At 37.9% G+C, this 144,179-nt stretch overlaps 3 protein-coding genes and 2 pseudogenes across 4 annotated transcripts; all 5 read left to right on the top strand.

Moving 5' to 3' along the window:
- The first annotated feature begins 14,288 nt into the window (after positions 1-14,288).
- On the top strand, positions 14,289-23,908 carry LOC118714542 (hyaluronidase PH-20). The gene is made up of 3 exons (XM_036429926.1): positions 14,289-15,242; positions 15,858-15,947; positions 23,540-23,908. The coding sequence occupies exons 1-3, from the start codon at positions 14,289-14,291 to the stop codon at positions 23,906-23,908; spliced, it is 1,413 nt and encodes a 470-aa protein (XP_036285819.1).
- Positions 23,909-44,366: 20,458 nt separating this feature from the next.
- Positions 44,367-44,655, top strand: LOC118712252 (40S ribosomal protein S29-like). Its single transcript, XM_036425817.2, has one exon. The coding sequence runs from the start codon at positions 44,415-44,417 to the stop codon at positions 44,583-44,585; it is 171 nt and encodes a 56-aa protein (XP_036281710.1). The 5' UTR covers positions 44,367-44,414; the 3' UTR covers positions 44,586-44,655.
- Positions 44,656-68,305: 23,650 nt separating this feature from the next.
- Positions 68,306-68,974, top strand: LOC118712220 (annotated as a pseudogene).
- Positions 68,975-75,246: 6,272 nt separating this feature from the next.
- WASL (WASP like actin nucleation promoting factor) lies at positions 75,247-141,866 on the top strand. Of its 2 annotated transcripts, none has more exons than XM_036425689.2 (11): positions 75,247-75,663; positions 101,648-101,782; positions 104,579-104,665; positions 107,411-107,507; positions 111,643-111,666; positions 119,632-119,800; positions 121,260-121,302; positions 122,481-122,634; positions 126,885-127,405; positions 135,812-135,920; positions 139,320-141,866. In XM_036425689.2, the coding sequence occupies exons 1-11, from the start codon at positions 75,544-75,546 to the stop codon at positions 139,373-139,375; spliced, it is 1,515 nt and encodes a 504-aa protein (XP_036281582.1). In that variant the 5' UTR covers positions 75,247-75,543; the 3' UTR covers positions 139,376-141,866. The 2 variants fall into 2 exon arrangements, with proteins under 2 accessions (XP_036281582.1, XP_036281573.1); XM_036425680.2 differs by having other exon boundaries at positions 139,314-141,866.
- Positions 132,670-134,803, top strand: LOC118714506 (annotated as a pseudogene).
- Positions 141,867-144,179: the final 2,313 nt, after the last annotated feature.

Genomic DNA, 144,179 nt, shown 5'->3' with positions numbered 1-144,179 from the left:
CCTCTATGACAGTGTTTTTCAACCTTTTTTGGGCAAAGGCACACTTGTTTCATGAAAAAAATCACGAGGCACACCACCATTAGAAAATGTTAAAAAATTTAACTCTGTGCCTATATTGACTATATATAAAGTAATTCTCTTGAATAGGAATCAAATAAACACAAAGAAAGTATTTTATAATTACTTTATTATGAAATATTAAGTAAACAAAATAGTGAAAAATTATAAAATTCTTGTCTTGTCTGCACCTACGGCACACCAGGCAACATCTCGCGGCACACTAGTGTGCCACAGAACAGCAGTTGAAAAACGCTGCTCTATGACATGACATGGCGAAGGGACCCCCTCACTGAGCCTTTAGATCCCAAGGCCAATATTCTCACCCCTTTAAGGCTCTGAAAACTTCTTTGACCTCAGCACCTTCTCACCCCCCTACCCTCCACTCCACCTTTCCCAAAGAACAACTTTCTTTACTGCACAGGCTTACTTAGCAGTCTGGCTGTTATCAGAAGCTGAGCTCATTATCTCCCAAACCTTAGCATGTCATCTGTAAGGAAAAATCCTGCAGTTTTGAATCCTAGTGGCTAGAGGCCTGAGAACAGGCTGTGGGGCCTGCTCCCTCCTCCCCCTGTCTTTTTTCTAGCCTCATATGCCTACACATAATTTCCCAAAATCTTTATTAACTTAAAGACTTTGGAGCATTGCTGGGTTAAATGATAAACATCTAAATATTTTAAAATAGCATACACTACTGAAACATTGATTGCTAGACATGTTTTAATTCTCCAGTTCTTAGTTTTTATTACAGAAGGTCTCATGTTCTTTGTTGAATGTGTATTTCTCTTGAAAGTACAATCTAAGATATGTTGGCTATTTACTTTGCGGTTATCATTAAAAAATTAAGGTTTCTAAGAGTGAAGAATTCTAATACATTAAAAAAATTTTAAAAAGGTCTATACAAGTTTTTGAAGGTATGACAGATAGGAAGAATATTAGAGTAGAAATACTTAATGGAAGGTTTTAAGCATTTTTGAAGGGCATGGAAAGAAGGTTTGAAGGCTAATTTGAAAGTGAGAAATTTTTGAAGGTTGGGTATGTAGTGAGGAGGAAAAGGGAAATGTTGAAATAAAGAAATAAGACTATAATAATAAAAGTGTAATATGATAATTAGACTGGATGTCCTTTTGAATGAAAGTCAGGGCTGCCTGGGTCTCAGATGACTGCTGGCTGCTGGAGGGAAACAGGTGCCGGCAGCTGGGGGAAGGAAGGACTACTCTTGCATGAATTCCATGCATTTGGCCTCTAGTTTATAAGAATTGTAAAAGGGCCATTTTACTCTGAGCAAGAAAGTTTGACGTTTCAGTCTCCAAGCCTGGCAGGACAAGGTTGCTGGATACTTCTTAAGCTAAACCAGAATATTCAGCAGTGTAATTTTAAAATAGGAGTGTACATAATGCCTCAGACCCCCACCCAGCCTGCTCTTCAGATTGGTTGGGGAGGGGAGTGGCATCTGTACTTCATGGGTCAAATGTATAGGTTTGTGTATTACTTGATAAGTTAAGCTTTTCACAATATAATCAAGGTAACATGCAAACACATTCATATGAGAAACTAATATTTTATGAGCAAGTCATTTCTAGTAAAGTCCAAAGTAAAATTTGCATATATATGCAAATGAGCACTAGCAGAAAGGAATGCTGTTTATAAGTAAATTAATAACCCTCGCACAAATCCCGAGCCAGTAGCTCCCCAGTAGCTCGCTGCCACAATCCAGTAGTTCTCTGCCCGTTGCCCCACTCTCCTGTAGCTCCCCCCACCTCCCTTCCCCAACCCCCCTCAGAGTTTGCTTCCCTGTCACTCCAGTAGCTCTCCACCACCTGCTTGTAGCTTGCTGACCCACACTCCTATTGATCCGTGATCTGGTCTTTATGCTGTCCATTGTTACTCTTCAGGGCTTAACAACCATTTGCATATTACATCTTTATTATATAGTATTTAAGCTTAAAAAGAAGAAAGTTAAAAATCGTTTTCACTACTATTTATAGAATAAACTAAAAGTTATTATTCAAGCATTAAATCCCACCATTAATGAGACACCATAAATAAAAAGAACGTTACTTTTACTTGAGATATATGCATTGAAGTATTGCAGTATGTTTTTCTGGAAGGCAACCAAAAAAGTAAGTCTTTAACATTGGAGTTTAAGGTTTAAAAGTAAAAAGAGCAAGAGTTAAGGTTCAGTAAAATTAAGAAGTTAAGCTAGTGAGTGGGAGATTATAACCTCAGGAAATTTAAAGTACTAATTGTGGCTGGGGGTCTGAGTGCAGTGGTGTCTTACAACCAATTGATCACAGCCAGTTTATCTTCTTATCCAACCATCCAGGTCCCTGGCTTCCACTACTCCTTTCCTTCCCTTTCTCCTTCCCCACTCTAGCTTTCCTGCCCACGTTCAATGCAGTGAAAGCTCAGACCACTCATCTGTCACCCCTTATTGGCTGTGCCATGGTGACTACCCTCTCAGCTTGGAGTGTGGAACTGGGAAAGGGAATCTCACACCCCCTTAGTCCACCTCTTCTTCCACCATTCAGCTTGTCTCCATGATCAGGGATTTTTCTTCCTCTGTGGGGAAAACACATACATCTGTCTCCCCATCAGCTGGATAGGAACCTGTACTCTCATTTCTCACCCAATATAAATGTAGTCCCCAATAATCAGTCTTTACTGTCTCCATAACCCATCATATCTGACACAAAAGAGGATTTCAGATCATCCCTCTCCTCCTAACCCTGGGCATCACAGCAGGGTTTGGAACTGCCATGGGGAGCTTAACCACTGCTCTCCCTATTCTGGAACCCTGTCTCAGGCCCTACAAGAAACATGTAGATGCCCAGCAAGGGGCAAAACTGGGGAAGCAAGAAACTCACCCCCAGGGTAACCTTTCTCCCCTTTCATAGCACTAGTGAGGCAACTGAGACCCCCTACACTTCTTCTCCCTAAAGATAACATCTAGGTCTCAGTTGTATTTCAGTTCCAGGCCCAGAAAAGTGGCAAAACTAGACAATTGACTCCTTGGCAGCCTCAGGATCAGCTTTCACATCCTAATCACTCAACAGGACCACTTTTGAGACTTACCACCCAGCCTCTTGCGGAAATCATGCTGCTGGACCCCTCGTCCAGCCCATTACTATCTAAGTCCATTCCCCTGTGATCTCAATATTCCACCTCAGTCCCTATTCCATAAAGCAAAAAGGGTGGAATGTTAGGTTTCATCAAACAATTGAGTTAATACTCCTCCCCTGAGAACTGGCTTTTCAGGTCATTTCACTATGGACATTCTCTTTGCTGAGACCACATTTCACTTGCAGAGACTACATTCCATTATCTCCCCTCCAGATATGCATAAAGAAGTCTCTGCCCAGAAAAAAGCCTGCCAAAGGTCCTTTAAAAGCTGCTGACTCCCTTCACTAGGGGCTGGAGCCATCCAGGCTCAGCCACCTGGTGTGAGAATGGTCAAATAAGTTCATAATCCCTCACCACTCTGGCCTCCTGCGTTCCTCCTTTGGTGACCTAACAGGCTGGACTCAAGCTAGTACCCTTTGTCCACCGTTTCCTCAGTGCATCTTATATCACCAAATATGTGGGTTCAGTAATGTGAATCCAGACTTTATCCATCATCCCCACTGTACTTCCTAAGAAAGTTATTAACCAGTCTGTTCTTTCATTAGTCAGTTGGCAAAGTTAGAAGGTGTCCGGAAGGCAGACGAGGTCAGGCACATACAAGGTGGTAGGGTGAGGAGTGGGCTAGAAGAGGTCAATTGGAGAAAAAGGGGGACATGTGTAATACTTTCAACAATAAAGATTTTTAAAAAAGGCGTCAGGGAGAAAGAAGTTTTACACGACCTTTTTAAGTTCTTCTGGATGGTCTAAGAATTAAATTGACATGAGACAGGTTAACAGGAGAAAATAACCAAATCTAACTACACAGGTACATATAGAGGCTCCATAAGAACAGGCTTCAGAAAAAGGGCAGCTTTAGTTCTCAGGGATTCCAAGTCAAAAGTAGGAGAGAAGTTGGAAACATCGGTTGGATAGTTGTACCAGGTATTTGAGGACTATAGAAGAATTCAAGGTCCAGTCCAGTTTACAGGTAGGAAAACAAAACCTCAAAGATGATGAACAGAGTTTGAACTTAATCCACAAGGAAGTATTATATTTTCTTTAGAAATATAATTTTCTTTCTAATATTACCCTAATTTTATAATCAAATATAGCCACCTTAAGACTAATTTATTTGTAAAAAAAATTTTAATTTAAAAAACCTTGCCCTGATTATATCACTGCAGCAAGCATAGCAATTGGTCAGATAGGCTCTTATTTATTTATCCTGTATAATAAAAGCTTAATATGCAAATCAACTGAATGGTTGCTATGATGTGCACTGACCGCCAGGGGTCAGACTCTCTATGCAGGAGCTGTCCCCAGCCTGCAGGCCCCAGGCCAGCCAAGGCAGGTACCAGTGCTGATTGCCCTGTTGGTCGCCCCACAGAGGGAGGTGACCAGTGGCAGTGGTGGTGGGATCAAGGGGCAGGGCTGGCTGGTGAGTGGGCAGCACTGCTCCCCCCAATTGTCCTGCCAGTTGCCTCAAGGTGGGTGCCAGTAGGGTCCCCTGATCATCCTGTGAGTCACCCCACAGTTTGACCCTAATCACCATCCAGGCCTAGGGATCCATCCCATGCACAATTCCATGCACAAGGCCTCTAGTTTTTAAATATATTTAATTGATTTCAGAGCAGAAGGGAGAGGGAGAGAGATAGAAACATTAATAATGAGAATCATTGATCAGCTGCCACCTGCACACCGCCACTGGGCTGGAGCCTGCACCTGGGGCATATGCGCTGACTGGGAATTGAACCATGACCTCCTGGTTCATGGGTTGAAGATCAACCACTGAGACACACCAGCTGGGCCAGATAGGCACTTTTAAATCATCTCTGTAAAAACTTTTCATAAGGAATCTTCAGGTTGGACTTGTAACAGCCTCTATATTAAGAAGCCAAGCCAAATATTTGCCATCAGACTTCACCTGTAAGACTTTTATATTTTGGTTAATTCCTCTCTCCTCCAGGTCTCCAAAGTATTCTGAGGTTCTTGTGCCTACCAGGGAGTGCCCTTCCTTACTGACCTGGTAACGCTGCTGGAAACTCTGTAAGCCATGTACCAGGCTGATTTAAATATGTGTGTGTGTGTGTGTGTGTGTTGATTTCAGAGAGGAAAGGAGAGGGAGAGATAAACATCAATGATGAGAGAGAATCAATGATCAGCTGCCTCCTGCACACACCTTTCTAGGGATGGAACTCCAAAACTGGGCATGTGCCCTTGACTGGAATCAAACCCAGAACCCTTCAGTCTGCAGGTCAATGCTCTATCCACTGAGCCAAATCAGCTAGGGCCAGGCTGGTTTTTTCCGAGGTCCCGTTTTTAGCATCCATAAAGTCAGTCAATTTTGTTCCTTAAAATTATCTGGTCATATCTGAATCTATGCATGTGTCTCTCAAACATTATATTCCAATCAAAGGCTAATAATATAGACACTGTTTCTAATTCTATTAAAAGTAGAACATATTCTTAGTAAACTTATATGAATAACTATATTGATATGAAAATAGGAATCCTCACTAAAAGTTTTAAAATTCTGTATAGATTAGGTAGGGAGACAAAGATAAATGTTTTAAATGTGCTTACAAAGTTATATAACCAAATTGCTCTAGGTATAGCAAGTTTAGGAAAAATAAAATATCCTTATAACTGGACCAAATAAATAAATAAATAAATAAATAAATAAATAAATGAAAGAACCACTAATATTTCAAATAAAAACTAAAACTAAAAATAAAAAAAAGATGTAACCATCTTCATTAGTTCATTTAGTCCCATATAATTAATTATTTAATTTAGAATTTGATTTTGGGAAAGTTTGTCAGAAATATCAGAGAGGTTCTAAAACACTTGGTCAAATAGGATCATAAGTTATTATAAAACAATAGTTATCCATTTAACCATGGTGACAGTTAAAAACTTCACAAACAAATACAGAACGTTAAATAGTTGTAAACTAAACTTAGCTTTTAAAATATTAAAACCTGGTGAAGACACAGTAAGACACAAAATTTTGCTTTCTAGGAAAACAACTTTAAAATATAAAGAAAAACCTGTCACAAACTATTATCAAAAGTGGATAGAAGTCCGAAAATTTGCCATTTTAGCAAATAAAAGAAAATTAAGCTTTACTTTTTTTGTAAGTACACGATTGGTATTAACACTCATTTAAAAAAAACCAAAAACCTTGTAATGATAAATTCAATGTTCACAACTTGATTACACAAGGCAAAGTTCTCATTTCTCCCTTCCCATTCTGAGACAATCAAGAAAACATTACCTTCATTCCCCCTTTGAAAATGCACTTCCATTCCTCACCCATCCCTCCTTTCCCCTCCCTCAAACATATCCTACTTTCCTTGTATACAGAGTTGTTTCTTATTCATTTTTAGCAACTTTAATCACATATATTAATTACAATTTTTAACCCTTAGGAAACTTAATTAAGAAATAAATAATTATGAGCTGAGAAGTAAAACATTATATTTTGTGGCTTGGCAATCTTGTATATTTTCACAATATCCAAAATGATATGCCCTTTTTGATCTTTTAATGTAATATAGGTGTTTATTAACCGATTCAAAATTATACTTAGTTCCTCTGTAATAGAAAGCATAAAAGTAAATAGACCTACTTTCAGTAATTAAGGTTTCACTATTTTATTAGAAAATGATATAGATATTCAATAAATTTCCATCATTTAACTCAACTTAGCAAAAGACTAGCTTCATGTTACCAAAAGACTTTGGAAGCTACTTTTAAGTAGATATACCATAAAACTTTATTATACCTTAACATTATCTTATTTACATTTATTTGTTTTCTTATCATATATGTTATTTATGAAAATTTTATCACACAAAGGTATTTTTTTAATAAATATTATAAACAGAGATAACATGAACTTATTTGACTTATAGTAAACCTAGGTAGTATAAAATAGTGTATTAAATGTGAATAACTCTAAGGATATTCCTGCTTTAATTAAACCAATAAACCTAAACTAGCTTTAGTGCCAAATATTTTCCAGATCAGCATAGAAACCTGAAAATTATTTGTGCTAGTTTTTATTGTATTTCTTAATTAACGTAAGTGATTAATTTTAAGCCAGTTAAGTAGCACTCGTCATAAATTAATTTTGGCAATACCACTCAGAAGTAGAAGATATTATGCATTTATAATATGCATATGTATACATATACATGTATACAGAGTTTTTAACATTTGTTTAAAATTTTTAGTCATGAGATAGGTACAATAATGCAAAACTCTTTTGTTTATAAGTAACTGTTTGAATATGTTAAGTTTCTCAACTGAGATGGCTACAGTTCTCTTACTATTTGTGGAGAAGAAATTTAATATTTCTAAAGAAATTTAATATTTGTCCTTGACAAACAATTTTAAGGGAGCTGTGTGGTAAATTTAGGCTAGGGAGCCTTTCAGCTGTACTATTATTTTTATTTATTTTTTTGTCAATAATTGCCTCAGTATATTTTTTTGATTGATTTTTTTAGAGAGAGTGGAAGAAAGGGAGGGAAGGGGAGAGAGAGGGAGAGAGAGAAACATTGACGTGAGAGACACATTGGTTGCCTCCCACATGCCCCCTGACTGGGGCTGGGATTGAACCTACAACCCAGGTCCCTACCCTTGACAGGAAATTTAACCCGCTACCCTTGGTGCCACGGCTGATACTCTAACCATTGAGAAACATGAGCCAGGGCTGCAGTTTGTACTTTTAAAGAAAGCCCTTTTTCCCTCCTCACCCTCCCCCCTTCCCCTCTACTTAGATTTCAAGTTCTAGTAATTGAATTAGCTGGGCTCAGTCTCAGACAATTGTAGGCTGTGTTTATATAACCTGATTTTGTACAGATTTACAAGACAAAAACAGTGGCTTCTGTTAACCCTTGAACATTGGCTTCCAGATGATTTATTTCCCCATTCCTTGGAAATTGATGAAGAAATGGGGCAGTTTTTAAAAGGGGTACTTTATGTTAGATTTTTGCTGTAAGTCTTATTCCTCTTCTTTCATTTTAGGCTTGCTGCTATACTTCTTTATCTGAGAGCCCTATAATTTCCCCCCCCCTTTCAAGTATAGTCATTTCAAGAAAGATCCACTATCTGGTCACTGATAAGCAGGATCTATTAACCAATAATCCTCTTTAAGGCTTAACAAAGGGCACAAGAAGCATCCAACATGAGATTGCAAAATAAATAAAGGCAGCCTTCACAAGATCCAGAAAGTTCACTCCCGGAGCTAGCCTAAGAAAACACAGACCTTTGTGGTCCTAGGCAGAGACAATGGAAGTTACCTCTATAAGGTTGGCCTTTTAAGCTGAGACACCTTATAATAAATTATCCTATTAGCTGGCATGACTGGACAAAGACACAGAATGATGCCAGTCACAGGCCCAGCTTCTTACCTGTGCTTCTGGTCACCTGGCTACAGGTGCTCAGAACCTCAGTCTGTTTGATTGGCTGCAAAACGCTCACCGATATGTGGACCTTCACGGTGGCACTGTATTCCTCCTGACCAAAAAGTCAAGCTCTCAAGACAGAGAACAATGCAAACGAAATGAAAGAGAGACAAAGAACAGTGACCACCTGTGGGAGAAAATGGATCCATAAAGCCAAGAGTCCCCCTGCCAAATGTACCCGTCACTAATCCCCAGAGATATGGTGTCATAGGTATGCTATCAGACTAATTAAAATTTAGAAAAAGGGAAAAATAATTCTCACCAGGTTAGCTTCCAATGGACATGCAGGCCAAGATCTGGGAGGCTGACATGATAAGAACCCTTACTTCCTATCAGCTTTCTTGGTCAGACACACCAGGGCCTCTCAGCTGCAGCAACCCTTAAATGCAGCATCCAACCAGGTAAGTGGCCATATGTTGGGCACCACGTGACGGAAAGAAATGTCCCTCTATCTTTTTAGGTTCTTCTGGATCAGTGGTTCTCAACCTTTCTAATGCTGTGTCCCTTTAATGCAGTTCCTCATGTTGTGGTGATCCCCAACCATAAAATTATTTTCGCTACTATTTCAAACTGTAATTTTACTACTGTTATGAATTGTAATATAAATATCTGTGTTTTCCGATGGTCTTAGGTAACCCTGCTAGCGGTTCTCAACCGGTGGGATGCAATCCAAAGGTTGAGAACCACTCTGTAGAACGTAAGGCCATCAGAAAACACGGATATTTACATTACGATTCATTTACAGTAGCAAAATTACAGTTATGAAATAGCAACAAAAACAATTTTATGGTTGGGGGTCACCACAACATGAGAAACTGTATTAAAGGGTAGAGGCATTAGAAAGGTTGAGAACCACTGCTGAATGGTCTAAGAAATTGATATGGGACAGGTTAACATGAGAAAATAACCAAATCTAACTACACAGGTACATACAGAGGCTCCATAAGAGCAGGGGCCCATTGGCTAATCAGGCAGATGAGGCTTATAGCTATCTTGCGCTAAGGAGAAGGGATAGTGGTTTAGGACTTCAAAGTGGAGGAAGGCACTTGACATGGACATAGAGAAGCAAATGTTTGGGAACACAGGTCACCTGGGCCACACAGAGACAATGGCCCCCAGAGGACACTCAGATCTCTAGACCCTGCAGAGTGTCCCTCGCCACAGCTGGCCCAGATTCCTTGTAGATCCTCCATGTTAGTTCTGTTCTAGAACACGCCCTTTATCTAAGTTCTTTTAGGCAATTAAAGGGAAAGTAACAAAAAATATTTTCCAAGTTTTCTGTTTCATAAAAACACTCAACCTAAATTAATTCTCATGTCAAAGAGACACATTTTGGGGTGCCACATCTTGCTCCCCTACAGTTCCATCATTTCAGTTAGTCCTGACAATTGGTCAGTGCAGTTCATTTCTTCTCAGGAGGTGGTGATGTAAGTGGGGTTCCAAAGCCTTTATTATGTAAGCAAGCAACCAGGTATTCAATAAAAGGCATTTCTATGGAAACAAAAGATAGACAAAAGTCAGTGGCTGGAGCAAGGTATAAGCCAGTTTCTGGGTCTTGGTGGTAGCCAATCAGGCAATTTCCTTGATATTAGAGTTGAAGCAACCTTTGCAGTTGGGAATGTCTCCTGTGATGACATTGGGTGTTCAGGTAAACTCTCTGAATGGCTTACACAGCAACAGGCATGAAGGTAGTCAAAGCATGAGCTACTGTGGTGATTGATCTCTCTTAAGGTTATATCAGGTTGTTCAGCTTCAGTGTGTTAAGGCTTCAGAGAAAAGGCAGCTTTAGTTCTCAGGGATTCCAAGTCAAAAGTAGGAGAGAGTTGGAAATATCAGTTGAATAGTTGTAGCCAGATATTTGAGGACTATAGAAGAAGTCAAGGTCCAGTCCAGTTTACAGGTAGGAAAACAAAACCTCAAAGATGATGAACAGAACTTGAACTTAATCCACAAGAGAGTTTTATATTTTCTATAGAAACATAATTTTTTTTAATATCACCCTAATATTTTAAATCAAATATAGCCACATTAAGAGTAATTTAGCCCAGCGGATGTGGGTCAGTGGTTGAGCATCGACCTATGAACCAGGAGGTCACAGCTCGATTCTTGGTCAGGGCACAATCCCCAGTGTAGGCATGCAGGGGGCGACTGATTAATGATTCTCATCATTGGTGTTTCTGTCTCTTCTTCCTCAAAATCAATAAAAAATTATATATACTAATTTATTTGTAAAAAAAACGTCCAAATTAAAAACCTTGCCCTGTTTATATCACTGCAGGAATAAGAGCAATGGGTCATATAGGCTCTTTAAATCTTCTTTGTACAAACTTTTCATAAGGAATCTCCCAATTGGACTTTTAATAGCCTATAGATATTGAGAAGCCAAGCCAGATATTTGCCATCACACTTTGCCTGTAAGACCTCAGATTTGGGTTAACTCCTCTACCCTCAAGCTCCCCCAAACATCCCGAGGTGCTGGTAACCTTCCTTACGGATCTGATAATGCTGCTAGGAAGTGAGGGCCATGTACCAGGCTGATTTTTCCCAAGGGCCCTTTATTAGCATCCATAAAGTCAGTCTTTGTTCTTTAAGGTTGTCTGATCATATCTGAATCTATGCATGTGTCTCTCAAACATGATATTCCAATCAAAGGCTAATAGTATAGACACTGTTTCTAAACATTGGAAAGTTTGTAAGTGTGCATGTAGTATATTTATTTTCCTTGATCAAAATTTAGCAAACTATTGCCATGCTAACATATTAATCATTTGGAGTAAATACACACAAATGTTGAATGAAAAAGTTAATAAAAGATGTCACCATTCTTTAAAATTATCTAAGCCGAAACCAGGCAGGTGGTTTAGAGATACAAGCCCTGCAATGGGGTCTAGTTAAATGCATACATTTGAAGATAATTAGGGTAAGCTTTAATTCATTTTTTTTCAAGTGAGTTTGATTTTAGTAGCAAAATAGGATGGTTAGTTATAATAGCAAAAAGGTCCATCATCTTTATACTGTACTAGACAATACAATACCCAGTCCCCTGTCTCAGAAAATGTGCTGTGTTTGTTTCATACTTTTATCTCTGTATGAGAGTGACTTGTTCACTTCAAATGTAAGTATTTAACTAGGGGCCTTGTAATGAGCAAGAGCACCAGAATTTGATAGCTTAAAATTAAATAAAAAACTAGCCCTAGCTGATTTAGCACAGTGGATAGAGTATTGGACTTCAGACTGAAGGGTCATGGGTTCGATTCTGGTTAAGGGCACGAAGCTCGGTTGCAAGCTTGAACTCGGTCCTGGTCAGAAGGTGTGCGAGAGGCAATCAATTGATGTGTGTCTCTCACATAGATGTTTCTCTCTATGTCCCTTTATTCTCTAAAAATCAATGAAAAATATCCTCCGTGGGTGAGGATTGACAAAACAAAAAAGCAACAACTAAAATGCAGAGCAGTTAGTTTGGGCAAGGTCACAGCAAGGTCACATTGCTAGAAGGTAACAAGCCAGACTCCAGGCCTCTTGGGCTTCATCTAGAACACTAAACCGATTAGTCTAGTAGTTTAGTCACTTACAAACATTACTTCAACGAGTTCTCAGACAGATAAGAGTTCTATTCTGATTGCTGAAGAGATGAAAGAGATTTAATAACTTGCCCAAGACCACTTAATTAGAAAAGAGATGGTTTTAGTATTTAAAAAAAAAAATAAGCCAAACACATGTGTCAGAATCCAAAGATTTTGTATATCAAAGAGGTTTGATCCACAGTAAAAAATACATGTTGCATTATGAGTACATACATATATAACTGACAGAAAAGATTCATAAAATAATACTCTCCCTTACTACATGCCATGGCATTCTAGTGCTTCCTATCCAACCTATTTTATTTCACTTTATTACAGTCTATTTTACTTTTTTTTTTAAATACTACAATAAATCAATTTTATGACTACACCACTTGCTTGGATAATTGTGTTTACAATTACCCTCCATCTATGTCTAGGACTACTTTCGTGAAATTGTCCAAAATGCTCTTTGTAATTAGAGATGTAATTGGCCATAGAGGATGTCCCTGTGAAGGGCTGAGGTCTCCTGTGGGGGGGTAGACTTCGGGGTCCTGTTTCCCTTAAGGAGAAGCACCTGACCTCCCTCCATGCCCCCAATCTCTGGTAAAGGGGCTATTCAATTGCAAATGCAACTTTTACTGCATTACTACAATTTGAAGTTAATTTTTCTTCTTCCTCGCTTCCCTTCTTCACTGACCATGTTCTTTAAAGGAGACTTAGATTACTGCTATTACACCCAAACTTCTGTGTATTGTCTAAGGATATCATATCCATGGTAAATATTTCCTTGGTGTTCTTGGACATAGGCACATGCATATATTTATGCTGTATATGCTTTATCAGATATCCAAGTTCCATAAATATATAATAAACAACAGTTTTTATTGCTAAATTTGGGTAATTTAACACTTACTATTTGAGGATTTCCTCTTTAGTGGAATTTTGTTGAAGCCACATCATCAAAATGGTTTCTTGTTGAGACAAGAAAATGTCCTCACATTGAGTGGGAGGACATTAAAGACTAAATTGACCATGGAGAATTCTGTAGGGGAGGTGATTTTGTGACTGGACTTGAGAACTAAACTGACCAAAGAGAGATGAACAGGAGAAAAGTGTGGCATGGAAGACTTTTTAGAAAAGAAATGAAGTACCAAGGATAGGATAGGTCTGAGAGCTTAAAGGATGATAAATCGTGCAGGTGTGGTAAGACAAAGAGAAAAAGGGGTTTTAGCCAGGGGCTGTAGACTGTGAGAAAGTGATGAGGAATTATATGGGGAAAGACACAAAGTTCTAAAATGTTTTATTAACTTTAAACATGAGAGTAAATTACTTTGAGATACAATAAAGCTCTGTTCCAAATACCACTTCAGTAGGCGATTTTGACAGAGTCAGTAGTTTTAAGGAAACTTTAGATTTACTATTTCAGAAGTGAATTTTGCCTTTTCTTGTTCCTACCTCCCCCCCTAAAAAATAAAATCTCACAGTTCTACGAGAGGTTGTTTTCAATTTTTGGCAGGACACTATAAATTGGTCTTTAAAAATTACACAGGAATGAGAGGTTCAACTTGGAAATTATTTTTATTTAAGGGGCTTTGGAAAGGCATTAATCGGTGCAGCATTCTGCACAACAGGGAAGGCAAGAGGAAAAATAGCTGCGTACACCTGTCACAGCTGCACAGTAATGGTTAAGGAAAAGGAGACAGATGTTTGCTCTTATAGGGTTTGTATCATACATAAGAGGAGATGACTTGATTAATTCAAATACAGGAGTCTTCCATCTTCAAAGATTGAGTTAAACTCCCTATACTTAAAATTAAGAACTTGGTAAAGCTTGCAATCTCTGAAACAGAAATATAGTATAACAGATTCAATATTTCTTTCTTTTTCAGTTATAGATGAAGCAATTTGCAATATCTCCCTAAAATATGAAGCAGGAAGAATAATATTTAAAAGTAATATCGTTATACACCTTTACCCAGCAGAGAAGCATCATTCCATGAGTCTGTCTCCTGTGCTTAAATCTTGCATCAAACATTGGAGAAATCCAAGTGTGTAGGAAGAAATGTGACTTTTGTAGTCATTGCTCTTTGCCATGGGAGTGCTAAGGTTCAAGCATATCTCCTTCAGGAGCTTTGTTGGGTCCAATGGAGCATCCCAGGTTGTGTTCATCTTCTTTCTGATTCCATGTTGCTTCACTAAGGACTACAGAGCAACCCCCTTGCTCCCAAATGTTTCTTTCCTCTGGGCTTGGAATGCCCCAACTGACCCTTGTCCTAACAAGTTTAATGTGTCGATAGATTTGAGCCTCTTCTCTTTTATAGGAAACCCTAGAAAAGATGCCATTGGGCAACCTGTTACAATATTTTATGTTGATAGACTTGGCTTATATCCTCATATAGATAAACATGGCCACAAAGAGCATGGAGGAATCCCCCAGTTGGGTAACTTACAAGATCATCTGACTAAAGCTGCACAAGACATTGCGTATTACTTGCCGATAGACAAGCCGGGCTTGGCTGTCATTGATTGGGAAGAATGGAGGCCTATCTGGGCAAGAAACTGGAAACCTAAAGATATTTACAGGGATGAGTCTGTTCGGCTAATTCAGCAACAATTTCCAACCCTTACTCTCGCACAAGCCACCTATGTAGCCAAAAAAAATTATGAAAAAGCAGGAAGGGATTTCATGGTAGGCACTTTGATATTGGGAATAAACCTTCGACCAAAACACTTATGGGGTTATTATCTTTTTCCTGATTGTTACAACCATCATTATACTAAACCCAAATACAATGGGACTTGCTTTGATTTAGAAAAGAAAAGAAATAATGAGCTCAACTGGCTGTGGACTGAAAGCACTGCTCTTTACCCATCCGTTTATTTGAATACCATCCTATCATCTTCTCCACTAGCTGCACCTTTTGTCCGTAACCGTGTTAAGGAAGCCATTCGGGTTTCTGTAGTTCCCAATGATAAAAGTCCACTTCCGATTTATATATATACTCGCCCAGTTTTTACTGATGATTCTTCAAAATACCTTAAGCAGGTGAGCAAATCAAGGTATGAGGACTATGAAATAGAGCCCACAAATAGTGTGTGATAGAATTTAACATTATTAACATTTTTTAAATGAGAATTTGAGCTCAACTGACAACTATATGCCAGGAGCAAGATGTCAAATGCTCCGGAGAATAAAGGTTTTGCAGCTTAACATCATTTTTGAAAGGAATGAAACTTAGCTTTTAATATCCTTTAGGAATATGCACATATATAGTTCTGCATTATCACATGCATGTAAAATAAGAATATTATACATTTCATTTTAATGCAATCATTTTAGCAACCATGGAAGATTAGGTGGTAGAGGCCATATTTTAACTCAGTTTCTTTTTTTTTTTCTTTCATGGGCCTGCTCTACTCTCAATAGAAGTAACTAAAAATAATAAAATACCTGTATTTTTTTTTCATAGTAGGGTAGTGGTAGTGTGTAAGATGGAACTATCTAGTGGGGAAAACAAAAGAAAAATTGTATTTCATAATAGATGAAAAATATGTAAAATTTAAATTATTATTATTGGGTCATCATTCTTAGCTTTGGTGTTATTGTCCTATCTATAACTTTTTTATTTTATTCCTATCTGCTAACTTTTCTGTTTGCCAGGAGGACCTTGTACATACACTTGGTGAAACTATTTCTCTTGGTGCCTCTGGAATTATAATATGGGGGAGCTTCAATTTAAGCAAAAGTGTGGTAAGTTGAATTGATAAGACATAGATGAAAACATTTTTAATTATAATGTTTTTGAGGATTGTTGAGGTATTAAATAGTAAAACACTCTACTCAACACACAGCAGGAGGTGTGTGGTTATTTTTGGGGCAGAAGATACTGTACTTGTTTTTCAGTGACAAAACAGAAATTCAGTGAGACTAGTTGAAGTTGTCCAGGAATACCATCTCAGTTTTCAGACAGTGTTTGGTTGATTTTTCTTTTCTTTTCTATTATATCATGCTATATCTCTTTTCAAAAGAATGAATGCATTCATTCATTCGTTCACTCATTCAACTACTGTTCATTAAGCACTGCTTTATCCACTTAGTGATTTAGTGATTTAGTGATAGTTTTATTGCATGGTTCAGCAAGCAATGTCCATAGGCCAAATCTGGCTTACTGCTTGCTTCTTTCTGTACAGCTCATGAGCTAAGAGTGATTTTCACATTTTAATTTTTTTTATCATTTTTTTTATTGATTAAGGTATCACATATTTGTCCTCAACCCCTCATTTCAATTCCCCACCCCTCCCCACTCATGCCCCCACTCCCCTATTGTCCTTGATCACTGGTTAGGCTCATATGTATGCACTTAAGTCCTTTAGTTGATCTCTTCCTTTTATCCCCACCCTCCCTTTGAGGTCCAACAGTCTGACCCATGGCTCCTTATCTCTGGTTCTGTTCTTGTTCATCAGTCTATGTTGTTCACCATTTCCCCTAGATGAATGAGATCATGTCCTACTTGAAATATACTTATAAGAATCAAAAATGAGACAAGCAATAATCGTTACGCTGAAAGGCATATGAATCAGTCCGTAGTGAGTTTCTTTCTGGGCCACCAGTTCTTTGGAGACCCAATTTCAATGTCAAACAGTTCCTTAGTGTACATGTCAGCAATGATATTTCAGTTCTGGATGTTGGACAAATGGTGGTAATGCAGGTCCAACCCTCTCTGGTTTGGTCCTGGGCAACCTGCAGTGATACACAGCTGCTGACTGCTATTATGGCAAGACATCTTCAGCGTCTTCCATCTCTGGACTGCTTCTCTTCTGTCTTCATGGTTGGAGTAGTCCTGTCAATTCCTCTCTGTTGCCAGAATCTACCAGAAATTCATACATTGGGGGGAGGGAAGGGAATCTCTCATCCCAACCTTCCCCCTCTCACAGTGGAGTTGTTTTCTGAAAATATACAAACATATTCTCAACCAAAAGTTAATAAAGAAATATTTTCTATAAATTTGACTTGGGATCCTTTTTCATTTTTTCCCCAAATTATTTTCCTCTGGCTTGTTTTGACACCATGTGTGTATTTCATGGTGTCTTGCTATAAGCATTGCAATTCATTTTCTAAAGTACAAATTTTCTTACAGGACATTTTCCCTTACATGATATTCTTCTACTTGATTTTCACATTTTTTAAATGGATTAAAAAACAAAAAAATTGTTTTTCATAATACATGAAAATCATGTGCAGTTTAAATGTCATTGTCATTCAGTAAGATTTCATTGGAACATAGTCAAGCTCATTTGTTTAGGTGTCTGTGGCTGCTTTCATAGTACAAAGGAATAACTGAGGCTCTCATTTAAAACCTCAAAATATTCACTATCTGTCCTTTACAGAAAAAGTTCCAACCCTTGGCTTATTGATTAAATGCCAGGTTATTGTTTAGATGCTAGAACTATGGCAGTGAACAAAGTCCTTTCACCATGAACCTATATTCTCATAAGTGGAAATATAAACTTATATACATAACTAGAGGCCCAATGCATGAAATTTGTACATAGGTAGGGTCCTAGGCCTAGCTGGTAAACAGGGCTAATCTGTGGGGCAACAGGTGAGGCAATCAGGGGGCTTCTGCTGGCACCTATTTTGGCTGGCCTGGGGCCTGCAGGCTAAAGGCACCTCCTGCATTGAGCTTCTGCCCCTTCGTGGTCATTTCACATCATAGTGACTGGTCATTCTGCCATTCAGTCGATTTGCATACTAGGCTTTTATTATATAGGACTAGAGGCCCAGTGCACAAAAAGTCATGCCCTTGGGTCGAAGGGGATCCCTCATTCCAGCCTTCACCCTCTCACAGTCTGTGAGCCTTCAGGGGATATCCTACTGATGGTGGGGAGTGGACCTAAGCCTGCCTGGCCTCCCTCATCAGAGGCAACTGAATGATCAAAGGTAGGCAAAGTCCCCATCACACCTCTGCTGTTGCCACTGCCAGCAGCTGCAGCTGCCTGAGCCTTGGCCCTCGCAGCCACCATGGCTTGCCTGAGCCTTGGCAATAGCAGAGGTGTGATGGGGACTCATTGCCTGAGTTTTGGGCCCTTGCAGTGGCAGCCTGCATCGGTGGCTTGCCTGAGCCTGGGTCCAGCCCTAGGCAGTGGAAGCGCTATCCACCATCTGCCATTTGCGCCTTGCCTGAGCCTCAGGCAGCTGCTGTGGCTTTGTCTGGAAGGAAGTGCAGATGGTCATCTGGAAGACGTCCAGTCTAATTAGCATAATACCCTTTTATTAGTATAGATATGTCAGGTAACTGATGTATAACTGCAACAAAGAGCAATGAAGCAGTTAAGTTGTGGTAGTCATAGAACAGGCCTCTCTGAAGTCCTATTGGATTAGAGACCTGATAGAAATAAGGAACCAAGCCTATGGATTTCTGGGGATGGTAAGTGCAGGAGCTTTGAGGCCAGAATGTACTTTTCCAAAAAAAAAGGCAAGAAAGTCAATGTGACTGGAGTGCAGTGAGCAAGGAAGAGAGTGTTAAAGGGTGTGGTCAGTGAGATACAGAGGATCAGAGATGAGACTTCATAAGTTTTTACTCAGCGGTGGAAAGCCACGGAAGGCTGAGCAGAAGAGTTACAGCTTTTGATGGACATTTCAGAAGAATGACAGTGGAGTTGAGAGTAGGTTTCAGAGGGGCAATAGTGGGAGCAGGGAAAGAAGGCTACTGATCGCTTGGACCATAGCTGTTTGGGTTTGAATATAATTCAACAGTAGAACTGAGAGGACTGTCTGAGGGTTGGGTGAGTTGGATAGATGAGAATAGTGGTTAAATGACTCCAAGGTTTTTGGCTTGAAGGAATTGCCTCTGAGATGGGAAAGACTTAAGGAGTAGCATGGTGAGGGCTGGGCAAAGAGTAAATTGGGATGTGGGTTCTTGAAAATATTAATAAATTATTCAAAGCTTCCCTATCTGGAAGGAAAAGGAACCGTTCTTTATTTCCCTCAGGTTATATTTATTGGTGTCTATTTTAAGTAAAATTTTAAGTAAAACTTCTTTTTTGAGGAGAAAAAATGTCTGTTTTGGTCTGTAGAATATGGATTTTATTCATTTTTCTCCTAGTGCATTTTATTTAGTAAAAAAAGGCCTTTAACTATCATGGCCTCATTGTTTTTCTCTCTTCCTTTGATTTCATCCTTGTTTGAGTCTCCATCTCAGGGCTTTATCTTCTACTGCTTTGATCTTGTCTCAAAGCAAGAGGAAAGCTATCACATGGACACTGCTGAATTGGAGCTGAACTTTTTCTCTGATGGATATGGAAATACTAGTGATGTAGGTGCCATGAAGAATATCTAATCAAGTTCATGGCCCAGGGGCTGATTCTGTGACCCACAGAGAAGAGACTGTACCCTAAGACCAGAAGAGACCTTTTGATCTCTTGTCCTTAGAGAGACCAGTCATATTTTTACTTCATTTATAAAAGTACTTAATAGAATTCATCTCTGTGAAATAATTTCAAGATAATCTGAGCCCTTTTGCCTATTTGGTAGACTTCTATTGTCTCTAGTGTGATCCCCAATAAAAAGAAATAACATAAAATATAAATTCAGAGAAACGTACACGTTTCTTTTGCAAAATCTTTCATATGTCAGAGAATTATTTAAGTATTATAATTCACCTAAATATATTCCCAGCTTTCATTAGTAGTTTCTCTAGACATATAAACTTAATTTTCAAGGGTCCTTGATGGATTATGATGGACCATTTATAAATGTTCTATACTATGTGGGTTTTTTTGTTTTGTTTTTTATAACCTGAGAACTCCCTATTATTCTGATAAGGAGTGAATCAGGCATTCACTAATTAGTAGAATGATGTGACATTTTATTTGTCATGCTTTTCTTAACTTGCACTTTTATTTTAGATTCACAATATTTTATCAAGGAACTCAGACTGTCTTCAGTATTACTCATATGGGGACAGTCCTTCAACTTCAATGTCACTATTTTCTATTTAATGACATTGCCTTGTAATTGCCCCCTATGGACTCTATTCTACATATTTTTGCCAATTTTCCCAATTTATGATAATTCTGAATGCTAGTTCTAATATTACTCCCCCTCTTTTTCTATGTCATTTGGAATCAATAGCTATGGATTGTTTGTCACGTTGCCTGAGATTCACTGACAACTGGTAATTGTAAATTCAGTTTCAATTTACTTAAAACAATTGTTATCAAATGTCAGCGAACCATTGATGAGATAGAGCCAGCTTCTATTGGTCCCAGCTCATGAGACCTGAATTTTCAATATTTATAAATTTTGTGAACTGGTTGTTCAATAGAGCAATTATTAAAAAATTTGAATTATAAAAATGTAGAGTAAAATGAATTGTGTTAAAAATAAAGTAATCAATACCCACAATGTATCAATTACTTAGTTCATTTATTGGGGTTGTTCACATCTATTGTCTCTGTAAGTAGAAATATTATGCAATTTTGTGTTATTGCACACCACGCTGCCATACTGTGTAATGGCTTTGCCTTCAGTGATGTCATGTTGGTAGGTTAAAATTTGCAATGGTAGGAGTATTTACACCATAGGTAATAAAAAAAATGCTACAAACCAGGACTTACTAGTATTTTTCTTAAAGTCAGTTTTAGATATTTTCAAAGACCGCACCTTGTGTAGGCTAATGTTTCTAAAATCATTTCCATTCTTTCATCCACTTTTTGCCTAGTTCTTGTCTCTGTGGACAACTGCAATGTCACCTGAACTTGGCACACATTCTGTGTTCCTGGCACTGGGAACACAGTGTTGAAGAATGTTGACAAAGTCACTGCATTTACGGAACTTACGTTAAAGTTGGAGGGATAGAAACAATAGGCACAGAAGAAAAACATTTGGTGTGATATAAACTATGCAGAGAATTAAAGTAGATGTATGAAGGTAGAAAAGATGTCTGAGAAGGGCACTGTCTAATTAAAGCTGTGAGCTGAAGGACAAGATAGAGTGAGCCATGTTAGAAACTAGAAGAAAGAGTATTCCAAGCAGAGGGAACAGTAAGTGCAGTTTGAAATGAAACTGCCATGGTTGTGAAACAGCTAGGATGTCTAACGTAGAGTGGGTGAGGGAAGGTTGTAAAAGAAGGAAGGAAGGAATACAGTATGTGCATTTATATCTCAATAAAGATGTTATTTAAGTGCAAAAAAAGAGGATTATATGACACTAGTCTATAAACAAGTGGAGAGAAGTTAAATTTTAAACACCATGCAGAACTATTGGAGAATTAGGAAGAAGTGTTCTTGCTCTGGCCAGTGGGGTTGGTTGGAGCATGGTCCCATGCAGCAAAAGATGGCGGGTTCGATTCAGGTCAGGGCACATTCCCAGGCTGCAGGTTGTTTTAGGGGTGTCGAACTCAATCAGAGAAGGGGCCAAAATCTAAAATCCAGCCTAAATCACGGGCCGAATGGTTTACTGAACAGTCATAAACTGTCATTGTGATGGAAACGCAGCGGAGTGCAGTGATGACAGCGCGGTGCAGGCCACATTGCAAGGCCTGGTGGGACGGATTTGGCCCGCGGGCCTTGTGTTTGACACATGTGGGTTGTTTGATCCCCTGTTGGGGGGTTTGCAGGAGTAGCTGATCCATGTTTCTCACATCTACGTTTGTCTCTCTTCCTTTCTTTCTCTGAAAAATCAATTTACAAAAAGAGTAGGTTTTCTATTGCTGCCATACAATTACAACAAGCAGTGGTTTAAGCAATATCCTCTTGCTTGTAGTAATGAGATTTCTATTTTCTGGCTGGCTGTGTGGCTAAGGGTCATTTCTGGATCCTAGAGGTCACTATATTTCTCAGCTCTTGGCTCGCTCCTCTGTCTTCAAACCCAGCAATGCTGGGTTGATCCTTTGATTTTTCCTTATTCCATCTAATATTTTGTTGTTTTTTTTAATCCCAGCTGGAAAAGTTCCTACCTTTCGAAGGACTCCTGATAAAATTCAGGATAATCTCCCCATCTGAAGGTCTATACTCTCAATCATATGTGTAAAGTCTCTTTTGCGTTGTAAGTTAAATAGTCACAGGTTCCTGGGGGTTAGTGCAGTGGTAGGCAAACTGCGGCTCGGGAGCCACATGCAGCTCTTTGGCCCCCTGAGTGTGGCTCTTCCACAAAATACCATGGCCTGGGCAAGTCTATTTTGTAGAAGAAGTGGCATTAGAAGAAGTTTTAAGTTTAAAAAATTTGGCTCTCAAAAGAAATTTCAATCGTCATACTGTTGATATTTGGCTCTGTTGACTACTGAGTTTGCCGACCACTGGGTTAGGGCATGGACATCCTTGGAAGGCCTTTATTCTGCCTACCATCGGTGGTGTCACCCCAAGGAAGGTAACAAGAAACAGATTCAAGTGAAAGCTGCCAAGATTCCTTGACTTGCTTGCTGACCCCCCGCCACCAGTCCTTTTGGTCTGCTGAAGGACCAGCACAGCCAGCTCACTCGATACTGTTGTTCAAGAAAGAAAGTGACTATCTCCTATGTTTTTAAAAAGACAGTGTCCCCATTTTAGAATGCACTAATATCAAGAGGAATCATTTTAGTTCCTCATCATCAATACTCTGCCAACTAAGTTTATTTGGGAAAGAGGAGTTGTAATTCATCCATAAACTGAACGATGCATAACATTTAATGTAAAGTATACTCAGTTGCCATGTGTTTGTTTTGAGTTAGCAAATTAGAAATCACTCTTTCCAATGCTGTTTAAACTTAGCTGAGAAGTCTTAATAAGTGCTACTTCTTACATTGATTTATAATTTCTTGAAGGCTAACTAATACTATACTGGGCCCTGGGCTAAACACTTTCATATACCTCATATCTCTTTATCTTCAAGGGGTAGATGCTATAACTGTTCTTATCTTACAGATGATGAAGCTAAAGCACAGCCAGGTTAATTCATTTGCCCAAGGTCACCCGATAGGAAACTAAGATGTAGAAGGCTTGTGAGACTTACAAGTTCACTGGTAGTCCAATCTCATCAGGGAAGATGGGCCCCAGAGCACATTCTCTGTCTCCCTCCCACCCCCCCCCACCCTCACTAATTTATAAATTAAAAGGCTTAGGTATGTTAAGCCTCAATCAGTCATTTATTTCAGTGGCATGAAATAACATGTGGAACTTATAAATGTTACTAAAAACCAGAATAAGTTTGTTTGTTAAGGTAGAAAAAATAAAATATCTCTTAACGCTTGCTGGGTCTTCTTTTTTTTTTTTTCTTCATATTTCCTTATCAATTCCCTATTGCAGTGAATAAATTCACATATGAACTAAGTTGGATTTTGATATGCTGACCTTATAATTTTACAGGCCACCTGCACAAGACTACACAATTACATGAATACCGTTCTGAATCCGTACATAATCAATATCACCCTAGCTGCCAAAATGTGTAGCCAGGTGTTTTGCATGGAGCAAGGATTCTGTACAAGGAAAGATGCGGATTCCAGTGAGTATCTCCATTTGAACCCAATGCATCTCACTATTGAAACAGGGCCAAACGGAAAATTCAAAATCAAAGGGAACGCCTCGGTGGACGACCTGCAACAGTTTGCTGACAATTTTCAGTGCAGCTGCTATTCCAACATGGACTGTGAACAGGCAGTTGATTTAACACAGAAAATTATTATCGATGTATGTATGACGGGAGACATTTGTATACAAACCGCTCTAAACTAGAAAAATGAAATATTCCTTTCAAGTGCAAGTTGAAGATAATATTATGAAACTATATTTGCTACTTAATAAATATTCAAAATCGGCTGTTCAACATCACACAAAGACATGTATTGAACACATGGTGATGAGTTCTATGAAGGAAAAAGTATGAAATCCTTTCAGAGTACTTAGCGGGAGTGTCAAGAAAGGTTCCGGTAAAAAAAAAAAAAAGATCAATAGAAAATATGTTGAGAATAAATTATACTTCTACAGTTCTTCTGACTGTTTTCCATATTTTTCTTTGTCAAAGTAAGTTCTTCATGAAGGACAGCTGTTGCCTTAGGGTTTTCCAGGGAAATAGAACTGCTGGGAGGAGAGGGGGGCGGGGAGGAGAAAGACTGGGACTGAGGTGGGTCTGCCCCATCAGGAAAATAGGTTTTTGCTGTGTCACCGAAAGCAATTTCAGGGACACCCACATAGGAGGAGCTTGAGCCATAAAGGCAAGACTTGTTAGAGTGAAAACGAAGGGAAGGCTTAGGAGAGAAGAGGCCAGATCCCAGCCCAAGGAGTAAGCCTAGACGGGGCTGCCTAGACTCAGGAAAGGAGGTTACAGAAGTCAAAGGGCAGTTCTTAAAGCCCACTGCTCCCGTGGTTACAGGTCTTATGGGGACCCTTACAGTTTAGGGGAAAAGAAAGCAAATGCACAGCCTGAGAGAAGAGTGCAGGCGTGCTCCAAGGAGGGTAAGACAGAGGCCCTAGAAGAGGCTGCAGTACTCCACAAAGTGCTTTCCCAGCCCCCAGCTGGTAGAGCCTGGTCACCCCTTGCCCTGTGCCTGGTCCAGCTCCGTCTCCGTGGGAAAGAAGCCCACTTTCCTGGGCTGCAGGCCTGCATCTGTGCCCACCTGGCCTGCAGAGTCAGGTGCCAGAGCTGCAGTCCATCACCTGAGGCTCCAGGAATCCAGCCCAGTCTCTGCTCCCAGCTGGCCTCGAGATTCTTAGCTGCGTGACCTTGGGTAAGTTGCTTAACTTCTCTGTGCCTCATTTCCCCTTCTCCATGCTTGCTACCAACACTCCATGGCATCCCAGTGGGGATTGCGCTCTGGCCCACGTGGCTGCCACAGAGCAGGGCCTTTATTCAACTTCTATATATTTCCTTGAGTTTGGGGAAAGAGCAGGGTTTCTTTCAAACTACCCCAAACTCTTTTCTGCTTTCCCCCCATCACCACCACACTCCTCTCCGCCACCCCCAGCCCTCCACCCCCGCCCTCCCCGGCCTGAGATGGTGCCTACTTCCTATCCAACCTCTTGCTGGATTTTCTGGGTGCTATGGCCTTATGCTATCTGATCCTTTCCCCAGGCTAGTCTCCTCCTGCTTTAAGGTTGTCATGTTGGCTCCTACTGTGCATGCATTCAGAGAAAGGAATTCCTCTGTGCCATTCCTCCCTCCGCCTATAGGGGGTGGGATGAAGGGTGGACTCCTTATTCAGGCTTGAACAGATATCTGATTTCCTTTGCTCCCTCCTCTTTGGTTATTATCTAACTGCCTATTGCCACAGAACCAATAGGATATATACACACCACTGGTTGGAGAGAGAGATTTATTTTAAAGAATTGGCTCATGTGATTGTGGGAAATGTAAAATCTGCAATTTGAAGGGATGGTGGCTAACCTGGAAATTCTGGCAGAAATGAATGTTGTAGTCTTGACTCTGAAGTCAGTCTGGAGGCAGAATTCCTTTTATTTTATTTTGGTTCAGAGAACCTGTTTTTATTCTTAAGGCCTTCAACTGATTGGATGAAGCCCACCACATCCTGAAAGGTAATCTGCTTTACTCAAAGTCTGCCAATGTCAATGTTAATCACATTCAAAAAATGTCTCCACAGCAACATTTAGAGAGTGTTTGATGAAACAACTGGGCACTGGAGTCTAGCACTGAGGCACTGAGAAGGGAAGAATCTCGAAGGTTAAGGAGCTGGAGTGGCCACTTGGTGGCAGAATTGGAACTGTTGTCCTGTTATCTAAGGATCTTTTTTTTGGACAGTCTACTAGGGTTCCAATCCAAATTCCTATAGCATTTATTACCTATAAAACATTCTCTTGAAACTTAATTACATGTTCCTTTACTAATATATGTTCTATCTCTCCAACTAAATTTAAGATGCACCTGTTTACAGTCAACCCTGTTGTTCTATATACAATCAAATATCAATAAGTATCTTTTAAACTTTAAATGTGTCAAACACAAGGCCCGCGGGCCAAATCCATCCCGCCAGGCCTTGCAATGTGTCATCACTGCACTCCACTGCGTTTCCATCACAATGACAATTTATGACTGTTCAGTAAAACATTCGGCCCGCGATTTAGGCTGGATTTTAGATTTTGGCCCCTTCTCTGATTGAGTTCGACACCCCTATTTTAAAGGATGAGTTCTGCTGCATATTCTATTTATGCTAAATAACAATTTGTTTATATAGCTTCTGGTGACAGACTCCTTGAATTAATACTCAGGCACGTGGATGAAGCTGGATTGCAGGGCTTTTTGTAAGAGAGGTGAGTGCAAAAGGCCTAACTCTTCATATTAAGAAAGGCTTACTATGATAGTGTGAGCATGGACAAGTTGCTCAACTTCTTTAAGCATTAATTTATCTGTAAGAATAGAATGACACTGGGAGGGTGTCACATCCAGCATGGTTTAGGGTTCAAGATCTGAAGAAGGGACCATGCACAAATGAAAACACTATACAAGAAATATGAATTTGGAAGGCATGGAGGAGAGGGCAGGTGGAAACCTCCCTCTTGGAGAAGAACACTGACTTCTTGCTGGTCTGCTTTTTATGTACTTGAATACACATTTGCCCTTAGCAATGCATACAGGCATATCAAAGGTAAAGTTTGGTAAACAGTAAAAGGATTATCAGGTTAGGGCATTGCCTTCAGCCACTGAACCAACAGCAGGGCGATAATTATGCTGATTTTCAGCCCTGCTGAATATCAAAGTCCATTAGCTTCCAATGGGTCTCTTTGCGTTAATATGTTAGCTACTGTTGGTTTTAGCCTAGGCTGGAGGGGTTATTTGGGGAAAAGGAAACATATGTTAATACTTTAAACAATAAAAGAGTGAGGGAGAGAGAGAGAGAGAGAGATATACTAAGCCTAAGTACTATGTAGTGTGAATAGAAAGTGGCTTACTGTGTGTATAATAGATATGAATAGCTCCTTGACAAAGGTGCAGGAGATATTATGGATTTTTATTTTCTAAATAAAGTCACCTCCAAATCAAAACCCATCAAGGTCAATCAATGATAAGTCCCATACCAGATATTTATTGAAGCTATTCTCCTTGGAGCTTACAAAACCCCTGGTGCTTGCATATTCCTAGAAAAATGGGGAAAAGCTAGGTTCTTGGTCAATAGGGATGGCCCTTTCCCCCTTGGATGCATTTGGTTCCTACATGCAAAGAATCAGAATAAAAAATGACATATTGTATATTGAGCAATTCATATATCCTAAGTTATTTGACTGTGTAAAAGTGTGGTTTGCTGAGAAGTTTTCCAAGATTTTGATAGCTCTGATCTTGACTCTTGGCTCTGCGGTTTATGATCCTTGTACACTTAGATAAATTACCTCACCCACTCAGTGTTTGTTTGTTTGTTTTCCTGTCAAATTAATTGTAAAGGTTACTTGAACATAACCCACATAGCCTTAGGCTTCTCCTGCTAGGACATTAAATATTTCACATTTATAATAATATACTGAATCTCAAGGCTTTGGGTCCCGAGCTCTTCGGCTAATAGAAAGTTTGGTCTTTTTGTAGCAGCCTCTCCCATTACTCTGTTATATCTGGGAGGCCTCATGGGCGCAGTTGCCTGTAGTTCCTTTGTTCTTGTGTTCTCTTCTCTTACCCCTGCACTGCTGATTTCATGCTTCTCTCTCTCTGCCAGTAGGAGAACTCCCTTGGAATTTCATGATGAGAGATATTTTAACAGGCCCCATAGAAACTGATCTGTCACTTAGATCTCAGTGTTTTCTTTCTGTAGCGCGCTCAAGCCTAAGGGGCAGGGGACAATGTCAGGGAAGTTCAAGTGTAGCCTCCTGATGCCACTGCTCCTTCTGACATTCAGGCAATAATCAATAATCAAAACCATAAATAACCTGAAGGTAAAAAATGTGGTTAATGCTGGGTGCCTTTAATAGGGCTCCAACTTCCAAATAAATAAGACCTACCTTGAGAGAGTCTCACCTTTGCCTGGAATGCCCCACACATGTGGTAAGAAGCTGTTGTACAATGTCTCCCATCACATTTCCAGTTTTTGCTGGTTTAAAGTTATAAACTCCAATGTATGTGTGTATGTGGGGTTTTTGTTTGTTTATTTGTTTGTTTTACTGAATCTTCATCATCCTCTCTCTGGGAGACATCACAAGATTTGTGATCATTGACTAGAAAGAATGAAATTCCTAATTACACCTGGATTTGGACTCATCTAATACCCTCAGACAGACACCCCTAAATTTAGAACCTTCTTAACTGGTTCACAATTCAGTTGAGCAAATATATATATATATATATATATATATATATATATATATATATATATATATATATATATATATATATGTATATATATATATACATACATATATATATATATATATATATATATATATGTGTGTGTGTGTGTGTGTGTGTGTGTGTGTGTGTGTGTGTGTGTCCCTGTGGGAGTTCGGGAGTTCTACCGATCTCTATGATATACGCTGACCACCAGGGGGTGGTGTGGAATGAAGGAAGGCTCCAGCAGGCAACCAGAAGGCTCTGATCAGCCCTGATCACAGGCCAGGCCTAGGGACCCTACCCATGCACTAATTTTGTGCACCGGGCCTCTAGTGTAGAATGAAAAGCATGGTACAACCACATCTTTCTCACCTTTGATGTTGTTCTTGCAGAACTGAAAACAGTGCTCACAGATCTCTGAATGCTGTTGGCAAAATCATGTCCCCTCTCCCTCATACTTCTCATTACAAAATATCTAAGACACTAGTGACAAGGAGGAGGGTATATTTGGGACTGATTATTTACCTCCTTTAATATAGTCAATTATATTGTAATAACTAGGTATGGTGCCAGGTGGATGCTTAAGATATTGGGGGAACACTTTGTAAATTATATCATATTCTTACCTTTGTTTTGTGCACCTGAAACTAAAATGAAATAACATTGAATGGAAACTTTCATTGAAAAAGAAAAGAAAAAGAGTCCCGTCAGAACTGATACCAACATTATACCTTACTGTATAAAACCCAAACTCCCAGGTTATTTTTATCACATGTGATTTCCTCTCTACACCCTCTCATAAAGCCACATTCCCATCTCTCCCGGACCTGGCAAACCAGGCCATTATGTCCTCTCTAACTTAAAATCTGCAATCAAGAAAATCCCCTAGATCACACATCTCCTTTCTGAGTGGTCTCTTTAGAGTCCATCAGACTTCTGTGTGCACTGGTATCTCAGTGTTGTTTTCATTTGCATTTTCCTGGTGACATTTTTGTGATGTGGAGAGCCTTTTTATATGCTTACTTTCCATCTGTATGTCTTTTCCAGGGAGGTGTCTGTTCATATCTCTTGTCCATTTTTAATCAAGTTTTTAACTTTCTTATTATGAGTTTTAAGTGTTCTTTAAGGATTTTGAATAACAATCCTGTATCAGATGTGACTTCTGCAAATATTTTCTTCTAGTCTGTGGCTTGCCTTCTAATTTTTTTAAATTTATCTATATATATTTTATTGATTTTGTACAGAGAGGAAAGGAGAGAATAGAGAGTTAGAAACATCGATGAGAGAGAGTCATCGATCAGCTGCCTCTTGCACACCCCCTACCGAGGATATGCCCGCAACCAAGGTATTGTACATGCCCTTGACCGAAATTGAACCCGGGACCTTTCAGTCCCCAAGCCAACACTCTATCCACTGAGCCAAACCAGTTTCGGCCTTCTCATTTTCTTGACAATGTCTTTCACAGAGCAGAAGTTTTTAAAAATATATATTATTTTATTGATTTCAGAGAAGAAGAGAGATAGAAACATCAATGATGAGAGAGAATTATTGATGGGCAGCCTCCTGCATGCCCCTTGCTGAGGATTGAGCCCACAATCCAGGTATGTGCCCTGACTGGGAATTGAACCCTGACTTCCTGGTTCATAGGTTGATGCTCAACCACTGAGTCATGCTGGCCTGGTTAGAGCAGAAGTTTTTAATTTTAATGAAACTCAGCTTGTTAATTCTTTCTATTGTGAATCCTTTCTATTGTCTTTGATGTTGTATCTAAAAAGTCATTGCCATGTCCAAGATCATTTAAATTTTCTTTTTCATCTTACATTTAGGTATCTACAACTTTTACAATGTGTAGAATTATTTTGGTTTCATCACTCTAGACCTGGCTCACTGCCTTAAATATACCAGATACTCAATAGAGATTTGTTGAAGAAAAAAATATATATATATATATATATATATATATATATATATATATATATATGTAAGTCAGTGTTTCCCAAACTTCTCTCATGATGAGAATCACCTGGTGGAGTGGTTAAACTACAGATTCCTGAATCCCAACTGAGAAGTACTAAACTAGAATTTTGGGGAAATATTTTACCTATATGTTCCCAAAAATTCTAGTTTAGCACTTCTTAGTTGGGATTCAGGAATCTGTATTATATGTTCCCAAAAATTCTAGTTTAGCACTTCTTAGTTGGGATTCAGGAATCTATATTTTAACAACTCCACCAGGTGATTCTCATCATGAGAGAAGTCTGGGAAACACTGATGTAAGTGATATGTATGTACGTAAAAGTCATAAAATTTAGATCTAGTTTTATATTCTGAACTAGAGTGACTGCAATCTTTTATGTATGGTAGTGGTTCACTGATGAGTTTTTATTAGGTAGTAAAGAAATAAAAACTAGCAGCGTGGGGCTTTAGCTTTGAGCTTGAAAATTGGCTCAACGTGACTTTTAAAGGAGGGAAATTTATGGGCCGAGATAGTAAAATCACAGAAGTTTTGACACACACTCTGGTGACTGTACAGGAACCAAGGTACTTCCTTGTCCTCCCAGGAAATGTTCTGATATTTATTAGTGATGCAAACTTATTGCTAAATATGTAACAAAAGTGAAGCACAAGTATTTGCATGCCCGTCAAATATTTCACTTTCAAAGATATGTTTGTGCCCTCAATGAACAGTGTGTACTTTTCATCTAAATGCAGAACACTTTCCTGATGTGACATTCTGCCAACAGGCACAGTGACACGAGTCAGGATGGCTTTCCAGGGATAAAAAGCAGAGCTGGAACCTAAGTTAGACCCCAGAATTTAAAAATTCCAATTAAGCATGCTCGACAGTCAATATTCTTTGTGTCTCCTGGGGGGAAATTCATCAATATGATATGGTTGGAGAACAGAGGCTTGTTCTTGAGGTCTTTCAACTACTTTTTCATTTTAACGAATCTAAAAGTTCCCCAAACCAGAAGACAAATAATAATCTATAATACACTCAATCAATTCATTGATCCAATATTTTTATTGATAACATTTATGAAAAAAAACATAGTTTTTACTCTCAAGAAGAGGGCTGAAGTTTTGAAGAGAATGGACATACACACCAAACTGGTAAATCTCATTGTTTAATGTTAGTTTTCCCTGCTGTCAATTCACCTAGTAAAACAAATTATCCTCTTTTGCACGTGAAAAAGTGAGATTGATTCTTTCTTGCACGTGAAAAAGTGAGATTGATTCTTTCTTTAGATTGCATTTGTTCCTCCCCACTTACTAAGCACAAGCAGACCTCTTCAGAAAGGAAGGTGAGCTGTGTGGATTCAGACCCACCGAGGAAGTTTATGCTGCATTACCTCAAAAGGGGGGTGGGTAGAGGTTATTGTTTGCACTTGAAGAGGTGGTGACTGGGTCCTAGAGGTGATTTCCTAATGTGGATAAGGACTTGGTTCTTATTTCCACTCAGAATCCCAATGGGTAGCAGAACCCTATAGGTGGCTGGTGGCTCAATCTCTATTGCTGTAGCTTGGAAAGCCTGGCATCAGGCCCCTGGAGCTGAGCTGAGCATGGTGGAAGGGTGCTACATAAACAACCAAGCGTCCCAACTTTCAATAGGCCACATGAGTTTGAGCAACGGGCATGTGTCGGATAGGAGGTGAGAAAATTTCCTCTAGCCTTCTATGTTCTTTTAGCTGGTTTAATGTCAAACAAACATGAAACAGATTAACAAGAGAAAATGGCCAAATGTATTTGCATAGTATATACATGTATGAGAGGTTCAGAGACAGAAAGTATAAATGGCATTCAGCACTAAGTCAGATAAGGTGCCTTGGGACTTTAAGGGGAAGAAAGGTCATTCACAGAAGAACAGATGTTCAGTAGATGATGCCCTGTCCTATAGATGGGTCATACAATGTTATTTCTGGTGACAACTCTTATTACGGGCAAGACCCCAGCTCGTATTCTTTCAGGGAGAGAGAAAACTTTCTTGTGAAACTAGTATCTCAATTGCCTTCAGCTGAAAAATAATCCATGTGCCAAAGTGGCGTATCTCGGGAACACCTCTTCTGAACCCCTTTGGTGGCAACATATTTTCAATGAAACTTAGGGATGTGCAGCGCTTTCATAGGTTGGCACCCAGCTGGGCTGTTCATGTGGCCTAAGTCTTAATCTAGCTCTGAGTTCAAGGACCTTTGAGAAGCGAAGATGTGTCTGTGGGAGGGATGGGAAATGAGACAATAAAACAAATGACTGTCCTAATGAAACACGCGGACATGCCTGATCTCTCCTGATCCCCACATCATTGTGCCATGTGTCATCACCTCCATTTTAAAGTTGAAGAAGATGGTGCAGGCATTTCATGATCCAGGGATCTGAGGGTTCGGGACCCACTGTGGGTTCTTGGCTTCATGCAAATGAGAATTCAAATATAAACCAGCATAGAGTTTAAAGTGAAAGTGAGTTTATTAGTGAAGCAGTGAGACAGAATGGGCTACTCCACAGGCCGGCAAAGTGGGATTTACTTCTGTTACTGAGGTTCATTTAATCGAGGGGGAGGGCATTCGATCAGGGGGAGAAATACTGAGGAATTTTCAGGGTAAGGGGTAGAGGCTTCTCAGAAGGCTCCATCAGCCAGTTTGTGTCCTTAGATGGGCTTCCTCACCACAGCTGCATGGCGTCATTTAGTATGCTAATATATTACAACTAGTATGCTAATATATTACAACTAGAGGCTCGGTGCACAGGTCCCTCACCTTCTCCTGCACCTGCTCACAATCCAGGAGCCCTCAGGGGATGTCAGAGAGCCAGTTTCAGCCCGATCCCCACAGGCCCAATCCATACAGGAGGGATCATGATCCTATGTGTTGAGCGTCTGTCCCCTAGTGGTCAGTGAGCATCATAGTGACTGGTCGACCAATCAGTCACTCAGTCATTCTGTCGTTCAGTCACTTAGGCTTTTATATATATAGATGAGCTATAATGAGCCTAGGGGTTACTTTAGGTGAAATTAGTTACCATATTGGATTGAGCTGGTCTTTACCAGTTCTAAGCCATAAATCCCTTGAGGTTGATTTTACTATATCCCCTTTACAGTCCAGTAGCCCTTATTACTTAGAGCCATTTTGCCTCAGACTCTATCTCAAAACTGAGATAAGGAAATGAACCTATCTTAGACAAGGCTAATCAAATAGTGCATAAGTAGACAATCGAGCATAAGTTCTTTGTATCTCGACTACCTATTCCCCCACCCCACCTTAATGGCACTGTGACTTATTGCTCATTAAGAATGTTCTCATGTTCTGACCAGTTTGGCTCAGTGGCTAGAATAAGAGCCTACAGACTGAAGGGTCTCAGGTTCGATTCCGGTCAAGGGCATGTACCTTGGTTTCAGGCACATCCCCAGTAGGGAGTGTGCAGGAGGCTGCTGCTCGATATTTCTCTCTCATCGATGTTTCTAACTCTCTATCCCTCTCCCTTCCTCTCTGTAAAAAATCAATAAAATATATTAAAAAAGAATGTTCTCAGCCTGGACGGTATTGCTCAGTGGTTAGGTCATGAACCAGGAAGTCATGGTTGAGTTCCTGGTCAGGGAACATGCCTGGGTTGTGGGCTCCATTCCCACTACAGGAGGCAGACAATCAATGCTTCTCTCTCATTATTGATGTTTCTATCTCTCTCCCTCTCCCTTCCTCTCTCTGAAATCATTAAAAACATTTTTAAAATAAGTTAATATATTTAATTTTCACTAAGTGCTTATGCCACCAATATTAAAACACGTGAGAGAATGAAAGTAAATCATCCAACCGGTTTAGATTAGAAAAACATCACATCTCCTCTTTTTTTACACTCAGTATAAGGGCTCCTTCACAGTGAAGAGCCTCCTAGTTGCTCATGGTGGAGGCCACAGCTCACATCTGACCTCCTCTAAAATGTGAACCTCAACAAGAGAGGCAACCGCATAATTGGATCCTGTGACTGCCAGGGCCCCTCCCACATCCTGGAAGGCTTCTGGTTTTCAATAAAGTTGGTATCTGATGTGAACACTGGCAAATTCAAATCCAAGCAGCTGTGGTTTGTAAAGCTCTTTATAGAGTTAAGGTAAAAGCACATTTATTTGTAGCAAAACATAGGCAATGAAAGTCCTTTGGGATACACATTCCTAAATAAAGTTGCTGAAACACTGTGGATTTTTAGCCACAAAGTAATTCCCTGGTAATCAGTTTTGAATGCTGACAAGATTGTTTTCTTCCTGGTTTCTTATTTCTGCCCTCTTTAATTCCCTTCTTTAGCAACAGTAAGAATATTCCAAAGTGATTCTTTCCAAGGACTCTGTCAGCAGCTGTGAAAGCTCTCAACTTCTGTTTTTATTTGGCAAGTCATTAAGTGAGGTCAGTGTGGGGCTTGTGCCACGCTTTCTACTTGGATTAAACAGCTTCCCAGCTGGTGAAAACTGTAATGTTCTCAATTGCAAGCATTCTAAGAGTTTCTAAAACTACTATTTATGCAGTACTCAAAAATCCTGTGCTAAATTTCTGACTAATATGTAGGCTATAAATAGTTTGAACTCGTTCATTTGACAACTTATTTTTTATGTGTGTGTTTTTCTTTTAGTTTATCCTTGCTACCTTATTTTAATAACTAGACTGAAATCAAGTAATTTGATGGGGGGGGGGAGAATCTGCATCCAATTCTTTATTATACAGATGGGAAAGTAACTAATATTCAAACCACAGATGGGAAACTAATATTCAAACTACAAAATTAACTCTTTTACAAATATACCTTTGCTGTTACATGGCCCTGGACACACACACACACACACACACACACACACACACACCAGCAGCAGCAGCAGCAACAGCAGCAGCAGCAGCAGCAGCCAGGTACCTTTCAACAGAAGTTCTTTCTAAAATAATTAGATGAGCTCATATACTTAGTTATGACAGTTATTTAATTGAAAGGGAGTGACCAAAAGCTATGTGCACAGTGGTGATTCAGCATGTCTTATATCTTTAAGAGTAGTTTAACATGCCCATGAACGTTCTTTCTTAGGATCTTAAACACATGGCTGTCCAACAGTGGAGCGTATAAAGTCAGAGTTGTGAAAATCATAAGTAATTTTTTCAAGATCTTTAAATAGTATTTAAAGAGGCTTCACATTGGGTTCCCAATTATCTGTTTCACATTGTATTTGTCCCCCTTTACCCTTACCTAACCTCAGCAAAATAAAACATGAACCTTTCTGACAGTGCTTCTTTGTTCAAACAACTCTTTTTGCTTAGAAATACCTCTAACTCCTTTGTGTCTACCAGCATTTAAATTTTGTCACTCAGCCGAAACCGGTTTGGCTCAGTGGATAGAGCATCAGCCTGCGGACTGAACAGTCCCAGATTCGATTCCGGTCAAGGGCATGTACCTTGGTTGTGGGCACATCCCAGTAGGGGGTGTGCAAGAGGCAGCTGATTGATGATTCTCTCTCATCGATGTTTCTATCCCTCTCTCTTCCTCTCTGTAAAAAATCAATAAAATATATTTTTTTTAAAAATATTTTGTCACTCACATAGCACCTCCTCAGTAAAATCCTTTTAACTGACTTTGGGGACAATTGAGCAGTTATCCTCCCTGTTTTATATATATATATATATTATTGATTTTTCACAGAGAGGAAGAGAGAGGAATAGAGAGTTAAAAACATTGACAGAGAATCATCTATCAGCTGCCTCTTGCACACCCCCTACTGGGGATGTGCCCGCAACCAAGGTACATGCCCTTGTCCAGAATCGAACCCAGGACCTTTCAGTCCGCAGGCCGAGGCTCTGTCCACTGAGCCAAACCGGTCCCAGCTATCCTCCCTGTTTTAAAGCCACTATGTTTATTGCTTGATTACAGCATTTATCACAATCATGTGTGTGCTACCACCACTCGATTAACACCACCAACATTTATAGACTATTATTGTAGAAATCTGACAAGAGCTAGAAATACAATAATAAGAAAACAACCAATCAACCAAAAATGGGGAAAAGTTCCTGTATAGAAAAGGAATGTCAATCCATATATTTTATATACAACTTAAGGATAAGAGTCATGTCTGATTCATGTTTGAATTATCAGCATAGGCCAGGGTTTGATGTATAAGAGGCACACATGGATATTTATTGAAATTAGCTGAATTGAATCAGAATCTCTCAGAGCTGAAGATCAGGTTTCTTGATCAGGAATAAAGAAAAGCATATCCTTAAGCAGGTATCTGTTTATGTCACTGCTACACTTTAGAAAAAGACAAAGAGATTTATTATAGAAAGATTGTGTACTTATTTATATAATGATAAAAATATCGCAACCATTAGCCACAAATCTGGCCATGAAAAATTCTGAGTATGGTCAAACTTATTTTAAGTGTATTCTGAAGTATGGTAATATATTGCATATCCCACTTAGTCATGGATATTGATCTTTTTAATATATTGCTGGATCTAATATGCTAATACTTTGTTGAAGATTTTAGCATCTATGTTCAACAGAGATATTAGCCTGTAATTCTTTTTTTTTTATAGTGTCTTTATCTGGTTCTGGAATTTAAAAAGAGCTTGGAAGTTTACCTTCCTCTTGGATATTTTGGAATGCTTTGAGGAGGATAGGTGTTAGTCCTTTAAATGTATGGCAAAACTCCCCTGTGATGTTGTCTGGACCATAGCATTTGTTTGGTGGGAGTTTGTTTGTTTGCTTGTTTGTTTGTTTCATTACTGCTTCAATTTCATCAGTTGTTATTGGCCTGTTCAGGTTTTCTGATACTTCCTGACTCTGTCTTGGAAGATAGTATGTTTGTAGGAATTTGTCCATTTTATCTACATTGTCCAGCTTGTAGGCATTCAGTTGTTCATAGCATTTTCTTACAATCCTTTATATGTCTGTGGTGTCAGTTGTTACCTCACCTCTTTCATTCCTGATTTATTTATTCGGGTTCTCTCCTTTTGTTTCTTGATGGGTCGGCCAAAAGGTTTATCAATCTTTTCTATCCTTTCAGAGAACCAGCTCTTGGCTTCATTGATCTTTTGTATATTTTTTTAAATGTTCTATGTCATTTATTTCTGCTCTGACCTTGGCTTTTTTTGTTCTCTTTCTAATTAATTAAGGTCTAGGGTTATATAGTTATTAGAGATTTTTCTTGATTTTTGTTTTTGTGTGTGTGTGTGTGTGTGTGTGTGTGTGTGTATTTGTTTGTTTGTTTGTTTTTGAGGTATGCCTGTATTACTGTGAACTTCCCTCTCAAGATTGCTTTCACTCTGTCCCAGGGATTTTGAGTTGTTGTGTGTTCATTTTCATTTGTTTCCAAAAAATTTTTTTATTTCTTTCTTGATATCATTGGTATCCATCCATTATTTAATAAGGATGATATTTAGTCTTCATGTGTTTAAATGTTTTTCAGTGTTTTTACTGTAGCTGATTTCTAATATCATTCCATTATGATCCAAGAAGATGCTTGATATTATTTCAGTCTTCTTGAACTTGTAGAGGCTTGTTTTGTGTCCTAACATGTGATCTGTCTTTGAGAATGGCCCATGTGCACTTGAGAAGAATGTACTAATACCAGTATACTCTGTGACTTTTGAGTGAAATGTTCTATAAATGACAATTAAGCCTATCTGATCCAGTGTGTCCTTTAGAGTCACTGTTTCTTTGTTGATTTCTGTCTGGAAGGTCTATCCAATGACATCAGTGGGGTATAAAAGTCCCCTACTATGACTTTATTGCTATCAAGCTATCCCTTAAAGTCCTCCTGAAGTTCTTTTTTTTATACATTTCAGTGCTCTGATATTTGGTGCATATATCTTCACCAGGGTTATATACCTGGTCAGATCAATCCCTTTAATATTATGTAATGACCTTTATTGTCTCATGTGATGGCCTTCATTTTGAAATCTCTTTTGTCAGATATGAGTATTGCTACCCCAGTTTTTAGTTTAGTTTTGTTTTTTTGTTTCCATTTGCATGGAAATTTTTTCCATCCCTTCACTTTCATCCTGTGTGAGTCTTGTTCTAAAGTGGGTTTCTTGATGACAGCATATATTTGGGTCATGTTTCCATATCCATTCAGCTACCCTATGTCTTTTGATTTAATCCATTTATATTTAAGGTTACTATTGATACGTAGGTACTTATTTATCGCCATTTTCATTCTTTGTGTCTTTGTTTCTCTCTCTATTTCTTCTTTTCATTACAGTAGTTCCTTTAGCATTTCCTGGAGTGCTGGTTTGGTGGTGATAAACTCCTTTAGCCTTTTTTTTTTTTTTTTTTTGGGGGGGGGGTGTCTGGAAAGCTCTTTATTTCACCTTTATATCTACATATATGTAGATATAAAGGTGAAATAAAGCTCTTTAAATCTGTTTTGAATAATAGCATTGCTGAATATAGTAGTCTTGATTTCAGATCCTTGCTTTTCATTACCTTGAATATTTCATGCCATTCCCTTCTGTCTAGTAGAGTTTCTGATGAAAAATCAGTTTACAGCTATATAGGAGCTCTTTTGTATGTAACAAATTGTTTTTCTCTTTCTGCCTTTAAGATACTCTCTTTGTCTTTAATTTTTGGCATTTTAATTATGAAGTGCCTGTCAATGGGCCTATTTGGGTTCTTCCTGGGATTCTCTGTGCTTCCTAAATTTGTGTGACTTTTTCTTTTACCAGGTTAGGGAAGTTTTCTATCATTATTTCTTCAAATACACTCTATCCCTTGCTCACGTTTTTTACTTTCTGGTACTCCCACAACACAAATATCTTTAAGTTTCATGTTGTCCCACAGCTCCTTTAAGCTGTCCTCTTGTTTTTATAATTTTTTTTTTTCTTTTAGGTTCTCTGATTGAGTGATTTTTTTCCACCCTATCTTCTAATTCACTGATAAGATCTTTGGCTTTCCCTAATCTGCTGCGTATTCCTCCAACATGTTCTGTATTAATGTTATGTCATTCTTTATTTCTGACTTGGTTCCCCGCCCCCTCTCCAGTTACTATATCTTTTCTCATGCTATTGAGTATTTTTGTAATCATTATTCTGAACTCTATATCTGATAAATTCCTTAACTCCATTTCATTTAGCTCTTTTTCTGGAAAATTCTCTTGTTCTTTCATTTAGGGGTTGTTTCTTTGTCTCCCCATTTTTGCTGCCTGTTTGGGTTTGTGTCTATGTATTAAATAGATCTGCTATGACTTCCAGTCTCTGGTACAGAATAATGTCAGATGCTGCTTGTGACTGGTCCTGAGAACTGTTTGTGGCTATTGGCAATCCACAGCTTGTGGCTCACTCTGCTGGAGCTGGGTGCCTTTAGAAAGGACCAAGATATGCACCAAGATTTGGCTTTCCAAACCCCAGGTCCCGAAGGAGACAAGGCAAAGGCTCAAAGCCTCCAGAGATCTGCCTCTGCCTGCAGTCTATTATTCTCAGTCTTAATGAGCCGCAGGCTATAGACCACAGCAAGGAGTAGACTCCACAGGGTGGGGTGAGAGGTTTTCCAACGGGATGAGGCAATTGCTTCTGCCCTAGGCAAAAGCTGCCCGGATTGCAAAGGTCTACCTGACGCAGAGGTCCTCCGCAGCATGAGAGAATGACTCAGCACAGGAAACCAGGGCAGCTGCCTTCCCAGCTTTAATCCCAGAGCCCCCAACCCTAGATTCTCTTCACACAGCTCTAGTCCACTCTGCCCTCCCTCTGCTGGAGCCCAAGGTGAGTGGCTGCACACAAAATTTTGTGTGTTGGTCTTTTAAGAGGGTGCCTGCATTTGCAGTTCTCTCTCCTTTGCCTACAGCAAGCAACCTGGCTACTTTTTACAACCAGATGTTATGTGAGCACCTTTCTTAGTTATGCTCCTCTGTGCTGGAGCCCAGTTTGGGATTTACACACCAGAGTTCTCACTGTTCCCACTGCTGCCATATCCCTCCAGAATTTCAACTGCAGTCTGCGGGAGCCTGGCCATCCCTCTCACACCTCAGTACTTTTTACCAGTCTCTATGCAGTTTCCAGTTTCCATCCTTGGTTCTCTTCAGCTAGCCTTCAGTTGATTATTCAGGATGGTTTTTCTATATTTTAGTTGTAATTCCAGTTTGGTCCTGCGAGAGCGCCAGTGTAGTTTCCATGCCATTTGGGAACTTCTATTCTGCTATTTCTAATAGGTATCCTCGAAGACATAACCCCCTAAGAGAGCTTATCTGATACACAGTTTGGTGGACAGCCTTCCAGTGGTGATACCAGGATCGCATCTCCTTCCATCTGGTGGCAATCCCATCTTCTAGGGTTCCTTGGAGTCCCTTGCTGGGCCCTTTGCATTCAGCCAGTCATTTTGTGTCCTTTCCTCTTCCTAGCACCTGCTTCAGAGTCCAGTTCACATGCTCCTCTGGCCTTTCCTCTTATCAAAACAGACTGTTTTCAGGTCCTCCTGGATTCTTCACAGTTGATATGACTGCCCATGGAAAGCGGAAATTGACTTGGAGCTTGAAGGAAGGGAAGAGCGTGAACCTTTGAGTGGAGACTGTCTGTCCAGTAATGACTCCTCTGTTTTGCGTGCAGAGATAAGATATCCTTCCAGGGAGGATTTTCCCAGGCTTTTATGGTAATTGTAGATATTGGATTACAAATCAGGATGTTTGTTCTACCTGACAGAGGCCTGAGGGGTCAGTCAGTCAGCTTCTCAGAATAAGGGAAACCAGAAGCAGCATTATCTGTCCACCTTCATGAGTATCTCCAAAATCCCAGACAGCTGGGAAGTCACTCAACACAGCTACGAGGGTTTGCTCCAACAGTGGGTCCCATTTTCTTCTTCCCTTTTCTCTTCCCATAAATATTGCAGTTCCTCCAAGTTCCTCAGGGTTTCTTCTGTTCTTGCTCAGTCCCCATGGACTTATCCCTCTGAGCTCCAGCACTGGGACAGCAGCTTGAAAGGATCTTGGGACATACAGGGAGGAACTCTCTGATGTCTATTTTATACTGACAATCCATCTCAATTCTTATCCGCAACTTTTCAGTCCTCAGCAGCCACACTTGGCTGCTATATTGGAGAGTGATTTCTAGAATCTCTTAGATATTTTGTGTTTGGGTGTCCAGATTATTTCATATATTCTTAGATTATGATCCTGAGAAAGCTTTACTACTTGTTGAATAAGAATAGGTAATAAAATAACAGTAGCTGGCATTTCTTATTTTCCTTTGTGCTAAACACTATATCAAGTGTTTTATATGCATTATTCTGATGTCATTCTTGTGTCTGTGAGATAGTTACTATTTGTACCCCTATTTTATAAAAGAGGGAAACGAAGGCTGAGAGAGATTAATTAACTTGGCTAATGCAGTTTAGCTAGTAAAATAGAACAATGAAATGCAGTGCTTAAGAGCAAGGATCCTGTCTTCAAATTCCTATTTAACTCTTTACAAAATATGATATGCAGCAGATTATTTAGTAAGGAAAAATTACATGTAGTGATGTAGTAAGGATTCAATGAATAAACTAAAGTAAAGCTTTAGTCCCAAATCTGTCACAAATTAAGCTGAGTAGATGTTGGCTTTGTTGGTATGTATATTATTCTATTATTGCTACTATTATTACAAGAATTATAAAGTAGCAGAACCAAAAATTAAACTTACGTCTATCTAATTTTAGAGCCTTCTCCCTTCATGAGAATTATACAATTTGCTTTCAAGCACCACATCCTGCTAATTCCAAAAATAAACTACTTTGTATGAGTTTTTAATGCACATCTAATGTGCTTCTACTTTTTGAAAACTTAAGATATTTCAAAAGGTCAAGGAAATAATGAATATTATTCATGTTTCCAAACCCAGCCAAAGTACATCAGTTTGAACTGTTAGGAAAAAAAAGTTATACATAAATCCAAGAAATTATAATTATAATTATAATTAACATGTTCAAATAATTTTGACAATTTAGGCAATTGAGTCTTTTTTAAATCCATCCATTAAATGTTTACCTGGAGATAAAACCTTTAAAAAAATTTTTATTTTGAAAATTTTCAAATCAGGATTTTATAATAAACCAACGTATACCAATTATGCAGCTTCAACAATTAATAACATAATTTCATTTCACCACCATCTCCACCATTATCTCCATTGTATTATTTTATTCTTTTATTTTTTTTTCTTTAAGCAATAAATATTTATTATTTATTGTCAGAAATTCAGTACCAGCTAGCTAAGCTAGATTATTCTAGTTTGGGGTCTATCATGAGACTGCAGTAATAGGAAGGCTTGATGGGGAATGGAGGATTTGTATACGAAGTGATTGGGTCATGTGACTAGCAAGTTGGTCCTAGATAATAGTGGCAGGCCTTAGTTCTTTAGTCCATTGTATTATTTTAAAACAAATTTCAGACATCAAATTATTTTATTTCTAAATATTACATTGTATCCCTCTAAAAGATAATAATTTTCTGTGGAAAAATCTCATGCCTATACTGAAAATACTTTTGTCCAAAACTTCCCATTTCTCTCCATTATCCCTCTTCTAAGAAATATCCAGATTATACTGCTGATACCAGCATTTCATTTGGACATGAACAGTTGTTCTCAAGCTTTTTGTTCTCAAGACTCCTTTACACATTCAAACCTACAGAGGATCTCATAGAACTTTTATTCATGGGAGTTATATCTATTGATGTTTGTACTATGTTAGAAATAACTTCTGAGAATTTAAATAGTTGTTCAATTTTTTTTAAATATCGCAGTTTAGTTAAAATGTGGAAATGTAAACCTATAAGAAATTAACATAAATAATGTATTTGCAATGAATAGCTTTATTTTCTAAAACAAAAATACACTAGTGAGAAGAGTGGCAATGTTTCACAGTTTTCCGAATAGAATTCATCTGAATTTTCACAATTTTTTCTGCATTTAATCTTGTTGCAATATATTGTTTTGGTTGAAGAATATGAATTAATTCAGGAAAGAGTTATCAATATGGGCTAAAAATATAAGTGAAAGTTTGAAGAAAATAAGATATTTAAATAGTCAAAATAGCTCCCTTTTGATTATTTATGAATTATAAATTTATATAAAAATTTAATGTTTTACAATTGCAATTATAATTTTACATTGTAAAAACCCAGTAGTAGGAAAAAAACAAATTAATTAATTTAATAAAAACCCAGTAGACACTACCTTTGGCAAGTTGACATCACCAACATAGAAAACTGACATCATGTTCTCCTGACATGATGCCGGACACTAGATGAGAACATCATTTCTGTTGTACTTCTGTCAACACAATTACTGCATTATTCTGATGTCATTCTTGTGTCTCTGCATCTAATCACTAGAAAACTCACATCAAAGAACATGGTATAAAACAATTGGCACAGACTCTTAAAAATATCACTGTCATAAAACACAAAAGGAAAAAAAAATGTCTGTGGAACCAGATTCTGGATTAAAGGTAACTAAAAAAGATATGACAATTAAATGCAACTCATGCTCTTGAGGTGGACCCCAGATTTGGGAAGAAATAGCATAAAGACAAATAGCAAAATTTAAATATGTATTTTGTAATAGATAATTCTTGTTGAATTTCATGAATTGGATCATTGTACTATATATATATATGGCTAATATGCAAAGTATCCCCTTGGGAGTTAGACCAGGAGTTCGATTGCTTGCTGTGAAGTGTACTGATAATCGGGGAGGGGGGGGGGGAGGTACTGAACTAAGGAAGGCCTTAGCTGGCAGCCAGCAACCAGGAAAGTAAGGTCCCCACCAACAGCCAAAAGGCCTCCATCAGCCCTGATCACATGCACAAATTTCGTGCACCAAGCCTCTAGTGATTTCCTAAGAGACTGTCCTTGTTCTTAAGAATACTAACGGAAGTATTTCAACATAAAGAAGTATAATGTATGCAACTATTATATGGTTCATGAAAAAAATAATTATCTGGCTTTTTTTTTTTTTTTTTTTTTTGCCTCGTTGCTACAGAGTGAGCAAGATGGGTCACCAGCAACTCTACTGGAGCCATCCGAGGAAATTCGGCCAGGGCTCTCGCTCTTGCCGAGTCTGCTCCAACCTCCACGGCCTGATCCGGAAGTACGGCCTCAACATGTGCCGCCAGTGTTCCCGCCAGTACGCGAAGGACATCGGCTTCATTAAGTTGGACTAAGGGAACTTCCGTGAATGGGTCATTGAAGACATCTACCTACAACAATGCTATCTCTTTGTACATAAAATAATTTTAAACAAAAAACAAACAAAAAAACACTCTTCAAAAAAAAAATAATTATCTAGATAGATAGGTGATAGCTTCAGAATAATAAAGCAAATGTGGCCAAATGAAAACAATTGATAAATCTGATTGAAGAGTATACTGAAGTTTTTTTGACCTATCTTCTAAGTCTTCTGTAGAAAATTATTTCAAAATAAGTAGTTAAATAAAAATAATAATTTGGAATTTCAGAAATTCAGCTAATATTTCTCCCAACTATACTAAATTATTGGAGGCTTATAAAAATAAACACATTAGTACCTTTATCAGTTTTCTCATTTTAGAAATATAAAGCAAGGAAGTAGAAAACATAGCTCACAATGGATTAGAATAATTATGTTAGCACTGAATTATTTTTATAATGATACAAAGTTCTGTTTATAATCAAAATATACTTATCTAGGACACAATCTAAAAGTAACTCACAGGTTTATGAAAATAAAGTAATAAAGATTTTTTTAATTATCAATTTAAATCAATAAGCATGTAGTGAAATATATCACATGCTATTTGTGCTTTAAACCCTGGAAAAAAATCAAAAATAGAAACATAAAACCTATTCTCAAGAGTTTATATTTTATCCAGCTAAAAATTTTGTGTGCATAAATTAAAAACTAAAAAAAGTGGCATATGACTTAGTGCCCATATGTTAATTATCAGTTAGCCTTTTCCAATAGAAATCTGCAAGTTATACATGTAATTTTTAATTTTCTAGTAGCTGCATTTTAAAAAGAAGAAACATGTGAAGTTAATTTTAGTAATATATTTTATTTAATCCAATATGTACAAAACATTATCTCAACATATAATCAACATTAAAAATTATATTTTACATAATTTATACTATATTCTCCGATATTGATGTGTAGTTTACCTTTATGAAAAATTTCAACTCAGATCAGCTACATTTCAAGTGGGCAAGAAACACATAGAACCAGTGACTACCATTTTGCACAGAACAAAGTATAGCAAATAGATAATGATGGGAGAATTTTTTTCATAATAATAGCACAATAGCAGTGTATGGTTTAGAAACTGCAACATATGAACCTTTTGTAAATTTAATGCAAGTTTCCCTTGGTTTCACCATTCTGGGGATACCAAAAGTTTTTATCGATAGCAATTACTCAAATTTGGTGAGTTTGTTTTTCTCCTTTGCACTTCATGGGACAATTGCCAGCCACAAAATTCCCCTTCACCTCGGTATATTTTCAAAGTCTCCAGGGCTGTCTTGTCTGAGTTTACCACCAACCAATCCCCTTACCAACTTCAGTTGAGAAGCCATCTCAACTTTCCATCACTGTCCAAAGCTGTATCTCCCAGGTCATCCCAAACCTTCAGCATAAGGATCTTAAATGGCCCAACATTCCAGCAACAACTCATTGTGCCCACACAGCAATGTGTCCTGCTCCGATGTCTAGAAAATGCCCCTCTCTTAAACTTTGTCTTCTCTCACAAAACCAGCTCCTTCAGCTTCACCAAAAGCACCTCTCAGGTTTAATAGAGATAGGGAAGGAAAATGTTACCTCCACAGCAATTGTCTCCAGTTCCCAGGCTTCCATGCGCAAACTTTCTCAGGCTTGCTGTAGCCCAAAACAAAAGTCCTTATGACAACCCATAAAAATCAGGTTCTTCTTGGGCCCGTTCTACTAGTTTTCAAAAGATGCCTAAGTCCTGTATTGTGCTAAGTGAAATGAGCTAGATAGAAGAAGCCAAATACCAAGTGATCTTCCTTATATGTAGAATCTACAAGAACAAAAGAGACAAAATTGAAACAGACTTAGAGATACAGGGAACAAATTGACTGAGGCAAGAGGGGAGGGATGTTGGGGGGCTGGGAGAAATAAGGTGATAGGATTAAGGAAGTGCTAATTGGTACTTGACAAAATAGGCATGGGATGGAATTTGTGAAGCATAGGGAATGTAGTTAACAATCCTATCTAATAAAAGATTAATATGCAAATTAACCATCACTCCAAGACACAAGATGGCCTCCCTCATGTGGTCAAAGATGTTGCCACCATGTGGACACAAGATGGCCTGCAAGGGAGGGAAGTTGTGCGAAGTTAGGGATGACCAGGCCTGCAGAGGAGGACAGTTGGGGGGCCCAGGCCTGCAGGGGAGGGCAGTTGGGAGCCAGCAGTCCTGGATTATGAGAGGGATGTCCGACCACCCAGGTAGGCCCAATCCCAGTGGGTGGTCAGACATCTCTCAAGGGGTCCAATATTGGAGAGGGTGCAGGCTGAGTTGAGAGAGGACCCCTCCCCCATACACAAATTTCATGCACCAGGTCTCTAGTATTGTTATAACTATCTATGGTGCCAAGTGGGCACTTGGAGGAAACATTTTGTAACCTATATGAATGCCTGTCCACTGTGCTGTACACCTGAAACTAATACAAAATAGCATTGAATGCAAAAAGAAAGAAAAAAAGAAAAGTTTTAAGTCCCAGCATTAGCCCCAGTTCAGTAGAAAGCTAATATCCCTGCCATATAAGAATTTACATGCAAGTTAAGGCAATTCAAACACCAAGACACATAGAAATATAGAAATATACATCTATGAAGAAAATATTTTTCTGAAACTTTTATATAAATGGGAAATGTGCACAATAATTCATATATATTAAGTGGATTATAGGATAGTAAGTGTTGGTTGAGCCTCTTCTGATTCAACTTTTCTAATTTTCCAGATGAATAAAGTGGCTTTTAGAGTATGACCCAGCAAAATTGAGATAAATGTGATGTCTATTTTTTAATATTCTGAAGGTCTTCCTACTTCTGGTTAGTGGGCTTTGCATTATACCAGCTGCCTAGGAAAGTTTGCTATTTTAAAGATTTGTATGGAGAATTATGGAAAAAATTGTGTGTATGTGTGTTGGGGAGGTGCTCTTTCTGTGAGTTATTTGATAAAGAAATAAAGAAAAAGAAATCCAAAAATTTGAAATAAGAAGCCTAAATTGAAGTCCCTGTTCCAAATCAACTGCATTCAACATTTTATATGAGGAAAGAGTAAAGAAATAAAATGGAGTCACTATAGTCAAGCTGCCAGGTTATTAAAATAGGTACAATGAGACATAAGAAAAGAATTCTATTCTTGGTTTTACCAGCCTGGGAACTTAAACTTTTTAATTTTTTAGTTTTGTATCAATATATGCTATCTAATAAAGAGAGAATATGCTAATTGATTATCATGCTTTTACAAAGATGGTGACCTACAGCCAATAAGTAGGGAATATGCTAACTGACTGCCACACCCTCAAAGATGGCAGTACCCACAGCCATAAGATGTTGGTGCCCAGTCCTCTCAGCCCCACTGAGGTGCCTGCTTCCAGAGTCCCCCAATCCCCCCAGCCCCCAGGGCCAGCCCAAGGTGCAAGCAAACCTCCAATGGCAGCTGTCTACCTGCCCAAGGCCACCCAAGACTCAGGTAACCAGGACCAGCGGAGGCTTGTGCTGCTGGCAGTGTCAGCAGCAGAGGTGTGATGGGAGCATCACCTTCCCCTAATCGCCAGGTCACCTCCCACCCCTGAGGGGTCCCAGACTGTGAGAGGGGCCAGGCTGGGCTGAAGGGACCCCCCCCCACACACACACACACACCAGTGCATGAATTCATGCACCGGGCCACTAGTATTATATATATATAACCTGAAGAACTTATAGAAGAATAGTCACATGTTCAGACCACCTGACATCCATTATCCAGACCACTGGATACTTGGAAGAATACAACCTCAGACCAATTTAGAGCCTAAAAATGCAGGACTAATTTTTCTAAAAAAAAAAAAAAAAAAAAAAATGAACTTTTTACCACAAGGACTTTAAGTTTTTCTTTCGTCTTTGGAATATTCTGGGCATTGCCTAGTTGTGTTTTTTATCTGTAAATCCTAATACACTTGAATAAACCTTTGCCATTTATTTTTAACCAAAGCCCCCTGACTCTGTGTTTGGTGGACATAGACATGGCACAAAGCAAAGTGACTCCATTCTTGCTTGTATTTCTTTTGTCTTATTCCAGACATGGTTGAGGGCTAACAATAAAATTATTGGTTATTTTCTATTTACACTCCTACATGGAGTATAAAATATGGATTCTTGGGGCATTTTAAAAAGAATTTATAATTTCTTCCTTAAAATATTTGTTTTTTTGTTCAATCATTCAATCATTACAACAAATGCTTGTCTAGCATCTAAAATGTAATAAGCACTAATCTAGTTTCCAGGGATACAGAGTACAAAAGACATTTCCTTATCTCTTATAAAGACAAGAAGTGACATAAAAACCAAGAAGACAAAGACATAAGCCTGCCCAGTGTTGAGTACAGGAGGGTCAAGGTTGCATTCCCAGTCAAGGGCACACAGCTAGATTGCAGGTTCAATCCCACTAATGTTTCTCTCTCTCTTCTTCCACTCTCTCTAAAAGTAAATGGGGAAAAAAATATCCTCTGGTGAGGTTGAACAACAATAACAAAAAGGCAAGGCTATAAAGGACTAAAAGACAAAAAGAGAAACAATTTCAATATTGCCTACGGTAAAGGTGCACATAGAGGAGATTCCTAACCCAGAGAAAACTACCTAAAGCCAAGACATTAATTATGAGTTGGAATTAGGTAGAAAAAGGGTGGTGAAGGTAGTGGAGAGATGAAGAACATCAAGGTGAAGAGTCAGAATGGAAAGCTCATTAGAAGACTCAGAGGTAAAAGAGGACATGTTCGAGTTCAGAGTTTCAGGGAGAAGGTACCAGGAGTTGAGGCAGGGGAGATATACTGTACATGAGCCACATCAAGAAAGGCCTTAAAGAAAGTCAGCAACCTGGACTTCATTGTGCGGAGAATGGAAGATATTGAAGGAGTTTTGAGTAGCTTGTGAAAAGATCTGATTTGCATATCAGAAAGATCCTGACTGCAGAGATTAATATGAATTAGAGGAAGAAATAAAAGCATTTTTAGTTCTTTTTAATCCCCTTTTCCCAAGGGAGAATATTTAAATTCACGATGCCTGCAACTGGACTTTTTAATTTTTTTCCAAAATCTACCTATTCCTCACTCTCTCTTTTTATTGCCATTTATTTTTCTCTTCCACTATCTAACCACTATCTCTCTTCCCTTACCTTACATTCCTTTATCTCAGTGGTGGGCAAACTGTGGCTCTTTGGCCCCTTGAGTGTGACTCTCCCACAAAATACCACGTGCGGGCGCTCTCGTACAGTGTGATTGAAACCTCATGGCCCATGCGCAGAAGTCGGTTTTTGGCTCTCAAAAGAAATTTCAGTAGTTGTACTGTTGATATTTGGTTCTGTTGACTAATGAGTTTGCCAACCACTGCTTTACCTTAAGCCTTTACATTCAATATATCGCCAAATCCTGGTGATTCTCTTTCTACTCTATTTTCCACAGCCATCTCCTCCTTCAAATTCTCAATGCCACATTTCTAATCCCTTTCACACACTACAATAGTTTTATAACGAGGCACAGAATCTGCACTATATAATCCATTTAAGGATAATTTATAAATAAAACCTACTTACTAATAAATTTTCTTAAAGCACAAATTTGATCATGTAAATTCCTTGCTCAAACCATTAATGGTTCTCCATTGTCTGCTGAATAATCAGACCCCAATGTATTTCAGTGTCATTGCTCAACACTTCTCTACTGGTCCATGACTAACTTCCCTCCTAAGCAGGATTTCAACACGGTCATTATGTGTTTACCCTACTCTTTCCAACCTCCAAAGGTTTGTCCATATTGCTCACTCAACCCAAAACCTCCCTGACTCATTCTGCTACCTAGCTTTTCAGAACTGTCTGGTTTTAATATTACCTTTTCTACAAAGACTTCCCTAGTGTCCTACAGGGAACTTCCATGGTAGGTTGTGTGTGTGTGTGTGTGTGTGTGTTTAAAGATCTCACTTAGGGCATTGATTCCCAAAAGCCAATCCACAAACATACTATTGATAACAAACTTTTCTGCTGTCCTTGATTAAATGAGATAAATAAGAACCATGTGGCAACTTTTTGTAAAGATGAATTTATTTTGCCCCAATTGGTATAGCTCAGTGGTGGAGCATTGACCTATGAATCAGGAGGTCATGGTTTGATTCCTGGTCAGAGCACATGCCCAGGGTTGCAGACTGGATCCCCACTAGGGCCCTGAAGGAAGCAGCCAATCAATGATTCTCAGCATTGGTGTTTCTATCTCTCTCTCCCTCTCCCTTCCTCTCTGAAATCAATAAAAATATACTTTTTAAAAAAGACAAATTTATTTTGTTTAAACAGTTGACCATTATTCTGATATGTCCATCCTAACTTTTAATATTAAAATACTTTGTTTCTTCAATGACTTAGGTTTTTTAAAATTCTTTTTGATAAAAATAAAAGCTGGTAACCTTGTTTATCATCTATATTTTTAAAAATATATTTTCAATGATTTCAGAGAGGAAGAAGGAGGGAGAGAGGGAGAGAGCCGGGGGGAGAGAGAGAGAGAGAGAGAGAGAGAGAGAGAGAGAGAGAGAGAGAGAGAGAGAGAGAGAGAGAAACATCAATGATGATAGAGAATCATTGATTAGCTGCCTCCTGCATGCCTGGGGATCGAATCTGCAACCTGGGCATGTGTCCTTGACCGGAATCAAACTCATGACCCTTCATTACAGAGGCCCATGCTCTATCCACTGAGCCAAACTGGCTAGGGCTGTCATCTACATTTTTTAAGGAAAATTTCATTGACCTATGAAATCTAAAAGTCTTCATATCATATTTGACCTTATATGATCAAATGTTTTGTGGTGTTCTTTTCTTCTTCAAATCCCTTCCCCTAATGGACCTGGGCCAGTGATTATTACTCCATGAGATTCTTTGCAAAGGTACTATATAAAATACAAAGTAGAAAGATGTTTGTATCTCATAATCTCTTGAACTGGATGGTTAACCGCGGTGGACATGGCAATGAGTCACCCAGATCCTCCTCCCAGAACTGGTTCCCCTAGCTTAGGGGTGTCGAACTCAATCAGAGAAGGGGCCAAAATCTAAAACCCAGCCTAAATCGCGGGCCGAATGGTTTACTGAACAGTCATAAACTGTCATTGTGATGGAAACGCAGCGGAGTGCAGTGATGACAGCGCGGTGCGGGCCACATTGCAAGGCCTGGCGGGACGAATTTGGCCCGCAGGCCTTGTGTTTGACACATGTGCGCTTAGCTGCTGGGAAGGCTCTTAACAGATAGCTTTCAGCTGCCAGCCCTTCAAGGATTGCTCTAACTAGAGGAAGCCACCTCGTCTAAAGTAATGCCCCTTTATTGATTGTTCATATCCAATGATGCATTGATGCCTTCTTGGGAATCTCTGAAGGGCCATTTTGGCTCCAGAGGTTTTCCCGAAATGAGCCCAAACTGCTGTTGGTTCTATATCACAATTCATCCATTTTCTCCTTCTGCCTACTCCTGCTTCCTTCCCCCTCTTCAATGGGTGTAGGTCCCACGGACACTCCTATAACCTAAACACTAAAATTCTATCTCGGGGTTCTTTTCCTATAAAAACTAACCTGTTCCTTAATGCTTTGAAATCCCAAACTACGTTAGCAATCTTTGAATCCTCCCAAAAGCCTTACTGTGTATCTTCAAATATCAGATATTTAAAGCCATAAGGAAAGCTAATTAAGGTAAACACTTTAAAATAAACCCATAATTCTCCTTTGAAGGGGAAAAAAGGATAAAACAGACATAGGTAATAAACTAATCTTGTGTTTCTTTTACTGTTACTATATCACAGAAATTGTACTTCAGTATTGATAAATTCTTGTACTGAGTGTGTAAACTGACCTAAGAAACAGAATTTGAAAGGTTAAAATTATATAATATCCACCAAGAAAGTTTCATGGGTCTCTAAACAAGAATGCACTTTAGCACACAAAAAGGAAATCATTAAAAGAATGAGGAAGCTCATAAAGACTTCGCACAGGAGAGAAACAAGGGCAACAGGAACTAATGGACAATCTCAGCTATGAATCTCCTCAGAATGAATCAGTTCCTGTTTTGCTTCTAGAGTAACTCCTCTTGAAGCTCAGATTTCAGGGAGGAATTGTTTGATGGTCTGGCTTAGCTCACATGCCTACCTGTTCACTGATGGCAGGACACCTAGACTTACCATCCTACTAAGACTGCCTATGTAAGAAAAAATGTAGCTCCTCAACTGACAACTGCAGTGCTATTACTGAAATCAGGGTGGTAAACTCTGATTAATTCACCTCTCTTACATGAGTCTATCACATGACGTAAACAAAAGCCATCCTGAGAAACCAAGAGTCTCGGGATGAATCAAAGAACCATTGCTCAATAAATGCACTATAGTCTCATATATGCAAGTGTGTAAATAAGTGGAACTATATTAATAGATGAGTATTATCTTAAACAAACCAGAAAATGGGAAATGTTGATGCTTAAATTACAATTAAACCTACAAAAATAAAATGAGGGCCTATTTCTTGAATTATTGTTGGATCATTATTCAATTTTTTGTTGTTGTTAATGCTCAGTCAAGGATATTTTTTCCATTGATTTTTAAACAGAGTGAAAGGGAAGCAAGGAGAGGGAAACAGGGAGAGAGAGAGACACTTTGATTGGTAGCCTCCCACATTCTCCCTGACCTGGGGCCAGGGATCAAGCCTGCAACCCAGGTACAAGTCTTTTTGACAGGGAATCAAACCTGAGACCTTTCAGTTTGAGTGCCAACAAAACTCTCACCACTGAGCAACATCGGCCAGGGCAATATTTTTTTTTTTGTAATGAAAATTTGATTTAAATATATGCTATTTTTATTATAGTGATGTAATCTTTACAATACCTAATATTCTGGATGTATTAAGTGGCTAGTATAAAATTACTTATATCTTATTTCTTTAAAGTGAACCTTAATTGTACATGCTTTGTTCTTTTTCTATTGAATTTATTTACATACCTTTGTGGAAGAGTTGTCCAGTTAAATCTAAATTGCTTATAAATAACAAATAATTTTTTAGTATGAGCAGTTTCAAATATTGCATGTGATGCACTTATACTAAAAATGACTCATTGTTTTTCTGAAACTCATTATCACTTGTTGTCTTGCCTTCTCCTCTACACACACCTCCCCTCTGCCCCCCCGCATATCTGGCAATCCTACTTTATGGTATACACTTGATGTTTTTTCCTATTTAGCACTCATTTTCCCTACCACTGGCATGTTAGTCAGTTCAAGCTGCTATAACAAAATACCTTAGATGGGGTGGTTTATAAGCAACAAAAATTTATTTCTCATTCTTTGGAGACTAAAGTCAGAGATGGGTGCCAGCATGCTTGAGTTTGGGAAAGGCCCTCTTTTTGGTAGCAGAGTGTTGACTTCTCGTTTTATTCTCACCTGGCAGAAAGAGGGCTAGCGAGCTCCCTGGAGTCCCTTTCATAAGGGCACTAGGGCACTGATCTCATTCATGAGGGTCCCTTTCTCATGACATAACTACCTCCCAAGGACCCCACTTCCAAATACCGTCACATTGTGTGGGGATTAGGATTTCAACTTATGCGCCTGAGGCAGAGGACACAAACACTGAGTCGACTGCAGCTGGTAAGCACACCCCTTTTGCTTTAGAAACTGTCTGCCTCACCGGACCGGTTTGGCTCAGTGGATAGAGCGCTGGCCTGCGTGTTTGATTCCTGTCAAAGGCATGTACCTTGGTTGCGGGCACATCCCCAGTAGGGGGTGTGCAAGAGGCAGCTGATTGATGATTCTCTCTCATAGATGTTTCTAACTCTCTATCCTTCTCTCTTCCTCTTTGAAAAATCAATAAAATATATTTTTTTAAAAAAAGAAAAAGAAAAAAAGAAACTGTCTACCTGCAAGTATAGATTATGTGGGTGGAACTGGCCCATCTCTCCCAGATGCGTGATCCAAACGTTACCAATCAAAAGATTGCAAACTCCATGCCACAGTGACTGGTTAAGAAATGAGTACATGATGCCGGTCAGGGCAGTGAGAACCAGACATAAAACGTTTGCTCTAGTTGTAGAAGAGAGAAGCTTGTTTGCTTTTTGCTGAAATTATTGCTGGTAAGTGATAAGATCTGGGGCTACAGGGAGAAGGACATAGAGAAAGCCTACCCAAGAGTCATAGATACAGGATTCAAAAAAGCTAAAAAGTGAAGAATGAAAGGCTGCGACCTACTGATTATTGAGCCCTGGATCCTCTAAGAGGTCTATCTTGGACTTTCAGTTATGACAACCAATAGACCCAATTAATTACTGTTATTATTTACATAAGCTAATTTGCATTTGATTTCTGCCAGCTGCAGTTAAAAGTTCCTCTTAGCAAAGATATTTTGAGTCAACAAAAGGCATATATAATAAAGGTATTAAATAGAAAATTAACCAAATATAGGGGAGCAATATAAGCCAGTCTTAAAGGTTAATACAGTCCAACGTTTTTCAGTGTATGATATGTATACCACTGATAGTATGTGAGATTGTTTTGTATTTATTTTAATGTGAATTAAAAATATATCAAGCACATCAAACGCAACTCTTCTTTAAAAAAAACAATTGTTAAGTTAAAATGATTTTATTAAAATTAAAATATAAATTCTTCTAGAAGTATGAGGAAATGGCAGACATCATGAAGGTCTAAGGCAAATGTATGAAATTTTGACAGAGTTGACATAGTTGATATGATTGATCATCAGACGCTGCTCTAAGTTTACCAGCAGGCTGAGGTGGAGCAGGTGGGCCAGGTAGAGGTGTGGGAAGAGAAAGCATTTTGCAGCTATCATGAGAAAAGAGGCATTATGCCAATGCTCTGGAGAGCCTGTTCTCTGGAACTAGATTCCAACCAAAATTTCTCATTTAGCACTTTTTATAGAGAAACTGTTAACTTGTGTTACTTAAGAAATATATACTGAACAATAGTTTTACAATCAATATAAAAGTGAATTCGTAATATTTTTTTCTTGCTCTTTTATTAAACTCACAAGGTTGTTTTTTGTTTTGTTTTTTTTAAAAACAGTGCATTTGATTCTACAAGAATTCTTAAGTTAATAAGCACATCCATACAACTTTCCAGGGATATAAGTTAATGAAAAAATAAAAGTTAGGTTACCCAGGGTTTTCAATGGAGAACATTTCCATTGACAACTTTTCTTAAATCCCACGTCTCTTACTGGGTTTTTGAGAGTAGCTGAATAGCAAAAAATTATGGTTTATGCTGTCTGAGATGGTTTTGGAGTACTGGTGTTCTACATTTTTAATTGAGGGCAGACTCATGTGCTTTGAAAATCAAGGGGAAAAAAGGCAACAATTATTAAACAACAAAAAAGTATTTTTGTTATTCAAAGAGTTATATAGCAACTACAATTAGGAACCTTCTATTTGGGGAGAGTAGGTAAGATAGGAACATAATGTCCCTCAGAACATAATATAAGTTATTAAAAATCCAAATTGAGTAGGCCTTTTCAATTAGGAACTAAAGGAATAGAAATTGGAGAGTGGAAAATAAGAATCTATTTGTTGAAGAAAGAATAAGTATCATAATGAAATAACAGCAACAAGCAAATGAGAAAAACAGCAGGAATAGGGCTTGGAAAGCATATCTTTAGAAAGAATTCAAATAACTTCAGGAAGCATGAAATGATAAAAAATGAAAGCTGATGAACATGAGAAAGTAACAGAACATACTCAGAGAATCAACTGTCTTGAGACAATGTTTTGCTGTAGTAAGGAAATAGAAAGAGTATATTGTTTACTATTTTTAGGTATGAAATATTTTCAGTGCTAGCCTTCATTAAAATAAAAATGAAGACTAAGATAAAAACTTGCACTATTATGGGAGTGAATGATTTGAAAAGTTGTTTCCTTAAGCCATCGTTTCTGTTAATTTAAACATTTTAAAGTTATTTTTTCTTTTACTTAAATAAATATTTCCTACCAAATGGATTAATTTTGAAAAGACAAACTATTTCATTAGCATATATGAACTGGCTATATTACTTCTGGGGAAAAAAATTGTGAAAAGAAGGGGATGAAGGGTAAAATATGAGAGTCAGAGACCAGAAGTCCTTTTCTCACCACATTTCCCATAGAATGAACAGGTACCTAATACCCTCAGCATGCAAAATTCCCTAATATATTGTACCCCGAAAAAACTGTATATTGTCAATTTCTCACTTTACTTCTACTGACATGTCCCTCTACCCTAGCCCTGTCCCAGCTTGCTTAGACAACAAGACTGTTCTACATAGGCGATAGCTTCTCTTGGTTATCATCTTTCTTCACCTCAGGGACAATTTACTTCATCATTTGTAGCTTTGTTAATTCCAGAGAAATAAAATCCAAGAACTTCCAGAAAAATCTATATTAATTGTTTCCTTGACAAATTGACATTTTAAAATTCATATATAGTTTGAAGAGTGAATAATATGTAAAACGTTTTGCTTATAAGTCTTTAAAGTTGCATTTTGTAGTAGAATAACCTGGGCAAAGGGAGGTTTACAGTTTTTCCTGTGGCTTGATTTGGGGCACAGACAGAAGAGATGAGAAGATATGGATAAAGAGATAATAGGAGTAAAATTGACCGGATATGGTGACTGGAGGTTAGAGGGCAAAGCAGGGTGTGAGAGACAGAACAGGGTGGTTTTGTGGCTTCTGATTGGCAAAGAGTAAATGGCAGTGTTATTTGCTAAGATAGAGAACACCGGAAGAGGAAAGATTTGCAACAAAGATCATGAGTTCAGACACATGCACGATGACTTTGAGAAGCTTATCAGTTGGCGCTCTAGATCTAGAGATTTGTGATTCACAAAGGTGACAGTAAGAGCCATGGACATAGTGTCATTATGGGTATAAAGGCTCTCTGTCAAAAGACCTTGGTTGAATCTTGTTCTCTCACTCACCTTGTGCAAGTTGTCTACATCTGAAAAATGATGATAATAATACCTCCCATTAAGCAAGGAAGAATTAAATGAGAATGTATCTATAGCACACAACAAGGTAATAAGTGTTTAGCAAATGCTAGTTTATACACTGAGTGGTCAGATTATTATGATCTCTGAATGCATAATAATCTGGCCACTCAGTGTATATTCTATATAATAAAAGGCTAATATGCAAATTGTCCCGGCTAACCACTCATGTCCCCTCCTCCTGGCCAGGCTGGCCAGCCCCCACCCATGCATGAATTCATGCACCAGGCCTCTAATTTATATATATTCAGAGATCATAATAATCTGGCCTCTCAGTGTATATCCTTATGAGTAGGATTAACAAATTAGATTTAATCTATTCACCAAATCTTGTTAGGATTCCTAATATATTCAATGCCAAAGAAAAGAACAAAATGATAAAACTTTGAGTGGATCAATATTAAAGCTGCAGAGCCCACAGATAAAATGAGTGGGTGAGTGATCACATAAGTAGGTGAAACAGAGCATCCTAATTGATGGTAGAGGGCCTTCAAAGAAGAGAAAATGTCAAATTCCACCAATATGCCATAACTAATCAATGTTTTTGGGATTTAATAGTTACAGAGACATTAGGGAACTTATCATTGAAATGTTGCTTGATGAGTGAAAGAGAAAGAAACAATGAGTGTAGATTACTCTTTTTAAAGCTTGACTGCGAGGTGGAGAGATACATGTTGGCGGCTAAACAGTCAAGGTAGTTTTAATTTGAGAGATAATTGAGCAGATTTATACATTGATCAGAAGAAGACAATATAGAAAAAATATTTATAATATAGAAAAGGTAAATCATTAATGGAGCAAGTTTACAGAGACCTGCCGAGCACAGCAAAGCAAACTTTAGAAAAGACAAAGTTTGGTGCCTAAGTGAACAGAGATGCCAGAGCTAATGGGTGCTTGAGTAACATTCTAAATTCAATGATTCTTATAAGAAATTTACAATAAAATAACCAGTGATTTTCTTTTTATAAGTTATTTTAGTGGTCACCCCTATTTCATTATAAAGTATAATATTTAAGATACTGTAATCCATAAATCATTAATTCAGCAATTCTGAACACATAACTATCCAAGATAGTTTTTAAAATAAATTTTTTATTGATTTCAGAGATGAAGGGAGGGGGGAAAAGAGAAATATCAATGATGATGGAATCGTTGATCTGTTGCTTCCCCGCATGCCCCTACTGTGACTCGAGACTGCAACCAACCCAGGCATGTACCCTGACCGTGATGATAGAATCCTGACCTCCTGGTTCATACACAGATCAGTGCTCAACCACTGATCAACACTGGCCAGACCTTTTTTTTTTTTTTTTAATTATCACAGAATGCCCCTATCAGGCTATGCTCTGAGATAGGAATTCATAGATTAGACTTTGTCATTCTCCCTGGTTACTTTATCCATTGTTTTCTAAAAGTTCTTGAATTTCTCATACCTTTATTTGATGTCAAAAAAAATATGCAGTTACCTAGAGCAAGGGTCAACAAACTTCCTCTCAGGAGGGCCAGATAATAAATATTTGAGGCTTTGTGGGTCATACAGTTTCTGTTGCAAATTTCAGCTCTGTCATTGTAGCATGAAAGCAGGCAGGGACAATACTTAAAATAATGAACATGGCTTTGTTTCAATAAAATTTTATTTACCAAAGGGGGTAACAGACCAGATTGAGCCCCAGCCATAGTTTGCAGACCTCTGCCCTAAAGCATTTTCTAATCTCAATAGATGCTAGATTTTTATTTATTTTTATTTTCCAATTACAGTTAAAATATAATATCATATTGACATTTATATAAATTATGAATTAATGACCCTAATAAGCCTAGTACCCATCTAACACCATACATAATTACTACAATACTAGAGGCTCTGTGCATGAATTTGTGCATGGTAGGGTCCCTTGGCATGGCCAGTGATTGGGGCTGATTGGGGCCAATCAGGGCCAACTGGCCAGTGGGAGCCACCGAGGGAGGTTGGCCAGCCACAAGAGGTTGGCTATGGGAGTGCACTGACCATCAGGGGGCAGCTCCTGCATTGAGCATCTGCCCCCTGGTAGTCAGTGCACGTCATAGTGACCAGTTGATTGGTGGTTCGGTCAACCAATCATAACTGTCACTTAGACTTTAATCTATATATAATAATTCCTTATTCTCATCCCCATGACTATTTTATTGTTGTTGTTAATCCTCACTCAAGGATATTTTTTCCCATCCATTTTTAGAGAGAGCAGAAGGGAGGGAGAGAGACAGTCAGAGAAACATCGATGTGAGAGAGACACATTGATTGGTTGCCTCCCACACATGCCCCCATAGGGGCCAGGAATCGAACCTGTGACCCTTCAGTCTTTGGGCCAACATTCCAACCACTGAGAAAAACCAGCCAGGGCTTCCCATGACTATTTTTGTAAGTGAAAATTTGTTCTTCTTAATCCCTTCACCTTTTTCACCTTAGCCCTCCAGCTCTGCTCCCATCTGGCAACCATCAATTTGTTCTCTGAATCTATTGGTTTGTGTTTTATTTGTTTGTTTACTTTGATTTTTTTTATTCCACATGTAAGAAATCATATGGTTTTTGTCTTTCTCTATCTGAGTTATTTCACTTAGCATAATACTCACTCGGTCCATTCATGTTATCACAATGGCAATAATTCATTCTTTTTTTCACACCTTCTTTATCCATTCTTTTAAGTAGAATCTAAATGTTAATAACCAGGGACTGTAATATAATGCTGTTTCACTGCTATTGCCATCTTGAATATAAATGGCAGCTTCACTATATCTTATCTCATCCCAGCCAGATAACCAATTCCAAATAATTTAATCTCCCTGAAGATCTGTTGCTTGCAAGCATCTTCATGGTACAAAATTCAGACTCACCTAATTTTTCTGGTTCCAGAAACTGATCCTGGAAAACTAAAGCAAAAGGGAATTTATTGGGAGGATATTGTGGGGCTCATGGGTTGGCTCATTTCTCAAGCAAAGGTCAGCTCTCTTAGATCATCTTCCCATTCTATTTGATATTGTGCTAGTTCCCAGCATAAAATAACATCACGGTGAAATGGCCTGAGATTAGGAAGTTTCCAGCATTCTAAGTGCCTTGCTCAGATAAGTGAATGCTTGGGGAGATAGATACAACTACCAAATACAGGAGCCTGATACTTCAGAGATGCTTTCGGGGGACATGCACAAATACCTCCTTTAAAATGGACAGGTTGCTATTCCTTTTGTGTCTTGCTAATGAGGCTTGGTGGATCTCTTTGGATGCTAATGTCTATAGATATGAGTGCCTTGTTCCCATCTACTTATCCAATTATCTCAGAACTATGTTGGAGCAGAACCAAGAGTAAAAGAAGTTTTTCTAGTAAATATGGGCTGAGGTGAAGTTGTTTGTCAACTTCATGACGTAGCAAATCCCATGGTGCTTGGAAAGCCTGAGGAACACTGGGTTGTTGTCTGCATCTGCATTAAAACAGGAAATTGTGACAGGATGACACATTCGCCTTATGTGTCAGATGCTTAACATGTGTATACGTGTAGATACTATCATTACATAGGAACTGACTCAACATACCAAGTCAGTTTTAATGCTTATTGATGAGTTTTCCTCCTTCATAGATTCAAGTCCCAATCTAACTGAACATACTTTAAGCATGCAACAGCTTTAGTATGAAGAGTACCCAAGGGGGAAGAAAAGTACTGATATTCCACTGTTTAGATCTTCATGACTATCTGAAAGGAGAAGAAATGGAAATGCAAGAAAGAAAATATGTAACAATTTCATCAGATTAGTTTTACGTGTTAACTTAATCAAAGATCCTTCTGTTGCAGGCAAAAGAAAACCCTAGAATAAGCCAAAAATGGGAATTTACACAGGTAATGGAGTATTCTCAGAATCTAAGAACAGGAAGTGAAACTGGCACCTCAAAAGATGGAAACTAGTAAGGGGAAAGCTAGTAGGATGCAGGCTACTTTTCCTATGTCTCTCTCTGCAGAGGGGAGAGGGGAACAGGGCAAGGGGTCACATGTCTCCCATCTATGCCTCTTTCTGTAATCTGCTACATTCTGATTTCTTTCTGAGAATTATTTTATCTTTCGTGCACACAGTAGAAAATGCCCACTCCACATTGTTTGTGTTTATATGTCTTTAGTTCATGCAGTTAGCATATACAAACATTTAGAGCGTATGGTTCTCAGATCTCAGGAGACAAATTCAATTGGTCTAGCAGACAATAGGTATTCTCTCCCCGACCAATCGGCTATGGCCAGAAGGCAAGGACACAAAATATACCTGGTAAATGTGGCTGCCACTACTCAGGGGCATGAACATCAGATTTTGTGGAAGAGGAGGTATGTGTTACAGGAAAATATAGGAGAATAAAGATGACATGTGGAATCCAGTTATATGTCAGCCATTTGATGGCTAGTAATGAGCAGAAACTCTGAATGGGAGAAGTAGAGTCAAGAGAAAATGAATTTGAAAATATACGTATGTTGCTCCTTCAGAAGGAGATATATGCTGGGATTGGAAACTCAGAAGGCCAAATACAATCTCTTAAGGTTATAGTAGCAAATATTGCATCTGTCCTTGAGAATTTGTTCTCAAACCTATTTCTCACCCTTCCTCTGCTCTGTCCTACATTATAGAGATTGGGGAGTGACCCCTCCAATGTAAAACTGCCAGCTTTCCAATCAGCTGACTTCCAGCTGGGTCTGGCCAATGAGAGGCACTGGCAGGGCTGGAGGACTGGAGAGAGAAATCAGGAAATGCTCTCCTCTTCCCTGTGAGGGCCTGACAGCACAGAATAGGCCAGCTGTGGTTCCAGCTACTGCAAGGTGACTGTTCCACCTCCTCTCTATACGCCTCCAGCGTCATGTCTGTAGAGACTTCCTATGTTGATAATCTGTTTTTACAGCTTCCTAGTTTTTCAGCATTCCTATTACCTGTGGGAACAAGTTCCTGAATTAAATTCATTCTGACTTAAAAAATCTTAAAGTAACTTATGATTTCCTGGTTGGACCAGGGCCTTGAGATTTTTTTCTTTTTTTCTTTTTTGATTGCTGAAGTTTCTCTGAAGTCTCAGGGCACTACCGAGTCAGAGCTGACGCATGAATCTAAACCTAAACTAATACAAACCTCCATGTGCTTTTGGGACTAAGAAATGACAGGTTTTGTTCGTTTTTAATGTATCCCTAGTTATAAGTGAAATCAAGATTAAGTGATGGCCTGATCCAGACTTAGATGACAGAACAGTTTGTATCTGAATATTATTTTTCCTTAAACATTAGTATTGCCTTCCTTACCCTGCTGAACAGTATTGAGACCTTTCAATTGCAGCTTATACTTAGAATTGTCACTAGTCTATTCAGTGCTTTGTAGGAATTAGCCAAAGGTCTCTCCTCTGAGTGCTAGGGCCCACGCACAAGTTGGCCAACATAGTGTGAACTGGATTTCAGCTCATAGAAGCCTAGTTATTACCATTTGACATGCTGCAAGAGAAAAGGAAAAATCGTAGGTTTGGAAACCTTCCAGTAAAATGAGCTACAACCCCTGGACCAGTCCTTTCACCAATCTCCCCGTGCTGAGAGTGTTGCCTGCTAATAGCTCACATTTTCTCCCTTCTCCAGAGACCTGGCACTGCTCTGGATATTGGCAGCCACCACCCAAAACGTTCCCTCCTCCCAAAGCCAATGGCTGTGTGATAAATGGCATACAGAAAGTTAATCCTCTTGCCTCAAGGTGACCTTTCTGTGGAATGACTTATGATCCAAAGCCTCATTTTCAATGATCAAGCTAAGGGTAGTCTTCACCTGAGATACTGCAGATGTCAATCGCATGACTATTTCCTCTTCGCTATGAGTCGCCTTCATTCCCTTACAAGTGTTTCCTGAAGAACATGCCCTCAATGAATCACTTGGGCCTGAATCCCTGTCTCAGGTTCTGCTTCTAGGAAAACTGATTTAATACAAACACTAATTATGATTTTTTTTTTTTAATCTCTAGAGAAGGACAAATAAATAGACTCTGGAGATATATAGTCACAATTAAACAAGAAGTTATATTCAGTAAACTAAATAGTATTAAGATTTAGAGCTCCCATCTTAAAATAATAGGCAGATTTGTAATTACTAATGAGATGGCAAAATATTTTTTTAGTATTGGAAACTCAAAATGAGAGAACAGAGCAAGGAAATAAGCTTGAAACTTCTGTATGTTTTCAGAATAGACATATTTTTGTGCTTAAAGTATATAAATATGGCTGAATAGTTGGATCTAATATTCTTGAAAATCATTTTTGTGGAAAATCCTTGGACTTTAGTTCTATTTAATAGGGACAGCTACCATTTAGTAGTAATAGCACCTTTAAGTGTCAGGCTTTGCAGTAGGTACTATTACATACATTATTTAATGGTAATCCCCTACAACAATCTCCTGAGATGGGTATTATCTCCATTTTACAGAGGAAAAACTGAAGTACAGTGAACTTGACCACTGTAGAGCTGGTCTTCAACGTAGGTCTGACTAGAATGTCTGCGTTATTTTCATTACATTATCCTGCCTCTCAATGAAATTTTATTCAATGCCTGTTGCAATGTAACAAACCAATATATCCATATACTATATTCTGCTTTACATTTTTGCCTTTTCCATTTTTAGACATAGGTGAATGAGGAATTTGAACTGTATAATTGCTCTCCACCTCTGACACACTGACTCAAAGCAAAGCTATCGAGCTGAATGACTTTCAAACAAGGAATAAAGAATGTATCCTAATACTAGAGACCCGATGCATGAAATTCACGCACTTTGGGGGTCCCTCAGCCTGGTGTGTGCCTTCTGGCAGTCCAGGACCCCTGGGGGCATGTTCACCTGCCAGGAGGATTGGGTCTGATCTAGTAGTCAGACATCTCTCTCACAGTCCAGGGCTCTCCCAGTCTGGGACCCCTCGCTCCTTACCGCCCGCCTGCAGCAGAGGCAGGAGAGGCTCCCACACCACCGCTGTGCTCACCAGTTGTGAGCCCGGCTTCTGGGCTTCTGGCGGAGAGCTCTTCCCCTGTGGGGGAACACTGAATACCAGGGGACAGCTCCTACATTGAGCGTCTGCCCCCTGATGGTCAGTGTGCGTCATAGCGACTGGTCATTCCGTCTTTCGTCAATTTGCATATTAGGGTTTTATTATATAGGATCACCACTGACCCTGGCTGAGTTACTTGAGTGTTCATTGTTTTTCCTTATCTAGTAAAAAAAAACTAATAATATTAACTACTAGCCATGGAGAATTGAGAGGCATAACAAATATCAACTTTTATACAATTCAGTTTTGAATATAAATGATACATATTAGACCAATAATTCCATAAAACACATAATCACCAATTATGCATTCCTGTATGCTGAGGTAATTCACAGGATTTTTATGCTCAGGGGCTTATAATTTTTACTGCCCCCTATTCCAATAGAAGTGGGTTTATATTAAGGTTTATGCACTCACTTTTATATTCCAAAATGGTATTTGTCATAATGAAAAAAAATAACAATGTTTACATTCTCTTATGCACTGCCACTTTACCCATTACTTTAAAAAATAATTTTATTTATGGATTTTTTTAGAGAGAGAGAGAAAGAGGAAAGGAGTTGGAGAGAGACAGAGAGAAATTTTGTTGTTTCACCTTTTCTTGCATTCATTGGTTGGTTCTTGTATGTGCCCTGACTGGGGATAAACCCAAAACCTTGGCACATCGACAGCACTCTAACTGAGCTACCTAGCCAGGGATACCCACAGTTTTTAAAATGCTGAAAGTCTTTTAAATCCAAAAAGGAATGAAATTATACCATTTGAGCTGAAAAGAACCGTAGCAATCCTTCATTCATTCCTTTCATTTCACAAATCAGTAAATTGAAGTATTTAGAAGTTGAGTGACTCTACTAAGATGGAATGGCTAGTTAACATAAACTCAGAACAGCTAATCTGCTTGCTCTAGAACACATGTGTCAAACACAAGGCCCGCGGGCCAAATCCGTCCCGCCAGGCCTTGCAATGTGGCCTGCACCGCGCTGTCATCACTGCACTCCGCTGCGTTTCCATCACAATGACAGTTTATGATTGTTCAGTAAACCATTCGGCCCATGATTTAGGCTGGATTTTAGATTTTGGCCCCTTCTCTGATTGAGTTCGACACCCCTACTCTAGAAGCTATTTTACCAGGTGTGAACAATGAGCCTACTGTGTGTACAGATTCTACCTTACCCAGTGGTTTTTATGAGTTCCCGCCCCCAAAAGGAAGAGAGGAATGGGATTCACATACAATCTGTATAATGCTGTGTCTTGCATAGGGAGGGGAGGAAGGTGTTTGTTGCTGCAGGTGAACTTAAACACGTGGATGTCCTCTTGAAGGTCAGTCAGTCCATCATACTCACCTAGTGGGCTTTTTATTTTTATTTTTTAAAATACATTTTATTGATTTTTTACAGAGAGGAAGGGAGAGGGATAGAGAGTTAGAAACATTGATGGGAGAGAAACATCGATCAGCTGCCTCCTGCACACCCCCTACTGGGAATGTGCCTGCAACCAAGGTACATGCCCTTGACTTGAATCGAACCCAAGACCATTCAGACTGTAGACCGATGCTTTATCCACTGAGCCAAACTGGTTTCGGCCCTAGTGGACTTTTAAGACAAAGATTGCTGAATCCCACCACCAGCATTCCTGATCACTTTCTGACTCGAGTGGGGCTTGCGCATTTGTAGTTCCAACAAGTTCCCAGGTGATGCTACAGCTAACCAGTTGAAGGAACCACATTTTCAGAAATACTGGTCTATCTTCCCCAATTCCTAGGGATGGCCAGTCTGCTTTTTATCCTGGTTCTTCTTTTCACTCCAGTTGTCCAATACTCCCGGGTACTGGACTTGCTTCCAGAGTAGCTCTCCCAAACAAGCCTTGATTTACTGTTCTGGCAATTGTATCAGACTGAAAACTATTATTTGTGGAAGTCCCTGACAATATACCCCACACTTCTCCTCTCAAACTGGGTCCCTGGATACCTAAGACTGTTCAAGAAAAATAAATTAGAGGTTCTGGAGTTGAATTAATTTGCTGGGCCATCTAAAGTGGAGGCCATCCCTGCCTATTGCTATTAGCTACAGCCCCCTTTTTTGCTCCCAGTAGGTTGTGTGCAGGTTTCTGCATACTGTATTTTCTATCCAGATGCTGTCAGAATTATTACATGCTTAGCACTATGTGGAAGAGTTTGGACGTGGCTATACGTTTTCTTGACTTCAGAGCATATATAACTATATTTGTAACTTATAAAATATATATTTTGTTCCTTAAATCAGAAATGATCACCTGACATACAAATATACTACACTCAATATTGAATAGGTTCAATATTAAGAATAAGAAGTTATAAAAATGAATAAGACCTGATTCCAGCTGTCCAAGAACCTTCAGGTTAATGGGGGAAAGAAACATTTAAAGAGTAATTTTAAGTTCCAGCTGGTAAATCTGTATATCACTGGCTTTGACAACATGTTAAAACGACATACTACAATTTTAATAGGTCAGCTAAACAGCTACTGACATATATCTTAGATAAATGACATGACGGTGTATGAAGTTAGTGTTATCAGTGGGGTGCCCTCCATGTCCCCTCCTGTTGCTGGTGGGAGTGGGCTTCTTGCAATGTTGGGAAAAGGAATTTCTGAGACTCACCTGGGAGAATGAGTGGCACTAATTTGCATGGAACTAACCCTCTGAGTTCCCAAGGCCGCACCCCCCTCCATCGCACCATGGAAGAAGTGCAGTGCGCTGTGTCTGCAGCAGAGCCACAGCCCCTTTTCCTGACTAAGGCCATTACTCAGAGTTTCTGTTCTATATTTGCCCAGTCCAGTGCAGAATCAGACTCGCTTAGCTTGTTTCTAGCTGCAATCCATTGTGTGTGGGGTCTGCATTGTCATGGATCATGTGACCTCTAGAGCCACATGGTTATGGAGGAAATACAGGCAAGTGCAAGGAAGCAGGAGCAAAGCCAGAGGAACACAGAGAGAATTCTTTGTCTGGGGATTTTAACCTAAGATTTCTTCCTGTACTTGCAGTGGCTCCATCCCCTTTAGCCAATACATGGTTTCCCAGGCTAGACTGATGGGCAAGTATTTTTCCTCAACTTGACTGTGCATGTGCCCACCCTCCCCTTTGTCCAGTCCCTTCCCACAGTGATTTGCAGGAAATGGACTGGCAGTTCCCTGGGGAAGGTAAAGTTGCAGCTTCCCAATGAAGCTGCCCAAATGGCCACCCTTATAATGCCTGGCCTTCCTTTGCTCCTTCCCAATTAATATTAATAACTAGCTAACTACAGTAGTAACAATAGCCCCAACCCATTTAACCATTACTAACTTTCCAAAGACAAATAACCTAGTTGATGTACAGGACACAAAACACTGCTAGCTCTTCTTAAATTAAAAAAATTGAATAAAAAGACTGCTTACTTCCTAAAGACAAACTTTTACAATTCTTTCATTTTTGTAATATGCATGTAATGCAGTACACAAAACACTATCACCTTGATAAAACTAAAAAGAAAATTTATTTATGTTTAATATATTACTGCTTTGCTTTTAAGAAAGACATCCCAGTCATTTGACAGGTAGCAAAGTTTGCCACCCCCAAATTTTGAGGTATTATTTTAAGCTGGTTATTTTTAAGAAATAAATACTCAGAAGACTCTGGTGCAACTTTCTTCTGCCACCCTGAATCCGGATTCATCTGACATCAGCTGCCTCCACCATGCCGTTGAAGTTCAACCCCAATGAAATCAAAGTCGTATACCTGAGGAGCATCGGTGGCGAAGTGGGTGCCATGTCTGCCTTGGCCCCCAAGATCGGCCCCCTGGACCTGTCTCCAAAAGAGGTTGGTGATGACATCGTCAAAGCAACCGGTGATTGGAAGGGTCTGAGGATTACAGTGAGACTGACCATTCAGAACAGACAGGCCCAGATCGAGGTAGTGTCTTCTGCCTCAGCCTGCTCATCAAAGCCCTCAAAGAACTGCCAAAAGACAGAAAAAAGCAAAAGATCATTAAGCACAGTGGAAATATCACTTTTGATGCGATTGTCAGCACTTCCCGACAGATGTGGCACCGATCTTTAGCTAGAGAACTCTCTGGAACCATTAAAGAGATCCTGGGAACTGCCCAATCTATGGGCTGCAATGTTGATGGCTGCCTCCCTCATGACATACATCACAAATATCAACAGTGGTGCAGTGGAATGTCTGGCTAGTTAAGAACTACAAAGGAAAATGTTTTAATTAAAGATTATTTGATAATAATAATAATAAATAAATAAATAACTCAGAAGAAACATTTACCCCACTTAAAAGAATTCATATAGAAAGACCTGATTAAAGGAAAGGAGTTAGAACCTTATCATCGTAATAGAAACTAAATGTTAGAGACAGGAAGAAACCAAATAAAACCTGCTAGACTTCCATGTCCCAGTGTTTTCGGGTGGCCAAGCAAGAATTTGTTTACCAAATATTTGTTCCTTCTTCTATTCGTTAATTGGCTGCTTTTCCTCTGCAGTCTCAGACCCTGCCTCCCTCTCCGAAGTTCAGAATTGGCACATAAGCCTTAATTACCAAATGCATCCTAAGGTCTCATATTCTTATTTGAGAACCTCTGTAATGTACAAGCAAAGTAAATTTGGTCATTTTCTTCTATAAATCTGTCTCATGTTAATTTGATTATTATTCCAATCAGAAGAACTTAGAAGGGTAGAAGGAAAATTAATTTTCTGCCCACACATTTAATTCCTTGAGGTCCTTAGTATTTGTTGCCATCCTTTTCCCAGACTTAACGAGTGCCAATGAATAGCTTTCCTATATTCAGAGAATTTCTGATCTTGTGAATCTGTAGATCCTAAAGTTGCACTTGAAATCTCAGGCTATCTTGCAGCTCGGATACAAGTATTTGACTTTTCTCTAAACAGTCAACCCCATGGGCAGGTGGCACAGGAATCCTTTCTGGCAAAGACACACACAGCTTTTAGAAGCCCAGGAGAAATTCTAGTTTCTAGTTCCCAACTTTAACAGTGAATTTATGGTGTCTGTGTCTAGAAATGAGAGTTGACTAGTGTAATTCTAGAGTGAAACTCAGGGGTACTTTCCAGTTGCGTAGAGAATGAATCAAGAGGTTTAACATTAAACAGGCATTTCAGATAGAGAAATAACACAAGGGAACTTTCCAATACTAAAATGCATGAGTTTTAGATAGAAAGGGCCTTTGGAATATCCAGTACAATGAACATAAAAAGATCTCAATATGGAACACCATCAAATTTCATAACTCCATGAGCAAGCAAAATATTCTTAAAGCTTCTAGAGATAAGAAGTCATACACAGAGGATCAAAATCAAAATAACATCATTATATGTCAACAGCAATGTTCAAAATTAGAAATCAATAGATAAAATAACACCTCCAAATTCTGACATAAACTGATTTTCAATATGAAATTATATATTTTGTTAAACTATTAATCAAGGATGAGAATTAGAATAAGACATGATCTGATATACAAGATTTCAAAATGTTACTTTGTATATATTTTTTCCTAGGGAAAAAAATGTATATACTACCAAAACAAGGGAATAAAGCAACATATATAACATAGATCCAAGACATAAAGATACAATACAGAATAGAGGTTACACAAAACCCCAGACAATGGTCATGTAGCCAAGATAGCATATCTAGATTAATATAGCAGCACGGAGGGCCTTGGGAAGTCTCTGATTAAAAAAACAAAAAACATGAGCGGATCTAACATATTTCTGATACATTTGATTATGTGGAAAATATATGATATGAGAGTTTATAGTTGTTGAAAATATAGAAAAAAAGAAAAAATTAAATAAAAAAGATAATATCAAGGAGGAAAAAGAACAAAATACTAAAGTGGTACAAGAATGTAACTACAGTCATAGTGCAATACTTGAATCACTAGAGAATACATTGTTCTACATAATAATAATTAAAACACAAATTGTACTATAATTTATACCAGGGGAGGAGAAAAATGGAAATGGTAATTTATGGAGAGAATTCTCACCACTTATAATAGGAAGTTAATAGGTGATGCTTTAAATTAATTTATCAATACATACGTAACAGCTTACCATGTTATTTAGAAGTACCTAGGTAAATTCTAGACAAAAGTACAATATAAAGAAGAAGTGTCTGTGAAACTTCTGGTTGTTGTTTTTGTTGTTGTTTTGTCTGTGTGTGTTTGTTTGTTTAAGTTTTGTAGTACTATTTTAAAGTTATGTGCATATATCACTTTTATAAATAATCATGAGTATTCACACTGCCAACTCCTCCATAATGCAAATTGTCCTTGAGCACATTATAATAAAGAAGCCAATGTTTTTCCCTCTTATTGGGATAATTAAACTGAGAGCCATTTAATATTCATTAAAGTTAAGGAGCAGCGATGAGAAAACCAGTAAGTAGCATTCTGGGAACTGTAACATACTTAATAACATACTTAGTTCTTCAAATCATTTCTTAAAGATACGTACTAGGTATCTGGAGACTAGGCCATATACTAGTAGTAATTGGTGGTAACTATCACTGGTAATGAACTAGCATGAGTAAGAATTCAATTTTTCACTAACATCAATAACACATCAAAGTGGGCTGTAAATAAGCTATGTATTCCTAAAAAGAGAGAAAGCCCTAAATAGGCTTTGTGAAATGAATTACAAAGGGAGAAGGAGAGAAAAAGTTGGTAGCTTACCTTTCAAGATTTTAATTAATGAAAAAGAAAACATTGAACATTTAACTTGGGAAAACAAGTACTAGGACAAATTCTCTAAAAAACTGCCATATGCAACATTTAAATAAAAATGTACACAGATATTTTACAATGTGTACATTTTAAACCCGTGGCACTTGGAGGTTACATGGGAGAAGTGACATCTCCTGCTGTCTCCAGGATTGTTGGCGCTATAGCTCAGTTTGCCATAAGCAAGCCAGTACCAGTAACTATGGCTACAATGGCTGCTGAATGGCATAGATCCCTGGGTGTAGCTGCCTCTGCATTGCCCTACAATGAAGGGTGTCACTGCCTTTTAATTAACATTAGCAAGGGGAACAGGGTGTTTCTGAGGGCTTGTAACAGTACATAAACAATAATATTTGTAAAGAAGAAAAGTGTGCTGTATTAGCAAAGAATCAGGACAGAAGAAACGTGCAAGGTATAATGATAACAGTAGGAATGCATCTGAAAATTGGCCCTCATGTCTATAAATAAACTACCCTGCTGTTTTCTGTTAAAATGAGGACTTCACCTTTAAAGATTACAGAAAAGAAAGAAGACAATAATAGATCCTAATTGAGTTAAGGAAAGTCAAATGGAAGAAATATTCATAATACTGTATATTCATTTTATCCTATATAACAAACAGGTAATATGCAAATTAACCCTCATGACCTCACAAGATGGCTGCCTATGACCAGGCTGACAGGGGGATTAGTGAGGGACAACCAAACGACTGAACAAGCAGGTTGCGTAGGGCAACCAGGCCAGTGGGGAGGGGCAGTTAGGGGCGACCAGGCCAGCAGGGGGTTGCAGTTGGGGGCGATTAGGCTGGCAGGAGGGGCAGTGAGGGGTAACTAAGCTGGCGGGGGTGGGGGGAGAGTTAGGGGCAACCAGGCTGGCAGGGGGGCAGTTAGGGACGACCAGGCCAGCAGAGGGGGGCAGTTGGGGAAGACCAGGTAGGCAGGGAGGAGGCAGTTGGGGGCAGCCTGGCTAGCAGGGGGGGCAGTTAGGGGCGACCAGACAGGCAGACAGGTGAGTGATTAGGAGCCAGCAGTCCAGGATTGTGAGAAGGATGCCCTTAATTGTTGAGGGTGCAGGCTGGGCTGAGGGGGACCCCCCACCATGCACAAATTTTGTGCACCAGGCCTCTAGTATGTATATAAAAATAAAAATTCCTACAGTCTTAACCTAGCATACAAACTTAGTTGAAGGGAAATAGAAACCTTATTTCCTGGATCAAATGCAATCTCTAAAAAAAATTTGAGATAAGAAAATAACTTGCCAGCGGAAACAGAGAGAAAGATGTCTTCTATTCTGACAAAGGGAAGATATGCTATCAAAAATGAAAGAAAGGACTTGCTAAAATAAACAAATACTGACAGTACTGCTTGGTCTCAGGATGGACATGGAAAAATAGATGCTTGTATGCATTGTTCAAATGCTCCAAAGAGGAAGGAAGTCTTAGTTCCAATATAGGGTTCACGCTTACATTTTCCACACTTTAAGAACAAGGAGCTGGAACAAAACCCATACGAGTGCAAAAATAATGACCGAGCAGGAAATAACTGAAATTGCAATTTTTTGGACAAAATACCATCTTTAAAATGTTGAGGAAAAGTTAAATAGTTTGGGCTTGAGGAAAAGAAAAAAGTCTCTGGTGGTTATAATTTTCTATCTTCATTTTTAAAGAAAAAACAAAACAAACAGCAAATAGTCAGAAAACTCACTTAGAAATAGATAAGACATTTAAAATTTCCGGGGGGTGGTGGCGGGAGTAATGAAAGCAAATAGTGTCAGCTAACAAGAGATTATGAAATGATTGGAACCCAATAGTTCTCTGTGTGGGAGTCTTCAACTCAGCTACTGTCATTTACCCAAGCTCCACGGCTTTTTTCCCCTTAACCCTCTTCCACATCTTTCAGTGAACAAGTTTTAAAGCTGGCATTCCGGCAGAAAAATTGCTATCTTTCAGTCTTTATTAGAAACTAATATGATTCTGTCTTTAGCCTTCTAGTTTTAAAAGGCTTTACTTTTGGAACGCTGGGACATATAGCCTACTGGCATAATATATAGCCTAATCAGAAATTCTGCTGGCAAAGGAATTATAGCCCAAAGTAATCACTATGTATTTGGAGAAGTACATAGAATTCTAAATATGAAGGACAGTTTCCAAAGTATCAGGTTTAGATAGAACAAAGGTTAGAAAAACAAAACCCCATTTCAACACTTTGATCCTTTAGCCTATAGGGGAGGCAGAGACTATAGACAATAATGGTCAATGATAGATGTGTAATATTTGAGAATCATTACATATCAGGTATTTTACATGTTGCCTTGGTAAATCTTACAACTTTGAAGTAGAGTTAATTATCTCTTTATTAAATAAAAATTATTCTCTATTGTATGGATGAGGAAATGAGACTCAAAGAAGCACTTATCCAAAGTCCATAAGGTTAAGTGGTAGAACAGGAACTCAAATTTAGGCCTAATCTGAAGCCTGTATTTTTGTTACTCTCCTGGCTCACAGGTTTGAAAATATTAGGGATCTAATTTCTATCATCCCAAGAATTTATTTTTGTTTTTTAAATATATTTTATTGATTTTCTACAGAGAGGAAGGGTGATAGAGTTAGAAACATCGATGCGAGTCATCGATCAGCTGCCTCTTGGCATAGGGTGGATGTCTTAAGTTTAACACACGGTAACTTTTTTATTGAAATTGAATAATTAGCAAACACAAATGGTTAATGTTTATGCAATAAATACTGATTTGTTTAAAGCGGGTAAGTCAGAGGCTCAGTCTAAAATTTACTGCAGTGGGTAGTATTTATATACCCGTATTCCAAAACTTCGTTTTACAACAGTTGTGTAGTATTTAATTTACTGAACAAAAGGGTTCCTCTTAGGTAACCTTTAATATTCTGAGACATACAATCTTTTTTTAATTGAAATTTACTTCTAAGTATTAAACCAGATGTTATTTTCCTGTGTGACATTCCAAAACGGGCACAATCACTTTGGATAAAAAAAAGAAAACAAGGTCTTCGGGGTTTAAGAAAAAAATAAAATAAAATAAAAAGATGAAAAGAAAAAAAAGGAATATTTTCCAGTACACCAGACAGGGAGGGAAAAAAAAAACTCGTGTTCAGGATCCTCAAAAGAAGAGCCCGAGTTTAAACGTTACAAATACTTTTCCCTACAAAGAGACGCGGGAGGCCTCCCTGCGGCCCGCGTTTGTTGGGGTAACAACAGCTGCAGGACCGTTGTCCTGGGCGAGGCCGGGCGTCCCGCCGCGCCCCGCACCGAGGGCCGGACCGGCGCCCACCGAACCCCGCGAGGAGCGCAGGGCCGCGCGCTTCACCCCGGCGCTCCGCCCGCCTCCGGGTTCCACTGCGCAGTGACGTCCCGCGGCCGCGCCCCAGAAGCCGGGGCCGGGGCCAGGGCCGGAGCCGGGGCCGGGGCCGGGGGCCGCGCGGGCGCTTCGCCAAGGTGTCCGTGCGCCCAGGAGGGGCCCGCAGCCCCGAGGCGGAGACCACCTTCCCTGCCGGGAGCAGCCGCTGGCCCGAGGCCGAGGGCCCGCTCACGGGCCGTAGCCCCGCCCACCGTGCGGCGCATGCCTCCGCCGGAAGTGGGCGGGGCCCAGGCGGCGCGGCGAGCCCCGCGGCGCACGGGGTGGTTCCTCCCGGCCGGCCCGCGGCCGCGCGTTTCCGGCGCGCTCCCCCGCGCCCTGTGTCCTTGGTCTCGCCCGCCCCGCAGCCATGTTGGATCGTGCGGCCGCCGCCGCCGGAGGAGGGTCGGCGGAGCTGGGAGTGTAGGGCGGGCGCCGGAGCGCGGGGACTGCGGCCAGCCGGCCAGAGCCTCGCCGGGCGGCAGCCGGGGGCTCCCTTTCTCCGCGCGGCCCGCCGTCGGCTCCTCCTTCCCGTGGCCGCCGCAGCCGCCTCCTCCTCCTCCTCCTCCCGGCGCCGGAGGAGTTGCGAGATGCTGAGCCTGTGACTCCCCTCCTCCCGCCCCTGTCACCGAGGGGAACGCGCGCTCGCCCACTCGCCGGAGCAGGAGACGGCCCCGGACTCGGAACCATGAGCTCCGGCCAGCAGCAGCAGCAGCCGCCGCCGCGGAGGGTGGCCAACGTGGGGTCCCTGCTGCTCACCCCGCAGGAGAACGAGTCCCTTTTCGCCTTCCTCGGCAAGAAATGTGTGGTCAGTGGCCGGGACCCGCGGCGCCGGGAGTGGGTGGGAGTGGGCAGGGGGCGAGGGCGGCGCGGAGGGTCGGGCTGCCGGCCAGGCCTCCGCCCGCCCCGGCCTCTGGCCGCCCGGACCCCGCTGCCCGGGTCCGCTGCCCCGGTGCGGGCGGTGCGGGCCGCGGCCCCGGGCGCCGCCTCCGGAGCTGCCCGGGGAGGGGGGAGTGTCTGTCCCGGAGCCCCCGGGTCCGCACCCCTGGTGGCTGGTTTATATAAAACTTTATATCGCGGGGAGGTCCCGATGCGGGTTTCCTTGCTCGAGCGGCTGGATCTCTCTCCCCGGGGCCCTGTCCTGGCCCTCGTTCATCTCTGACCGCTCGGTCTTCACAACACCAGAGCTTTCAGTAGAGGGCCGATCGGAAAAAAAAAAAAAAAAAAAAAAAAAAAGGAAGCCCAAAATATGAATGAAACGGACCATGAAGTTGCTCTTCGTCCCACTTTAGGATTTCAGGAGGCAATGAAGTCGAGTTTGCATCGGTTCAGGGCGAGGGCAGGAAATGCTGCTGTTCCCAGATGGGAAGCAAAGGGGTTTATTTCTTTAGGAATCGCGCCGAGGCTTGGTTATTACTCTCCTCCCTCTGCTTGCTTGTTTTCTTTTTCTTTCTTTCTTTCTATCTTTCTTTCTTTCTTTCTTTCTTTCTTTCTTTCTTTCTTTCTTTCTTTCTTTCTTTCCTCCTCCCTCTGCTTGCTTGTTTTCTTCCTTCCTTCCTTCCTTCCTTCCTTCCTTCCTTCCTTCCTTCCTTCCTTCCTTCCTTCCTTCTTCCTTTCTTCCTTTTCTTTTCTTTTCTGTTCTGTTCTGTTCTGTTCTGTTCTTTTTCTTCTTTCTTTTTTTACCTTGGTGGGAGGAGGGGCTGCTCTCCCCACAACCATGCGCTGGGGGAGCCGACATCTGGGGTAGTTCTTGACCTTTGGGGGCCTGCGAATGGTGCTTAGGTTGGTTGCTGTGCGGCCTGTTCAGACCCCAGACGGCTGGTTGGGAGCAGGCAGTTCCGCTGTGGGAAGGGGAATGTGTGTTGTTGACGGAAGCATTCATTACATTGGCTGCTGGCACGTCGGGGGGTGGGGAGGCTCCGCTCCGCGGTGCCGGGGGAGCCGGGGCTGGGTTTGCTGACACGCTCGCTGTGGGGGTCCCTTGGCTCCCCTCGTGGCCTGTGAGCACCTGCAGGGTGTGTGCCGCTGGAACCCCAAAAACACCTACAGAAATGTCAATGGAACAGGTCCGCAACTTTGCACGGTCGTGTTCAATGTGTCCAAGCAGGCCACACCTGCTTAGCAGTTAGGCTTTGACAGTTTCCGGGAAATTGCCGCATTCATGGTTAACTTCCCAGGAGTCTTACCTACCCTTTGTATCCCGTCCTATCCCATTGGACGTTGAATCAGTACATTCAACTCAGATGTGTTTCATATTTGAGAAGTTAGATCTTAAAGAACATACGTTAAGTTTACTTATGAAAAGAATGCAATAAAGAGAGGTGGCTTAAAAATCGGAATTTTGGGAGACTCATTTAAAGACGATCAAGTTTCCCCCATCCCCCAGCTTTAAAAAAAAAAAAAAAAATGAGAAAACCGTGCCGGTGAACCCTAAGTCACTCAGCTATTTAGTAATGTGACCAGAACTAGGAAACCAGGGCTCCCGATGCCTAGGCTGTCGAACTTTCCACTACATCATGTTGTTTTAGAAGTGGTTTTTCTTTCTTGTTACTGGTTTATTTCTAGAAGTGGTATTAAAAAATTAGTAACTTTTGTTTAACTCAAAATTGATGTAATTAAAATTTAGGATTCTTATTTAAGCCCAAATTTATTGCATATTTTCAACTTAGGTAAATATCTAGCACTTTAAGTGTTAAATTATCTGCAAATGAAAAATACAAACCTTGTTGGTTTATTACATTTGCTGTCAGAAAGTAGTTGGATGTACTTTGTTTTACATACCAAACACATTAGCTTTAGGCAGGAAGGACATTGCAAGCATCCTAATTGCTCTGTGCTTACCTATAAGGAGCTGGTTATAGGTTTCAACAAATGACAGATGTGTAAGGTGATAAAGATAATATTGTTTACTAGTTAGTGTAAATGGATTGCCAAATAAACTGTGTATTCAGTGTTTAATTTCTTTATGTCATCTATTAATAAACTTGACCCTTTGAATTTCTGTCATTTAAAACCACACTGCTATAGTTACCTGCTCTCCTGGTATGAAATTATTGCGAAGATTACTTTAATATTTGACACTTCCAGCTATTAGAGAATAAAGTAAAAATGATATTTTAATTTTTGGAACAATCTTTTTTTCCCCCTTTGCTGACTATGCAGGGGTTTTGTTTTTTGTTTGTTTTGTTTTGGTAGTTTAAGATAATACTGAAATACGTTGTTTCATTTTTTAAAAAAGTTCAGCAATAAGATTTACAGGTCAGACCAAATTTATTAAGCAACTGTATTCAGAGGAGTAGTTATAGCGCCAGCTCTCAGGCATTTCAGCCTTTCATTCACTCAACAAATATGTATCGAGTAACTAAATGTTGAGGTCAAACCAGGATTGATGCCTACCCTCAAGAAGCTTTGTGTTTAAAAAAGGGAAGCAAATGTGTAAAGTGATGTGTAAGTCAATACTTCAGAGTGATATGTAAGAAGCTGCAAGTTACAATGGAAAATGTGTTGCTTTGTAGTCAGCAGACAGGGGTTCAAACTCATGTGGTCACTTTGGACAAGTTAAGCTCCCTGTCCTCAAATTAGTTTTCTCATCTCCGAAATAGGGGTACCATCTTATGGTGGCAGTGGGGTTGTGGATTAGAAGGACTGTATGTAAATATGTGGGTTATTATTTTTATAAAGATTTAGAGGACCAAAAGAGAGGATGAGTAAAAGCTTTTTTTAGAATGGTGTATACTTAAATATTTAAGATTAGTGGGTACTCCCCCAGGTTAATGAGAGGTATGAAACAGCTTGGAAAGTCAGGAGACTTAATAATAATAGTATGTTTTGGAGCAAGGAGGGTTTCTGCTTGGGTTCTCAAATTTAGTTTGCATTGGAATTATGTGGAGATGATATTACAAATGCATAGAAATAGGCTAAATTCCTAGATAATATTCAAACCCAGTGGGTCTGATGTGGAACTTGGGCATTCGATTTTGAGCATGCTTAACAGAAGACTGGCATCTATCACAGTTTGAGAACCACTGCTGATGTCCACAGTTTTCTGATAGGGTAATCTGAAGCACATTGGAAATGTTAATAGGTTTCCCCTCAATCTTTGGTCTATATTTTGTGAATTAAGGTTAAGTTAAAACAAGTTATTTAGTATGGCATTTCTTCATCCCTTCAAGACATCAATGTGTATTCATAAAAGTGAGAGAGATACAGTTCAAGTATTACACTACAAGGTCATGTATTTGGCTTTTAGAAAGTTTAGGGAGGAAGGGGAAGGCACCATAGGCAGTGGATTGAGGATTGTGACAGTGAAGACAAAGGAGGTCACATAGGTTTTTATAGAGTCAATGTAAAATATTTTGAGGCAGTGCTGGTAGTAATTCAAGGATAATTAAAAAGACCCCAATAGGATTTCTTCCTCTTCAAATAAAAGGAGTTGGGGAAGGGAATTGGTATAAAAATAAATATAACCTCCAGCAGGAGTATGCAGAACTTTCTCACTAGATGAAAATATACTCAGATGTCAGTTGAGACTGTATTGTTGATTGGTTTAAATAAATCTTTGTTTTTCTGAGTTTTTAAAAATAGATTTTGTGAAAGTTGAGGTTTCATTTAAAGTTATCCTTTATAATAAGGATGTAATATGCAAATGGTCATTACGCCCTGAAGCATAACTACTGACAGCATAATGACCTAATGACCCATCATGGATCAGCAGGGGGGTGGGGCAGTTAGCTACAAGCAGTGGGTGGCAGAGAGCTTCAGGAGGGGACAGGCCAGCAAGCTATGAGGGCGGGGGGAGCTACAGGAGGGCGGGCCAGCAGGCGGAGAGCTACTGGAGAGTGGCTGCAGCTACTGGTGCATGGATTTGTGCACAGGCCTACTTATGTAATATCTGTGTTATGTACTTACACGTAAAGTAAATAGTTCATTAGCTGGTAGTATTTTCTAGAATAATTAAAAAAGGTTAAAACAAGATTATCAGGTTTTGTTTAATAGTTTTGTTGTCTTTCATGTAGTGTGGTTTTACTTATTTTCTATAAAGAGATGTGCTCTCTTGACAAGTGGAGTTTCATAAATAGTCCTGAGTAAGAAATTAGGTAAGGCTTGGAAAAAATAAAACCTTATACTAGCCCTCTGCAACCAACTATCTCTGGCTAAAAGGATTGGGGTTTAGTAATGTTGGCAGTTACCTTTCCCTGTCATACTCACCTGGTTTGTTTGTTTTAAGATTTAATGATACCATTTTTATTAACCAACTTTAATCTTCATTTCACTTAATTCCTAGCACTTGCTTATATTCTTTAGGTGTTTGTTTTCTCGTCCTGTATATAACTCTGAGAGATTGAACTTCATGCCTGTGTAGCTTTCTATATAATTTTTATAACATCTAGCATACAGGTCACTGAATACTCATTGAATTGTTCTAATTGCTAACTTGTTTTTACTTAGGAGCTCATTCAGCATTTCTTATTGCTTCACCAGGTTGTTAAGATCTTTCATTTCTAATGTTTTACTAATAAAGTCTTTGTTAGGAAAACAAAGTGGTTTCATGTTGCTACTAATAGAGGTAGTATCAGTAACTGCTCAACAGTTACTTGTTTCTGTCCTAAATCCTTAAATAGGTCTAGACTGAGGGAAGGGTGCTTAGAGGGGTCATTGTGTTGATGAAGGCCTGAAATAAGGAGTTAGGGGTGGAAATGTATTTCACCTTGAGAAATGTGGAAAGAAAAAGGTTAATTCATGGGATTTGGAATATACAAAGCTGAGAAAGCAGTCTTGCCTACTAGAGAGGAAAAAGGTGACTACAAAGTGCCAGACAGAGTGGACATTTAGAAGAATCCAGATCTGGGTTATACATCCTGTTTCTTGTTATTCTTAGCTGTATAACATTGGTTTTCAACTGTTTTTCATCTCATGGACATAAAAGCTACTAAAATTCTGCAGCACACCAAAAATAGATTTTTTGCAGATCTGACAAAAAATATAGGCATAATTTTTATTTCCTTTATACTGGATTGCTATTGTTGTGTTGGCTGTTGTCACTTTTTTATTTGACAGTGTAATTGAAAAGAGGTCATAGCCCTTGACTAGACAGGTATTGCATGTTTTAAAAATTCTTGTGGAGCACTCATTGAAAATCACTGCTCTATAATACACAGAAATTTCTTAATCAGTATGAGCCTATGAGATTTGTAAAATGGGCTTAGTCAAGGATTTAGAAAATAATGCAGTACTGTATGTAAAGCACTTTATGTGCCTGACATGAAGTGTTCTGGGAGTTTGGAAAAGCATATGAAAGAATGTCATCATTAATATTAAAGTAAAACATTTGAACTCTTTGTTGTATTTGTTTTGATTTAAGCAAATTCTAACAATTGTATTTAAATGTCAGTTAATTACAGAGTTCATAAATTAGAGTTAAACAGTAGCTGGAACTAAACTCTGGGGAATTCTAGGCAGGCAGCCTCAGCACCCCTGGCTGCTGACCAAAGAGGAAAAAAGGGATTCTGCTATCAGAGTTAAAGAGTACCTGGGTTTTAGTCTGTGCTCCACCACCTGTTAATTGTGAACTTGAACAAGAATCTCTGCCTTCCTGAACCTCATTTTCCTAATCTGAAAATGAGAGCTTGGACAAGATAACATCAGTCTTTCCAGCTTTAATATTCTGTCATAACTATTCTAGATGCCAGGGACTCTGTAGCAGGAAAAGAATAGCCTTCTGTTACTTTTGGCATACATGTGTTTTGCACACTAGAGACAAAGATAGTATATATCTGAGCAAAAGGTAGATAATCAGAAATTTCATTGCAAATTCCCATTTCTAACTAACCTTATTCTCAGCACAATTTTATAAATGTTTTACTTTGAAAAGTCGGGTGAATATCATTAAAAGGCATTTTAATCCTATCATTAAAAGTAATAGGATTGTCGGTCTTAACTAAGAATTACTTCGAATTATTTCTTGTGATTGCAAGGAATATTTGGCTTACTAGAAGTATGGTGCCTTTTAATTAAGATGGAGTTGTTTCTAAGAGTTTCTCTTGACAAATTAATTCCAACTAGAACCTTATTTCTTAGATGAAATTTTATTAGTGATATGATATTTAGCTAGTTACATTTTATTGCTTATTTAAGGTAAAAGTTTTTAAAATTTTTAGTTTATGCTAGATTCAATAGTTACAGTGAACAGACTGTATTTTAGAGACTGATTCACAGTTGAAGTTTGAAAGAGCAGATAAAATTGAGCTTCAGATAAATTACTCTAGATGAGAACCTAGCATTATTAACAGTTCACTTTTACTATAAAGCTTCTGGAAGCAAAACAAGTTCATACATTCTTTTTTACAGTAACATTACTAACTGTACATTTGCTTTTTATTGGTGTATCTGAACAGTCTAGTATTTTCAGTATTAAGTATTTTTAAGTGTTTAGTTATTAGAAGATTTTGGCATATTTAACTTTATTCATAAATACAGTGTAACAAAAGTATATTCTGCTTTTATCCATATCAGTTTTCTTAGAAGTAGTAGAAGATTATAGCACTATAATATCAGTATAAGAAAATGAAATTGCCGGAACCAGTTTGGCTCAGTGGATAGAGTGTCGGCCTTCAGACTGAAAAGTCCCAGGTTCGATTCCGGTCAAGGGCATGTACCTTGGTTGCAGGCACATCCCCAGTAGGGGTGTGGAGGAGGCGGCTGATCAGATGTTTCTCATTGATACTTCTAACTCTCTATCCCTCTCCCTTCCTCTTTGTAAAAAATCAATAAAATATATATATATTTTAAAATGAAATTAATAAGGAAACATCAGTTTCATTTTGGAATCAGTGTTATAGAGGCATTGTGATCCCCCCCCCCCTTTTTTTTTAAGAGAACAAATGTGTGTAAATAGGTGTGAAGAATGTTGAAAAGGCAAATCTTGAAAAGCCCCTTTAGAAAATAGAATCAAATGAAAGGTTTAATAGTAACTTCATATTTCAATTACTATGATTATTTGTTACTTTAATTGTTCCTAAATATTCTTGGCCACTTGCTTCCTCTGCCATAGTGATTTTCTAAAACACTTTTACAGAAATCTGTCCCTGTAAAAGGAGTATTCATTAAATATCAGATAAAGTGAAACAACTAAGAAATAAAGACATTTAGTAATATAATGTGCTATTAAAAATAATATGAGGAGATAGAAAGTATTATGAGAGCCAAATATATAATAACTTTAGGGCAATGAAATGATTTTCAAGGTTCATTGTAAACTTAAGCTTTTATATTAGGTTTGGAGAAGTTGAAATTACCTAGTATTTTTAAGAATTAAAATAGAGGCAAAATTGTTTATTCTACCTCTGGTTCCAAAATTGAAAATTTTAAGTGAAATGCTTCTTTTAGTATGGTGAATACTTTTATTGCCATAAAAATATCAGAGGATACCTAAATATCTTAAGAAATTTCCATAATGGAGCTGATCGATTTATAAGCAATGCATAAAGCTAGTTAGAAACTCAAATTATTTTCTTTACTTTTTATTAATGAAATATCATCATAATCAAGTATTGAGGACTTACTGAGTACATACTAATAACCTCCCAATACCTTAAATACATAGAAGGGATAAGTAAGGTTCAGTTATTACCTCTTTGTTGCTTACTACATAGTTGGGGAACACAAAAATCATGCACAAAAAAAAATATATGTTTTACAAGGTAGTCTATAATAAAAATTTGGATAGGAAAGAGGGGTCACTGGGGTACATCATTGTGGGGCTTGAACATACAAGGACCTTTTGAATTTATGTCATAAGCAAGGAAACAGCTCAGTTGAAGTATGGGGAAATGTGGGAGCAAGTTTGGAGTAGAAAGTTTGCATTGGAGTATTTGGAAGTATTGAATAGATTGGCTTGGCTAAAACTGAGAGTTGCATTTGTTTGAGATATGAATGATGAGGAAGGGTAAAATGAGTCCAGGTTTTGGAAGATCAGATTTAGAGGCTGAACTTTAGGCCCTGAGTAGTAAGGGATCTAAAGTTTTTTTATTCAAAAAGTCAAGATAGGAAGGATCTAGAGATGGGAAAAACTGGAAATTATTATTTATAATAGAAATGCTTTAAAGTTTAGTGCACACTTTTAAAAGTATTTTTATTGATTTCAGAGAGAGTGGGAGAGAGAGAAACACCAATGATGAGAGAGAGAATCATTGATTGGCTGCCTCCTGGGGATTGAGCCCACGACCAGGGCATGTGCCCTGACCAAGTGACCTCCTGGTTCATAGGTTGATGCTCAGTCACTGAGCCATACTGGCCAGGTATCTACTAAACACTTTTGTAGTTATCTCAGCAGGCCTGACCTGGCTAAGGAACTTGAATTATAGCAGCATCTGCAACATTCAAATGATTATAAGAGAGAAAAGGCCTTGGTCTTGGTGCTCAAAGCACATACCATCTAGCTCTCAAAATCTAACTTTTTCCTTATTGCTTCCAGGAGTGATCTTTGAATACTCTGTATATGCCTAAAGGCAGCCACTACTAATCAGTCCAGGTTCGAAGTAGATGAAATCTAGTTGCCATTTCAAAGTTATATTCTAGAAAACACTGTGAAGAAAAAAATTAGCTGTGTGAGTTCTAGATGACAATAGAACCTCCTAGTGGAAATGGTTAGATAGTAAGAATTGCAGGACTAGAAATTTGGAATCCTTGCAGAGTGTTGTTATTGAGGTCTTGGGAGTGGAATTAGATCTGTGATGGTGTCAGTGCAGGCCAAGATTACAAAGGGAGGCAGTCTGGCTCACTTTTGACTTGGCCAGCATTTGAGAAGGATAGATTTCAATGAGGAGTTGAAAGGGAAGAAAGATGTTCTCTTTAATTTATCAGAAAATGGTATTATATATATTCTGTAATTTAAACTTATTCACATATTAATTTAACTTGCCTATATTTTCATTCCCATTTATATCTGTCAAATATTTTTTATTACTTCATCCTGTATTTTATGCATTTCTTGTAACTTCTTAACCTCTACTGATGGGGTGTATTAGTTTCCTAGGGCTGCCATAGCAAAGTACCATAAATTGGGTGACTTAAAACACACATTTATTTTCATACCTCTGGAGACTAGAACTTCATAATTAAGAACTTCATGATACCTTTTAAGGACACTGAGAATCTGTCCCATGCCTCTCTCTTAGCTTCTAGCATTTGCTGACAGTCCTTAATGTTCTTGGCTTATCGTTTCATGACTCTGATCTCTACCTATGGTGATCTCTACCCATGGTGTTCTCTACTTGTTTTCTGTCTTCTCTTCTTATAGGACACCAGTCATTGGGTTAGTGTCATTCCTAATGACCTCATCTTGAACACTGCGGAGGGATTACAAGAATTCTCATGTTTTCATATTTCACAGTGTTTTACAAAGTATCATAGTTTAAAAAGATATTATTTTATAAGAACATGTAATAACTTCAAAATGCAATGAATATTTAATTTGAAGGCATGCCTTTAACATTTTTATAAAATGTTTTTTTGTACTCATTCAGTAGAAACGTATCTGGCCACTGGCTGAAGCTAGCAATAAAACTACTGGTCTGCAATGTCAACTTGGTTGCATCTATAAAGACCCTCTTTCCAAATAGTCACATTCACAGATACAGGGATTATGACTTCTAATATATCTTTTAGGGAGGCACAAGTTAGCTCAACAATGGGTACGTTTACTCTCCAAGTTTTTACCTTTAGAAACAATGCTATAATGAACATTCAAATACATATATTTAAGTATCCTTTCCAAGTATTTCTATAGAATAAATTCTAAGAAATGAAGTTAGAGGGCATTAGAAATACTAATAGATATGGTTGGATTGTCTTCCGAAATAGTTGTAACCAAACTATATATTCTCATCAACACTAGGATTTGATTTTTGTTTTTTACTTTTGACAGTTGCACTGACCAAAAAAGTCTCATTGTTCCATTTGTAGTTAATTATCTTTACACGTGTGTTGGTCATTTATATTTCTTATGTGAATTGCTTTTCTTGTCTTTAGACCATTTTCCTACCTGTTTTTGTTTTGTGTGTGTGTGTGTGTGTGTGTGTGTGTGTGTGTGTGTGTGGTTTTTTTTTTTTTTCATAGTAACCGGAAGAACTGGTTAGGGATAGTAATTAAGTTACAAATTAACAATATTTTTGGCAGTTGTTTTGTTTATCTTTGATAGAACTATTTTTGGTGTTTATGGTCACTGTATTGGTTTTCAATTTTTGTGTATCGGGTTTTTATTTTATTTAATATTGTCCCAGCTTAGAATTGCAAAAATATGAACTCACATTTTCCTAGTACTTTTATGGTTTTATTTTGAACATATTATCTTTGATATTTTTGGAAGTGACTTTGGAAAATGAGTATAGTAGAAATCCAGCTTTATATTTTTACAAATGGCTAGTTATTCCAGTACCACTTATTTTCTCCTGCCTACTTGAAATGCTACCTTTATAATTTACTTAACAAATTACCAGATTGTTTAGATCCACTTCCTCATTTTCTTCTATTTATTTTATTTTCCAGGATACAAAGTTTTTAATTAGTGTAGCTTTATAATGGCATTATTTGAGTAGCATTAAGTCCTTCATTGCTCTCCTTTTCAGTATTTTCTGGCTATTTTTATGTGCCTATGCATAATATTTTTTAATACAAAAGTAACACCCAATTATACTCTTTGTTTAAAGTGTGCACACACACACACAATGTATTGTACAGAGTTAAAATTAAAATCACCCTTTACCTCTCTCATTTCTCAATACAATTAGGCTCCATAGCAAACTCTTCTTAATTGTTTGATATGACTCTTCCCCCTTTTATACGCATAGGATATGTGTGTATTTTATATTTACATTACATCTGTTTGCATTTTACCTAAAAGGGGTCATATTCTGGGCAGTTTATATGAGGTACATTTAGATCTACCTCAAATTTTCAAAAAAACCACATTTTTATTATGGAAACTTAAACACATACAAAGTAAGATAGTATTATCTCCTCATAGCTAATCTTGTTTGCTTTATATTCCTACTCACCTTCCCCATTCTGACCCCCCCCCCCCCCCCACACACACACACACCTGAATTATTTTTAAGTAAATCCCAGGCGTGTGAGATTTTTTTTTCCCCCCTGATCAATCTGGCTAGATGTTTGTTTGTTTTTTGTGTTTTTTTTTTAAAATATATTTTATTGATTTTGTACAGAGAGGAAGGGAGAGAGATAGTTAGAAACATCGATGAGAGAGAGTCATCGATCAGCTGCCTCTTGCACACCCCCTAGTGGGGATGTGCCCGCAACCAAGGTACATGCCCTTGACCGGAATCGAACCCGGGACCCTTCAGTCCCCAAGCCGACGCTCTATCCATTGAGCCAAACCGGTTCTGGCTGGCTAGATGTTTATTAGTGTTTTTTTGTTTGTTTGTTTGTTTATGGTTTTAGAGTAGTCTTGGACAGGTGACTTAGTTGGTGGAAGGGTCATCTTTCACACCAAAAGGTTGCTGGTTTGATTCCCTGGCAAGATACATACTCTTTCCCCTACATATGGGAGGCAACCGATCAATGTTTTTCTATTTCTTCCCCCTTCCCTTCCTCTTCCTCTAAAATCAGTAAATAGCCCAGCTCAGTGGTTGACCATCTGGTAGTTGAGTGGTCAGGAAACATGCCTCATCCCTAGTAGGGGGCATGCAGGAGGCAGCAGGTCAGTGATTCTCAATAATGTTTCTGTCTCTCTTCCCTCTCCCTTCCTCTCTGAAATCAATGAAAATATATTTTAAAAAATAATAACAATACTATAAATATTTTTGTTTACTACTAGTATTTTATTGGCTTCTACTCTGATCTATATTATTTACTTCTGCTTAGTTTGGGATAATTTACTTTTTTTCTTGTTTTCCTTAAGGTGGTACCTACTAAGGTGATCCTGAGACCTTTTTTCATTTTCTAATACAGATATTTAGTGCTATTCATATCCTCCTATTGGATATGTTGTATTTTCATTTTTTATTTTTTAAGTTGCTTTCTGATTTTCCTTTTCATTTCTTTGACCCACTGGTTTTTTTTTAGATGTATGTATTTTAGTTTCCGGAGATTTATGGATTTTTTCCCAGATGTGTTTTTATTATCAATTTCTAACCAAATTGCATTTTTTGGAGAGTATATATAAATTCTTTCTATTAAGCAGTGTTTTATAGCCCAAAATATGATCTAAATTATTGTTCTTCATAAACTTAAAAATATGCATTCCAGTGTTGTTGGGTGGAGTGTTGAGCAAATGTTAATTATATCAAGTTACTGTAGTATATTTTCTATGGGCTCTATCAATTATTGAGAAAGGAGTACTGAATTCTCCCGCTATAATTATAAATTTGTTTCTCCTTGCAATTCTATAGTTTTGCTTCATATATTTTAGATGCATAAACATTCATAATTATGTCCTCTCAAAGAATTAACCATCATGAAATGACCCCTGTACTCCCTGATATACTTCGTTCTGAAATCAACTTTGATATTAATATAGCCACTGAAGTTTTCTTATAATTAGTGCTATAATAATTTTTGCCCAACTTTTATTTAGTTGGGTTGTTGGTTTCTTATTGTTGAGCTTTAAGAGTTCTTTGTCCAAACACATTCTTTATTAGATGTGTGTTTTTTCATATATTTTCTCCCTGTATGTGCCTTTTCATTCTTTTATCAATGTTTTTGGTAGAGCAAATATTTTTAATTTTAATGAAGTCCAAATTATCAATTTCTTTCATGTGTTGTGTGTTTTTTGTTTGTTTTTGGTTGGTATTTCTAAAAAGTGAATCCCAAAGTTATCTACATTTTCTATTATCTTTTGGAAATTTTGTAGCTTTGCTTTTGACATTTAGATCTGTGACCAATTTTGCATTAATTTTTATGAAAGGTGTTAAGATCAGTGTCTAGATTGGGGTTTGTTTGTTTGTTTGTTTGTTGCATACGGATATGTAGTTTTTTCACCATTTTTTCAAAAAGATATCCTTTCACCATTGGATTGTCATTGATCCTTTGTCAAAGATCTGTTGAATATGTTGGTTTACTTCTGGGCTCTATTCTCTTCCACTGATCTGTTTGTCTCTTCTCTTGCCAAAATTACACTGCCTTGATTACTATAACTTTATAGTAAGTCTTGAAGTCAGATAGTATAAATCTCTAACATTGTTCTTTTTCTTCAATGTTGTGTTGGCTAGTGTGGGCCTTTCCATATAAACATGTTTTTAAATTTTATTTTATATATTTTTCCCTTATAAACTTTAGAATCAGTTTGTTGATACCCACAAAATAATTTTGGTATTCCCTTGAATCTATAGATATAGTTGGGAAAAACTGACATCTTAACAATATTTTGTTTCCCGATCCATGAATATAAAATACCTCTTTTTATTTACATTTCCTTTTTCATCAGAATTTTGTAAATATAAAGCTCTCATATATATTTTGTTAGATTTATACTTATTTTTCTTTTTTGTGTGTGCTAATGTAATTGATATTTGTTTTTAAATTATAAATCTCACTGCTATATATAGGAAAGCAATTCACTTTTGCATATTAACCTTGTAGTCTACAACTTTGCTATACTTGGTTATTTGTCTCAGGAATTTTGTTGTTTTAATTCTGTGGGATTTTCTTTATAGATAATTATTCCATGTGTAAGCAAAGACAGTTTGGTTTCTTCCTTTCCAATGTGTATTTTTATTTCCTTTTCTCCTTGCATTAGCTAAGACTTTCAGTACAGAGTGGTAAAAAGGAACTTTGTTCCTTATTTTGTACTTGATGCTGAATCAGAAAGCATATAGTTTTGTTAGTGGTATGCATGATGTTAGTTTAGGTTTTGTAGATGTTCTTTAAAAGTTGAGAAAGTTAACCTCTATTCTTAGTTTGCTGAGAGTTTTTATCACGGTTGAGGGATTATATCAAATGCTTTTTGGCATCTATTCATGTGATCATTTGGTTTTTCTATAGCTTCTTAATGTGATGGGTTACTCTATAGTTGATTTTTAAATTTTTTGTAAGTTTTTTGTTGTCATTAATTTCAGAAAGGAAGAGAGATGGAGAGGGAGAAGGGGTTAGAAACATCAGTGATGAGAGAGAATCATTTATTGGCTGCCTTCTGCATGTCCCCTACTAGTGATCAGCCCACAACCAGAGCATGTGCCTTTGATTGGAATCAAACACGGGACCGTTCCACTGAGCTAAACCACCAGCTAGTGCCCTTTGCTTTTAATTTATATGTCTTTATAATAAATATAGGTTTCTTGTAGACAATATATATCAATAGTTGGTTGTTTCCTTTAATCCACTGTCTGTCTTTTATTTGGTGTTTTTAGACCATTTACATTTAAAGTTATTATTGATATAATTATATTAATATTGACTACATTTGTTAATCTTTTTTTTTTTTATTCATGGCCTTTGTTTTTTCCACTCTTATTCTGCTTTGTTTGGTTTTGAGCATTTTATATGATTTCATTTTCTCTCTTAAGAAGTAATTTATACTTTAAAAAAAAGATTTTGCCATTGTTTGTAGCGTACACTTTTTATTACTTTATGCTTTTAGACATTGTACTATTCTATTTTCAGTAAAAAATCTACTTAAAGTGAATTAGTTGGTACACAGTTACAATCAATCTACGTATGTCTAATTTTAAATGGGTAGTAGCAGTACCTTGTTTTTATTTTTAATTTTTATTTATTGATTTGAGAAAGAGAACATCAGTTTCTTTTTTCAGCGTAGTATATTTCCTGAAATGTTTAGTAAAATTTAGTTTTACTTTATACATTCACTGATTAAATCTTGTATGTGCTCTGACCGGGATTGAACCTTGGCATAGTGGGACAACTCTCTAGCCAGCTGAGCTACCCAGCCAGGGCAAGTAGCAGAACCTTCTAACAGAGAATGCACATTGCTACCCCTTATAACATTACTGTTATTCATTTCACTTTTTCATAAGCCATAATCACCAAATGCATCTACTTTTACGTATTGGCTACTGGAAATTTTGAAATTGCTTATATGATTCACATTGTATTTCTATTGTACAGTTCAAGTTTGGCAGTTTTCAAAATAATATGACAGAGTGCAAATCATCTTTAAATCCTAGGAATAACTAACATTTTGTCTATATCCTCCTGGTTTGTTTTGTGTGAATAAAAACATTGCATGAAATCTTGAGTAATGTATATATGTGTTTAATCTCAATAAACACACCTCACAAGCACAGACTTGAATTTTTTTATTGACAATGTTTCAAGTCAGTGAGTATATTATTTTCAATGGGTACCTGTGGATTTACCAATTTCCAGGGATGGACAGCATCACTACTCTTGAAGTTGGGGATATTACTAAGTAAAATAAGGGTTACTTGAATATAAGCACTGGAATACTGTGATAGTTAATCTGATAACCGAGATAGCCATTTAGTGATGAATGGGTGATTAGTGTATACAGCATGGATATACTGGACAATGGGATGATTCATATCCACGTGTGATGAAACTAAAATGAAAAGTATGGTATATTTTGGCATCTGCAGATTACCACAGATTAAGAGCTTGAATCCTTGCCAAAGAGTTTGGATCTTATCCTTAACATATAGGAACCTATTGTTGACCTATAAATCAAAAGGCCTTTATTTGAGATCAGTAAGAATAGTTATTCCGGAAAGCACTGATTCAGGCAGGACCCCCAATAGTGTTCTGATTACAAAACAAAGGTAATGGGTATTTATGAGAAAGGGAAGGATAACAATTATCAGTAGAAGGAAGGCATTTCTATTGGTGTAGATAACACAACATAGTGATGTTAATTCTAAGCAGTGTTTTTAACTTTCAATCCAGTAGTGTAACTGCTTTCTTGTTACCTTTCCAACTAGTTTGGTACACAGTGTTGCTGTAGGCAAATTCCAGATGTTATTTCACCCTGTTTTAACATTCCAAGATTTGGGGCATAGGACATGAAAGGCAGTTCTACTAGAATAGCAGCTCTAGCTCCATTTTAAAGTAGCCCTGTTTATTATTGTTTACACTAGCGACCCGATGCATAGAAAATTCGTGCAAGAGTAGGCCTTCCTTCCCCCGGCTGCCAGCACCAGCTTCCCTCTGGCACCGGGACCCAGGCTGCTTCCCTCCTCTGGCTGCCCAGCAAGTTCCTGGGACCTGGGCTGCCTCCTTCCGGCCGCCTGCAGGCCCCGATCCAGGATCCAGCGGCTGGCTTCCCTCTGGCGCTGGCTTCCTCAGGTCTAATTAGCATATTACTCTTTTCTTATAGATTATTATGCTTTTAAGCATGAATCTATTAAAAGATAATTGGCGAGAAGAATTTATGGAGAACAAAATAGATGTAAAAGACTACTTAAAGTGAATTAGTTGCCAGATAATTTACATATTAAAAATGTAGAACATCCAAATTATTAAATGTATACATAAGATCTAGGAGTCACCCTTCCCATTTAAAGACAACATCATTGGCTTGGTTTTGTCTTTATAGTACATAGTATAATTTTATGGAGTTACTGTTATTATATAAAATGCTCACTTTCCCTCTCCACTCCCAAGTTCATTGATGGTAAAGATCTTTTAAAAGAAAAAACAAAACAAAACCCATGATCTACCTTTCCTTCTCCTTTGTGGATATTGAAATCAAACATCTAGTTATGGGTATTCATTTCAATGATAAAAACCAGAGCTAGAAATGTCATGCATTTTGAATAAAAGTTGTATTTTGAAACAACATTGAGCTTTCTGAGGTAATACATAAAACCCAATGAATTGCATAATTTTTCAAATTACTGACTAGGTAATTATTAATGTTCTACACTACAATTTTAAGTCTGCAATTGTGAATAAAGTACAAAAACAACTTCAGAAAGGTTCTGCCTTCTCCCTTTTTTTTCCTTCCTTTTTTCTCTTTTCTCATCTCTTCTTTCCTTTTTTGTGTGTGTGTGTGTGTGTGTGTGTGTGTGTGTGTGTGTGTCTGTCTAATTCTTTTGCATAATGTATGGGAGAGTCTCAAATGTTGTACCTAATGTCCTTAGGTTGTAAACTGAATTTAAACTTATTTACTCTGAGATTAACCTTATCTTTGCATGTTCTTCCCCCCACCTTGATTGTACATATAAAAGTCAAACAGCCCTAACCAGTTTGGCTCAGTGGCTAGAGTGTCTGGCCTGCGAACTGAAAGGTCCCGGGTTCGATTCTGGTCAAGGGCATGTATCTTGGTTGCGGGCACATCCCCACTAGGGGGTGTGCAAGAGGCAGCTGATCGATGTTTCTCACTCTATCCCTCTCCCTTCCTCTGTGTAAAAAAAATCAATAAAATATGTTTAAAAATAATAATAAAAGTCAAACAACTTAAATGCGTTTGTTTATATATAAACACACATATCCCTGTGTCTTTAAAAACTTGGATAATATGAGTTGCTACATATAAAATAAAAGTATGGAAGACAGAGCCAATTGAATTTTAAACTTGCTTATCTTGATTAATCGTGTTTAAGTGTTCAGAAGACTTAAAAGGAAAGTTTGTGAAGGAAATAGTAGACTTTGACCTTCATTACAGACATGAGCTATCACTGCCAGAGTTTGCTTTTTTTTATTACTTTATGCTTTTAGATACTGTACTATTCTATTTTTAGCAATGTTCACTTTTAATTTTTAAAGGGAAACTTATAAGTTACTAGAAATTATTCCTGGGTTACAGTTTCTAGATAAGAAATATGTTTCATTTTGCTTTGTTTTATTTTTTTTTTCTTTCCAGACTTGTACGATAGTGTGACTTGAATTGATATTTTTCGTGTGTGTGTGTATTTCAAATCAACTTGAAAAGCTAAAATATTCACCTGGTTGAAAATCAGAAAGTATGTAAAGCAATTAAAAAGTTTCTCTTCCATCTTGTCCATACCTTTGCCTACTTCTTCCTTCCCAACAAAGCACATGCACACAGAATCCCTAACACCTAGCAACTGCTACTACAATAGTTTCCTATGTCCCTTTCTAAACAATTTTATTTATACTTGGGCAAATGCAAGTATTTTATTCTTGTTATTGCTTTTGTGCCCAAATGTAAGCATCTTATTCCTTTCATTTTACATCTTGCTAAACACATTATTGAACTTACTTCAATTCACTTATGATAAACTAGGTCATCTGTGTGAACAGTTTGGGTACCACGTATTTTATTATGCTATATTTCCTCCAAAGTCCATTGTCACTGTAGGATGCAAATTGCCTTGTCATCATTCTACATCTTTTGAAATTATTCATTTTGACCAAGGTGAGACTTAAGGCTATAATAGCTCTTTTCGCACTGTATATTATAGTTTTGATTATGTGACATTTCTCGTCCCTGATAATTTTCAGAAATTTATACCTCAGTATTTTATAGATTTATTACTATTCTGCATAGGCAAGATTGTTTGAGTAATGCTTGCCTGTATTTTCTGATTATGTGGGCTCACCTGCAGAGAACTTGTGGCAGTTGTGTTTTTGAGAAAGCCCTCAATTCTGTTTTATATCAGGGAGTTGTTATTGGTTATTATGAGTCCTAGTGGGGAAACCCATGTACGTACTAGCTGTATCAGAGATCATACATTTTCCTGTTCTAAGCTTTTTGTTTTTTTCTAAATGAATTTTAAATTTCTCAGCAGGTTTGCTTCTTGTTGACTTTGTGATTATGTATTTCATCTTATTCTTTAGCAATTCCTGTTCATTAAAAAAAAAAAAAAAGAAGTATAACTCAACCATTTGTGTAGTTTGAGAGGACCTGATTACCTGACTAGTCCACTGACTTTTGTGAAGGTAATTTTCTTAGTAAGGCAGGCTTATTGAAAAGAGGAACTGCTGCTTCTTTCTCTGATTTGGATGACTGAAGCTGATCAGAGTGTCTTGTTAGGCAAGCTCATGTTGCTTATCATCATAATTAGTAGTATATAACAGGTTAAGTGTTAACACTTTTTTTGGGGGGGGCGGGGTCAGTTAGGGATCCTATAGATGAAAACTGTGATTTGAAAGGAGAGCAGTGTTAGCCAAGTAAAAGGATGAGAAAGAGAAGATAGAACTGAAATGGAAGGTCAGGATCTTTTTAAAAAATGTTTTTTATTGATATCAGAGAGGAAGCGAGAGGGAGAGAGAGATAGAAACATCAATGATGAGAGACAATCATTGATCAGCTGCCTCCTGCACACCTCCTACTGGAGATCAAGCCCACAACCCTGGCATGTACCATTGACTGGAATCAAACCTGGGACCCTTCAGTCCACAGGCTGATGCTCTATCCACTGACTGAGCCAAACCAACTAGGGTGAATATCAGGATTTGAGAGGATAATGCGTTGGAGAAAGACTGTTGCATGTATCTTCAGAATTTAATGAGACAGAAGAGAGGTACATGATGGCGGGCAGGACCTAAGTTAGGGCGAGAGTGTGAGTAGATGAATGTGTGTGAGGGAGAGTACACATGGATGTAGTGTGGACAGGTATCTGTGTGGAGTGGGAGCTCCAGGGGGAATGGTTCAGGCACTTCTGTCAGAGGAGCTGCCAACTGCTATGCTGCAAAAAGAGGGGAAGATATAAACAAGTGAAAGAATATACTGTGTTTCTGGATTGGTAGAGTTAATATCATTAAAATGTCTGTACTACCCAAAGCAGTTCCTACTAAAACACTAATAGCATATCTCACAGATCTCGAAAACACTCTCCAAAAATTCTTATGGCACTAAACAAGACCCCAAATAACTGCAGCAACCTTGAGAAAGAAGAGCAAAGTCAGAGGAATCACAATACCAGATATCAAATTATATTACAAAGCCACTGTACTCAGAACAGCCTGGTACTGGCATAAGAACAGGCATATAGATCAATGGAACAGAACATAGAACCCAGAAACCGACCCAAGTTATTATTCTCAATATTTGATAAAGTAGGCAAGAGCATACAATGGAGTACAGATAGTCTCTTCAGTACTGGTGTTGGAATAGTTGGACAGGAACATGTAAAAAACAAAACTAGAGCACTAACTTAGACCATATACAAGAATACACTCAAAATGGATAAAAGCTATAAATGTAAGTTGTGAAACCATAAAAATCCTTGAAGAAAATGTAGGCAGCAAAATACCAAGCATCTCATGTAGCAAAATTTTCACTGATACAACTATGGTAAGAAAAACAATGGAAAAAAAAATAAACAAATGGGACTACATAAAAATAAAAAGCTACACAGAAAAAGAAACCAGCACCAAATTGAAAATGGAGTCCATGTATGGGAGGACATACTTGCTAGTATATTTGCCAAGGATTTGATTTTCAAAATATATAAAGTGCTCATACATCTCAAGAGGAAAACAATCCAATAAAGAAATTTTTTTAAATATATTTTATTGATTTTTTTACAGAGAGGAAGGGAGAGAGAGAGAGAGAGAACTAGAAACGTCGATGAGAGAGAAACATCGACCAGCTGCCTCTTGCACACCCCCTACTGGGGATGTGCCTGCAACCAAGGTACATGCCCTTGACCGGAATCAAACCTGGGACCTTTCAGTCCACAGGCCGACGCTCTACCACTGACTGAGCCAAACTGGTTTCGGCCCAGTAAAGAAATTTTTTTTTAAATGGGCAGAGGACCTAAACAGACACCTCTCCAAAGAGGACATACAAATGGCCAAGACTTGACATGAAAAAAGTGCTTGAAGTCACTAATCAGAGAGATGCTAATTAAAATGACAATGAGGTACTACCTTACACCTGCCAGAATGGCTACCATCAATAAGTCAGCAAACAACAAGTGCTACTGTTGAGGATGTGGAGAAAAGGGAACTCTAGTACACTGCTGGTAGGAATGCAGACTGGTATAGCCTCTATGGGAAACTGGAATTTCCTCAAAAAATTAAATTGGAACTTTCATTTGATCCTATGATTCCATTTCTAGGAATATATCCTAAGAAGCCTGAAATACCAATCAGAAAGAATATATGCATACCTATGTTTATAGCAACATTACTTAGAATAGCTAAGATCTGGAAACAGCCAAGTGCCCATCAGTAGATGAATGGATACAACAGTGGTGGTACATTTACACATTGGAATACTATGCAGCTGTAAAAAAGAAGGGTCTTATACCCTCTGAGACAGCATGGAGGGACCTGGATAGCATTATGCTAAGTGAGATGAGCCAGTCAGAAAAAGAAAAATATCACATGACGTCCCTTATATGTGGAATCTAATTAGCAAAATAAATTGACAAAGCAGTTTATGGAAGCATGCCGCAGACGGGGTTCCTAGAGGGGTGAGGGAGATGGGTGGGACGAGATCAACCAAAGAATTTAAGTGCTTATGTGCATAACTCATCGGCACAGACAGTAGTGGATGAAGGCCTGAAAAGGGGACAATAGTTTGGAAGAGGGGAGTCAATAGGAGGAAAAAAGACATCTCTAATACTTTTATCAGATAAGATCGGGTCTAAATGTATCATGTGCTTCAAGAGAAGACAGGGTATTGCTTGATTTGGGCAGATTTAGAAGTGTAATCCTTGATGGAAATTCCAGTATCACCAAGAGGGCAAGCCACAATGTACAAGTATTTTTCAAGCTTCTGCTTACATTTCCTGAGGTCCTGTTGGTTAAAGCAAGTCAGCTGGACACACACAGGGTCAGTGGGGGTGGAGAGTATACAAGAACTAGGTTACTGAGACACGTTAAATACCACTGTACCACATCTCCAAACAAGGTTTCCAAACTGTATGTGGTTGTTTTATCTCTCAAAAATCACAGAAATGAGTCATGTTTGATGTTACTTTAAGTCTGTAACCCCATGCTACTAATTTCTTTTCTACCTATACAGCTCCTTGAGAGAGAGAAAAGAGAAACATGATGTGAGAGCAGCACGTGGATTGGCTGCCGCCTGCACCCCCTGCAGGGATCGAGCCTAATAGGCACGTGTGCTGACTGGGAATCTTTCCGAGCATGGGTCACACATAACCAACTGGAGCACACTGACCAGGGGTACTCCATCTTATTTGAAAATGGAAGTTCTGAGGATGAATGTGTTACTGTAATAACTCAGTACTGTAATAAGATGATGTGTAAAATAGGCTCTATTTCTACAAAAGTTGGTAGAGTACTGTTTTTCCTTTTAATTAACAAATTTTAACCTTAACATTTTTGAGCTAATAAGAAATAGGTTTCCTTTCTTAAGCACTTGTCCTTAGATTGTTTTTCAAGTAATACCTTTTTGATTAAGAAAGACAAGAAGTAATGGAGTAGATCAGCTGTAATTACTTGAAAGGAATGGAAGGAATGTTTTTAAAAACTTAATTAAATCCCTTGTCAGTCTAGAGTTTAAGGGATAGTCAATTTTTATTTCTAGTATTTATATCAAATTTTATGTGTTAAAGCTATTGCATTTGCTATAATTATTCTAAGTCAGAAAAGGTTTTAAAAGGTGTATAATTTTCTGACTTTTCCAGTTTAGATAAGAAGGAGTGAAATGGACTAATAAAAGGTTGTAGCAAAATTTTGAAAATCCACTTACTGAAAATTGCTTATGATTAGTTGGGTCCTTTAATATTAACATATTATAAGTTGTTTTAGAATAAGGTTATAATTCCAACTGTGTTTGCGTGGAAAATTATAAAACTGTTTCATGGGTCTCTATTTTTTAAGCAAATATTTTAAGAATTTGTTCTAAACCTATATCAACATTTAAATATGTATTTTTAGTTATGGGAATTTGTTTTTGTTTTAAAATCACATACACATCTAGACTATGTTTTATAATGTTAATCCTATGGCAAGAGATTTCCATAATAGAAATAGACTCTGTTTAATAAGACTTCCTCCCCCCCCCCCCCCCCCAACCTGTTTGGCTCAGTGGATAGAGTGTTGGCCTGCTGACCGAAAGGTCCCAGGTTCGATTCCGGTCAAGGGCATGTACCTTGGTTGTGGGCACATCCCCAGTAGGGGGTATGCAAGAGGCAGCTGGTCGATGATTCTCTCTCATCGATGTTTCTAGCTCTCTAGCTCTCTCTCTCTTCCTCTCTGTAAAAAATTAATAAAATATATTTTTTTAAAAATAAGACATTTTTTTTCTTTTGCAAGCTGTTACTTTTTGTTTTTTGGTTAAAAAGTAAAATACAAGAATTTTTAGATCTCTGTAGTGGTATCTGGTCTCCTAACTGCTTTTATTTTTAGAAATGAATGCATTTGGATAGCACCATACTAAAAAGGCTGTAATTTATAGGAATTTTCTTTAGAATATAAATTTTCCCATCTGATTTTTGAATTCTTTAACCTCGTCTCTTACACCATTGGATAATATATGCAAAATCCATTTTTCTGTAGGTTTCAATGCTAAGGTTTAGGGTTAGAGAGCCTATGGAGCTATCATGCTGGGACTGTACTTACAGAAGAGCACAGTACGTTTTGAGCAGGCCAAAGCCATACTCGCATTCTTCACTCTCCCTTTTAAAACCCATTGTCCTAGTTTCTAAGCTATCTTTATAACTTTTAATGTCTCTTGTGGACATTTTCCTGCTTCTTTGTGTCCTGTTCATGACTATCTGTGAAATTCAAAGTTGAGTTTGGTCTGCAACATACAATGGAGCACTGTTATCTGGGAATATAGTATGTCTTCATGAATTTTGGTCCCCAACAGTATACTGATCTTACTTTTTACTATATTAAAGTAATTATATATATTACTATATATATAATAATTCTTTACTTTTATTATTATTATAAGAGACTTGTACATATATATATAATAGTTGTTATCATAGGGGGTCATTTCCTAGGCATAGTTTGGTAATCAAAACAACTTTACCTTCAAATCTTAATGTACTCTTTTTTATTACAGTGCCCAATATTCATTGAATGGATTTACCATAACTATTTAATCATCTCCACTTTTTGGATATTTAAAGTCTTTCTATTAAAAAATAATTAGCATGTGTTTATATACATATTTTTCTTTATATTCATAGTAAAATAAATTTTGGTTATATTTTTTTTATTCTCACTTAAGGATATGTTTTTATTGATTTTAGAGAGAGGAAGTGGGAGAAAGCAAGAGAGGAGCATTGATGTGAGAGAGAAACATCAGTTGGTTGCCTCCTGCACGTGTCCTGACCAGGGATCAAACCCACAACATAGGCATGTGCCCTGACCAGAATTGAACCCACAACCATTTGGTATACAGGACTATGCTCCAACCAACTGAGCCACTTGGCCAGGGCTATTTTTTTTGTTATGTTTTAAATTATTTCATAATTTTTTAGTTTAGGAATGAAATTACTGGATCAGAAAACATGATTATAAATTACTAGAGCCCAGTGCCCTGGGGTGTAGGGGTCCCTCAGCCCGGCTTGCGCCCTCTTGCAGTCCTTGAGCCCTCTGGGGATGTCCGACTGACTGCCACGGAGGCAGGAGAGGCTCCTGCCACAACAGCTGTGTTTCACTGGTCATGAGCCCAACTCAGGGCTTCTGGCTGAGTGGCACTCTCCCTATGGGAGCACACTGACCACCAGGGGCAGCTCCTGCATTGAGCGTCTGCCCCCTGGTGTTCAGTGCACATCATGGCGACTGGTCATTTTGCTGTACAGTCGATTTGCATATTACCCTTTTATTATATAGGGCTAGAGGTCTGGTGATGAAATTCATGCACCCCCTTCAATCTGGGACCCCTCGGGGGATGTTAGCCCTCTCACAATCCAGGACTGCTGGCTCCCAACTGCTTGCCTGCCTGACTGCCTAATTGCCCCTAACCGCTCTGCCTGCCAGCCTGATTGATGCCCAACTGTCCTCCCCTGCCAGCCCAATGGCCCCCAACTGCCCTCCCCTGCCAGCCTGATCGCCCACAACTGCCTGCCCCTGCTAGCCATCTTGTGTGAGGGCATGATAGTCAATTTGCATATTACCTCTATTATATAGGATTTATAAGTGCTGTACCAATATATGTATGTACCACTCTTATAGAAACTTAAAATCCAATAGTTGCATTCTAGATTATGCTATAAAATGACTTAATTTAGAATTAAATGAAAATTGCCATTGCTATGTGATATAGTTATGAGGGAGGTGGCAACATTGTGTACTGGAAACCCTGAATGCTGGGGACTAAGGTGTCCCTTACATGTAATGAATTAGCTCTCCTATGCATCTAAAAGGGCACTGCACTATAATTAGTAGCTTGTTTTCAAGTTTGACTTAATAGCTATACTAAAGTGGTTAGTTGCTATACAGAAGTCAGCCTTTGCTAATATTAATACTACTTCTTAATTGCTTGAATGTTCATTTTATTGGAAAACATTTTATTACAGGGAATAAGAATACAGAATTTGAACACGCATGGGAATTTGAACTCTTTTGGTTTTCGGTTATGGACAAATTATTAGTATTGATCCTCTTTAACCTTGGGTTTCTCAAGCATAAAATGAGGATCTAATAGTAATAAAAATTTAAGGGAGTTATATTTGAATGTGCTTAAGCACATTTTCTAACACATTTTAAGCATCAGTACATGTTAGCTTTCAATAATTATTTTTAGTATAGCTATTATTTATTACTACATAAGAAATTTCTTCTAAAGTAGTGACCTAAAATAACACTAACTATTAATTCCTTTTTCTGTGGGTCGGGAATTCCGGAGCAGCCTAACTGGGTGGTTCTAGTTCGGTGTCTCTCGGTAGACTGCATCAATATGTCAGCAGGGGCTGCAGTCAGTTGAGTGTTATTTTGAACCTAATGGCTATAAATTTTTTATATTGCAGACTATGTCTTCAGCAGTGGTACAATTATATGCAGCAGATCGGAATTGTATGTGGTCAAAGAAGTGCAGTGGTGTTGCTTGTCTGGTTAAAGACAATCCACAGAGATCTTATTTTTTAAGAATATTTGATATTAAGGTGAGTTGTGTTTTGCTTCCTCTAAACTGCAGGTGATTAGATTTTCTACCTCAATTATAATTTAGTATAGATTTGTTTATACCATATATAAACTTATACATGAATTCGTATTACAAGGGCAAAGCTTGGTTTTAGACATTGAAGCCTGGAAATTGAGACCAAATGGGAACATCTCCTAAACTAGACATGAATAGTTTCCTATTTTATCTTCTAGAAACTACTTTGTTTATTCTATGCCTTTGGGTCTTAAGTTTTTTCCACATTCTCTTCTTTTCTATGATACTCTTTTATTCCATCCTGTCTATTACACACTAGCATATATAGTCCTTTCAAGGAACTACAAATGTATCTTTTAGTTTGGTATATACTGTCATTTACTCGGCTCAGGTTTAAAGCATTATATTGTACTTTATATATAGTAATGTATTTGCACCCAGCCGGAATAGCTCAGATGGGTGAGCATTGTTCTGTGCACCAAAAGGTTGCTGGTTGAAGTCCCAGTCAGGGCACATACCGAGATTGTGGGTTTGATCCTGGATCAGGACATGTCTGGGAAGGCAGTGGATTCTCATATTCGTGTTCTCTCCCTCCCTCCCTCCCTCCCTCCCTCCCTCCCTCCCTCCCCCCCTCCCCCCCCTTCCCCCCATGTATTCTCAAATGAGGATTAAAAATAATGATGATGTTAATGTATTTGCTGCCCACTTTTCCTTATGTTCCTCTCAAGATGGGTATGTTCACATTTTTGCAGCCTTGTATCCCTCACTCTGAAACATAAGTCTACATTCACATTGTCCTAGATAGACTGTTCTTTGTCAGTTACCCATCCATTATAGCTATTATAAAAGTAATTCTCTTTACTGAGATGAAGTCTCCATTTGCCTTTTGAAACCTTTCCCATAGGTAAGCCTCTTTAATATTTGTGTGTGACAATAAGTATAATGGAATTATAATTACAGAAAACTAAAATTGACTTTGAACTCTTCTATGGTGCTTTCATGATTATAGTCAAACTGTTTTACTTCTCTAGGCCTCAGCTTAATTATTTGTAAAATGGGATAACCATTTGGGTCTTGTTGCAAAGTATTTCCCTGAGATTAAATGAGATTTAAGCTACTGCACTTCTGATTTTTTGGGGGAGGGGAGTATTGTATATGTGTTGTTTTTTTCAACAGCCACATATTGCCTAGTGAAGTACTTTTTTTGTTTGTTTATTGGTTGATTGATTTTACGGGGGGGGGGGGGGGGGGGAGAGAAATAATTGATTTGTGTTCTAATTATTTTATACAGTCATTGGTTGATTCTTGTATGTACCCTGACACAGGGGATCAAAAATTCAACCTTGGTGTATCTGGACGATGCTCTAACCAACTGAACTATTTGGCCAGGGAATTGCACTTTGTAAATTAGTGTTTTTTTAGTTGGGTTTTATTTTTGTTTTTTTAGATGTTTAAATTTATTTTTTTTTTGGGGGGGGGATATCCATATGAATGTGAAACATCAATTGGCCATCTCCTGCACACCCCCCACCAGGGATCGAGCCCGAAACCTTGGCATGTGCCCAGACTGGGAATCGAACTGGCAATTTAGTGCACAGGACTATACCCAACCAATTGAGCCACCCCAACCAGGGCTTTTAGTGCTTCTTCCCATCTATATTTCCATACTCCAAGACACCTGAGATATGTGCCATATTCTTGTTACTAGCAGTGGCTTGCTGTGGCAGTGATTATGGGAAGTGAGAGAACACCTGCATAGTGTGAAAGAAATTTCTAAGTCCTTTGACATACAGGGTGGGGCAAAAGAGGTTTACAGTTCATTTGGAAAATATAGTAAATTATAATGCAAGAATAAACTTTTATGTTTTGCCTACTCACTACTGAAAACCTACTTTTGCCCCATTTTATTTCTCATCAATAATGAGAAGTACTATTTAGAAATGGGATGCACATATAACTTCACTAAGAAGAAAGGAATTCCTGTATAGTGATCATACAGTGTACAGTGTGTTGTAAATATTATTAAATTTTGGTATAGGGATAACCTTAGATTTCAGAATTGGGCAATGATTGTATTTTCCTAACTACTTATTTTCAATTGTGGATAACCGTTGCTGAATACTTGCAATTAGTTACCTTTGGTATTAAGGTTAATTATATTTCTTATACTAGGGCTATAGGTATGATAATCATCCATGGTTCTCTTAACCATAGTTTAACCGTGGTGCACTCATTGTTTTTTTTCTGCACATGATTGATACTGCTTATACCAGTGTCCAATTAGGAGGCTACTCTGCAAGAGTTAGGAATTCAGAGATTGTTAATGGACAGTACAGAGAAGGTATATTTCACCCTTCTAGCATTTAGAGAATTGAGAAAAAGGACATGGACTCTTCCGGTAATATTTAATAATATACAGTCTATAAACATTGCTGATGAAATTATGCATTGATAAACAGTGCATGTACAAAAGTATTCTACTACCTAATATTGATCTAGTAATTGTTCTAGTTATGTAATTGAACAACTATAACTGTATTTGGGAGTGCTTGGCTAATGAGATTATATCATAGCACACTGAATTAAAAGCACATGGTATGTACTTTTTATGAGAGAAACATTATCTAGTATTAAGAAATTACTGATTAAATTATAGTGTGTTACTTATGTATTATGTTTTATGTGTATATGTAAGAGCTATTAATATAAATAATTCCCTTAACACTAGTGATCTTTTTTGTTTTATTCCTACAGATTATCTTCTTGTTAACTCTAGCTTTTACTTGTTTTTTTTTTTTAGGATGGGAAACTATTGTGGGAGCAAGAACTATACAATAACTTTGTATATAATAGTCCTAGAGGATATTTTCATACATTTGCTGGAGATGTAAGTTATATTTTTATTTATTGCCTTGTTTAATGTAATTGCTTTTACATTTGTCTGTGGAAACCATTTATGAGTTTTCTGTGTAAGCATTGTATAGAAAAATAATTATTTTACTTTTAAAAACTTTATAGATATGATAGCTACATTGGAAGAAATAGCTAAGATTTTTTTTTTAAATGTGTATATTTTTATTGATTTTAGAGAGAGAAAGGGAGAGGGAGAGAGAGGAATCATTGATCGGCTGCTTCCTGCACACCCCCTACTGGAGATCAAACCTGAAACCTGGGCACGTGCCCTGACAGGGAATTCAACCATGATTTCCTAATTCATAGGTCGGTGCTCAACCCCTGGGCCATGTTAGCCAGGCAGAAATGGGTTTTATAGAGAACTATAAATGTAATTTGCTATGTAGAAAGGAAGTTTGATCTTTTTCTTTAAAAAAAATATTTCTATTGATTTTGGAGAGGAAGAAAAAAGGAGAGAGAGAGAGAAACTTCAGTGATGAGAATCATTGATTGGCTGGCTGCCTCTTACCACGCCACACTGGGTACTGAGCCCACAGCCTGGGAATGAGCCTGAACGGGAATGGAACTGTGACCTCACTGAAGCATGTGGGCTGGGCTGATGTTTTTTCTTTTTTTCTTTTATCTTCTCTGTTTTGGGGTAGATAGTTTAATCTCTCTGTGTTTTCTTATGTATAAAAGTGAAATCTTAATTGTTCACTAATCCATGGTAGTTTTTAAATATTGAATATTCTATTGCCATGCAAATTATTTTTGAAAGAGTAGTTTATGACCTAGATAGGGGTGTCGAACTCAATCAGAGAAGGGGCCAAAATCTAAAATCCAGCCTAAATCGCGGGCTGAATGGTTTACTGAACAGTCATAAACTGTCATTGTGATGGAAACGCAGCGGAGTGCAGTGATGACAGTGCGGTTCGGGCCACATTGCAAGGCCTGGCGGGAGGGATTTGGCCCGCGGGCCTTGTGTTTGACACATGTGACCTAGAAGAATGCTAAAATACAGTAAATGGGGCTGGGGGGGGGGGGGGCAATTTAAAAAATATATTGAATATACTTGGGGAAAATGTTAGAAAGATTTTTATACCATACTAGAGGCCCAGTGCACAAAATTTGTACATGAAGGGAGAGTTCCCTCAGCTCAGCCTGCAACCACTCCAATCGAGGACCCCTCAGGGGATGTCTGACCACCAATTTAGGCTGTAGGACACCCTTTTCACAATCTGGGATCACTGGCTTCTAATCACTCACCTGCTTGATTGCCTCTAACCCCTCTACCTGCCTGCCTTATCTCCCCTAACTGCCTCTGCCAGCCTGATCTCACTCCCAACTGCCCTCCCCTGCCAGCCTGGTTGTCCCCAACTGCCCTCCCTTGCCAGCCTGATCGCGCCCCTAATTGCTCTCCCCTGCTGGCCTAACTGCCTCTGCCGGCCTGATCGCCCCTAATGCCCTCCTCTGCTGGTCTGATCTCGCCCCCCAACTGCCCTCCACTGCGGCCAATTTGGTTCTGATTGGTCGATTTCTGTGCTAGTCAGCATCAAAAGCTCTGCCTCCTAGGCAGCTATTGGCTCCTCACAGATACCCAGATTTGTTTCAGTTTCTATGCCAGTCAGAGTCAAAAAGTCCGCCTCCTAGGCAGCCAGTAGCTCCTTACATTCACCCAGATTTGGTTCTGCTTGGTCAGTTTTTATGCTATTCAGTGTCTCTGGGCCCATTAACGGGGCCTGATCAGAAAGTCGGGGATGATCAGCAGCCCCAGTGGAGGCCTGGAGAGAAATGGAGGTGTGGCTGTTGGCCAGGTCGGGAGAGAAAAAGAGGCAAGTTCTGATCATCGGCTGCCACAGAGGCTTCAGATCAGAACCTGCCCCTCTCTCTGCAGGCCTCTCTCCAGGCCTGATCTGCAGTGTTTCTCCCCCCGCCCTCCCCCAGGCAGTCAGTGCTGGGTCAGGCACTGGCAGTGGCCCCAGTCAATGCTGGGTCACCCTGGCAACCCAGCACTGTCTTCCGGTCTGGTCAAACCTTCAGTCGTAATGGTCATTATGACCCTGGCTTTTTAGTATATAGATGCTCACAGGATTATCTGAGTGAATGAATTATAGGTGAATTAATTTTTGTTTTTTTACTTTTATTTTGTAACTATTCTTCAGTGAAAGAAGGTTTGGATTAGATGGTATATCTATCTTTTCTGACAGTTTTTTTTTCCTTTAGCTATGATTTTTCATATTTCTCTTGATATAAGTATGTACATATTTAAAAGTGTATATTAATTGTCTTTAATAATAATGTCAGTATGTTTTTATATTTTTAATAATTTACCTGAGTTAAGGTTTTAATTTAAATAATGCCTATAATTAAACTGCAGAATAAAAACAAACTAATAAAGATAGTTGATCTGAATTTTGCCCACATTTCCAGTGTTCGCTTTTTCTAATCTAAATTATATACAGAGCTCTATTGAAGGATCAAATTCAATTTGCCTCTGTTGTTTTTTGAAGAAATTCAATTTAATATTTGAGTATCTACTGTGATAGGTTACTTTTCTAATATTAGTCTTTTATTTTACCTTTTTATTTTTTGCCTTAAATTATTCATTTCATAAAATGAGTTCTTTTAATAAAGTAAAACTTTTCTTCAGAAATATACTTCTGCTGGTTATTACCTTTTTGTTATATAAAACTAAATTCATGTTTTTTGTTGTTTACCTTTTTCATGAAAAATATTTTAGACTTGTCAAGTTGCTCTTAATTTTGCCAATGAAGAAGAAGCAAAAAAGTTCCGAAAAGCAGTTATGGACTTGTTGGGCCGACGACAGAGGAAATCTGGTAAAAAAAAAAAAAAAAAAAATTTTTTTCCCCTCCTAATTCCTTTTAACAGGAGCTAGCAAGCTATGGCTTCAGGATAGATCTGGCCCATTGCCTGTTTTTGTAAATAAAGTTTTTTTAAACACAGTTATGCTCATTGGGTTACATATTGTCTATGACTGCTTTTTTGCCACAACACAGTTGGGTAGTTATGACTGAAAAAAAACTGAAAATCTAAAATATTTACTATCTGGTCTTTTATTTTTTTAAAAAGTTGCTAATCCTTACATTAAAAATTATATACTGACTTTTAAATTTGCATTTTTATGGCATTATTTGTAACTTACATTTTAAAAGTATTTCATAATTGATGAACAAATAATTTAGGCAAGTCTTGAAGCAAATAATCAAAGTTACAACAAGATCTATAAACATTGCCTTGTCTCTATTTTGTCCCTAATGTTGTAAATGATGAAATCATAAGGAACTTAGTTTAATGCATAAGATGCTAATACACATAAAACAATTAGAGAACGATGCATTGCAGCATAGAGCTTTAAATTCTTTGGTATATAACTATTTGACAGTGTGCAAGACCTTTCTGTTGTAAAGTAGGAGAAGGACAGTCATGAAGAAAGGGGAAGCTCTCCAGAATTATCTTAAGCAGATCAGTTGTAGGAGAAATAACACATGGAGTTGAGGTGAGCAAATAAATTCCTTTAACACTAGACATTCCCGTATACTCCTTGAAAAGTCTTTCTGTCCACCCAGGGGTACATGTTACCCCAGTTTTACGATTACTGTATTCAGGATTGTATTTTACCAATAAGAGGAAATAAACCTCTGGGGAGGGAGGGGATGTGTGGGAGGGAGGGAGGGGGGCAAAAAAAAAAAAATCAATAATATATATTAAAAAAATAAAAATAAAAAAAATAAAAGCCTAAAATAAATAAATAAACAAATAAATAAATAAATAGGAAATAAACCATAAAAATGCTAGAAACTGGATTAGGAAACAGGAATATAAAAGTATATATTCTAGTTTATACATCTTTATTGTTCTCTTAAAGGGTTTCAAAGTGGGAGATGAGGTAACACTGAAAATAAAATGAAGCCATAACCGGTTTGGCTCAGTGGATAGAGTGTCGGCCTGCAGACTGAAAGGTCCCAGGTTCGATTACAGTCAAGGACATGTACCTTGGTTGCTGGCACATCCCTGGTGAGGGGTGTACAGGAGGCAGCTGGTCGATGTTTCTCTCATCGATGTTTCTAGCTCTCTATCTCTCTCCTTTCCTCTCTGTAAAAAAAAAAAAAAAAATCAAAATATATATATTTTTTTAAAAAGAAAAGAAAAGAAAATGAATTAGGTTTTTGCCTCAATTATTATATCCCACTTGTAATAGTGAATAGGATAATTATTAGGGGCCTATTATTTTTGTTAGTTCTTTTGGCAGCTAAGGCATTTGCCACTTGATTCCATGTTAGGAAAGGATTTAATGCTTTCAAATTATTTATGGTTCAGTGCGTAATTCGGTGATATGCTCTAGTGATAGGCCAGGAACTCCTGGAGACTTCTTTCAGTCAAAATATGTGACATTTTCAATATGCAAAAGAGTAAAAAATACTTCTTAAAATATATAATAGTGACTTTGAAATTAGTAGGTCACTTACTCTTTTACCTGGTACAAGAATTCTATTTGATATACCGGTAGTTCCTAAGCTTTTAGACAAAGTGTTTCAAAAGGAGAAAGATCACAACATTAGGGAGAGAGCTGAGTCATCATTTAGTAACTCTTCATGCTAACTCAAATTCCAACCTTACTTCTCTTTAACTTACATGTATGGGGTTCAACTTTTGGGGCAGGAATAGTATTATCTAAGTAATTGCTTTTAGAATTTACACACTCAACTTCATATTTATCTCAATTCTAGTGACACGGTGCACGAAATTCATGCACATTGAAAGAGAATTAATTAGAGGAAATACTTTAATATTGCTCTTTGCCCTTTCTCTATAATAGAAGTCTCAGAGATGAAAGAAAATTAGTAAAATGTATATGAAAATCTTCCTCCTGTCAGAGTCTGGGGTGTGCCATGGGAACCAGAGTCAAGTCCCTGTCCACCCACATGCACCTTGAAATCACACAAGACCCAGACCCTGGTGGCCCCATCCCCATTAAGCCCCATCGGGTGGGGGCATGGCCTCAGGTCACCTGGCCCAACCGCTGGGGCGGGAAGTGCGACCTGAGGTCCCTGATCAAGCTCTTCCCAGCAGGGTGCACAGCTTCAGGTCCCCCAGCCTGGCACCGGGACGGGGTGCAGCCTGAGGTCCCCCGAGTAGGGGCGCTCGTCTTGAGTTTACTCGTCAAGCCCTGCGGGCGGGGGTGCATCCTAAGGGTCCCCCATCAAGCCCTGCTCTGTAGAGGCATGACCTCAGGTCCCATGGCCTGGCACCAGGGCAGGGGGCATGGCCTAAGGTCCCCTCGCCAGAGGCCAGAGGGGGTGGTGCAGCCAGAGGTCCCCCATCAAGCTCCATCTGGCTGGGGATGTGGCCTGAGGTCCCCCATCAAGTCCTGCTGGGTGTAGGGTGTGGGGGGGAATGCAGCCTGGGGCAGGGGACACAGCCTGAGGTCCTTTGTCAAGCCCCGCCAGGCAGGGGGTTGGGGGGTGTGCAGCCTCAGGTCCCTGCTGATTGCTCATTAAGGCTTTTTATGGGAACTTGGCCTCGGGTGTGGGTGCAGCCATCTTGTGTTACGGAATCCCTGTCTCCGATGTGGGAACAGCCATTTTGTTATGGTGTGATGGTCAGTTTGCAGATTCCCTCTTTGTTAGATAAGGTATTTCCACATCTGTGTTATTACCAATTTTAAGAAATATTTTGTCCCTGGATGCAGAGAAACATCATCTTGGAAATTGGAGATAGACATTCATTGACATAGATAGGACTAAATTACTTCAACTGTTTCATAAAGTTATTTCATGAGACCACCAGATGGAGTAATATATTTATATTTACTGTTGCCAGGATTCTTAATTTGTTTATAATCAAATTATTTTTATCATGTGTGTTTTCTCTTTAATTTTGGAGAATTCTTAATTTTAAAATGTCTGGAAATTATATTTGTTTAAAGTTCTTTAATTACTTTGAACTTTTTAAACCAAAATTGTCTCAAAAGTGGTATGCGAGAGTGTGAAAACAAAGGATTGATAGCAGTTCTCTTTGCTTTACTCCTACCTAATTGGCTTCAGCTTTTCACTATTTTTTTGTTGTTTGCCCCATTACTAGACATTTGAGTATTCTCATTAACTTTGTACTTTAATTCAGTCCTCTAGCTTTGAAACTGTCTCCATGCTGATGATTCCTAAAGTTTATCTTCACTGCTGACCTCTCATCAACTTTCAAATTTGTCTACTTTATTTGGGTTTCAGAATAGCCTTCAAATTTAGTATATCTGAGCAGAACACTTGATCCATCTTCCTTAACCCCAGTCAGACCTGTTCCTTGTCCATGCCTAGTCTTCCATAAGAGAAATTTCCTCCCTCTTATCACTCTTGCTCACCATGGTCTCATAAATCCTGTCAAGTGAGTCGCATTGGCTCCACGTTCAAAATGTCTTGGATCCGTTTCTCACCACCTCTGATGCCTTCACCTTAATTAAAGCCATCAACACCTGTCATCCAGACTATAACTCCCTCACTAGTTTCCCTGCTTCCAGTCTATGCCTCATACTATCTTCTTTCTTTATAGTAGCCAGAATAAACTTTTAAAAATATAGATTAGATCATGTCTCTTGCCATTTTCCAAACCTATAAGAGCTTTGTATTATATACAGAATACAATCTATATACCTTACCTATGGCCTGTGGGACCTTACATTATCCAGTTGCTGGCTCTCCTTCTATCTTAATCTCATTCCACTCTTCCTTTCTCTCACTCCGGCCTGCCTTCATAATGTTCCTTCATGCTATTTCCTTCTCCGGGCCTTTGAATATGTTCCCTCTCTCACTTTATTCCGATGTCCGCTCAGTTGTCAGTTCCTCAGAGAAACCTTACTTAACCACCTGTAACCAATCAAGACAGGAGTTTAAGTAGATGTTTTATGTTGATTTTTGTCTACATATGTCTAATAATATTCTTTAATTTATTTTCTGACAGAGAAAAGACGAGACGCCCCTAATGGTAAGCTTTTTTATAATTATTGATCAAAAATATCTTAGATTATAGTTTAATCCTTATAGAGACATAAATCACACATTAATACCTAATTAATATTTGATCTAATACTATGTTCTTATCTTGTCTTACCTAATAATAGACAACATGTAAATTGACTGTACCTCTGCTATGCCACCAGCCAATTAGTGCAAATTAACCCAACAAAGATGGCGGTTAATTTGCATACTCAGCCACCAAGTCACCAAGTGATGCGGGCAGAATGCTTGCATGGTTGCCATTTCCACAGTGCAGGTGTTCTGCCCCACCCCTGGTCTCAGGGCCTCTGGCAGCGTGGAAGGAGGAGCCAGAGCAGAAAGAGGCGGCTCTGGGGCCTGAGCGGAAAGGTGGTGCAGGGAGCCAGGGAAAGGAAAGCCCAGTCTAGCAGAATCTTCGTGCATCGGGCTTCTAGTTTTTAGATAACAGATGATAGATGAGGCTTAGAAACCTACTCTTTTTTTTTGGATAAAAGAATACTTCATAGATCACTAATCTTATATCTTAATTCTGTATTCACAATTAATTAAATTTGGAAACTGCCCATCTAGCTTTAATATCTCCCTTAAAGGCACTAAGTTGTGCCAAGCATGTTGATTCAGCTCTTACTTTTAGATTTATCTTTTTGTCTCATTTTGAAACATTTCACACTGGTAATATAAAACTAGCTCCTTTCAGTGTTTAGAGCTAATAGCTCCACATAGCCCTCCTTAACTTGAGGAAGTATTATGGATTCATGTATTTAAAAAAGCACTGTATATTAAAAGTAATACCAATATATAAATGACAATGTCCCAAACCTCTAGGGCAGAGATTCTCATTTGGACTCTATAAATCCTCCTTTAAATTGTGTGCCAAATTTTATAAGTATATGTGGTTTTTACTCTGGGGAAAGAGAATCCATGACATTTATTATATTTAAATGGTGTTCCTTATCCTAAGAAGGTAAATAACTATTGCCCCTGATTATAATGGGGAATATAGCTGTTCCTTTATAAAAGGATCTCAAATCTCTCATCAGAATTTAGGAGTAATTATTCAGAGAAACACTTAACATAATACAGAGTTCTTACTAATAACAAGTGTTAGTGACTATTGGAATTTGCTTCTTTTAAACAGATGTAATGCTTTCTGATTTTGTCCTTAAATTTATTTTCCAATATAAAAACATGAACCAAATGTTATTGTATTAAATTTTTTATTATTTGCCTTACCAGTTTTGTTTTTGTTTTGTTAATATATTTGTATTGATTTCAAAAAGGAAGGGAGAGGGAGAAAGACAGAGAAATAATGATGAGGGAGAATCATTGATTGGTTACCTCTTGCATGCCCCACCCTGGGGATTGAACCCACAATCCAGGCATGTGCCCTGACCGGCAGTCAAACCGTGACCTCCTGGTTCATAGGTCAACGCTCAGCCACCACGCCACACTGGCTGGGCCTTACCTTTTTTTTTTTAATGTCTGACTATCTTACCTAATGTGCCAAGTATTATATACTTTGACTTTCTCTTAGTTAGTTAGTTAGTTAGTTAGTTAGTTAGTTAGTTAGTTAGGTTAATCCTTACCGGAGGATATTTTTCCATTGACTTTTAGAGAGTGGAAGGGAGAGAAACATCGATGTGAGAGAGACACATCAATTGGTTGCCTACGCACACACTTCCTGACCAGGGCCTCAGTTTTCGAGCCTGCAACCGAGGTACGTGCCCTTGATTGGAATCAAATCCAGGACCCTTTAGTCTTCAGGCTGACACTATATCCACTGGGCCAAACTAGCTAGGACTGACTTTCTCTTTTATTTATTTATTTATTTTTTATTTTTAAAAAAATATATTTTATTGATTTTGTACAGAGAGGAAGGGAGAGAGATAGAGAGTTAGAAACATTGATGAGAGAGACTCATCGATCAGTTGCCTCTTGCATACCCCCTACTGGGGATATGCCAGCAACCAAGGTACATGCCCTTGACCGGAATCGAACCCGGGTCCCTTCAGTCCCCAAGGCGACGCTCTATCCATTGAGCTAAACCGGTCCCGGCTGACTTTCTCTTTTAAATGAAAAATTTAATACTAAGTTTATAGGGTTTCTGTGGAAAAATGAAGTACTCAAAAGTACTTAGCATAATGCCCAATAACTTAGTTATCATGATGAAGACAGTAGTAAAGATAATAGCAGCTACTATTTAACGATCATTGACAACCTGCCAGGCATTGTCCAGCAACTTTATGTTGTAGTAGCTCCTAATATCCCCATTTTATACGTGAGCAAACAGGCACGGATAGGTAACTTGTTCAAGATCACCTAACTATTGTAGTAAGTGGGGGAATAGGATTCAGTCTCGAGATCTACATCCAGAGTCACTTAGCCACTGAACTATATCAAGATGTTTTTAAAGGAAAAACTGAGACCTAGAGGGGGTTAATAATAACATGTTTCAATTCACACAGCTAGCATGGTGCAGAGGCAAAGGAAGTAGAAGCACTGAATCAGAAGTCATTCATCTGTGAGCCTTTAAAGCAGTATTGTAATTATTTTTCCTTGATATGTGCTCAATATTTTCATCTCTTTTTTATTTTATTATTTTGCGTTCTGTGAGCATATAATCAAGTACCATTGGGAAGGCTTCCTAGTGATGGCCTCTTTGGAGAGAGTGACCTAAGATTTGATGTTGTACAAATGATAATAAAATAAAAGGATATAAATATTTTATGGTTTTTCAAAATTTTAACCTTTTCAGTCCATATAAAATGTATTTTTCAAGAGGTACCTAATTCATGAATAGATAGAATTTGCATATTCTTTATGTGACAGTGGCATCTCACAATTTTATCTCTATTAAGAGAGAGACTCATAATTAATGTAGTTTCCTTCTCTGAGGTTGGTCTTGGTTTTAAATCTTTAGATCTGTAGTTCTGACCCCTTGGTGCAATTGTCCCAAATTAATTTTTTCATTAAATAAATGGAGAGTTAAAAAAAAAATAGAATCGTTAAACGGCAAAAATACACAGCATATATTGCCAATATTTGTATACTTATTTATAAAATATACATATAATATGGTATTAATATAACACATTACAATAAATAATGAAATAATAATTAATATAAATTTTAATTTTTTTTTCCTCCTGCTTTGCAGTCAATTGCCGTGTTCTCCTTACTGTGTGGAGACCCCTGTTTTGGAGGCAGCATATTTTTCTTTTCTGCATTTAGTGCAATACCACTAGGTGGCAACGGACACCTTAATCATTTTGCATTGTCCGTGCTGTGTCTCAGATCGTTACATTATCAGTGTAGCAGACCTTTTCAAATGTAACTATTAAAAGGATACTTTATGTAGAAGTAACATGTATTCCTGAAATGCAATTCAGTGTCTTCCTCACTAACTCCTAATCCATACATCTTTCTTTTTTCTTTATTGGTCAGTCTCACCTTTTAGCTTAGATGCTTTCCCTTAAGATTTGCTCTCAACTTCATGCCTGCTTGACATCAGAGGCCTCTGGGCCACCTGTTTCTCAACTATTTTACCTTGGTGAGAGTTCCTACTTTTTATGTAATTAAGGGAAGACCTTAGTTTATTCTTTTAATTTTAAAACTAATTAGAAATGCTTTTTAATGAGAATATTTAAAAAAACAACAACACACATTTCTGTGACAATTGTCCTTAATCAGAAGATGGTAATTTATCCTTTGACAAAAGTAAGGGAAATGGCCCTCTCTGTTAATATTTAGTTACCACCTGTTCTTAGGATGAGTATAATTTTATTAATGGCAAATTAAATTAAACTTCTCAGAAATGATTTAAGAATATCTCTGTTACCAGATCTCCTATAAACATACTTATTAAAAAATGACTCTGCCTAATACCCATTATCACTTTTGAAACAAATATTTAATTGGGCTTTAGAACACCATTTTAAACTTATTTCCTAAAACTTTCAAAGTTTGAAATAAATTACTATTGTCAACCCAAATAACCAACTACCTCATTTTATGAATGTGTAGAAAACCTTTTATCTAAATTGTGAAAGTTAGTAGGAAATATTTATTGAATAATGATTATTGGGCTACAAACTTAAGAGAACTGATAAAATGATAATATTTGTAGTATTGTTATTATTAATCACTTTATGGTTTGAAATTTGTGTAGAAAGCACAGGAGTTAATAGAAAGGCTAGAGATCTAGGAATCAAGTAGACTTTATCATTGCTTCTGTCACTGTATCACTTTAGACATGTCACCTGATGGTTCTTGCCCTTAGCTTTCATATATAAAATGAAACATTTAGAAAAACTTTAAATTTCCCAACTAATACAATAGTAATTTTCTAATATGTTTTTAATCTAGGTATTCTTATATAGACTTAAATAACATCTTAACAAGTACTAATATAATTTATATATAATGACATTAAATAGCTAATGCCAGGGCTTTATAACTGTATGGCACATATGTTACAGTATATCCATATCTAATTTTTAGGTAGAGAGAGGAATGGAAACAGTGCAACTACAGTATGAGTTAAACTGTGTTATTCAATCCACATAGTACAACTATTATACAGTGTGAATTAAATTGTTATTCATTTCACATAACACTTTCATTTCTGTCTCTTCGTCTTTGAACTTTCCTCAGAGATGGCTATGTTATTTTTCTCTAGTGACTTATGAATTGGGCTTATAAGAACCTTTGATTTGTTATTTCCCCAGAAAATAATTGCTTGGATAATTCAAACTGTTAAACTTAACTTTATTTAATTCTTACCTTAGAATATCCATAGTATATTAGATTATTACTTATTAATTGCCACATAGTATATTAGATTATATAAGCTAAAGCAGCATAAAAATTTTTATGGTCTTTTATAAAAACTAATTACAGTTGAACCTTGAACAATATGGTTTAAATTGCTTAGATCCATTTCTATAAGGATTTTTTCCCAGTAAATATGTACAGTAATATAATGTATTTTCTCTTCCTTACAATTTTCTTAATAACATTTTCTTTTTTCTAGTTTACTTTATTTGTAAGACTATAGTATATAATATATAGAACATACAAAATACTTGTTGGTTGACTGTTAGTTTTTATATATATATTATTGATTTTTTACAGAGAGGAAGGGAGAGAGATAGGGAGTTAGAAACATCAATGAGAGAAAAACATCCATCAGCTGCCTCCTGCACACCCCCTACTGGGGATATGTCCGCAACCAAGGTACATGCCCTTGACTGGAATCGAACCTGGCATCTTTCAGTCCGCAGTCCAATGCTCTATCCACTGAACCAAACAAGTAGGGCTGTTTTTGTTCTTGATAAAACAATAATAGGCTATTAGTAAGGGGAGTCACAACTGTGTGAAGTCGGCACCTCTAATCATTATGTTGTTCAAGGATCAGCTATGTAGTTGCTAATTTTCTTTTGTTTTAATGGTGAATTTGTTGCTTTTGTAAGGGTGTGGCAATTAATAAGTAATAATATAAGAATAAACTCCATATTTCATGTACTCACAACTGTAAACCTAGATTTGCCCTACCCTGAAGTTGCTGTATGAACACCTATTTAGGAAGGATGGTATGTATAAAGAGAGCATCTAACTCTGTTACTCCTAAATCAGTCTTAACTCAGTGCTTATATTCTATTTTATTTATACTATTGAGTATCAAGATAAGAGTAAATAATTTGCAGTATCTTACTGTGGACAGTCTTGCTCTTACTGATTGGTAAATTATGAGAAGGAGGAAAGCAGAAAGGGGAGAGTGAGAAGTAAAATCAGGTCACTAGATAAGTCTATGAAGGTATGAGTATGACCCCAGTTCAACCCTCTAACACACAAATTCTGGGTATTCTCAATAAGTTCTCTTATTTTTTGAAGTTACAGCAAGCATAGAAATCTGATGTCTGAACTACTTGGAAAATCCAAGTCTTTATCTACTGTTTAATAAGCTTTCTGTATTGCTTAACTAACCTTTGTCTTTTTTTAATTGAATATATCAGGGTGACATTGGTTAGTAATATTACATAGCTTTCAAGTGTACAATTCTATAACACATCATAGCTTGGATCATTTGCATTGTGTGTTTACCACTCAAAGTCAGATCTCCTTTGTCACCAAATATTTAACCCCCCTACCCTTTTCTAACTCTCCAACATGCCCCTTTCCTTCTGGTAATCACCATATTGTTGTTGTGTCTGCAGGTTCCTTTGTCTTATTTGTTTATTTGTTGCTTTCCGTTTTATGTCTCACATATTATTGAAATCATATGGTTCTTGACATTTTCTGTCTTTATTCTCAAGATGCATGTATTCTCAAGATGCATCCATGTTGTTACAAATGGCAGTATTTCATCTTTTCTTATGGCTGAGTAGTATTCCATTGTGTATATGTACCCACATCTTCTTTATGCAATTGTCTATCAAAAGACACTTTAGTTATCTCCATGTCTTGGCTACTGTGAGTAATGCTGCAATGAACATAGAGGTACTTATGTCTTCGCTAATAAATGTTTTTAAATTTTTCAGGTAGATACTCAGAAAAGGGGTTAGGAGATTTTGTTCAAGTCTTCTGTATTATTTGGAAATCGTCCAAGTGTCTATCAGTAGGTGAATAGATAAAAAAAGCTGTGGTACATATTTACATAATGGAATACTGCTCACCTGAAAAAAGGAGAAAATCTTACCCTTTCTGTCACAACTTGGTAGACCTGGAGAGCATTATGCTAAGTGAAATAAGCCAGTCAGAGAAAGACAAATACCATTTGTGGACTCTAATGATCAAAATGAATTAAGCAAAATAGAGACAGACTCATAGATAGATAACAGGCCGATACCTGTCAGGGGGACGGGAGGTTTGGGGGAATAGAAGGGTTGAAGAAAAAAAAATTTATGGGCTCTAGCAACTGCTGATTGCCAGGGAAGCAGGAGTGGTGGGGCAGGGGTAGGTGGAGGAGGGTATTTGGGGGGGATAAATGGTAGTGGAAGAAGACTTGACTTGGGGTAATAAGTTGTACAGATATGTTGTCGATTTGTGCACCTGAAACATGTATAATTTTGTTAACCAGTGTTACCTCAATAAATTAAAGAAGAATCATATATTAAAATGAGACCTGAAAAGAACATGTATGACCCTTCTAGTAACTTTATAAGAAAATTTTACATGGAATACATTTTGTTCAGACTCTTATACTTTAAGACCAATAATATTCTTATGAATCATAAAACAGGTTTTGTGCTACATTTAGTGCAACTCCTAAAAATGCTATTAACAATAATTTAACAGGTACCTAAGATAATTTTACAGTTGGTTATTGCAGAAAATGAGTTTCGAGAATTTTTTTTCATGTTAAGTTTTTGAGCTCTGTACTTAAGATAGTCAAAGTCTATTCTGATGGGGAAAATATTACTAGACTTAAATATGAATGTTTTGAGAAAAAGCAGCAGTAATTGCAGTACTTTTTTCCTCATAAACTAAAATTGAAACAAAGAAGTAAGACTAGATTTCTTTGTTAGATTTAAAAGTAAAATAGGTGGCAATTTTACCTTTTTAAAAAAAATTATTATTCTTGTTATAAAACACTGTATCAGTGACTAATGTGTTGGATGTGAGGCAAATACTGTGTGAAAATATAAGGGACTAGACCAATTAGATTTACACTCTTGTTGAAAATTTATATTCTTCATGAGATTTAATGTTATAAAAGCACAAGCTTGTTTTGAAATAATGTATGTATGCTAATATGTTTTAAGAATGTGTTATATAGTCTTTTTAAAACTTAGGCAGTACTTTTTTCTTTATAAAAATTAGCTTGCAGTTTTAAAATTTAAATAATTTGTAATAATGAAGTGGTCCTACTTCAAAAAAAGACATTTTAATTATTATGATTATAATAATTATGTTAAATTACAACTTTTTAATATTATTTAAACTTTATTTGCAGGTCCTAATCTACCCATGGCAACAGTTGACATTAAAAATCCAGAAATCACAACCAATAGATTTTATGGTCCACAAGTTAGCAACATCTCCCATACCAAAGAAAAGAAAAAAGGAAAAGCTAAAAAGAAGAGATTAACCAAGGCAGATATTGGAACACCAAGCAATTTCCAGTAAGAAAGTTCCTTTTGTTGTTTTTATCTTTATTTTTTTTATTTAGTCACTAGAGGCCCGATGCATGAAATTGTGCATAGATAGGGTCCCTAGGCCTAGCTGGTGATCAGGGCCAGTCTGTGGGGTGAAGGGGGACCCTCGTTGACACCTGCCTTGGCTGGCCTAGGTCCTGTGGGCTGGAAGCAGCTCCTGCATTGAGTGTCTGCTTCCTGGTGGTCAGTGTGCATTATAGTGACCAGTTGTTCCACTGGTTGTTCCGCCGTTCAGTTGATTGGTATATTAGGCTTTTATTATATAGGATTGTGACGCTAGGTTTTTAATTTGTTATAAAATTTTATTTTACTAGAACCCTTATATTTATCACTTACATAGCTTTTATAGATTTTGCTGCAGTTTTCTGTTTGTTTTTTAAGCTAACTTTCTGTGGATCTTACCGTTTATTTTACCTTTTCATTCATTAGACAAGAAAAGGTAAAGTTCCTTTAATTATTGGATATAAAGGTGATTTCTCACTTTACTCTATAAAAAAAATGATATTTAGCAATTCCCTAGAGGCATTGTCCTAATCTGTTTGGGGTACAATAACAGAATACCATAGACTGGGTGGCTTATGAACAACAGAAATTTGTTTCTTACAGTTTTGGAGACTGGGAAGTTCAAGATAAGGCACAGGCAACATTTGGTGTCTGGTGATGTCCCACTTCCTGGTTCATAGACATCTGTTTTCTTGCTGTGTCCTCACAGGTTAGGAAAGGGTAAAGGAGCTCTCTGGGGCCTCTTTATTAAGGGCACTAATCCCATTTATGACCTAATCACTTCCTAAAATTTTTACTTCTAGATATTATCACGTTGAGGATTGGGTTTTAACATCTGTGAATTTCCAGGAAGTACAAATATTCTATAGCAGGCATTATTTTATTAGCTCATTGCAAAATTCATTTCCTCTCATGTTTGTATGTGAAAGCCTAAGCAACTAACCGGTCGACCGGTTGCTGTGATGTGCACCAACCACCAGGGGACAGATGTTCAACATACAGGATCAGGCTCCCTCCTATCTGGGTCAGGCTTGCGAGGATTGGGCCGAAACCGGCTATTCGACATCCTCCGAGGGGTCCCGGATTGCAAGAGGGTGCAGGCCAGGTCAAGGGATCCCACCAGTGCACGGACCGATGCACCTGGCCTCGTGTTTGTGTGTGTGTGTGTGTGTTGTATTAATATTCTAGTTTGACAGATTACGAAATGAATGCTCAGAAAGATTGTACAAAAATGTTAAGACTCATTTAGTAGCAGAGCCTGGGTTAGAATCTTCATCTTCTGCCTTTTTGTGTATTATAGTTTTTCCCTGAATATTGTTATGTCTATGAGAACTGGTAAGGCCAACAATTCAGTGGGCAGATTGGATTTCACATATATCATGGTGTTAATGCCCTTTGTTTTTTCCCCTATCTTCTACTTTAGGCACATTGGACATGTTGGTTGGGATCCAAATACTGGCTTTGATGTAAGTGTCTTTTCAATCCATAAACATTACTCTCAGTACATGGGAATATTATGGCCTCTATTTGGATTTTTGTCCTTATTATTTATTGTTGTGTATTTTAGTGTTTATTTAATGTGCTATGTTTATATACATATCACTAAGGTTTGAAACCATAGTATTGTTCTATAATTCATGGCTAGGTCTCTAAAGAGAAAATTTTTATATACCTTGGCTTTATTTTACTGTATGAGTAAAATCCTTATATTTTGAAAGCAAAGGGAAGAAAATTATTTCTGCTCAATTATTTCAGGGAAATAAACATATGCCAAATTACTGGAAAATACTATAATCAAATTCTGAATATTCAGTTGTTTAATGAACTATGTCTTTTCATTCTGTTATTTTTGGCAATTTCGTCATTCATTAATTTATAGCACGATAAAGATAGGTGAAACTTAAGGCATAAAAAGGTGTTTAATATTTTATTTCCACTTTGGTTATTTAAGTAATAGGTATTTCACATTTGACAGTCAGGATTTGGAAAAATTAATTTGAAAATAAATATTTCTGATTGAGGTTAAAAATCCTTTTGGTTGTTTTGTTAAAACTACAATGTTAACTCTGTAAGTGTTGAGTGCCTTTTTGTGTTGGACAATGCACAGGGTGCTTGGGGTTCTCAAATTTTCAAATTGATTTGTATTTTTTGTGTGGTTATAACTAAATCTTATTTAGGATAATGTAGTAAAGGTGAGCATTAAATATATCTGAATCGTGAATTGGTTAGAAAAAATCTAATTGACATGCCCTGTTTTTTAAGGCAAGGAACAAAAAAAAGACACGGAGATAAAATATAAACTAAATTATTTTTAAAATATGTATATATTTATTGATTTCAAAAAGGAAAGCAGAGGGGAAAAGAAATAGAAAAAACATTGATCTGCTGTCTCCTGCATGCCCTGTGACCTCCTGGTTCATAGGTCAATGCTCAACCATTGAGCCACACTAGACAGGCTAAAATCAATTCTTATCCTTTTTGTATTTTTTAAATAAAGTTTAGTTCACATACAAATAATATAACCATATTAAAAGTTTATGAACTTAAAAGAAAATAATTTCATAATTTGTACAGATGGGAATTAAATATTATGCTTGTTTTTAAAAATTGGGATAGATTTTATTAGTTATTTTATCTGTTGTAGCTGAATAATTTGGATCCAGAATTGAAAAATCTTTTTGATATGTGTGGAATCTCAGAGGCACAACTTAAAGACAGAGAAACATCAAAAGTCATATATGACTTTATTGAAAAAACGGGAGGTGTTGAAGCTGTTAAAAATGAACTACGAAGGCAAGGTAACTTTTATTTCTATTTAGGAATCCTGATCTATTTGTTCTTTTGAATCTTTAGGTTAAGTTCTTGAAAGGCAACTACACACATTATTGTGAACTATTTGAACCTTCCTTAAGCAAATGTTTGAGTTTATTCATAACTAGTTTGGCCCAGTGTACTATGTTTTACATTATTTTGGTATAATAACAACAACAAAAAAGTTTTGTTTATTATAAAGATATCTTATATTAAATTTATGAAAATTCATACAGAATCTCCTGGCTATTTTATGTTAGAATGAAAAAATATGATTAATATTTTACTTAATGAATCTTAGAGGCCATTAAAGTTTTTTTTTATTACAATACAGAGGTATTAATTTAAATATCACTACCTAATCAGTAAATTATAAGCATATTTAGGATATAAATAACAAAAATACTTCTACTTATTTTTATTTTATTTTTATTTTTTAAAATATATTTTATTGATTTTTTACAGAGAGGAAGGAGAGGAATAGAGAGTTAGAAACATCGATGAGAGAGAAACATCGACCAGCTGCCTCTTGCACACCCCCTACTGGGGATGTGCCCGCAACCAAGGTACATGCCCTTGACCGGAATCGAACCCGGGACTTTTCAGTCCACAGACCGACGCTCTACCAGTTTCGGCTCTATTTATTTTTAAATACAAACTTTATTTCTTAAAGTATAAAATTTTTCTTTTGATACCTGGATGCACAAATAACTTGCAACCATTTAAGATCAAAGCACCTTGTGTTTTAGTTGTATCTTAATATCACAATAAAATGCAAAGACTAAATTTTCCAGTATGGCAATCATTTCTTTGCACCTTATTTATTTGAAAAGCTACCTGCTTTTCTTTGTTTATTATACTCATAATAAAATTTAGCAGAGTGAAAGCTCTAGTTAGTCAAATCGTTCTTCTGAAGAATTTACCTGTCATTTTAACTTAGGTGTTTGACTTACCTGAATTTTTAACCAATGATGTTCACTTTATTTTTCATTCGTTCATTCATTCATATATTCAGTAAATATTATACTACCACTAAGATATGGTCTGTCTCTGGTCTCAGAAATTTTATAGACTAGTGTGAAAACAGATATGTAAACAGGTATTCAGTCATAATTACTATTGTGGAAACACAATGCTAGTTCCACTGAAACTAGTATGATGCTAATTTATCTTACTTTGTTAAATAATTACGTTTCTGTAGATTTTTAATCAGACATTGTGAACCACTGCACCATTGTGATAAATGCTCCCAGGGGAAGTCAGAGTTGCTGTTAGTGTACAGATGGTGGGAAGTCCTGAGGACCCTTGTGTGTTCCTTGACTCTTTTTGTTCTCTGTTACCACAGACCCTTACCTTATACCACCAGATGGTTCTCAGGGTCTCTGAGCTCTCTGAGTTTATAAGTACAAATTATTGTTGACATTTATTAGACCACCCGTCCTACAACCCTTTCACCTGAATACCTGTAACAGAGTTTACTATATTATCTTGCTTGGGTTTGTTTGTGTTTTTAAATTTTATTATTACTGCTTGTCATTTTAACTGATTTTAAAATATTAAAATAAGTAAGGCTTTCCCTCAATTAAATGACCTAAAACAAAAAAAGGCACAGGCATTAAATATAAAACAGTGTTGGGGACAGTTATTTATTATCATACTCAAGAACCTAATTCCTAGTGTAGAACTTTCTTGACACCAAACGGTGGTTTTTATACAAGATACATTTTTAAAAGGGAGAATATGTTAAAATTTATTACACAAATATTTCCTAGGCTGAGCAAATAATGTTTCTATAAGTATGAAAAAATTAGGGGAAAGTTTGAGTTTTTCTGTAAGAATCTATTGAATCAAATGTCTTAACACTTAATTTTGTAAAATTATGTAATCAGGATTATAAAAAGTACTAGACTTGTGTTTTCCAGTTTATCTTTCTTTGTGTGTATGTGCAATTGTCTGAAATCCATTAACTCGTAATAATCTGCCCTGTAGGTTCACAACACTGGAGCGGTATGTATGTGGGATGTTATTTGGCCCAGTGCACTAAATTATGCATGCTGTGGTGTGTTTATTTTCAGAGAAGCTCGAGTTCATTTAGCTTGCCACCAAATCTAACATCCAGTGAGGTTTGTTGCCCTCAACAAAAACTACTAATGTTTTGGGCATATAGATGCTTAAAGTAAAAAGAAAATTTATTTCTTTATGAGTCAGAGTTCATATTTTGTCCACAATTTATATAATTGAATTGAAATTCTGTGGATTTAAAAAAAAAAAATCCTGTTCCCACAGCACCGCTGTTGTTTTTATGACTTATTAGGGGTCCAATGCATGAAATTCATACAAGGGGCTCAGCCTTCACAGCCCCAGCTTTGTCCAGAAGGTCATCTAGAGGTGATTCTGCTGTTCAGTCTATTTAACATATTAGCTCTTTATTATATATGATTATGCTTACTTTTAGTCATTGCTTTTCATACTTGACATTATTTAATATCCTATGTAAAGCATACTTACATTTTTACATTTGTGGCAAGAAGGGAGGACCAAACATAAGCTCACACTTAGTTCTATAATTGCCTACTCAAAATTGTCAGCATTCTCATAAGTTTTACTTTGTGATTAATAACATTTTTCTGAGTGCATGAGAGCAGTTCTTTAATGTTTCCCTGAGTTCTATAATACTGCATTTAAGTATTATAATATTTTGTAATTTCTATAAATATCTACAGAATTATCTACTAATTACTATTAATATGAATATTTATCTGAAACAATTAAAATATATTGGCCTTCCTTAATATAACATCAAGACAAGGTTTTTTTCTGTAAATATTTAAAAAAAATTTCATTTTAACTAATCTTTGATAATAATAGTTTTCATTTGATCTAAGAAATAGTATGCCATTCTCAGTCTAGTGTTTGTTATGACTCTTAGAGTTTTGAAAACTTATAGGCCATCAGACTTTCTCACAGTGTTGTTGTGTGGTATCTGCTTAGCAGACATTTTTGTGCATATAAACCTAACTAACATTGGGCTAAGATCAAATGTGAATTTAATTATTTAACTCACATTTTTAGGTTGGGATGTGGCATGTTGTTTTCCTCACAAAAATATAGACGTTTCTCTTATTTTCAAGTTAATAGAAATACTGACCTCTTGCTATACCCCAAACTGAATGCAGCTGACCTTTTTTCACTATAAATTAAGGCTTCTTCCCTGAGCAATGATTTAGTGTCTATTTGAATGGGTATTAGCTGGATCCTAAATTATTCTAATAAATGTACTTACTGTAAGTTCTACTGAAGAAAATATAATTTTACATATAAAAGATTCTGGATGGAAATTCCTCACTGAAACTATGAGAATGACTAATATTTTTTATGGTAGAATAGAGTGGGTCCTTTTCTTCTTGATAATAAACAACTAAAACATAAAAGTGCCAGTGTAGGCAAATATAATTAGTATTTGAAATAAAAAATTTTAAGTTGGTTAAAATGAAATCTTTATACCTGCTTGAAGGATTGTATGGACTGTCTTATTCAGGGAGTATACATACATACACCATGTATCCTCTTGGTTTCGCCCTTTTTTACAAAATATGCTAGGTCTCCTTGCTTTGGATTTGGTCAGAAAATTGGGCATATCTTAACTCTGCAGCCCTTATGTCTTGATGCAAATCATAGGAGCCTGATCTCTGATGGCCTACATCAAAGGTTTACATTTTAAAAGAAAAGTATTATATTTGGGTTCAGCTCAGATTACTTTGAATGAATTCTAATGTCAGGCTACATTAGCTATTTAATTCTGAATGTGAATTGGTTTTATAAAACAACTAAATATATATTTGATTATTTAAAGAGAGAAAGTGCTCATTAATTTTTATTAAAATGTAAAATAATACTGTTGACAAAAATATTTAATTCTGTTATTTTGTTAACATATTTTTTAAAAGTTTACTGCCTTTCAAAAGTGGTGCTAATTTCTAAAAACTACATTTAACTGTTTTTAGCTAATATTGAATATTTTTTTCAAGAAACAACAGGAAGGTGATCTTTAAGCAGAGTATTCCTAAATAGAATTGTAAGATACCATCTGTGGTCAGATATCTTTATAAAATAAAAAAGATGAGTGCTTTTTTTTGTCTTATATAGTTTTTTAAATATATGTTAAAATAAGTTACTTTTCACTGATGTTTATGGGAGGAAAACATGCTTTCTTTTTTTTCTTTTTTTTTAATTTCAGCACCACCACCTCCTCCACCATCGAGGGGAGGGCCTCCTCCCCCTCCCCCTCCTCCGCATAGCTCAGGCCCTCCTCCCCCTCCTGCCAGAGGAAGAGGCGCTCCTCCTCCACCACCTTCAAGAGCTCCCACAGCTGCACCTCCACCACCACCTCCATCCCGGCCAGGCGTGGGAGTCCCTCCACCACCGCCAAATAGGATGTATCCTCCTCCACCTCCAGCCCTGCCCTCCTCAGCACCTTCAGGGCCTCCACCACCGCCGCCACCTCTGGCTGTGCCTGGGTCAGCAGCACCCCCCCCACCGCCTCCTCCACCGCCACCACCTGGGCCACCACCTCCGCCTGGCCTCCCTTCCGATGGTGACCATCAAATCCCAGCTCCTTCAGGAAACAAAGCAGCTCTTTTAGATCAAATTAGAGAGGGTGCTCAGCTAAAAAAGGTGGAACAGAACAGTCGACCGGTGTCTTGCTCTGGGAGGGATGCACTTTTAGACCAGATCCGACAGGGTATTCAACTGAAATCTGTAAGTAATCTTTTCTTTTCATTTTAGACTATCATTATGGATTTTTTTTTTAAATTTGTAAGATATCCTTGAAAAGTATTTTTTTTTCCTCTTGGTATTCATTTTTTAAACTGAATTTCTGGCCGAAACCGGTTTGGCTCAATGGATAGAGCGTCGGCTTGGGGACTGAAAGTCCCGGGTTCGATTCCGGTCAAGGGCATGTACCTTGGTTGCGGGCATATCCCCAGTAGGGGGTGTGCAAGAGGCAGCTGATCGATGACTCTCTCTCATCGATGTTTCTAACTATCTCTCTCCCTTCTCTGTACAAAATCAATAAAATATATTTAAAAAATAAAAAATAAAAATAAACTGAATTTCTGATATTTTTATATACCATAAAATGCATAAATTAGATCTATATTTCTGTAACTGGTACTTCTGTATCTAAATATCATTCCAGAAAATTCTCTCATGTTTCTTCTCAGTTAGTCCTCTTCCCCAAAAGAATCACTGATATGCATGGTGTCTGTCACCGCTGATGAGTTTTTCCTATTCTAGTCTTCATATAAATGGAATTTTACAAGCAATTTTTTTAGACTTTACTTTTAAATAAAAGGTACTTTAGAGAAAAATCTTTATTAAACTATGGAGAATTAAAGTAGCCCTACTTGAAATCAGTTTTGATTTGCCTAGGTAAACTCAAATCACTAATTTTGTGAAAACAAAAGCATATTAAGGTTTTTGTCTCTATAAATTTAGCTGAGTAGTGAATCAAACTCCACAGAAAATTGAAAGAGTTCTAATAGACTTTCTGATACAATAGCAGATCATTTTGAATTCTCTGAATTGAATGAGGTGATCATTTTATTTTCTAGAGCAGAGATTTAGCAAACTTTTTTCGTTAAAGAATCAGATAGTAAATATTTAGGCTTGTGGGCCATATGGTCTCTGTCACAACTACTCAGTTCTGCTATTCAACCATGAAAGAGGCAGCCAGACACGTATACTACAAAATAGCCACAAACAATACATAAATGAGAAGGCCTGATTGTGTTATATTTTAAAACTCATGGACATTGAAAGTTGTATTTCATATAATTTCAAATGTCACGATTTTCTTTCAACTATTTAAAAATGTAAATATTGTTCTTAACTTTAAGATTATACAAAAACAGAAGACGGGCTAGATTTGGCTCATGGGCAGTAGTATGCTGACTTCTGCCTATATTTGGAACTTCCTTCTGGGTCTATACGTGTAATCTCTCAGGGCTGGTAATCAATGGCAGAATTTTCTATGCAGTAAGTGGTGATGAAAGAAAGAGATTTTAACTGAAGATTATTTTGGAATATAGAAAGTTATGGTAACAAACCAAAAGAGAATGATGCAAAGAGAACATACCGATTGAATGAAAACAGCATATCACAGATTTAAGAAACTTCTGATTTCTAAAATATATCTAAGTCTTTTGTTGGTGATACTTGTGTATCAGCCTGTGAGCAATCACCTCTGCTCCCTCTACCCATTTAGGTTCTTCAGAAGCAGTTTAAGAACTTTGAATAGTTGATAGTGGGGTTAATTAATGTCAAAATGACCACAGGCCAGGTGAATAGCAGGTTTTATTTAATAGAGTCCTTTACTTTCTGATTTTACCTTGTAACCTATGCTAGTTCCTGTGTCACTCTCACTCCCATCTCCTACTCCTAACCTACTCTTTGTTTCTCTTTTCTCTTTTCTCTCATTTTTACAGCAAGTTTTTGTTTTTTTTACTTATTTAGTGAAAGTAAGGTGTTGATTTTTATGTACAGTGTGTCCTCTTTTTAACAGTTGGTAAGATATTTCCTAATTTCTTTCCCCATCTCCTTTTTTATCACCACCACCAAAAAAAAACCCACAACCCTATAAATTGTTCTCTAAATTTATTTTTAGGAAACATGTTTTTTTTCTAAATGTAGAATAGTAGGCTATTTTTATCCTAAATGATCACTTTCCTTTTGATTGTATTTGGAGCATTTTCTCTCTTTTTTTGGATTTTAAAAAAAAATTAGTGATTGATTTTTAGAGACAGAGAAGAAGGGAACAAGGAATGGAGGGAACAAAAGAAGCACTGATTTGTTGGTCCACCTATTTATGCATTCATTGGTTGCTTCTTGTATGTGCCCTGACCAGAGATCGAACCCACAACCTTCATGTACTGAAACAATGCTGTAACCAATTGAGCTACCTGGGCAAGGCAGGAGTATTTTTGTGAAGTGCATAATCAGTGAATCATTGACATGTTATATATGTGATTTGAGTTCATAATTTTACTTCACTTAAAAAAAATAACCAATCTGTGGTTGAGATTTCTCTGGCCCTGTTTCTTTAAATATTCTATATAAATCATCAATTTAGTATGTGAATATGATTAACATAAAACCACAGATTAAATTTAAAATGGTGGCAGGAAGTGTATAGTATTTATTTACATACATCTGGAATTCTGTGTTCATAGTACCTCAGAGAGCATCATGTCCAAGAAAGTGCTTTAAAAACAGTGTTTATGACAGGGCTGTGCTCCTATACTGTTCTCTGCTTTGTATTATCAAATTGCTCAAAGGGAGTCAAAATGATTCTCCTTGCTATTGTTATACTTTTTGTAGCACCTTGTTCTGCAATTTAGAGTTCTGAAACTATTTTTTTCATTTGTGTTTCTTCTATTCCAGAAATACTGAATATACAGTCTCTGAAAACCTAATACTAGTGAATGAGCCTGTATCTTGTGGGGAACTAAATTGAATATTTTCTTTTTTTCCCCCCATTACCATTTCCTCCCCTATATTCTACCACCTCCACCCACGCCCACCGCTCACCTGCAATCATCACACTATTGTTCATGTCCATGAGGTCTTTCTCTCTTCCCCCCACCCCTTTTTTTTTTGTTTTTTGTTTTTTGTTTTTGTTTAATCCCTCCCTCTCCCTGCAGAGCTGTCAGCCTGATCTCTGTTTATGAGACTGCCTCTGTTTTGCTTGTTAGTTCAGTTTGTTCATTAGATTCTACAAATGAGTGAAATCATATGGCACTTGTCTTTCTCTGGCTTATTTCACTTAGCATAAATTTGTCCAGGTCTGCCCATGCTATTGTAATGGGTAAAATTTTCTTTTTTTGGCCAAGTAATATTCCATTATGTAAATGTACCAGAGCTGCTTGCTACCCAGGCATCTATTGATGGATACTTGGACAGCTTCCAAATCTTGGCTGTTGTAGATAAAGATGCAGTGAATATAGGGGTACATATATTCTTTCAAATTAGTGTTTCGGGTTTTTTCGGATAACTTTCCAGAAGTGGAATCACTGGGTTATAAGTAGGTCCATTTTTAACTTTTGAGGTAACTCCATAGTGCACAGACCCTCGCTGGTACTTGTTTGTTCATTTATTGATAGCCATTCTGACTGGTGTGAGGTGATATCTCATTGTGATTTTAATTTACATTTCTCTGGTGATTAGTGATGTTGCACATTTTTTCAAATGTTTATTGGTCATTTGTATGTCCTCTTTGCCTATTTTTAATTGGATCGCTTGTTATGTCGAGTTTTATAAGTTATTTATAAGATCTGTCAGCAAATAATGTTCTCCAGTTCAGTGGGCTGTGTCTTCATTTTGTTGATGGTTTCCTTTGCTTTGCAAAAACGTTTTAGTTTGATGTAAGCCCAGTTGTTAATTTTTCCTTTCTGTTTCCCATGTCCAAGGAGTTGCATCTGAAAAAATATTACTATAAGAAATTTCTTGAGGTTTTTTACTATGTTTTCTTCTAGGATTTTTAGTTTTTAGTCTAACAATTTAAGTCTTTAATCCATTTTGAGTTTATCCTTGTGTGTGGTATAAGAAGGTGGTCTAGTTTCCTTTTTTCCCCCCCATGTATCTATCAAATTTCCCCTTGTTTTCCAAATTGCTGATTCAACCCTCTGCTTCATCTCCCACCTGCTATTTATTCCTTTCAATGTATAATCAATCAGTGGACCAAGCTGTATACCAAAGCCAGCTTTTACTAGCAGTGGGCCCTGGAGGCAGATCAGCAAAGGGCTCAAATTACCTAGAGGTCTGCCTCTGCCTGCAGGTTTCCTGTTAGGCTTAGTTACTGAAAGAGCTTCTAGCTGTAAGGGTGTAAGCTCTACAGTGTGGGGCAGGAGACATTCCAATAGGTCAAGCTATTACCCTGTTTCCCCGAAAATAAGACAGTGTCTTATATTAATTTTTGCTCCCAAAGATGCGCTAGGTCTTATTTTCAGGGGATGTCTTATTTTTCCATGAAGAAGAATACGGTACACATTTATTGTTAAATGAAAATAAAGGAAATTTATTACATGTATATGGTATGGTAGTATGGTAGTTGTCAACACAAACCAGACAAACTGTGAATCCTACAGTATCAAGAATTTACTCGTTTTTTTTATTTTTATTTTTTTAATATATTTTTTTAAAATATATATTTTATTGATTTTTTTTTTACAGAGAGGAAAGGAGAAAGATAGAGAGCTAGAAACGTCGATGAGAGATAAACATCAACCAGCTGCCTTCTGCACACCCCCTACGGGATATGTGCCTGCAACCAAGGTACATGCCCTTGACCGGAATCGAACTTGGGACCTTTCAGTCTGCAGACTGACGCTCTACCACTGCGCTAAACCTGTTTCAGCTTTTAATATATTTTTTATTGAATTTTTACAGAGAGGAAAGGAGAGAGAGAGAGCTAGAACGTCGATGAAAGAGAAACACCGACCAGCTGCCTCTTGCACACCCCCTTACCGGGGATGTGCCCGCAACCAACATACATGCCCCGGACCGGAATCGAACCTGGGACCCTTCAATCCGCAGACCAACGCTCTACCACTGAGCCAAACCGGTTTCGGCAAGAATTTACTCATTTAGGCCGAAACCGGTTTGGCTCAGTGGTAGAGCATTGGCCTGTGGACTGAAAGGTCCCAGGTTCGATTCCGGTCAGGGGCATGGACCTAGTTGCGGGCACATCCCCGGTAGGGGTTGTGCAAGAGGCAGCTGGTCGATGTTTCTCTCTCATCGACATTTCTAGTTCTCTATCTCTATCCCTTCCTCTCTGTAAAAAAATCAATAAAATATATATTTTTTTTTTAAAAGAAGAATTTACTCATTTATTCAATGACAATCATGTCATCATCTTCTGGAACATCATCATAACAATCCAATTCCTGAATTTCCTGGTGAATTTCTTGTGATTCCATTTCTTTCAGAATCAGTGGACCAAATCTCTCATGTTTAGCCTAGTCGGGGCCTTATTTTCGGGGGGGTGCCTTATATTTTCACTCAGAAGGAAACCTGTAAGTAGGTCTTACTTTCGGAGAAACATGGTACTTTCCCCCAGGCTGATGCTGCATGGAAGGAAGTGCTCTGCCTGAGAAAGATGGCTTCTGTATATGGAGGAATGACTCAACATAGGGATCATGGTGACTGACCCTTCAGGGCTCTTCTCAGAGCCACCAATGCCAGACTCTTCTCACAGGGCTCTAATCTGCTCTACCCTCCTGCAGTAGACCAGGGTGAGTGGATGCACATGAAATAATATGTGTTGGCCCTTTAAGAGGTTGCCTACCTTTCAGGCAGACAAAAATCCCACTGCTTTTCACAGCTAGATGTTATATGGGCACCTTTCAAAGTTCTGAGCTCTAGTGTTGGGAGCCTGGCTTAGGATTTAGATACCACACTTCTCAGGGGAAACCCCTGCAGCTGTGTTATCCCTCCAGAACTTCAGCACCCACCCAGCCCTCTCACACCTCCACACTTCTTACCATCTCAGTGTGCCGCCTTCTGTGAGTCCGCCTTCTGTGAGTCCATGGTGATAAGGTTTCTCTCCAGCTAATCTTTAATTGGTTATTCAGGGTGACTTTTTTATATTATAATTTAGTTTTAATTCCAGTTTGGTCCTGGGAGGAGGTTAGTGTAGTTTCCACCTACTCTGCTTCCATCTTGGATCCCCTAATTTGAATATTTGTAAAGTAAAAAATCTTGAAGTCTAGAAAGACAGTGATTATTAAGAATATATTTGTGGGTCCTATCCTTCCAACTCGGAAGCAGCGGCTGCCTCCGGACGCTCTCAAGATGGTGACTTCTCTGGGTTCCAACACCTACAACAGGCAGAACTGGGAGGATGCGGACTTCCCCATCCTGTGCCAGACGTGTCTTGGAGAAAACCCGTATATCCAAATGACCAAAGAAAAGTATGGGAAGGAATGCAAAATCTGTGCCAGGCCATTCACAGTGTTTCGCTGGTGCCCCGGAGTCTGCATGCGTTTCAAGAAGACTGAAGTGTGCCAAACCTGTAGTAAATTGAAGAATGTCTGTCAGACTTGACTCTTGGATCTGGAGTATGGCTTGCCCATCCAAGTTCGTGATGCAGGGTTGTCTTTTAAGGATGACATGCCAAAATCAGATGTCAACAAAGAGTACTACACACAGAATATGGGGAGGGAGATTTCTAACTCTGATGGAACACGGCCAGTTGGCATGCTGGGGAAAGCCACATCCACCAGTGACATGCTGCTCAAACTGGCCCGGACCACACCCTACTACAAAAGGAATTGACCTCACATTTGCTCCTTCTGGGTGAAAGGAGAGTGCAAGAGAGGAGAGGAATGTCCATATAGACATGAGAAGCCTACAGATCCAGAAGACCCCCTTGCTGATCAGAACATTAAAGACCGATATTATGGAATCAATGACCCTGTGGCAGATAAGCTTCTAAAGCGGGCTTCAACAGTGCCTCGTCTGGACCCGCCAGAGGACAAGACTATCACCACACTCTATGTTGGTGGTCTGGGCGATACCATTACTGAGACAGATGTAAGAAATCACTTCTACCAGTTTGGAGAGATTCGGATGATCACCGTGGTGCAGAGACAGCAATGTGCTTTCATCCAGTTTGCCACAAGGCAGGCTGCCGAAGTGGCTGCGGAGAAGTCCTTTAATAAGCTAATTGTCAATGGCCGTCGACTTAATGTGAAATGGGGAAGGTCCCAAGCAGCCCGAGGAAAAGAAAAAGAGAAAGACGGAATCACAGACTCTGGCATCAAGCTGGAGCCCGTCCCAGGCCTGCCAGGAGCTCTTCCCCCTGCTCCTGCAGCAGAGGAAGAAGCCTCTGCCAACTACTTCAACCTGCCCCCCAGTGGCCCTCCAGCTGCGGTGAACATCGCCTTGCCGCCACCACCTGGAATTGCCCCACCCCCACCTCCAGGTTTTGGGCCACATATGTTCCACTCAATGGGACCACCACCTCCTTTCATGAGGGCTCCAGGACCAATCCACTATCCTTCTCAGGATCCTCAGAGAATGGGAGCTCATGCTGGGAAACACAGCAGCCCCTATTACATTATCACTATTCTGGGGCTCTACAGAAGACAGGGCGCTTAAAAATCCCAGTAAACGAATCTTGGAATAAATATATTTTTTCTTCAAAAAAAATATATATATATATTTGTGAAGGCCAGAATGCAAAGTTTATCCTAATAACATAATTTTTCTTAGAGAAATTTGTTTAAAAGTTAAATTCTCTATCTACTTATATTAAAACTTGCATAACTATTTATTACAGCTTTGCCATTTCATTTTTACTTATAATAATATTAATAACTTTATGTGCATAAGGCCAGAGAAAAAATTAACAACATAAATAACACTCATTTTAATATTCTTGAGCCGTACTTTCTAATGTGTATTTTTTCGTGAATCCAAACTTCTGTATCTTATCTTTTTAAATATGGGTGTTGGAATTAAGAGTAATTTTATTTAGAAATTAGATTTTTAAGGAGAGTCTGTGATGTTGATTTCTCACTCTCCACCCCCAAATATACTTTGTAGCAGAAAAGATGTACTTCAGTTAGGGGTAGTTAGTTGCCTTGTGAGATTGGTACATTTCGAAAGCTACCCAACTCATCTTCTTAAAGAAAAGGTTCATCTTAAATCATTGGTAAAACTGAGTTTTTCTAGGAAGACAGAAATCTCTTCAGTTGCTCTTAGACATCTTAAGTGTGCTTCTCGCCTAACAACTCTAGGAATCTTAGTTTATAAAATGATGTTCCATTTTAGTTTCATCAGCTACGACTTTGTGTGCTGGAATAAACAGAAATAACCCAACTGCAAGGGCAAGTGTTTTTCAAGAAAAGATTTGATTGTTATTCTAAAATTGGAATTACATTGAATGCCTTATACATTAAGAAGGAGCAGAAATATGTCTTCAATAATTCTTTTAAGGTAGTAGCTTATTTCTTTTTAATTTAGTTAATGCTGTCCTGGGCTTGGTTCGTATTTTTATTTGTTTTTTATTTAAAATAATAATTGATTCTAAGAAAGTAAAACTTTCTAGAGACAAACATTTTGCAAAGGATTTATTACTGAACTTTGCTAACTTTTTTTTCCAAGGTATCTGATGGCCAAGAGTCTACACCAGTGACACCTGCACCCACTTCAGGAATTGTGGGGGCCTTAATGGAGGTGATGCAGAAAAGGAGCAAAGCCATTCATTCTTCAGGTACATTTGCATATGTGCATGTATATTTAATAAATTTGAATGTTTGAGTTCTATATTTCGTTTGTTTTATGACTCAGTCTTTGCTAGATTTTCTCTGCTATTGAATAGTAATATTACTATAATTGATAGTGACATTACTATAAAAAGTATGATTACTGAAATGGATATTTGTTAGAATATTTTCTCATTCTCTCTTTTATTACTTGATTTGTGTTAGATAATAACTAGCAGTAATTTGAACTTCTGAGTAAGTCTCAGATTATCCATTTACATATTCACACCACTAACATCACTTGTTTTGCTGAAAATTACCCAATAGTAAGTTTCTGTAAAGACATAAATAACCATTATATAATAGCTATGTTGATGTAAAGAATATATAACATGGTTTTTACTTATTTTGGGACCATCTCTTTTTAACTATTATTTAACTGTGGTAGTACCTGATGATAGAATTATTAGCTACTTTTTCCTTACCATGCATACTGATAAATTCTTGTAGTTGTCACCCTGTAAATACATGCATAGTTGGGTGGGTGTACTTGATGCCTTCAGGTGAATTCTGTGAAGCATGTCTAGCAAAAGCTTTTGGGAGCAGATTTTTTTCTTATTAGTATTGTAAATGGAGAGATTAACATAAAGTTGATTGAACTCCTTTTCAAATAAATTCTATAAAATTTAGAGCTAAGGCTTAATTACTTAAAATTATTGTTATTAGAGGCCTGGTGCACGAAATTTATGTGGGGTGAGGGTGGAGGGGCAGTTTCCCTCAGCCTGGTCTACACCCTCTCTAATCAGGGACCATTTGGGGGATGTTCAACTATCGGTTTAAGCTCAATCCCTGTCCCTCTTGCAATCCGGGACTGCTGGCTCCTAACCACTCACGTGCCTGCCTGCTTGATCACCCCTAACCACTCTGCCTGCCTGCCTGGTCACCCCTAACCAGCACTGCCTACCTGCCTGATGGCTCTTAACCCCTCTGCCTGCCTACTGAGGCCCCTAACTGCTCTCGCCTGCTGGCCTGATTGCCCCTAACTGCTTCTGCCTTGGCCCCTGCCACTGTGGCTTTGTCTGGAAGGACATTCGGAAGACGTCTGGTCTATCCAGTCTAATTAGCATATTATCCTTTTATTAGTATGGATTCTTAATGTTATAAACATAAAAACTTAGTTTGGGGCTCAGGAAATATATCTTTGCTCTTATTTGGCTTTTGTTAATTTTCAAGTTCTAATTCCAGAGCTCAAGTACTTCTTTGTAGAAGCCTTCAAACTATCTATTTTACATGCAAAAAGATTATTCTGTCTTCTTTACCTGTATGTCACATATTCAGTTTCTATTGGTGTTTTACTAAGTCATTATCAAATACAATTGCTCTGCCATTATTCTCATAAATTTGCCCTTTGAGGGTTTTATGAGATATATAGTTTTTAAAGGTCAGTAATTATGGGAAGTTGGTATATAATATAAAAGATTGCTCATAGGATTTGATGACATCTTAAAATTTATTCATTTACTCAGCATGTATTTATTGAGCAGCTTCATGAAACATTGTTCTGATGCTAAGAATCTTACCTAATAAAAGAGAAACATGCAAATTAACCCAACAAAGATGGAGGTTAATTTGCATATGCAGGCATGGATCAGTGTGAAGCCTTTATGGCAGCTTTTGATCAACACTTGCCTCTTTTTATCTCTCCCAGTCTGGCCAGCAGTCGTACCTCCATTACTCTCCAGGCCTCCACTGGGGCTGCTGATCAGCCTCGCCTTTCTGATCAGGCCCTGTTTATAGGTCCAGAGACACTGACTGGCATAGGAATCAACCAGTCAGAACCTAATGTGGGTGCTGTGGGGAGCCAATGACTGTCTAGGAAGCAGAGCTTTTGACACTGGCATAGAAACCAATCATTCAGAACCAAATTGGTCAGCAGGGAAGGGCAGTTGGAGGCAACCAGACAGGGAGGGGAGGGCAGTTGGGGGTGACATCAGGCTGGCAGGGGAGGGCCATTGAGAGCGAGATCAGGCCGGCAGGGGATGGCAGTTGGGGGCAACCAGGCTGGCAGGGGAGGACAATTAGGGGTGATCAGGCTGGCAGGCAGAGGCAGTTAGGGGCCAGCGGTCCCAGATTGTGAGAGGGATGTCAGACTGCTGGTTTAAGCCAGATCCCAAAGGGCCTAAACCATCAGTCGGACATCCCCCAAGGGGTCCCCAATTGGAGAGGGTGCAGGCTGGGCTTAGGGAATCCCCCTCGCTGTGCATGAATTTCATGCACCAGGCCTCTACTTCAGTGATTAAAAAAAAAAAAAGACAGGTGTTATTTATCACTGAAGTGTTTTAGAGCTTGTAGTCTAGTGTGAAGACAGATCTGTAAACATAAGAAATTCAGGTAGTGGTACGTATTATGAAGAATTATCAAGAGGAAGGGTACTGGTTCTGGTGGATGGTTATACTTTACATAGGTTGGTCTGGGTAGCCTCTCTGAAGAAGTGGTTTTTGAGTAAATCTAAAGGATGAAAAGACTCACCCACACAGAGGAATATGTTCTTCAGAAGCTCTAAAACAAGAATAAATTTGGCATGTTTAAGGGACAGAAAGAAGGCTATGTATCCAGCAACAGTGAATTGCAGGAGATGGCATATGAAAAAAGTTTGGAGGAGGGAAGAGACAATAACTGGGAAAATCATGTAAGGTCTTGTAGAGTGAGGTAACATCAAATTTTATTCAAATAACAGTAGTCAGCCACATATCAATAAAAATTACATTTTTAAAACTTAGAATTTAAATATCACTCCATTTGCTTTAAGGCAAATGGACTACAGAGTTGTAATATCCAAGCAAGATATGATGGTGGTGTGGGAGCAGTAGTGGAAGTGGAGGAAAGGAGCAGCGTGATGGGTTGGATGGGGGGTGGGGGTGAGAACAGGATTAACTTCTAAGTTTGGGGCCTAAACACCAGAGATTGGTAATCATCAGGGAACAGACTAGGATGGTGGGGGGAAAGCAGGTTGGAGAAGGAGATAAAACTTTAGAACTTTTGAGTTTGAGAATCCATGTAGAGAATACAAGGCAGCATTTGGGTTTTTGTATGCGAATCTAAAATTCGGAGAAACCCAACCTAAATGTGACTTTACACGTAGAGGAACACACAGGTTGAAATTTGTAAGGTAAATACTAAGGGACCAGAATCTGTCTTCTGACTCCAGTTCTCATCTCTTACTCATCACTACACTTTTTAAGTGCATTTTATTAGATTCATTTTTAACTATCTTAGTAACTAGATTCTTCAGATATCATATGGTTTGTGTTTCAGAAGTTGAATAATTGGAGAAATCACTCAAGAATTATATAATATTTTATGTGTATATATAGGTTTTAATTGTCTTGATTTTCTTTTAGATGAAGATGAGGATGAAGAAGAAGAAGAAGATTTTGAAGATGATGATGAGTGGGAAGATTGATCTATATATTATATATATATATTTTTAAGGTGAAATACTAAACACTACTTTCTGTCTATGGATTCTGTAAAATTACCATGTAAATGTTCTACCAATTTGCTGTATATTTTTGTTGCCTTTTTTGCTTTTTTTATTAATCTGTGCAATACCTCATTTAATCTGTAAAGATTTGTCATAATCCTCTACAAAGCTACTCCCTGTTCTTGTGTGCAAGTTTACACCAGATGCTCACTCAATTTGTGAATATTTTTCATTCCATCAACAAGGGAGTTTAAATATTATATGTGAGACTGACAAAAACCTTAATGTAATTTAGTTATAATGCCAGAAGGAAAACACTATTTTCATACCCTACTTTTTCTGTACCTAAATTTTCTTATTAAAATCTAGTATAGCACTACATTCTTTTTAAATGATGCAAACCTTAGTTTATTTAGCCCCTTTATTTTGAACACAATGCTACATGAATGTTGAAGCTGATACATTGCACAGTTCTCTAGACATCACTACACTGATGTAGTTTCTCAAATTTTAGCAATATGCTCTACAAAAAATCACCACAGAAACACTAGTTAGGGAAATGAGTAACACACCTCTTACAGCAATATTGCCTGTTATATAAAGCAGTGGCATTTGGAGGCTGGTATCATTAGGAGCCCTTACATACCTGTACTTGATTGGCTCTTTTGGCAAAAATTTTAAAAATATTTTGGCATTATTCTGAAATAAATTTTATTTAAATTATTGGACTTTGGGGAATCTTGTGAATACTTTTCATATGAACTGAAGTCAACTATATTATGGTTACTTCACCATTTGGTTATGTATGGTATAAAAATTAGAACATTATAGAAATGATAAGAGATTAACTTTTATTTCTAAGTTTATATCAATTGAGGTATTGAAAAATAGCAGCCATAAGAACCTAATTTGTTGAACCCATTATGCTTTTTTTAAAATTTTTTATAATTTCTTAAGGTTTTTGTCAAATGTCAGGTGAAGGGTTACATTTTTCTTCCAAGATTGTGTTTTCCAATGTCAAATTTCTTGAAAAAAAATGTAAGACAATGACAGACTTTTTAAAAAAAATAAAACTTTGCAACTTGTACGTTTGTTATGCACAGAAAAATGATATGTTAAAATTAGGGTTTCCTTGCCTCTACAATACACTAATTGCCTAAAGGTGGTTTTCATATTTATAACACTAATTATAATACCTGCCTACTTTAAATTTTAGATAGAAAAATTATCTGATTTAAATACATTTTTTTTCTCACATTGAGTCATGCAGAACGTAGTTCCAAATGTATTTCATTACTGTAATCACAGTATCTGACGAAAAATTAAGCTCTCTAGAATTATACCAACCCAAATCTAGTATTGGCATGATCTTGACAGGCTGGACCTGCAAGATGTGGCTTGAATTTTAACCAGTTATCACATAACTTCTAGTGATCATGCATCTAGTTATCATTAGGAATAATTTAAAAGGTTTTTGTTGCTGAAAGCAGTTAAGTGGTACAGTAAAACAGTTAAGTTATTCAAAGAATGTTACCTTGCTCGCAAGAGTAATTTAAGCACGTGGGAAAGATTCTAGACTTTTGTTCTTGCAGAAACAGTGCCCTCTGCTGCTAGAAACCTTTTTCTGCTTTCTATAATTTTTGTGGCTTGAGCTCAGTTGAACCTGGTATAGATGAGGCTAGACAACTACTAACCAATAAAATTAGGAATTTGTGCAAATGGCAAATAGAACATGATACTTACTTTAAGTAATATGAACATTTTCCATTTTTTTCTTTTCAACATTATAAAAAGCATTTTAAATATTCTAGAAATGTCTTTAAAGTAATGCCAATTTAAGATCTCTCTAACTTTTGGCCAAGGAATTCAGGGTTTTCCGCTAACTGTGGTATGATAACTATCAGGAGCTGCTGTGAGCAGAGGCTATGAATTCTTTGAGTTGTAAACACAATTTTAAACACCTAAGATGGGTAAAAAATTTGCCAAAGGTATTTGAGTTTATTCCTTTGTTAAAGAAAAGGACTTGTTGTTGTTGCACAAAGTCTAAGTTACTATTGGTTGAAACACTGCAGCAGTGGAGTTCAGTCCGGGCATGAGGACTGAGTCTGCGTTAGATGTAAAGGTTGCATGTTTCAGTCCTCCACCACCTTGCACTGTGTGCCGCACTGTACCTGTGCCTTGTCTGGAAGCCTCCTATATATACTCCAGCTAAGTGATTGTCTGACAGCCTTCGCATTTAACAAACTAGCATGAGGCTTTTTAAATCTAAATGCTACGTGATAGACAATTTCAGCTAGCCACATATTGTGTGTATGAGATTTAAAATGACTTTCAATCATTCATTTCCATTTATCAACTGAAATTTTGTTTAGTATGTGAATTTTTTTTTGTGTGAAATGTATAGTGAATAGGATGTTGCACTGGTGGCAATTCATCATGGAACATAATAAAATTAATTTGATCCAAAAATGTAAAATAGTGTGTTTTCATTTATTGTTTCATTCATTTAAGGTGGTGTGAAACTCTGTAGGAAAGGGCGTACACGGCAGTGAACAATAACTGTTGTAGTTTTCAGCAGACCGCATGCCTGAGAGCTAGTGTGCCATTAAGTAAACATGGAAAGAAAGGAATGTTACACCCTGTTCTGCTGGGCGAAGTGGCAGCTGCTGCTGTGGCATACAGAGCAGTCCTGTCGCAAGTCACTCTGAAAGAATCCCCACAGCAACCGTGTTGAAGTTTCTAAACTGGAATGTTGGAGTTTACTGGTAGTTTCAGTAAAAGCCCAATACAGCAGTTCATGTGGAACTTAAATAGCTCTTAATGAATGGGATTAAAGATGGTGCTTTAAACAGGAAGCTCAGTTTTTGATAAATGGAATTTTTTTGCTCTGCTGACCCTGGCACAAGTGGGTGTCTTAAGATTAAACTAAGTTATGGAATCTAGTGTGTAGGATGCTACTGAATGCCTTTTAAGACCTTTCACCACATTTAACAAACATGTCAAAAATAATATGTTCCATTAAAAAGTTGTGTCGTACAACTGTGAACACTTAAGAATGTATTAACCAAACTTTACCAAAAAGTTTTAGAGAAAAGTGCCTCAGAATTGCTCTTGTCACATATTTATGTTATCAACAGAGAAATTCCTGAAATAACTTGCTCTTTTCAAATGAAGTTCTTAAAGGACAACTACAGAGATAAGGCCTATTTATAGTACAATAGAAAATACTTCCTGGAAAAGTGGAGAACTTTTACTTTGCATACTTATTTTATTGCCATTGTCACCTATACCTCCAAACCATAGCATTCTCTGACAATATTTTGGTCTCTTACGAGTTTTTTTAAATGTTGCTTTTTATGAAGCCACTGGGAAAAGGTGTAATAATTTGGTGGTTGGGACTGTGATGGGGAACATACTTTGTAGCTTGTTCTGTGCCAGCATGGCCAAGGGTGAACCTGAGAAGGGGCAGTGAAGGATGAAAGACAGACAAGAGGATACAGCTGGGGCTCAGTGGGTCTCCCATGCCTGGATGAGGACACAGACCCAGCCTGCAAGCTGAAGCTTTATTTTATAGTTGGCTCAAAACAAGGGGGTGGTCAACATGTTTACGATGTTCTTGAGAGTTTTTCACCTTGTTTTGGTAGCACTGCACCTCCCACAGCCCATTAGCTACCTAGGAAGGAACTAAGGAGGGCTTTAAGGTTAAGCTTAGTTATGCTAAGAGGGCTCTTCCCTCCAAGCTGGGTCTTGTTTGTGGCCCAGCCACAGGTCAATCTGAGGCTTGACCCTATAGCCACTCCCTACAGTAGCTAATAGTAAGATTGCCTTTACTTCTCTATGTGGTAAATGGTATCCTCCATTGCCATGAGGGAGCCCAGTGAAAATGTTGGCTTTGTAACAAAATATGTCTAGATAAATCAGCCGTAATTTTTTTTTTTGATTTTTTATTTTTTTAAATATATTTTATTGATTTTGTACAGAGAGGAAAGGAGAAAGATAGAGAGCTAGAAACATCGATGAGAGAGAAACATCGACCAGCTGCCTCTTGCACACCCCCTACTGGGGATATGCCCGCAACCAAGGTACATGACCTTGACCGGAATCTAACCTGGGACCTTTCAGTCCCCAAGCCGACGCTTTATCCATTAAGCCAAACTGGTCTTGGCAATTTTTTGATTTTTAAATATTCACCAGTGGTCATAGTAACTATTGATGAGTATTTCACTTCACACAAGTCCATTGTAAATCTAAACTGGTCATATGTACCACCACCATTAAGATTGACAGATCAAGATATGAATAGCACAATTGAGTAAAATATAATAGTACCTTATAGGTGGTTTTTAGGTTAGATATTTTTGTATTGGTGAATTTCTAGTAAATTTGAAATGGCCCTTTAGTTTTTAAATAAGGATTTTTAACCTTTCTATTTAAGAGTAAGTCCAGTTTTAACAGTATCGCATTGACATAGTTTTCTGTCTTAAACGGATTGACGTATCTTGACCTAAATTCAGTTTTATCTTAGTTATTGATGTGTGAAGATTTTCATCAAGGCTTAAGTATAAAAATTTTTAAGCAATATCACCATATTTAAATAACTATTAAGACTAAATATGTAATGGACATTAAAACAATGGAGTAAGATAGGTTCCCCTCCCTCCTTAAACCTAAAATACTTATTTCACCACTAAAAGACAGTTGGAGACCATTGAGTTATGTCAAGTCTGCTTCCATTTCTCGGGCAAAGGTACCATGTTCACAATGGTGGAGGGGCTTGCCCCAA

Source organism: Pipistrellus kuhlii, unplaced genomic scaffold, assembly GCF_014108245.1.
Source record: "Pipistrellus kuhlii isolate mPipKuh1 unplaced genomic scaffold, mPipKuh1.p scaffold_m20_p_10, whole genome shotgun sequence".
In the NCBI taxonomy this organism is placed as follows: Eukaryota; Metazoa; Chordata; class Mammalia; order Chiroptera; family Vespertilionidae; genus Pipistrellus; species Pipistrellus kuhlii.
This window is presented reverse-complemented; position numbering and strand designations above follow the sequence as displayed.

What these genes read in the sequence shown, in the direction of transcription:
- LOC118714542 (XM_036429926.1), top strand. Translation starts at nt 14,289, where the DNA reads ATGGGAGTGCTAAGGTTCAAGCATATCTCCTTCAGGAGCTTTGTTGGG. An exon ending in CTTCAAAATACCTTAAGCAG is followed by an intron (nt 15,243 to 15,857) that starts GTGAGCAAATCA and finishes TCTGTTTGCCAG; the next exon opens with GAGGACCTTGTACATACACT. An exon ending in TCAATTTAAGCAAAAGTGTG is followed by an intron (nt 15,948 to 23,539) that starts GTAAGTTGAATT and finishes ATAATTTTACAG; the next exon opens with GCCACCTGCACAAGACTACA.
- LOC118712252 (XM_036425817.2), top strand. Translation starts at nt 44,415, where the DNA reads ATGGGTCACCAGCAACTCTACTGGAGCCATCCGAGGAAATTCGGCCAG.
- WASL (XM_036425680.2), top strand. Translation starts at nt 75,544, where the DNA reads ATGAGCTCCGGCCAGCAGCAGCAGCAGCCGCCGCCGCGGAGGGTGGCC. An exon ending in ATCCAAATACTGGCTTTGAT is followed by an intron (nt 121,303 to 122,480) that starts GTAAGTGTCTTT and finishes TATCTGTTGTAG; the next exon opens with CTGAATAATTTGGATCCAGA. An exon ending in CAAAGCCATTCATTCTTCAG is followed by an intron (nt 135,921 to 139,313) that starts GTACATTTGCAT and finishes ATTTTCTTTTAG; the next exon opens with ATGAAGATGAGGATGAAGAA.